The following is a 144,179-nucleotide window of genomic DNA, read 5'->3' as shown; positions in this document are numbered from 1 at the left end:
CATTTGCAACAACATGGATGGAACTAGAGTGTATTAACCTAAGTGAAATAAGTCAGAGAAAGACAAATATCATATGATTTCGCTCATACATGGAATTTAAGAAACACAATAGATGAACACATAGGAAGGGAAAGAAAAATAAGATTAAAAACAGAGAGGGAAGAAAACCGTAAGAGACTGTTAAATACAGAGAACAAATTGAGGGTTGTTAGAGGGAAGATGGGTGGTGGGATGGGCTAAATGCGCTGGATGTTATATGTAAGTGATGAATCAATGGTTTCTAGTCCTGAAACCAATACTACACTGTACCTGAATTTAAATAAATATATTTTTTTACAATAAGGGGTGTGGGAATTTAAAAGATTTAGTACTGCTTTCTTGTTTTTAAATAGTGTTTTATTCTATATTTCTTATATATTTGTAAGATATATATTCATATATGTGTCCATTTCACGCTTTACTGGTTATAAACATTGTAAATGCCTTCTCCCAGTGCTGTGGGTTGCTACAGAGAGAAGTTTTGATAGTGATGTTTAATGTATTTATGTTTTATCCTTTTGAATCATTTAAGAAATCCCTCCCTACTCTAGTGTCATGTAGACATTTTGTATGTTTCCTTCCAAGTTTTTATAATTTAATTTTCATATTTTATCCATCCAGAAATTATTTTTACTTTTGAAGAGATTTTTTTAAATGTAGGTATATCCACTTTTTCCAGCATTAGTTACTGAATTACTTCATCATTTTTTCCTTAAATTCATAGCTTTTGTTCCCACTCTCAGCAGGCAGTATTGCACCATACATACAACCAAAGTTGAATATGTATCATTTTATTTTTCTCCTCACAAATGCCAAGATATTAAAAGGAAAAGGAATGAAAAAGCAAAGGTAAGTTGTATTGTACAAAAACTTGAGTGGAATTCATTCCCCACTTGTGCTATGAGTCGCTACTTGAACAAAGTGGAGGGTGCTCACATTTCAACTGAGGCCTAGTGATAGCCATTCAAGTGAGCAGTGACAGATTTATATATGACCACAGCAATTTGGAGGAAAGGTGTAGGGCTCCCAGTTGAAAAGTACAGAGGCTGCCTAAAGTAACCCATAGCATCAGTAAAGGAGGACTCAGTTAGGACCTGGGTATACTCCTGCTGACTGTAGATCCAAGGGCCTGGTTTCACCAGACCATACATAGATTATTAGAGAGAGCACTGACATATATTTGTCTTAGAAACACCCCCAAACAGCTATTGGAGGGTAGATGAGACTTCATCTAAAAGCAAACTGTACACAGGAGGTGTCCAGATATTGATGTGCTCACCAAAGACCACACACAACACTTAAAAAAAAAAATTAAAAAAAAAAAAAAAAAAGGAGTTCTTACTCTCCTACCATCTGGAGAGTGGTAATGGCTTAGAATAACACTAGTCAAGAAAAAAATATTTTGTTCTTATATCTCTCTCGTTCATCTTCTTCCCCTCTACATAAATCTTGGACATTTCAGAAACCATGGTTAGCAATATGGGAGAGAAGGGATACAAGAATAAATTAGGGGAATAGAAAAGGAGTTGGGCATGACTGCTTTCCCACTGAAGGTAACCTTCCCAAGTTAGGCCTGGCTGTAGAAGTGAAATTAAATAAAACAAAATTTAAAAGTTTTTTAAATATTACAACGAACATCCAAATACCCATCAAATCGATTGAACACGTGACTGCCAAGTTTGCACTGAGGGTTGACATTTGGTCAGCAGACGGAGAAAAAGATAGGGGAGAATAGCTTGGTAGGTTTTATGAGCTAGTACTGGAAGTAGAGACATAAGTTTTGCACACCTTTCATTCGTCAGAATTCATTCCTATGGCACTATCTTGAGGCAAGGAAATCTGGGAAATGTAATCCTTGACCAACTGCCTCAGTTTAGCAACAATTTTAGACTGAAATAGGATCATGAATGTGTGGTATTCACAAAGCTGTCTCACTACATTTGTTTTAACAATTAGAACTCATTCATTTAAAATTTATTTGTGTGTGTGTGATGTGTGATGTGTGATGTGAGTTAGTAATCTGGAAATTCAACGTCTTGATTATTTTCCCTGTTTGGAATGCCATTATTGGACTGAGACTGGATGATGTCCTTTTTACTAAGTGAGAGATAAGAAAACCTATGGAGCCAACTTGCGATTTAATCAAGGGACAAAAGCAGAATTAATCTAACAAAGAGTTTGGACAGGTAATAGGGGAAAGGAAAATTGTTTTTCCTATATCTCTGATAAGTCCTACTTATCTGTGCCTTGATATTTAAAAAACATATGTAATCCTTGATTTTAAATTTATTTTGGGCCTAATCTTTCCTCCAGTGATTCTACATTCAGAATAATTAAAAGGAACAAATCAACAAACACCATCTCTACTAATTGAAACACTTTTTAATGTGTAGTAATAAAATGCAAAGATATAATGCAAGATCTAATCAGGTAAAAGCCATAGGTGTAGGATGAAGTATCTTGTTTTTAATTTAGGTGTCTGGTAGTTAGATGCTCAACTCTTTGTTTCTGTGTTCCTTGAGTTAAATGATACTGGGATACAGCATACCAATCATAGGTGATTATCCTGTTCCAGTATCATGTCTCTATCATACTTAAGACATATCAACTCTCAAAACAGTCTGTGCCTTGAAATCTATTTGTGTTATCAAACTAGCCAAAAAATATAACATTGCATGATAAAGTATTTTTTGCCAGATTAATTTCAAAGTACTTTTTGGGCTTTATCATCTAACTAATATTATATGATAAAAGAATGTTTTCTATGCCATATTTAAAACCTACATGCATATTTTATTATAACATTTGTTTATCAGAACATTTGTTCTGACTCTATAGAAGATAGAGACAAGTACATACCTAAAGTACACAGAAAAGAATTAAATTACATACCATGGTTCTGATGGTTAATTTATATGTCAACTTGACTGGACCAAAGAGTACTTATATGTTTAGTCAAACATTATTCTAAGTGTTTCAGTGATTAACATTTTTTTTATGCAATTTATTGACAAATTGGTTTCCATACAACACCCAGTGCTCATCCCAAAAAGGTGCTCTCCTCAATACCCATCACCCACCCTCTCCTCCCTCCCACCCCCCATCAACCCTCAGTTTGTTCTCAGTTTTTAACAGTCTCTTATGCTTTGGCTCTCTCCCATTCTAACCTCTTTTTTTTTTTTCCTTCCCCTCCCCCATGGGTTCCTGTTAAGTTTCTCAGGATCCACATAAGAGTGAAACCATATGGTATCTATCTTTCTCTGTATGGCTTATTTCACTTAGCATCACACTCTCCAGTTCCATCCACGTTGCTACAAAAGGCCATATTTCATTTTTTCTCATTGCCACGTAGTATTCCATTGTGTATATGAACCACAATTTCTTTATCCATTCATCAGTTGATGGACATTTAGGCTCTTTCCATAATTTGGCTATTGTTGAGAGTGCTGCTATGAACATTGGGGTACAAGTGGCCCTATGCATCAGTCCTCCTGTATCCCTTGGATAAATTCCTAGCAGTGCTATTGCTGGGTCATAGGGTAGGTCTATTTTTAATTTTCTGAGGAACCTCCACACTGCTTTCCAGAGCGGCTGCACCACTTTGCATTCCCACCAACAGTGCAAGAGGGTTCCCGTTTCTCCACATCCTCGCCAGCATCTATAGTCTCCTGATTTGTTCATTTTGGCCACTCTGACTGGCGTGAGGTGATACCTGAGTGTGGTTTTGATTTGTATTTCCCTGATGAGGAGCGACGCTGAACATCTTTTCATGTGCCTGTTGGCCATCCGGATGTCTTCTTTAGAGAAGTGTCTATTCATGTTTTCTGCCCATTTCTTCACTGGGTTGTTTGTTTTTCGGGTGTGGAGTTTGGTGAGCTCTTTATAGATTTTGGATACTAGCCCTTTGTCCGATATGTCATTTGCGAATATCTTTTCCCATTCCGTTGGTTGCCTTTTAGTTTTGTTGGTTGTTTCCTTTGCTGTGCAGAAGCTTTTTATCTTCATAAGGTCCCAGTAATTCACTTTTGCTTTTAATTCCCTTGCCTTTGGGGATGTGTCGAGTAAGAGATTGCTACGGCTGAGGTCAGAGAGGTCTTTTCCTGCTTTCTCCTCTAAGGTTTTGATGGTTTCCTGTCTCACATTCAGGTCCTTTATCCATTTTGAGTTTATTTTTGTGAATGGTGTGAGAAAGTGGTCTAGTTTTAACCTTCTGCATGTTGCTGTCCAGTTCTCCCAGCACCATTTGTTAAAGAGACTGTCTTTTTTCCATTGGATGTTCTTTCCTGCTTTGTCAAAGATGAGTTGGCCATACGTTTGTGGGTCTAGTTCTGGGGTTTCTATTCTATTCCATTGGTCTATGTGTCTGTTTTTGTGCCAATACCATGCTGTCTTGATGATGACAGCTTTGTAGTAGAGGCTAAAGTCTGGGATTGTGATGTCTCCTGCTTTGGTCTTCTTCTTCAAAATTCCTTTGGCTATTCGGGGCCTTTTGTGGTTCCATATGAATTTTAGGATGGCTTGTTCTAGTTTCGAGAAGAATGCTGGTGCAATTTTGATTGGGATTGCATTGAATGTGTAGATAGCTTTGGGTAGTATTGACATTTTGACAATATTTATTTTTCCAATCCATGAGCAGGGAATGTCTTTCCATTTCTTTAAATCTTCTTCAATTTCCTTCATAAGCTTTCTATAGTTTTCAGCATACAGATCTTTTACATCTTTGGTTAGATTTATTCCTAGGTATTTTATGCTTCTTGGTGCAATTGTGAATGGGATCAGTTTCTTTATTTGTCCTTCTGTTGCTTCATTGTTAGTGTATAAGAATGCAACTGATTTCTGTACATTGATTTTGTATCCTGCAACTTTGCTGAATTCCTGTATCAGTTCTAGCAGACTTTTGGTGGAGTCTATCGGATTTTCCATGTATAATATCATGTCATCTGCAAAAAGCGAAAGCTTGATTTCATCTTTGCCAATTTTGATGCCTTTGATTTCCTTTTGTTGTCTGATCGCTGATGCTAGAACTTCCAGCACTATGTTAAACAGCAGCGGTGAGAGTGGGCATCCTTGTCGTGTTCCTGATCTCAGGGAAAAAGCTCTCAGTTTTTCCCCGTTGAGGATGATGTTAGCTGTGGGCTTTTCATAAATGGCTTTGATGGTCTTTAAGTATGTTCCTTCTATCCCGACTTTCTCAAGGGTTTTTATTAAGAAAGGGTGCTGGATTTTGTCGAAGGCCTTTTCTGCATCGATTGACAGGATCATATGGTTCTTCTCTTTTTTTTTGTTAATGTGATGTATCACGTTGATTGATTTGCGAATGTTGAACCAGTCCTGCATCCCAGGAATGAATCCCACTTGATCATGGTGAATAATTCTTTTTATATGCCGTTGAATTCGATTTGCTAGTATCTTATTGAGAATTTTTGCATCCATATTCATCAGGGATATTGGCCTGTAGTTCTCTTTTTTGACTGGGTCTCTGTCTGGTTTAGGAATCAAAGTAATACTGGCTTCATAGAATGAGTCTGGAAGTTTTCCTTCCCTTTCTATTTCTTGGAATAGCTTGAGAAGGATAGGTATTATCTCTGCTTGAAACGTCTGGTAGAACTCCCCTGGGAAGCCATCTGGTCCTGGACTCTTATTTGTTGGGAGATTTTTGATAACCGATTCAATTTCTTCGCTGGTTATGGGTCTGTTCAAGCTTTCTATGTCCTCCTGATTGAGTTTTGGAAGAGTGTGGGTGTTCAGGAATTTGTCCATTTCCTCCAGGTTGTCCAATTTGTTGGCATATAATTTTTCATAGTATTCCCTGATGATTGTTTGTATCTCTGAGGGATTGGTTGTAATAATTCCCTTTTCATTCATGATTTTATCTATTTGGGTCATCTCCCTTTTCTTTTTGAGAAGCCTGGCTAGAGGTTTGTCAATTTTGTTTATTTTTTCAAAAAACCAACTCTTGGTTTCGTTGATCTGCTCTATAGTTTTTTTAGATTCTATATTGTTTATTTCTGCTCTGATCTTTATTATTTCTCTTCTTCTGCTGGGTTTAGGCTGCCTTTGCTGTTCTGCTTCTAGTTCCTTTAGGTGTGCTGTTAGATTTTGTATTTGGGATTTTTCTTGTTTCTTGAGATAGGCCTGGATTGCAATGTATTTTCCTCTCAGGACTGCCTTTGCTGCGTCCCAAAGCGTTTGGATTGTTGTATTTTCATTTTCGTTTGTTTCCATATATTTTTTAATTTCTTCTCTAATTGCCTGGTTGACCCACTCATTCGTTAGTAGGGTGTTCTTTAACCTCCATGCTTTTGGAGGTTTTCCAGACTTTTTCCTGTGGTTGATTTCAAGCTTCATAGCATTGTGGTCTGAAAGTAAGCATGGTATAATTTCAATTCCTGTAAACTTATGAAGGGCTGTTTTGTGACCCAGTATATGATCTATCTTGGAGAATGTTCCATGTGCACTCGAGAAGAAAGTATATTCTGTTGCTTTGGGATGCAGAGTTCTAAATATATCTGTCAAGTCCATCTGATCCAATGTCTCATTCAGGGCCCTTGTTTCTTTATTGACCGTGTGTCTAGATGATCTATCCATTTCTGTAAGTGGGGTGTTAAAGTCCCCTGCAATTACCACATTCTTCTCAATAAGGTTGCTTATGTTTATGAGTAATTGTTTTATATATTTGGGGGCTCCGGTATTCGGCGCATAGACATTTATAATGGTTAGCTCTTCCTGATGGATAGACCCTGTAACTATTATATAATGTCCTTCTTCATCTCTTGTTACAGCCTTTAATTTAAAGTCTAGTTTGTCTGATATAAGTATGGCTACTCCAGCTTTCTTTTGGCTTCCAGTCGCATGATAAATAGTTCTCCATCCCCTCACTCTCAATCTAAAGGTGTCCTCCGGTCTAAAATGAGTCTCTTGTAGACAGCAAATAGATGGGTCTTGTTTTTTTATCCTTTCTGATACCCTATGTCTTTTGGTTGGCGCATTTAATCCATTTACATTCAGTGTTATTATAGAAAGATACGGGTTTAGAGTCATTGTGATGTCTGTATGTTTTATGCTTGTAGTGATGTCTCTGGGACTTTGTCTCACAGGGTCCCCCTTAGGATCTCTTGTAGGGCTGGTTTAGTGGTGACAAATTCCTTCAGTTTTTGTTTGTTTGGGAAGACCTTTATCTCTCCTTCTATTCTAAATGACAGACTTGCTGGATAAAGGATTCTTGGCTGCATATTTTTTCTGTCTAGCACCCTGAAAATCTCGTGCCAATTCTTTCTGGCCTGCCAAGTTTCAAAAGAGAGATCAGTCACGAGTCTTATAGGTCTCCCTTTATATGTGAGGGCACGTTTCCCCTTGCTGCTTTCAGAATTTTCTCTTTATCCTTGTATTTTGCCAGTTTCACTATGATATGTCGTGCAGAAGATCGATTCAAGTTACGTCTGAAGGGAGTTCTCTGTGCCTCTTGGATTTCAATGCCTTTTTCCTTCCCCAGTTCAGGGAAGTTCTCAGCTATGATTTCTTCAAGTACCCCTTCAGCACCTTTCCCTCTCTCTTCCTCCTCTGGGATACCAATTATGCGTATATTATTTCTTTTTAGTGTATCACTTAGTTCTCTAATTTTCCCCTCATACTCCTGGATTTTTTTATCTCTCTTTTTCTCAGCTTCCTCTTTTTCCATAACTTTATCTTCTAGTTCACCTATTCTCTCCTCTGCCTCTTCAAGCCGAGCTGTGGTGGTTTCCATTTTGTTATGCATTTCGTTTAAAGCGTTTTTCAGCTCCTCGTGACTGCTCCTTAGTCCCTTGATCTCTGTAGCAAGAGATTCTCTGCTGTCCTGTATACTGTTTTCAAGCCCAGCGATTAATTTTATGACTATTATTCTAAATTCACTTTCTGTTATATTTAAATCCTTTTTGATCAGCTCATTAGCTGTTGTTATTTCCTGGAGATTCTTCTGAGAGGAATTCTTCCGCTTGGTCATTTTGGATAGTTCCTGGCGTGGTGAGGACCTGCAGGGCACTTCCCCTGTGCTGTGGTGTATAACTGGATTTGGTGGGCGGGGCCGCAGTCAGACCTGATGTCTGCCCCCAGCCCACCACTTGGGCCACAGTCAGACTGGTGTGTGCCTTCTCTTCCCCTCTCCTAGGGGCGGGATTCACTGTGGGGTGGCGTGGCCCGTCTGGGCTACTTGCACACTGCCAGGCTTGTGATGTTGCGGGTCTGGCGTATTAGCTGGGGTGGGTAGGCAAGGTGCACGGGGGCAGGAGGGGCAGGCTTAGATCGCTTCTCCTTAGGTGATCCACTTCAGGAGGGGCCCTGTGGCAGCGGGAGGGAGTCAGATCCGCTGCCGGAGGTTTGGCTCCGCAGAAGCGTAGAGTTGGGTGTTTGCGCCGAGCGAGCAAGTTCTCTGGCAGGAACTGGTTCCCTTTGGGATTTCGGCTGGGGGATGGGCGGGGGAGATGGCGCTGGCGAGCGCCTTTGTTCCCCACCAAACTGAGCTCTGTCGTCAGGGGGCTCAGCAGCTCTCCCTCCCTTTGTCCTCCAGCCTTCCCGCTTTCCGAGCAGAGCTGTTAACTTACGACCTCCCAGGCGCTAAGTCGCGCTTGTTGTGGGAACACAGTCCGTCAGGCCCCTCCGCTTTTGCAAGCCAGACTCGGGGGCTCTGCTTGGCCGGCGAGCTGCCCCTCCACCCCGGCTCCCTCCCGCCAGTCCGTGGAGCGTGCACCGCCTCGCCGCCCTTCCTACCCTCTTCCGTGGGCCTCTCGTCTGCGCTTGGCTCCGGCAACTCCATTCTCCTAATCCTCTGGTGGTTTTCTGGGTTATTTAGGCAGGTGTAGGTGGAATCTAAGTGATCAGCAGGACGCGCGGTGAGCCCAGCGTCCTCCTACGCTGCCATCTTCCCTCTTCTCCTCAAAAACACTAATTTTAAAAGATATATGCACCCCTATGCTATTGCATCATTTTTTATAATATCCAAGATATGAAATAAATTCAAATGTCTGCTGATGAATGGATAAAGAAGTGGTATATCACACAATGGAATATTACTCGGCCAGGAAGAAAATAAGATCTTGCCATTTGCAACAACATGGATGGACTTAGAAAGTATAATGCTATATGAAATAAGTCAGTCAGAGAGAAACAAATGCCATATGATTTTAATCATATGTGGAATTTAACAAATAAAATAAACAAAAAAGACACGAAAACAGACTCCTATATACAGAAAACAAACTGGTGGTTACTGCAAGTAAACTATTGGGGCTACAGCAAAGTAAGAAGCTTCTGCACAGTAAAGGAAAGAATTAAGAAAACTAAAAGACAACCTACTGGATGGGAGAAGATATTTGCAAATGACATATTCAGTCAAGGGTTAGTATCCAAAATATGGAAAAGAATTTATATAATTCAACACACACACAAAAAAAGTAATCCAATTAAAAAATGGACAGAGGACATTAACAGACATTTCTTCAAAGAAGACACACAGATGGCTAACAGACACATGAAAAGATGCCCAACATCACTCGTTATCAGGGATTACAAATCAAAATAGTGAGAAATCACCTCAGATATCACCTGTCAGAATGGCTAAAATCAAAAACATATAAGGCAGTAAGTGTTGTTGAGGATGTGAAGCCAAAGGAACCTTCTTGCACTGTCAGTGGGGATGCAAACCGGTGCAGCCACTGTGGAAAACTTAAAACAAAATAAAACAAAACCTGGTGGTTGGTAGAGGGGAGATGGGGGGAGGAGATATATAAAGGAGATTAAGAGTACATTTGTCACAATAAGCACTGAGTAATGTATAGAAATATTGAATCATTGTATTGTACACCAGAATATAAGTTATATTATACTTCAATTAAAAAATAACAAAAAGAATGACCTTTTTAGCAAACACATAAAGGCACAAGCATCAAGTTTGTGTTTCAAGAAAGTAAATCATATGAAAATAATTTGAAGTATGTCCTTTAACAATAAACTCTAAAGTTATTTTAACCATCACATCATTTTAGATACATGTAGTGGGTTCATCTTCTGCCTGTGTTATGATAATGCCTTCTTTCTAGAAATGGCCCCCGATACATGTTTTAGCTGTGACTGGCGGTATTTTTTTTTATATATTATTCTGTTCCTCCCTAACCCACATTGGTGAAAAAATAAACAACTGACCTGAGCTTCCTCAATTTTGTTTTCACTCAGAATCTGAAACTTGGAATAAAAAGAGAGAGGGAGAGGGAGAGGGAGAGGGAGAGGGAGAGGGAGAGGGAGAGGGAGAGGGAGAGGGAGAGGGAGAGGGAGAGACTGTGGTGGTAAACACTCTCTGACATGGTTCCCAAAGATCCTCCCTCCTGGTCTTCCTGCTATTTTGTAATCCGCTCCCCTCAAGTGTGGGCTTGATCTAGAGATGTACATGTAACAAATAGGACAAAAGTGATAGAAGTGAGGAAATGCCACTTCTGTGATAATCTTACAAGAAATTATGACTTCTGTCTTTTGGTACTGTTGCCTTCTCAGCTTGTACCATTTTTTTTTAAACATTTATTTTATTTTTGAGAGACAGAGAGAGATAGAGCATGAGCACGGCAGGGGCTGAGAGAGGGGGAGACACAGAATCTGAGGCAGGCTCCAGGCTCTGAGCTGTCAGCACAGAGCCCGATGTGGGGCGCGAACCTACAAACCACGAGATTATGACCTGAGCCAAAGTCGGACACTTAACCAACTGAGCCACCCAGGCACCCCCACAGCTTGTACAATTTGATGAAGCAAGCCATCCTGTTAGAGAGGTCCATGTGGCCAGAAACTGAGGGTGGCCAACAGCCAACAAAAGCAGAAGCCTTCAGTCCAATAATTCACGAAGCATAAAATGCTTGCTAACATAAGAGTGAGCTTAGAAGTAGATTTCCCCTAGTTGAACCTTGAGATGTCTACAGATTCCTGAAGCAGAGAATCTAGTTAAGTCAAGCCTGGATTTCTGACCCACATTGTTAGAATAATGTTCTTGAAAGCCTCTAAATTTGGGGTTGTTAGGTAGCATTAGATAACCACACTTGGTTCCTGTAGAGATGAGTCACAGAGGTAGCAATGTTCTAGAGTAGTTTTGGTACTGGTGCTATCAGAGTCCTCAAGGTACCTCTGGTTCTCTTCCTTTCAGAGTCTTAATTTTTCAACTTTCTCTTCATACTCTAAGATATCCCAGTATTTTTCAATATAGTCATTAAATCAGATGTATTCAATTTCTATTGATTATAATCTAGTCTTTAGCTGTCATTGTTTTAGTTTCATTTTACATTTTTATTTTTATCATTATTCTATTCCTGTAATTTTTAAATGATTCAGTATAATCGATCATTTTCCATTTTATTACTCCATGTGCACCTGATTTTATCTTAGCAAGAAATTATATAAACTTTGCCAATATAGCCATAAATAATTATAAAAATAAACATGCAGATGTAATTCATGGATTCCTGTGACAGCTATACCTTTATCTTATATTTTTCTAATATTATATTTTCAAGAAAATTGGAGTCCTTCCTGATCTCTGATTATTGGCGACATCCTATGTGGTACAGCCAGAAGTCACCACTAGAGCAATGCAGAATGTCTCTCAGAATGTGGAAAATAATGTCCAGAGTATCTAGCAACTGGAAAGAGGATCTTCTATTATTCTGACATCAAATCCATAAAAAAGATAGACCTATACAAGATCACTTAGGAAACCAAAGATTATAAATTAGTAACTAGAAAAATTCAAAAACAAACAAAGAGACCAAAAACAAGAAAATTTTACAGTTCAGATCTTGTGGTTGCTAGTGCTGTTTTATTCATATTCCTTTTCAAATTTCTATGCTGATTTTGTCAAATGGTATTAAAATATTACTTAAAGTGGTTTTTCATTTTGGGGAAATTAAATAAAAATATTTAAGTCATTTTTGTTTCTCCTAACAATTGCCTGTCTTCTTAAAAGGTAGGCTAATACATTTGATAAAAGACTCCTATCACTATGCACTATTTTTATTTTATTCAAAAAATAAATTAATTTGGAAACTATTGCTTCCTCTTTCATTCTACTCCTAAATAGAAATAGTTATATGAGGATATTAAGTTTCTTTTAACTAGGTTACAGTATCAGAGGGTGACAATTTGGGGTTAAGAAGGGACAGCGTTTAGACTCTGAGCTGAGTTTATGGCAAGTTCTACTTCAGTTCTTTACATATGCATTGGTAGCATTAAGTCATGGCCCATAAGAAAATAGGCTGCTCCTGCATCCACCCCTTACCCTCATTGAGATACATGTTGGAAAGAGAGGAAAGCCTACTAAAAAGGAGAAAACTTCCAAGGGGTTTTCAGAGTTCTGTACCCTTTACAGCTCACTATAACTTAGGCTCCATATTGGAGCTTGAGGAGAAAGCCCCAGGAAATAAAGTATTCCTACATATAGTCTTGTTATCCATTTATATATTGTATTCTTCAAACTTTTGCTAATGGGCAGGTAGTAAAAACTTATATGCCTACTATTTCTCTGTGGAATCCTGAAAGAAATAATTTACATTTGATGTATTTTGATGGAACAGGGAAGAATATCCATTAAATGAGGGATAAAATGTTGAGATGCAAAGTACCAAAATAAAAACAAAGTTTTATTTTGACCTTACACCTTGGGACCTAGGTCATCTTTGGCCTGGATCAAAAGTGGATCTTTTGAACAAGACCTGCATAGGGAAAAGATACTTTTCCTCTTGCAATATTTAGTAATCTTTTTTTTTTCCAATTCAGTGCCTTTTTGGCATCACTAGAACCCCTCTAACAATTGGACAGTGACTTCTTTGAACATTATCAAGAAACAAGAGAAAAGTAAGTCTGAACTTTCAGTTTGGTTCTTAGCTTCTTAGAGATATTTGCTTGGAGAGATTTATTTGTATTTTTCACTTGCAAGCTCTCAACATTTTATACTTAATTTTTTATCTTGAGTCTTGCTTGAGTCACTCCTACATATACAGCATCAATATAGAAAAAAATTAAAGTAGAGAAATAATATGCAGTAAACTAGAAAAAGGGTAAAGACAAATATTTATTAAATTAATAATTTAATTAATTAATTAATTAAATTATAATAATTAAATTAATAATTAATTTATAAATTATAAATTATATATAAATTATATATTATATATAAATTTATATATTTATAAATTTATTTATACATAAATATATATAAATTATATATATTATAAATTATATAAATTATAATATTATAAATTATAATAATTAAATTAATTAATTAAAAAGGGTAAAGACAAAAAATAATTGTGAGCTATATAACTACGCAGTTTTCATTTATAATAAAAAGAATTGTGGAAACTTGCTTTATCTTAGAATGACTTTGATTTCAGGACACTGCCACTTGACTTGTCAGTCAGAAAATTTCCCCCAATCCTGAATAAATCCTCCCTGACACAAAGAAAAAAAAATTTATATATTAATCTTTATTTTACTGTATTATTCAGGGTGGGCTATCTGCTGAAACAATTTCAAAATCTCAGTGGTAATAAATTATAAGTTTTTCACTCATGCAAAATCCAAGAGGATGGAGGATGAGTGCTCGCCTCCACAGAGTCCCTCAGGACCCAGCTCCTCCTGTTATGTGGTCCCACTGTTCCCAAAGACCTTGGAGTCCCCAGCTGAATCCTCTGTCTTTGGCATACAGTAAAGAGAGACAAGCACAGGTAGATGATCACAATGAAGGCTCTTATTAGCCAGGCTTGGATGTGGCACACATCACTTTCACTCATAGCCCCAGGGTCACACTTCAGTGGATGAAGAAGAAGCTAGAAAATGTAGTCTAATTAGGAGCCCAAGAGAGAGAAACATGGGTTTTTATTGAACACGCACTCTCCACCATGATTCTGCTTATTGTGGTTTAGGTGTTCATATTTATTTCCAAGATCACGGAAAAATCACTTCAAAACTGCCAGGAGCTCTGTATCAGTTTTTTACTTTCAAATTGATGTATTTTTATCAGGATCTTTTTGTCCCTTTTTGCCTGTCTCTCCAGCCAAGTTCTGAGGAACCTGTTTATTACTAAATGTTGATAATAGCGTGGATTTGGGGGGACCTAGATAACAGAATATGAGTTCCAGCACAGTTCTTTTCTGGAATTCATCAATAAAGATAAAGAGAAACGGGAGTCACTAGAATATAAAAGTTGGACCATCTCCTTGCATGGAGGTAAAAAAAAATGCATTCATCAAAAATCCAATTGCTGAGAAGGAAACAACACAGTGACTCTAATATCAGAATTACTAATAAGCAAAGGGAAAACTACAATCAGCAGGTAAGGCGGCTAGCAACAGAGAAGTGTTGTTTGCATTTTAGAAGAAAACTATCAGAAACTCAAGAGTAAAGAAATCCACTTATGAAAGGTTTTGATCTAGTAGTTAAAACATGAGCTGTGGGAAACAGTAAAAGAAAGGAAGACTTTCAAACTCAGCAAACATTAGTTTTATACACAGTCAAGGAGAAATGTATTAAATTAAGAAGCACGTTGAAGCATTAAAATCTCAACTGGCCTTTTCAAAAGGGTATTGAGAGACACCAAAGTAAAAAAAAAAAAAAAAGAGAAAGGATTTCAAGAGTCAGTATAGTCAGATGTCATTCTATAGATAATAAATGAAAGATACAGAGTATTTTTGCTGTAACTGGAGGAGAGAAGGTTTCTTGAAGTAAGGGAATTCAAGGAAAAAAGTGGTTAGGAGAGGAATATATGCAAATGATTACACGGGGCCCGAAGGTACAGGTTTGGAAAGTAGAACATATCCATCTCCAGATCATAAGACTGTTCTCCAACAGGGACAAATGTGAACACAGGAAGAAATCTCTCCTGGTAAGGAGAAACTAAGGTGTATGGAATTCAGGAGCTGGGGGCTGGTGCTGCAGTTATTGTTACATTAGGAGCATAAGGTTCAACAAATGGCTAAGGAATATGGTGGTCCTTCCAGGGATGGAAAACTTCAAAGAGAGAAGACTTGGGGAGAGTAGGAACTACAAGACCATAAACCATACTAGTCCTTGTTATACCTCTGAGATTCTGAGCTCATCAGAGAGTGGAAATTCTAGCCCCAGCCAGAGACCACCCTGGATTAAAAATTGGGATTCCCAGAACTCTGTTCCAAAGGGGATATATGAATTAACATCCATGAATTAACTAGGACATAAAGGAGAAAAAGTGGCATTAATAAAGGGCAGTCTTTGACTACTGCCTTCTATATATTAAGAAGGATATTTTAATAAGCCTCTTCTAATGAATGTATATAGGGCAGTGTTTTTGTTATAATTTTTTTCTCTTTTGCTGTATTGTTCTCCTAAGAATATAAGAAATGGAGTGTGTCACAATTACCTCAGTGAGAGATTACTCATCTGTGATGATTAAATTCAAAGGCACTAGACTCAGGAAATTGATGGACATTCTGGAGAAGCTAAATAAACCAAGACATTTTTTTCTCTTAAATTCACTTTTCTTCCTCAGTTATTGTACCAGTTATTACAAGGTCTATGAAATTACCTATTTTTTTGTATAGAATGCATCTTGTAACATCTTATGCATTTTAGGGACATCATTTTTACTTGGAAAGTGCTTTTGTTTATAGGAATATGCTTAGATTTTAGGGGCTGCCAGTGTCCCATGGATCCTGAATATTTGTGGATGAGATGTGGGACTGGTACTATGATCTTAGGTGTCTCGTGGTCCCTCTGGAACTTTACAAGAACATGGGAGAGTCTTCTAGTTGGAAGAAGTCCATATCAAAGTGCTAAAAAGCTCTACTATGTCCAATGGAAGGATGTAGGCCTTTATTAGGACACAACTAATGAAGAGGTAACCCCCATTTCTCTACCAAGACACTTAAGTGAGAGCTCTTTTGACTGAGACTCAGTAAAATAAGAAGAAAATGCAGGAAAGTGATTTTAGACATAATCCAGGACTTTAATTTATCTGTAAAAATGGAGACAAGATTTCATTTCAGCTATTAAAATTTCCCTGTAGTAAAAGAGGTTTATATAACAACGTGAATAGTTAATATCATTAAAATGTACAGGCTTAGTTAAAAATTTGGGGCATTTTAAATTACTGGCCTTGTGTTATTTGGGCTCTGCTGTTAGTTGACACATTCTTGTATGAGCTTGTCTGGTGAATAGGTAGAAGGGGAAATGGAAACTTGGATAATTTATCCTAATGTATAGTATGCCCTTGGGGTCACTCAATTAATTCCTGTCCTGACCCATTTTAAGGCTTTTGGGGACAATATCAAAAAAGATTTTCATGATGGCCTAAGGGGATGGTCTGCCAGTATAATCGGTCCCTGCTAGACTATAAACTCTGCGGAAATCAAAATTAGGAAATTTTAATTATGTTGACATACTTTAGTCATAAAAATGTGGGTTAAATTGCATTTATGGACATATGTACTTGAAACATGCAAATGCTGTTGAAAATTTCCTTCTCAGCAAGACAAAAAATTGAAGGAACAAGAATATATACATCTTGTAACCACAAGAATATAAATGAAGATGCTAGCCAGATGGAAAATGGCTTTTTGAAAGATGAAATTGTGCATGCTTTGTTTCTTGTCAGTGTTGATTAAGAGACCTTTTTCTATATTTATCAGCAATTAGTACAATATAAGACTTTCTGAGAAGGATGAATGCCTGACTACACATCTTCCAAATGTAAGAATTTAAATAATTTTGTCAAGCATGTCTGATAGAAAGTTGTATTTGTTCACTTAAATTCTCTATATTAAAATTTCAATTTCCTCTCTCACTTGGTAAATGATCTTTATAATCTTGTTTTCATTAATTCATTATTATTTATTCTGTGGTAAAATCTCTTTTTAGAATGAGACAGTTTTGGTCTTCTATGGCATTATTTTTTTCTCAAGTCTTCTCTGACTGATTTGACCCAGCATGGTATAAAGTCTAATAAACTCAGTTGTTCCCTGACAGCAGAACCCATGTTAGTTTTACCCTCATCACTGCATTCTCACTGCCTGAACTAGGTGCTCAGACTTTTAAATGAGGTGACTAAACATTTGTTAAAAATCCATAATGAAGCCATATGAAGGTGTAAGAAGAGGTTTTCTGATAATCCACTATATTTTTCCTAAGTGGTTCAGCAATATCTCCAGCTGACCACAGGAAGTAATTAAACTTAAAAAAAGAAGTCACAAGATTAATAAAACAAAGAATAAAAAGTAAGGAGAAGTTGCTGCTCAGGTTCCTCTCCATACCCTATGGTCATTGGTTCCCAAAGAATGAATTAGGTTTAAGCATATACATTGGGCCATAGTGCTAGAGCCATGAGATTCTGAATGTCTGTGGTATCTCCTTTCCTCCCAGGAACTTGAAGGAGTAAGAATGCCAAGTTTCCCTATCCTGAGAGAGCCTGGGTTAGTGACATAGGTATTGGTTAACAGAAGAATGTAGACATTTTCCTCTCCAGTTATTATAGCAAATCACTTCCAGTTGGCTTATGTTTATCTCTATCATGTATTTAACCCTGGACTTGTCTTTATCTTAGAGACAAGGTCCCTTGCTTTACCTTTTATGTTGGAAGTCCTTTAAACTTATATCCTATATAGGCAGTATGAATCATCCAAAAACATCCATCCCAACTCACCAAATACTGGAGTATGAGGAAAAAATTTTAGTAATAGTGAATAAGGCCACCTGAAATACCACTTTTATCAAGAACAGTTCCCTGAAACACTCATTCAGAATTAATCAGGTCTTCCCTTGAAGCATACTGCCATGCTTGTATCTATATCAGATTTTATTTAATACACTCTTATATTACACTTACTATATACAAGACACTGTTCTAAGAGTTTTACAAATATTAACACATTTAATACTAAAGTATTTAATGCTATTATGACTGCCAATTTGAAGAAAATGGAATTGAAGTTCAGACACATCAAATAACTGCTCAAGATCACAAAGATAATCGGGCTGCCTAGGTGCCTTAGCCAGTTAAGCATCCAGCTTCGGCTCAGGTCACAATCTCACAGTTGTGAGCTCAAGCCCCATGTTGGGCTCTGTGCTGACAGCTCAGAGCCTAGAGCCTGCTTTGGATTCTGTGTCTCCGTCTTCTCTCTGCCCTTCCCCCACTTGCATTCTGTTTCTCTCTCAAAAATAAATGAACATTAAAAATAATTCTTTAAAAAAACTAATAATTGGCAGGCCATGTGATTCCAGCATGTGTGCTCCTAACCACTAATCTCTGCCCCCTCACATTTATTATATCTAGTTGTAGTATCTACACTCATCCAATTTTCCCTGAATTTTCTGATAATTTTTCAAAGAAAATGGTCAAGTGATGCATTTCCCTACCTTTATCAGAAATTCTAGGTTTAACTAAAATACAGGAAATTATTCTGCTATTATTAGTTATGTTGATTTCCAGTTAATAGAACTAATAACAACCAAGATATATTGAGACTTAATATATCTTTGGCCTAATATTTGAATATCTAAGAATATGTTATATTCTTATATATTACAAGGTATATAGATATGAAAAATGTTCTGGACCCAATTCCACCTTGGGGGTGGTTTATATACTAACAAGCAATTCTTGGATACCAGCTGAGTGCCCTACAATTCAACTAAATTCTGACACTACCAACCTGGAGACAGCATCAGGTCCCACAGGTGAAGGGTTCAACCCTACAAGACTGCCCCTCACCCCCAACTTCAGAAGCCTGGTCCAAGTCCAGCTTGTTACCTGTACTTCTGACACACTGACTTTGTATCATGGTTCCCATAACCCCCTACTTGACTTTGAAGTATTTGCTAGAGTGGTTCACAGAACTCAGGGAAACATTTTACTTACTAGATTACTGGTATATCATAAAAGGATATAATTTGCGAACAGCAGATGGCAGAGATGTATAGGGCATAGTATAGGTAAAAGGTATGGAGATTCATGCCCTCTCCAGTATTCTGCAATTCAGCAATTCTCCCAACATGTTCACCAGCTTGGAAGCTCTGCAAACCCCCTCCTTTTTGTTTTTTTGGAGGCTTAATTACTTAGGCATGACTGATTCAATCATTGGCCATTGATGATTGAACTCGATCTCTAGGCCCACTCTCCTCTCAGGAGTTGGGGTGGGACTGAAGGTTTTAATCCTCTAAATCTGAGCTTTGGTCCCCTGGCAACCAACTCCATCCTTTGGTGAGTTCTAAACAGTCACTTCACTCACGTAATAAAAGTCACCTTTATCGTTTTCATTGCTTAGAAAATTCCAAGAGTTTTAGAAGCTCTATGTCAGAAGTGAGGATGAAGACCAAATACACACACACACACACACACACACACACACACACACACACACATTCATTATAAATCACAGTCTCATGGAATATATTTTATAATTCTCACAATAACCCTGTAATATTAGTATTATTACTCCATTTTAGAGCCAAGATTTGAACCTAACTCAGGCTCTATGATATGTATATATGGTAACCAATATGCTGCAGTGCTTCACATAAGGGAAACAATTAAGCAAGCAGATTATACTTATACATTGATGATTCCACAGCATATGAAACTTAGAGATATACAGGACTCTGTAACTAAGGTCTCACACTTCCCTGATGTTCCTGAACCCAGTAGGAACATCACTCCATCCTATACATGATGCTGGCCCCTCTGCTGGCACTAGATGCTCTTTATGTATTTGCCTTGGGATAATGCTGCAGGGGACCTCCTTCCAATAGCTATGGGCCAGGCTGTCCTCAGAGCTGCTTAGGTATATTTTTTTAATCAATAGACCTACATCAAAATACTTTTCTCAATTTCAAAGGAGATAATAGAGGGGACCTTAATTCATTTGAAGCTAATTTTTCATCTTTCTCTATTAAGTTTTTTCTTCACTTGACAAGGAATCATCTACTCAAATGTTGTACAGATTTACCCCAATTATCTCCTAAATTTAACTTTTAGAAAATAGCCCTCAAAAGCATCTCCCTTCTATTTGGTTTTATCATAGGGAGGCTATATAGCCTAGTGGTTAGAACATGGAATCTGAAGTAAAAAATTTGGGCTTCACCACTGACCTTGGACACACCAATGAGTCTGAGAAAGCCTCATTTCTCTCATGTAAAAACTGGAGATAATGGGTAACAATAACACTCTCCTCCTTGGGTTGTTGGGAAGATAAAAGGAGATGACCCAATTAAAGAGCTTAGCATGTTGCCTGGCCCAGGATAAGTAATTGAGAACAATTAGCTGTTTTATTGCTGTAACCATTTCATGCTATATAGGGGGCAGTCATCCCTTTTAGGTGCACATTGAAATCATCTGGGTAGGTTTAACAACTATTGATGTCTCGGTCCAGCTACCAGGGATTCTCATTTAGTTGATTTGGGGTTATCCTGGGTAAATTATTAAAAATGTTGTTCTTCTACATAGCCTTAGTGTAATATTTTTCACATAGTAGGTTCTGCCCTATAAATAGTCATTAAATGAAATAATGAGCATATTTTAAAATTCTAGCAGTGGAGCCCAAATGCTCAGCTATCTTTAACTAAAGATTGGAAGGTGGTTATTTTTTAACCAGTGGCCAGCTTTCAGAGGGACAGACTAAGAACAGCAAGGGGGTGAGAGGGACCTGTCTAAATTATTAGATCACCCAAACACACCCAGTTAATCAATCAATCAATCAGGTCATATATCCTTCGGCAGGACCATATTCATAGTCACATAGATAAGGATCCTCAATTGTTCTAAAATGTTATTCCTGGATAGGTTATTACCTAGAATAGCCATGGGTTGTCAGTTAGGTGGAAGACCTGGAATTCTACTGTTCGAAAATCTGGTCAGGGGCGTCTGGGTGGTTCAGTTGGTTAAGCATCTGTCTGACTCTTGATTTCAGCTCAGGTCATGATTTCACGGTCATTAGATCGAGCCTCTCTTTGGGCTCTGCACTGAGTGTGGAGGCTGCTTGGAATCCTCTCTTTCTGCCCCTCCCCTGCTCTCCCTCTCTTTCTCTCTCAAAAGAAAGCAACATTAAAAAAAAACAAAGGAAAGAAAAAAGAAAATCTGGTTCCTCATTCGGCTCCCACCGCTCGCCTGCAAAATCCTGAGTCTCTAATCTTCCTTCAGGCTCAGAGTCTTCATTTGCAAAAGCAGATTAATATCTATTTCACATGGTTCCCGAAATGATCAGATGAAACTCTCAGGTTAATTATTTTTCTCACTGATGAAGGTTATACATATTAAACATTTTTTCAGTGTATTTTACATTTTCTGCTCCTCTAGCCTTCCACCAGTCCCTCCTTTTCTCTAGAACTCCCTGTTTATCTTCTTTATAACTCCCTGCTACTATTAAGGATTTTTCCCCTATTGGTATAGATGCTTCCCTACCTGATTGTCCAAAGGTCAGGAACAGGCCTTATTAGGTTCTTTATGTCCAGAACCTAGATTATCTCGTACATGAAAGGTATTCAATAAATGTTTAATGAAAGAACAAATGGAAATCAAGAAGCCATAATTATGAGCAAATAAATTTTTACCAAGGCCAATTCAGTGAAAGAAAGTTATCAGACTATGCAAAGCTATGTGGGGAGGTGCAACTCCAAGCCTCAATTTAACCCCACTGATGTTAATGTTGACTATTGATTCCAAGGTAAGATTTTTAGGAGCTGTCATAGCAGACTTTCTATTCATCAAGTCTTATTTATTAGGTGTGATAAAACTCAGGCTTTAAGATCCTGCTAATTAACCAAGTGTGCTTTCAATTTCAATCTGTTACCTACAAATATTTGAACTAACATTTAATGTTTATTTTGAGCTATCACTGCTATCTCTGGGCCCCTGCAACTCAATTAGAAAGGAGTTTCCTTTCCCTCCAGCTTAACCAAAGCAGAAGCATTGACTCTCAACAGTGGAGAGGCTTTTCAGATCAAATATTTCATAACTGGAATTAGTGCTAATGTAAATTCATTCCTATATGACTTGCGTCCCCCCAAAAACATTTACCATCCAGTGTCTCTGACCTTCTACCACTACATGCCACACTGAGGCCAAATTATTGCATTAGTCTTTTCAAATTCAAAATAAGTGGAATATTCCTCTCCTCCTTTATGTCCGACTCCTTGACATCGTATACTATCCAAGTGAGCTCTATAATAATGAATTGAATTATAGCACTAGACTCTATGTAACTTGGAAAACTTTGCTTTGTTTTCAGCTATATCCTAGATCAGCTGCTGAATTTCAATATGCTTTAAAATCATCAGGAGGTCTTATTAAAATGCAGATTCTAATTCAGTAATCTCTGATGGTGTCTGAGACTGAGCATTACTAACATGCTCCTAGATAATGTTGATGATGCTGGTCTGGAGACCACATTTTTAGTAGTAAGTTTCTAGATCAGTTCAATTCATATAATTGAACTTGCTCTTCTGCAATCCTTGATTTATTTTTAAATCTTATTACAACCATTCACTTTTCTCCACACTCATACTAAGAATATTTCTCAGGGTGCCTGGTGGCTCAGTCCGTTAAGAGTCCGACTCTTGATATGGTCTCGGTTCATGATATCACAGTCATGAGATCAAGCCCTGAACTTGGAAACTGTTTGGGATTCTCCCCCCACCCCGCCGTCTCTCTACCCCTCCCCAACTTGGCGCATGCATGCATGCATGCATGCATGCCCTCTCTCTCAAAATAAATAAACATTGAAATAAAAAAAAGAATACCTCACAGGTGTAAACCTTAGGCCACCTAGTGAATGACAGCTCGTATTCCATTTGCCTTAGCTCCCTGGTTAGCACCTGGAGCTCCCACATCTATGAGCCTTTTGAAGACTCACCAGCAAATAGAGTCCTCAAAAAGTAGACAGCCACGGTGAATACTGAGACAAATCAATTAGTTTGAGTCTCAATTTCTCTGTGTGCTTCCTTTGAAACAAGACATGCAATTTTTACAAACATTCTCTGAACTTTTAGACAAATGTTTGTTGTGTTTTCAAGCCTAGTAATTGTACTATTTGAATTATTTATGTGTCTCTCAATTGCATTTCCAACAAAAATGTTTTGTTTTTAAGCAAATATATGTATTTAAATTTTTCATATGTCTATCACTTTGTTTTTAGTCACTTCTTAATTTTTTGTATATTTTTCTATTTTGCTATTTGAAACTTAAAATAAGCCACTTGGTACTTTGTGTTCATTTTTTTTTTGCAGGTAGTGGAATTACCATATTCTGATAGATTGTATGAAGGAATGATCTCCCTAAAAGGCTAAGATAATATCAGTGTCAGTTATCTTTGGAACAGGCAGTTCCTAAGATAAGGGATAAGGGACATAATGGGAAATGCTGAATTATCAAGGCAGAACGTAGATATCATAGATATCCAATTGGAGTTATGCCTCTTACCTAAGTAAGACTTGATCTCTTGAGTCTGGACTTCTAATATAAACATGCCTTAATATTTTTTTTTCTGTAAGCTATCAACTTACATGTTACTTGCTATATTTCCTTTTATCATTACTACAATTTCACCTTTAATAAGCGCTTATTTTAAAATTTGGGCTTGGTTTTAGATGTAAAATGAGGAACAAATAATGAGGAAATGGTAAAGCAACAGAGGCTCGGAGCTTGGTTGAGGGAGTATAGAGTTGGTGGACCTCAAGCTCAGAGACTCTAGCTATGACCCCAGATTTCAACAGTAGGTGCAAGAATAAGGAACCTGACAAGCATAGTATATTGGCCAGTGACTTATTGGGTGATAGATACATATAAGGAAACTAGTGAGGACTCATAAGACATTCATCATTCTTTAACCCTAACACCCCAGATAGGACACATACTATCCAAGAACTTAGGTCTTCTCCCCACCCCCACATATGCATAGAAAAAGACAATTGATTCAACTTATAGTCATGACTAAGTATCTCAAAGAGGCTGACTTCACTTCTTAAACTGGAACACATAGAGCTACAATGGGCAGTTTTTTTTTCCTTTCGTAACTATGCAGGAATAGAAGATGAGCTGGAAGAGAGCAGTTACAGAAATAAAATCTTTCATTCACATCTGAAACATAGTATGTACATACCAACTCTATTCAACTACTGATCACAATATTGAAAATTCTTGCATTTATTTTGGTGGGTTAATCACTAACAAATACCATGCTGAAAAATAATATTGCTTCCCAGTCCTCAAATTACCTAAACTCTGAACAGCATATAACACGTTTGATAACTTTTTCCTGCTTAGAGAATCACTCTCTTCTCTTAGCTGCCATAGTACTACCTTCCTGTGGTTTGTTCCTTCTCAATTTCTTCTGCCAAGTAATCCTGGAACTCAAATCTGAACCTACTTCTCATATTCTTCACTCTCTTTGAAGATCAGTGGTTCTCAACTTTGAGTGCACATTTTGGTCATCTGGAGAGTTTTAAAAACTAATGATATCTGGATCCAACCCCCAGAGATTCTGATTTAGTTGATTTGGGATAGTCTGGGCAAATGGATTAAGAATTGTCAGGTGATTCTAATGTGAAACCAATAATAAGCATTGGCAGAGATTGTTTCTCTTATTGATAAGTATCAATTTTTATATTTTTGCTCCAGACAGATTTCCTGAAATCAAGATTCATTCACTCAATTGCCAGAATTGTGGTGATGGCAGAATAGTTTATGTTGAACTAATGCCGTTGCCAAAAACAATTAAAAAAGTCTGGACAAATATATCTATGTCGCTCTATCAACCAAAAGCAAGCAGACACCAGACCTGATATTATAGTCTCAAGAATAGAAGCACACTGGATGAGATCCACATTTAATTGGCCTTTCCTGTGATAGCACTTCCCAGTTTCCTCCCTGCACAGGAAATAGAGTTCAAGCAAAAAACAGAAGTCTCAGGTCAAAGTTCAGAGCTGCTAGAAATTGGTGAGGCTAGGTAAGTGAATGAAAGGATAAAACCAGTTAAGAGGCAGCCCCCAAATCTGCATGTGAACTCTCCCAAAGTTTGGCTGCACATGTGTAGAGACAGACTCTAATGAACTTAGCAGAAAACAGTTGGAAGGCTAAAATACTGAACAGGAATTTTAGTAGCTGCCTGGTGTTGGGAAGACACAATTTGGACGTTCAAGTCTTGACTCATTAAAGGACTTAAATCTAGGGTTTGTCACCAGAAGGGCCACATCTTACAGTATTAAGGACCATTCTCAGGACTTGAGGCTATGCCCCAAAACAAAGAAAAATTGGATTTCAGCAACTCTAAGAAAACTAAAAGCAAAGCCTCTGCAGGATCAAGTGGGTCAACCAGAAATTTATTAGCTTGCTAGAACTAAATTAACATTTTTCAGGGAAAGGTTACAGAATTCAGTCTCTACAAAATGTTATTCAATGTATAATAAAGTTACTATCCAGGTGAAGGGGCAGGAAATTATGACCTATATTCAAAAGAAAAATCACTCAATAAAAGCAGACACAAACTTACTGGAATTAGCAAACAAGAAGTTTAGAATGACTTAAAATACAGACTTAATAGGAAAAAATGGATACAATGAATAGATATATAGGAAATTTCAGAAAACCTATAGAAACTAAAAATGAACCAAATGGATATCCAAAACTGAAAAATATCTGAAATTAAAATAGGAAGGGCTTTGAGAAGTATCAGTGAAATTAAAGACAGATAAATAGAAATCTCCAAACTCATACAAAGATAAGAAAATGAAAACACACACACACACACACACACACACACACACGAATAGAGCCTCAATAGCTTGTGGAATAATCAAGAAATCTAGCATGTTGGTAATGATAGTCCCAGAAAAAGATAACATAGATAATGGAGAATACATATTTGAACAGAAAGTGGGTGAATATTACCCAAATACGATAAAAAACAACAATCAGTAGATCCAATAAATTCAGCCAGTTCCAAGCAGGATTTACCCACAGCCAACCAATCATTTCAATTTGGTTATTCACACATCTTAAGACTACCAAGTTCAAAAATGATCTCTTGATATTTTCTTGATACTTCCTACCCTTCAAACCTGCTTGCTCATTTTCCCACTACTTCTTATTTTAGTAAATGATACCACACTTACCCTGTTGCTCAGAATGAAATTCTGGAAGTCATCTGTATTGTTTTTCTATAGCTGCTATAACAAATTACCGCGAACACGAATTCATTTTCTTATGGTCCTAGAGCCAGAAATCTAAAATGGAATTCACTGGGCCACAATCAAGGTGTCAGCAGGGCTGTAGTTCCTTCAGAGGCTTTACAGGAGAATCTATTTCCTTACCTTTTCCACCTTCTAGTAGTTGCCTTTATTCTTTGGCTTATGACCCGCCAGCATATGGCATCCTCTCCCACTGATTCTGCTCCTCCCTACTTTGGTCACATGGTTTCCTTCTCTTCTGTGTCAAATATTCCGTGATAGGGACACATGTGATTCCATTTGGGGCCCACCCAGGATAATTCTTCCCATCTCAAGAGCCGTAACTTAATCACACCTGCAAATTATTTTTTTGCCAAATAAGGTAACATTCACAGGTTCCAAGGATTAGAACCTGCATGGGTCGTGGAGGGTGGGCATTACTCAAAATACCCCATCATTTTTTATTGCTCCTCTCTTATGCCAACATGTATTTTTCATAAACAATTCTGTTTTTATTCTATTTGAGTATCCTTATGGTTGTTGCTTTAAATTCTCCCTCAGCATATTACTTACATTTGTTTCATTTAAATCTCTGGCCATGACCTTATCTTGTTCTCTAATTTGGGATGAATTCCTCTGTCTTGGAATTTTGTCTAAGAAAGCACATCTTGAATCCATGCACTTCATCTCCACTGCCATCCCTTCAATCCAAACTACCACTAATTAGCATCCAAAGAAGTTCCCCTCTGGCTGAAACACACTTCTTTCAGATCTCCTTGCTATTATCTCCTTCTCACACTTTAGACTGTAGCTCAAATAACTTCCCTTTTAAGAAGGATTTGATAAAAATATCTAAAGAACCCCATTTTACACTTCTATCATCTTCAAAGCGCTTGATACATTTTGTTTCCTCTATCAATTAGTTTTAGTCAGGAAAATAGAAATTGTTTTCAGACTTTTAACAAAGAATTGGTTACACTAATACTGGAAAGCTGGAAGAGGAAAAATGAGGAAGTATCCTGGAGGAATAAAATAGAGAAGGGAATGTTGCCCAGAGATTAATGCATACAGAAAGCAGATACCTCCCCCTTGTTTGGAAAAACAAAAGTGAAGAAGTGTTGTCACCAGAATGCGAGAGCACACTCACTTCTGGGGATGTTGTACAGCAGATGCTAGAACCTAGAGATAGAGATAGAAACATGGAAAAAAAAGAGCATCTTGCTCCCTCATTTTCTATTTCTCTGTAGAACACTAATGCAAGTTTCCTACTTTGCCTATGGAGTGCATCTGTGTGGGCCATATCTTGTGAATGAATAGGGGACTGTTTAAATGTGGTCTGGCAACATCAGGGGGTGAACTTAATTGTTCAAAAGCTCTTAATCCCCAAAGTAAGTATATTAGGGAAATCTCCCTTTAAAAACATTGGATGCTCTGTTTTTCACTATCTTAATCTATCTATAACAATTGGCCCTGCTGTTCTAAACGCCATTTTTAGAGTTAAAACATTTCTGAAGGACTTTAAAGACAAATGGGGAGGGTTAAGGCAGCACAAGTACACTGTGGTGAATTTATCTTGTTTACCAATAAATAAAAATTACCAATGGCAAATCAACTTTGTAATACTGTAGAAAAGGATCAAAATGCATTCCTTTCCACCACCAGAAGCTGTGGTCTTTACAGCAGGAACCCCATGTATGATCTCTGTTGGGATCTTGGCCCTTAGAAGAAAATGTTAAATAATTAGCATTTTATCGTAGCAACAGGAAGTGAAAATAAGCTGCGCTAACACATCCACTTCCTGCACAAAGAAAGCAGCTTGTGCAAGAAGAACCTGTAAAATCAACATTTATGGAATACCTACTATGTGCCAGGAATTTTAAAACTATTTTTATGCATTTATTTGAAAGACTATAGGATAAAGAATCAGAACACCTGCACCCAGATCCCAACTCTACCTTTAAAAAAAAACTATCATTCAAAAACTCTCAACCTCGGTTTCCTCAGGTATATAATAGGAATGAGAATAATAATCTCATACAGAAATTGTGAGGATAATTTAACATGTGAGTGTTATTTGTAAAGTTGCTATATACATATTTCTGTTGAAAAATATAAATTACCATAAATATTTGTTCTATGATTGTTGTAAAAGAAGTATTTTTTAAAATGCCAATCACTTTGGGCATTTGGCTGTGAGAACAAGATGACAGTTGTTAGAAACTAAGGTGAAATTTTGAAGGTGTTTGCAGAAATGTAGGAATGCCTGAATCCTGTTTTGCAAATCACAATTCATCTCTGAAATTTCTATAGGGAGATAGACACAAGGAACAAAGCCAATGGGAAGCAAATATTATTTTATTATTACTTGGGTAAGTACCTAATTAGTCCTAATGCAAAATGTTGGAAAGCGGAGTTGGAAGACAGTATATAGCTCTTGGTTTGTACCTAGTCCAATTTCAAATCTTGGAATATCACCATCAATTGATCAACTACATGGTCTGAGGTATCTGACACGCTGACAAGAATATTCAAGTGGTTTTGTGGAAACAGTTGAGGTGACAGAATTCCTCCCAAGGGCACCACAGAAGAGAAAAAGTGAAAGAGAAAAAGTATAGTGTTGACTTATGATACTTATGGCACAATGTTCCTGCCCATTAGCAAGGGCTGGATGAATCTATGGCCCAGAATTTGATAAGATTAGCAATTTTTTCATAGGAAGGCAAGGGAGGTAGGAAACATGTGGAATAAAAGAAACTAAAATCTCCTCCCCTGCATCCCTAGATGGCCATTCCCAGGAGCTAGCCAGTCTGGCCATTCACACCTACTGGGTCCTCTGGATAAATTTACAGGGAGATTCCACACTGATGCACCCAAAGAGGAAAATAGATTAACCAGTGTGCCACTTATCATTTTATTGCCTCTGAGCTACAAATCTACTTTCCATTGCATGATCTGTGAAATGGAGATGGGCTCTTTGATGATTTCTTCTTTGCCATAGGGGACAATGTGAAGTTTTATGAATAGAGAGTTCTGGAGAGACAATCAATAGAAGAGGAAGAGGATCTTTCTTCTGGTTCCAGGGTGCTGCACTCTGTAGACTCCTGAAGTATGCATAGCTTCTCCAGCATTCAGCCCCTGCAGCACTGTAGCTTCTCAGGGACAGGATTCTGTCTTCTCCAACAACTCGCTCCTCCTGCAGGGCACATTTGGCTAACAGCACTGATGACCAACAGCTTCAATCTCCTCAAAAATATCTGTATCTCAGCCATAGGGGTGAGGGATGGTGGGTGCTCTTTCTTGGATGCTGTATCATACACCCAGGGTTAGGGACTGCTCCTTATATCTGCCATTCCTATATTCTTTCAAATTCTCTTTACTTCTTACCAGCTATTCCCTTGGTATTCCAATCCCCTGTTATTAATAATATTCTTTTTAAAATTTCTTTTTGTTTCAGAGAAAGAAAGCAAATGGGGAGAGGGGAGAGAGAGAGGGAGAGAGGGAGGGAGGGAGGGAGAGAGAGAGAGAGAGAGAGAGAGAGAATGAGAGAGAATCCCAAGCAGGCTCCACAATCAGAGTAGACCCTGGTCATAACCCTGGGATCATGACCTGAGCCTAAATCAAGAATTGGACGCTCAACAGACTGAGCCACTCAGATGCCCCAGTTAATATTCTTTCTATTAAACTTACTAAAATCACTGTGTGGTTTCTATATCTTGATTGGACCCTAACTTACATAGCCAGGTTGGTGTAAGCTAGACACTACTCTAGAGAGAGGAGGGAAATAGCACTTACTGGCCATCTGCTCTACACTAGACCCTGTGCTGTGTGTTTTATCCTCATTTCATTCAGTCTTCAGAGCCACTCTTTCTTGCAGCATACCACTACTGGTATCATTTTACAACTAAGGACACTGAGGCCCAGAAAAATAACTGACTTGTCAATTATTAAGTCACTGAGCTTGGTATTGAATTCGTATTTGTCTGGACTACAGCCCATACTACATATAGCCAGGAATTTTCCAAAATTTACTTAAAATGTTCTTTAGGTTTATTTCCCTAGTTAGTACTAGATAATATCCTAGATGCTTATTTAAGGAATAAATGACTTTTCTAGTTCTCTTTGAAATGGAAATTTTATTCCTTTGTGATAAGATGAAACTGGCCTTTAGTAGAGTTTAAGCATTCTTTACCACCAACCTCTACCACCCTCTCTTGGTGTGTCCATAAGGACCCATTAAGAACAGCAAGGATTGAGTTATCAATCGCTAAGCTTCAAAGCTATCACTACTATGCTTCCTCTTTTGATTGATCTTCTTTTAACTCCAGCTGATTTTTCAAAATTTTCAGTTTCTGCTTGATTCTTGTTTTCTTGCACTCCTATCTTCCTTTATAACATCAAACTGTATTTTATATGCTTTGGCCCAGTGGGGTGATTTCTCAGATGAAATAACTTGCTTTCTTTCTCTAGTTCTAAAATCATCAGAGGAACCTACTAGCATGAATAGCATGAAAGGGAGTTGTGATTTTGAGGATCATAAATTACTCATTGGGGAAAAATTCATGGATATGTTTGTTTATTCTCTGCATATATTATGTATTTTTTTCAAGACCCAGTTCAAATGTTTTCTCTTATAAGGTTTCCCTTAAACATTCCAAATATAGTTGGGTTGTCCCCAATTTATGACTTCTTCACCTGTCTGTTCTTACCAACTAGTACAGGACCTTCCTCAGGCATACCATCAATAAACACTTGCCAAATAAATATTAAAATTGGTTTCCTTTTATCTGAATGAAAATTATATGCATAATGTCACAGGATGTTGAACTGGAAAAAAAAAACCTTACACATCTTTCTTCCAATTTCATGGATAAGCAATGAAGCAAAGGAGAAAAGTGCCTTGCACAAAGACCTACAGCTAATCGGAGGAAAGAAACCTTTTAGTTTCTTTCTATAGCTCTACCTTTCTCTTTTGATAACCTGAAGCTAGAAATGGCTAAGTGATCTTATTCCTAAGTGGAAATCAAGTAATTTACTTTTTTAATGTATTACATATTTCCTTGGCTACCAATATTTATGAAGGTAATAAAAATAACCTATAAATTAATTATTTATAGGGCTCACAACTGGAAATTACATGTAAGCATCATTTATAGTATTCCAATTATTTATAGCATTATTTCGCTTCTGCCTCTTTGGTATACAATGACTGACTGAAACAGGTTTCTTAAACTCTTTACATCTAACAGTAATTTTATCAATTTTCTTCCAGTTTTAAATTTGTATTTTATATACAGTTTTTATTCTTTCATTATTGTCATAAACTGATTCCTTTAACACTACATATAGTAAACATTTTAAAAAACACACTTATTCTTTCTCATAGGTTTCCCATATAAAGCCAGCTATTTTAAAGTATTTTTAATAAATATCTGTATTTCCCTACTTGAAATCCCCATTTTCATCTCCTCTAATTCTATAAGTTCTTACAGGTTTTGTTCAAAACTCCCTCATCCCATGAACCTTGAGGACATCATGCTCAGTGAAATAAGCCAGACACAAAAAGATAATATGATTCCACTTATGTGAGTTACCTAAAGTACTCCCATTTGTAGAGACAGAAAGTAGAATGGTGGTTGGCAGGTGTGTGAGAGGGGAGCAGGGGAAGAGAGAAGGATGGAGAGTTGTTGTTTAATGGGTGTAAGAGTTTCAGTTTTGCAAAATGAAAAGAGTTCTGAAGATTGCTTGCAAAATATTGTGAATATTCTGAACTCTATTGAACTATATACTTAAAGATAAACTCTAGTTTATCACTCCATTATAAATTGTCATGATCTCAACTCATTTCACAAAGGATGGAAGGCCCAGAAGACATATGTGAAAGTATTATTGTTGTCTTATAGCCACCATAATCATAAGCCGGCATGGGAGTCTCAAAAGACAATTGGCTGACAGAGAAAACTAACATAGCCCAAGGGATTTAAAAATACTGAGTTCCAGGGGCGCCTGGGTGGCGCAGTCGGTTAAGCGTCCGACTTCAACCAGGTCACCATCTCGCAGTCCGGGAGTTCGAGCCCCGCGTCGGGCTCTGGGCTGATGGCTCAGAGCCTGGAGCCTGTTTCCGATTCTGTGTCTCCCTCTCTCTCTGCCCCTCCCCCGTTCATGCTCTGTCTCTCTCTGTCCCAAAAATAAATAAACGTTGAAAAAAAAAATTAAAAAAAAAATACTGAGTTCCATAACTGAACTCAGTAATGCCACTTTACATTTTTTTTATTATTCAGGTATAATTGACACATAACATTATATTAACTTCAGTTATTATTTTTTCCTTTTCTTACATTTTAATTAATGAAATATGGCTAAGTATTTATTGTAAATGGCTTCAGCCAGACTAATTTGTGTTTCCTGTCCCACATTGTGTTTTACACACACACACACACACACACACACACAGTTCAGTTTGAAGTGCTGAGCTGTATGGTTCCCATTACTCCCTAAGAAGCTGCTATGACCTTCACGTCTATCCAGGTGTGTGTCTCCAGTAGTCTTTAGGGAAGGTCTACCCTTTTTTGTTCACATTCCAAATCACATGCAAATGGTTTTTACTGGCACACTTTAAATTTGAACCACATGGGGAAAAACATTCTAGAAAATGAATTTTCTTCTTGTCTTCTGCTGTCATTAGAAGAGGACATATTTAGGGCAACTGGAAGATTCAATCAGTTGAGTGCCCAACTCTTGATTTTGACACAGGTCATGATCCCAGGGATGTGGGATCAAGCCCTACATTGGCCTCTGCACTGAGCAGGGAGCCTGCTTAAGATTCTCTCTCTCTCTCTCTCTCTCTCTCTCTCTTTCTCCCTCTGCCCTTCTCTTCTGCTCTCTCTCCATCTCTCAACTTAAAAAAAATGAAGAGGACAAATTTAAAGGGGGTACTGGTGATGCACACTTGATAAAGGATAATTCAATTCAGTCATACAGACCAAACACAATAAATAGAATATAATTTATCCTTCACTTTATAACATCTGTCCCTTACACAACCATATTTAACCCATAGTTTTTGTGTATTGATTTTTTGGGTTTTGTTTTTTTTGTATGTGTTTTGTTGTAAACACACAGGTAACTTATCATCCAGGGCTTCTGATATATATCAGCTGTTTGCATAGTCACTGGTGCAGCCACATAGAATTTATGACCCAACAGTTCTTCAAATTTCCCACTCTTGTCTCCAGTATTGGAAAATACCAAGAATCTTTCAAGACCTAGGGCTTCTGACTACCCCTCCAGTCAGTGGAACATGTCCAGGAGTCTTCCAATGCTCTAAGTGAACCAGATATACTGGACCCTCCCTGTCAACAGTAAGTACTCCAGGCATTCTGGCCCTTCTTAGTCCACTGTAGCGGATACACTGATCTTCGCCTAGTGATGGAGCCACAAATGACACTCCCCAGATAAATTCTGCAAGCACACTGGACACTGGCACACCTTCTCACAGTGGTGCATACAAGGTCAACACTGCTCAAGGATAGCCTGAATCATCTCAGAAGAAGGTTTCAAATACAAACTCCCCATCCAGTGCTTGAGACTAAATGCCCTATGAATCAGAGAAGATTTCTCTTCTAATCACTGCTGACAAAATACCAATCTCATCCCTAACAAAGGCACAGGGAGATAGATCCCCTTTCATGATTCTGGACACACTGTGGTCTTGGTTGGTCATCCCATGCTGCAGACTTCCAGTCTCTCCACAGTCTCATTCTTGAGATGCACTCTGCCTTAGTCCATTTCTCATATATTTGAACCTTCTCATTCATTCCAATACTATGTCATTCAGGGCTGCAGAAACATTGGTCCTTGACCTGCTAGTTCTTCAAACTCACCAGCCTCTCTCTTTAAAAAGTTGTATCCTGTGCTGCCTATGTACTGTATCCTACCTCTAAAATTTATCAGCAATCCATTTCAGGCAATACTATACCCAGACTTCTCTAAGGATGGCTCATGATTGTCCTAATTGAGTCATAGAACCACATATACCTCCCAGGGGCTGGCCTAGAGGAGGGATGAAACTTAGTTCTGGACAAAGAGATGTGAGAAAAGCGAGCCAGGAGATACTCAGAAAAGTTATTAACATCTGAAAAAATAAAAAAACAGGTGCATATGAAGACCCCTTTGCCTTTTTCTTCCTTCCAGCTCTGGACACCATTATGTGAGAACACAGTGCTGGACACTATGTGAGCTTGTTGAATGAATGAATGAATGAATGAATGATCTTTTGGAGATACCAAATTGATTCTAATTGATTTGGTCAGTTTTTTAAAATAATTTTCAGGGATACAGGAGTACTGATGCATAGGGGCACTTGTTCCCCAATGTTTATAGCAGCACTCTCAAAAATATCCAAATTATGGAAAGAGCCTAAATGTCCATCAACTGATGAATGGATAAAGAAATTGTGGTTTATATACACGACGGAGTAGTACGTGGCAATGAGAAAGAATGAAATATAGCCCTTTGTAGCAACGTGGATGGAACTGGAGAGTGTGATGCTAAGTGAAATAAGCCATACAGAGAAAGACAGGTTCCATATGTTTTCACTCTTATGTGGATCTTGAGAAACTTAACAGAAACCCATGGGGGAGGGGAAGGAAAAAAAAAAGAGGTTAGAGTGGGAGAGAGCCAAAGCATAAGAGACTGTTAAAAACTGAGAACAAACTGAGGGTTGATGGGGGGTGGGAGGGAGAGGAGGGTGGGTGATGGGTATTGAGGAGGGCACCTTTTGGGATGAGCACTGGGTGTTGTATGGAAACCAATTTGACAATAAATTTCAATAAATAAATAAATAAATAAATAAATAAAAATTAAAAAAATTATCTTGTTTAATTTTCTAACTTCTGAGCCATTTAGAGCTAATAGTTGATGAAGTCATAGAAAGAGACATCTTAAAAGATCTAGGTATCATCTATAAAGGCTTTAGACAATACTAGTTAGTTCAATTCCTGAACTTTGGGTATAGTTTCTTGCTACTATACTGTTGTGGCTACATGAATAAATTAAAACAAAACAGCTCCATGAAAACTCTGATTTAAATTTTGTTCCTATTTCAAAGAAAATTTCACTGCATCATTCTCCCAAGGAATTGGAGCTGAAAAGCATTTCATACTGCCCGGACGTTATCCTGTCTCCAATTCTGTCATTTTCTGTCCAAAATCTCCATGCATTTTGCAGATGCTCTTTGTATATCTGTTCCGTGAAAGAGAAACTGGACAGGTCTCAGTCACAGTTAGGTGGCTTGTTTGTGAATACAGAGAAATAGCTAGGAAAAGAAGCAAGAGTAGACCTCTCACTTCTGCCATCTTTATCTGTATTTATAGCTGTGTTCATGTCTTCATTCTGTAATTTCAAGGCCATGAGGAGAGGGAGAAGGAGAGAGAAAATGATATATAAAAGCACAGCAATTATCTTAAATTTTCCATATGTAGACCTTTATGGACTCCTATGGCTTAAAAATAAATTCTTTATTGATTTTGCTATAATAATTTATAACTCTAAGATCATCAAATTAGTGGATAACTGTTATAATAGTCCTAGATGTATGCAACAGGAAACAAGCACAGAAATACATTTGCATCAATAATACCAGTATCAGAGTTCCTAAAACAGATATGCCTTTTCTTGGCAAATATCTGAGGAGATAACATTCTGTGCTAACTCCAAGACCACTAGGGAAAGATTGCCAGGAAGTGAGATGAAGAGTAATGTAGAGCTATTGCCACCTAGTGGTTAGTAACAGAAACATCAGGCTCTGTTTTTCAGGTCTAACACTTTTTTTTTTTTTTAATGCATAAATATTTTGCAATTTTATTTCACTGCTCTGTGTAGATATGCTTGGATTAAAACATTTTTTGAAAGAACTCATGAATTATTATTTTAATATGAGAACAATTCAAACCTCTGGCCACCATGAAATGTTCATTCTTTTATCATTTATTCAATATAACCAGGCTTTGTGCTTAACACTATGGATATAGACATGAGCCAGCCTCAGGGCCCCTGTTTCAAGTTGTGGTTCAAAAGCTATGTCCAGTTATTCTGGATCTCATGGATGTGACCCAGGGGCATTCCTGCATAATTTTTTAGTTATCTCCCTCTCTTTACATATACAGATGTACCCACAAACAACATACACACATATGTAATATGGAACTAGGTACTAGGTACACTAAAAACTATTTACCAAACTAGACACTGTATAAAATATATAATAACAATTAATTAGGAATATTTAAGTATTTAAACTATATTAATCAAAGAAAAATATGTATTAAAGGGCTCAATAAATTATTATTAGTAACAGTTTTAGCATTGTGAGGTGATAAAATTCTTCATCATTTGAATACATTTTTGGCTTCCTGCTTTATGTGGCAGAAATTAAAGGTCTAGTGTGTTCATTTTATTGTGATACTTGGTTTTTATGACTATCACGTATGGAAGATATTTCTCAGAAGATCTGTGGATCCAACAGAGGAAGTGCAACATTGAGCACACTTTCTAAATCATATTAATTTCTTAATCCCATTCACAACATTTCTCATTCAATTTTATTGTTAAAATTAATCAATTCTCCCTTTCCCTGATGTCAAAATCGATTTTTTTGTAATGTAGTCAGAAGGGATTTTCTTTCTTAAAATTTTTTATCAAATGGTTTCAAAAACCACTGAAACGCTTCATTTGGAAGATCTCAAAATAGGTTAGAGAATTCTGTTTCAGTGTAAGATAGAAATTTATGTCTGAGACACCATTTTTGACAACAATGATATAAACACCTACAAACATCCATTTTTCAACATTCTTTTCCCATACAGGATTAAAAATAAAAGAAAACAAAACAAAAAACAGTTACTTTTTCACTCATTGTTAGAATGTCACCTTTACCTTGAAAGGAGACAATAAGTGTCTTTATCTTTTTTGAGGATCTCTGTTAGGTGGCATCTATCGACAGTTACTTGTCATCACAGAAAAGGTCACCAAATTGGGAGTACTTGTCATTTAGTGAAAGAACACTGTTACTCTTTTAGGTTCTTTGCCAAAAGATAATAAGACAACTATGTTGCACAAAACAAAACAAAACAAAACAAAATACATAAAATGGGTTTCTATGGTCACACCTATGTCATTACAAATTTAAGCATTAGAGTCTACTTGTTATGATACCAAATTCATAAACAAACATAACCAAGCATATGAACCACACTGTGAGCTTAAAGAGGTGTGTAGGGGTGCAGCTGTTGACCCCTTTAAGTTGTGGAATGTATCTTCTCCCATCAGGGCACACTTTTACCTTAAGTTACACATAGACCAAGTGGGGATACCACTGCCAATCACATATCATGTATTATTAAACTGTATTCCTTTTTAGTCTATTGAATATGAATGGATGTAAACAGATGTTGTAACATTTTCTTCCTGCACATCACTTCAGAGACTCTTGGGGGGGACTTTGAACCTTTTTGGGTTTTGATACTCCATCCTCAGTCCTGCAGGACAAGGAATTCCGGGGCCTGATTGCTGGTGGCGGTTCCAAAGTAGAAGCTTTTTTCTCTGGGGAAGTAGCTGCACTCAGGTCAGTCCTAAGTATGGTTGGGCATCCCCTGAAGACCTAGATATACCTGTGAATTGCTATTTGGTAGTTTGTACTCCGTGGGAGTTAGTTTCAAATCTTCTTGAGCTACTGGATATTTAATTCACAATTGGTTCATCAGGGGAAAACAGCCCTTCCTGTGAGCAACTCCCCTCAGAGAACAGGCGGTCCTCAGAAGTCTGCTCCTGGTCTCTCTAGGGTGATGCTTAGACTTCCCTCAGCTGGAATCTCCTCATCTGGGGTATCCTGGTGTTAGACACTGAGTCCAGAAGAAGGAGTTGTGCTGGTGCAGAAGAAGGCTTCTGGGCCTGCTGAGCTGCATGTCCTATGGAAGAATTTGAAAGAGGCAACTCAGGAGCATTAGACCAAGAATCCGAGAGCCTCAGAGACCTGGATGGCTGGTTATGCCATCCCAGAGCACCAGCAGGGCTGGGAGAAAAGGTTTGCGACAACACAGCTCATAGCAGGGGCAGGGACTGGATACTGGGGCTTTTTTCTGAATTTGGAAACTCTGAGGATAGGGGACTCTGGTTAACCCACCTCTGTTCCTAGTAGAGGTTGCCCTGGAACTAAAGCAAGCAAAAACATTCTGTTCAGGTTTTGGTAAAAAAAGGATTATAGAATCAAATACTGAACAATAACTGTACTTATAATAAAAGACATGGCTATTGATTCAAATTATTAATCTACCCCCACAAAAGCATGACATATTTGTTCTATTTCTGCATGGAAATGGCTAAAATGGAACATATTGATTTGTGATGACTTTGTTTATACACAAAATAAAAGTTAGAGAACCTCGATCAAGGATGGAAAATTCATGTCATGTATATTGCCATTTCTCCTTTCTAAGCCCAAGCAGGCACTGCTACTGAATTACTCCCTTTGTGTTGGAATTCTTAGGCTCTTTTCAACATGTCCAGATGAACCTTGTTCTACAAAATAGGGGTGCAAGAACTGTTACCTTATTGACTTTTTAAATGTTTTATTATGAAAATTTTTTAACATCTACAAGAAAAGAATGATATTACAAGCCTCCATGTACTCATCATTCAATGTCAAAATTATTCACATTTGCCAAGGTTATTTCAACTTTCCAACTCCACCTCACACACATACACATATATACTTTATTGTTTTTAAATAAAATTAAGTCTGACTTCAAGTTTCCAGCTACTAGCTGTCTGCAAATACAATTCTTCATAAATTTTCTTTTAAGTATAGTTGGCACACAATGTTTCATTAGTTTCAGTTGTACAACAGAGTAATTCAACTTCTGTATATGTTATGCTATGTTCACCATGAGTGTATCTAACATTTGTCACCATGCAACACTATTACAATACCATTGACTATATTTGCTTGCTATGTCCTTTATTTCTGTGATAGGAAAGCAGTATTTTTGAGAATCCTCTATCTGCTTTCATACAGAGATGATGATGGGAGTTTCAGTGAAACCATATGTTCACGGACACCTCTCCTGCCTTTGAGATATGAAAGAGCTGATAAACCTATCACCCACCTATACTGAACTTCGAAGTCCTGTGGCTCTGGAGCTTTTGTACCAGAGGCAGGTACCTGAATGTCCGCCTATGTTCCAGCTCTAGTGTCTAGGATCCAGCCTCCTGAGCTTTATCAAGCAGCCATTCCATCTGGAGGTTCCTTCAGGCTTCCATGACTATTTCAACAGATCATACTTTGCATCTCAAATATACCACAAATCAGCCAATGATCATCCCCTTTTAAATTTTGTGGTATACCCCAACTTTTTTCACTGCTTTTGTCTACCTCTTCTCACCCTAGAAGAGACTGCCTTCTCTTCCCTCCTCCTCATGTTATACATCATGAATTTAAGCTTCCAAAAAGGCCATAAAAGGTGATTTTCTATCAGGAATTTTGTTTTCCTTAGAAATCATACCCAAGGGAAGAGAATGCGAAGTCCTGGTTGCCTTTTGGAGTGAGGGGAAGAAAATAGGAAGTATAAAACATAAATACTGCTCATTCTTTTTTTATTTTTTTATAGCTGGAAAAGCAAAACACAATTTAATATTTCAAAAAATTACCTGTCATACCAGCTTTTCATGATTAAAAACAATGCCTCTATAAATGCACTTGTGCTTTACCACAGTGTCTGATATATGTTTTATTTCTAGCCAGTCAATAATCAGCTCTCGTGGTCACGAAGGCAACTTTTTGAAGATATCCATCATTCTGGAAGAACTAGCCAAGGAAAAGCTAGAGTGATTGTTGGCTGTATCTGAGGCACTGAGGTAGAGTAGAAAGATTTACAGTCAGAAGAGGGTCCAGCCAGCTGCTAACTGTGTGATTTGGCAAGCTACTTTATAACTCTGAGCCTCAGGCTCCTTATAATATAATAATAATTATATTCATAATAATAATAATAATGATAATGATAATCTATTCTATAGCATCCTTGCTATATACTACATAGTATCAGGTGAGTAGATATATAGAAAATCACTTTTAAAATAAAATTAGAATACTAATGTTACTATTTTGGTGAAATTTAACATTGCATTTCTTTATGTAATGAGGTACAGTAAAAATACATCTTTTGAACCTTCAGAAATTGTGGGATTTTATGATTCTGAATAGAGTTTGCTTATATTTCAGAATGTATTAAAAAGGCATTGTGTTTTGGTGAGCATACACAGATGGTCAGTACACAACAAGTAGAGAGTGTCTGAACTGTTTGGGTGCTAGAGATGAGCTTTAAGATTCATGCAGATCATGCATTTATACCTTGGACTCTTTGTGTCCCCCCAGATTCATATGTGGAAATCTAATCTCCCATGTGCTATATTTGGAGGTGAGGACTTAGGGAGGTGATTAGTCATGAGGGTAGAGCCCTCATGAATGAGATCAATCTTCTCTTAAGAAGAGGCCAGAGAGCTAGCTCACTGTCCACCATGTGAGAATACAATAAGAAATCAGCCACCTGCAACTTGGAAGAGATTCCTCACCAGAACCTGATTATTCTGATACCCTGATCTCAGACTTGCAGCCTCCAAAACTATGAGAAGTAAATTTCTGTTGCTTATAAGCACTCAGTGTATGGTGCTTTGTGACAGCAGCCTGAACTAAGACAGACACTTTGTCTTTGCCAAGTAATGATATTAGCATATTAAGAAAGACCTTGTATCATATAATTTACTGCATCAAAGCACTTTATAGAAATAAGGTTTTCTTACTATGTTACCCTGAAATTGAAATTTTCTATGTGTCACTCTGTTAGACTCTAAGCTTCTAAAAGTCAAAAAGTCAAGGGTGCTGATTAAGAAGTTGAAATCTGAACCTCAATCTGTAAAATGAAGGATAGAATAGTCCCTAAATCAAATTTGCTGTAAAAATTAAATAAGAAAATATATGTAAAGGCTGACACATAGTTAATATTCAGTAGGTGTAGCCATTATTGTTTTCAATACATTGACCTGTATATGTTGACTTACTTGTCTAGCTTTTTAATTAGACTAAAGATTTGAAGGCAGTGGCTATGTTCTAGGTCCTCTCCCTTTCATTCTATATTTTCTCCAATGGGTTAGTGTTTCTCAGTATGGTGGTCCATACCACTGAGATTCTCCATCCATCTATTTTTTTTATATGAAATTTATTGTCAAATTGGTTTCCATACAACACCCAGTGCTCATCCCAAAAGGTGCCCTCCTCAATACCCATCACCCACCCTCTCCTCCCTCCCACCCCCCATCAACCCTCAGTTTGTTCTCAGTTTTTAACAGTCTCTTATGCTTTGGCTCTCTCTCACTCTAACCTCTTTTTTTTTTTTTCCTTCCCCTCCCCCATGGGTTCCTGTTAAGTTTCTCAGGATCCACATAAGAGTGAAAACATATGGTATCTGTCTTTCTCTGTATGGCTTATTTCACGTAGCATCACACTCTTCAGTTCTATCCACGTTGCTACAAAAGGCCATATTTCATTTTTTCTCATTGCCACGTAGAATTCCATTGTGTACATAAACCACAATTTCTTTATCCATTCATCAGTTGATGGACATTTAGGCTCTTTCCATAATTTGGCTATTGTTGAGAGTGCTGCTATGAACATTGGGGTACAAGTGGCCCTATGCATCAGTACTCCTGTATCCCTTGGATAAATTCCTAGCAGTGCTATTGCTGGGTCATAGGGTAGGTCTATTTTTAATTTTCTGAGGAACCTCCACACTGCTTTCCAGAGCGGCTGCACCAATTTGCATTCCCACCAACAGTGCAAGAGGGTTCCCGTTTCTCCACATCCTCGCCAGCATCTATAGTCTCCTGATTTGTTCATTTTGGCCACTCTGACTGGCGTGAGGTGATACCTGAGTGTGGTTTTGATTTGTATTTCCCTGATGAGGAGCGACGCTGAACATCTTTTCATGTGCCTGTTGGCCATCCGGATGTCTTCTTTAGAGAAGTGTCTATTCATGTTTTCTGCCCATTTCTTCACTGGGTTATTTGTTTTTCGGGTGTGGAGTTTGGTGAGCTCTTTATAGATTTTGGATACTAGCCCTTTGTCCGATATGTCATTTGCGAATATCTTTTCCCATTCCGTTGGTTGCCTTTTAGTTTTGTTGGTTGTTTCCTTGGCTGTGCAGAAGCTTTTTATCTTCATAAGGTCCCAGTAATTCACTTTTGCTTTTAATTCCCTTGCCTTTGGGGATGTGTCGAGTAAGAGATTGCTACGGCTGAGGTCAGAGAGGTCTTTTCCTGCTTTCTCCTCTAAGGTTTTGATGGTTTCCTGTCTCACATTTAGGTCCTTTATCCATTTTGAGTTTATTTTTGTGATTGGTGTGAGAAAGTGGTCTAGTTTCAACCTTCTGCATGTTGCTGTCCAGTTCTCCCAGCACCATTTGTTAAAGAGGCTGTCTTTTTTCCATTGGATGTTCTTTCCTGCTTTGTCAAAGATGAGTTGGCCATACGTTTGTGGGTCTAGTTCTGGAGTTTCTATTCTATTCCATTGGTCTATGTGTCTGTTTTTGTGCCATCCATCCATCTAAATAAAGAGAACACTTTTCCCTACTTAGATTCTGAACAATGTGAGAAATAAAACAAATAATAAAACTGGAGACCAAAATGTTACCTATGTTATTGATGAAGTTTAGCTGAAAAATGCAATTTGTGGAAGAACCAAACACACCTATCAAGACAAGTCCAGAGCTATAAAAATTTATCTATCCAACTCCAGGAAATACCAGACTAAGGCAGCAGGGAAGCCCGAGCTGATGAGGTAAGAAGAGTGAAAGAACAATTCCTAAGTCAGGCTCATTCCTAAGCAAAGAGAGCTGTACCAGAAGTGGCCTGGACTTCCAAAATTTGCAGGCAAGATGTCAACCCCATGGAAGACTAATTGGACTTGCATGTTTTGGAGGAGTCCTAACCAAGGAGTGGAGAGTAGATTCTCCGGAGAGAGGGTTGGGAAGCCTGTCACAGAACACAGGAACTGAACAGAAATAATGAATGTTCGGCCAGGAGAGACCTCTGTGAGCATCAGGGAATCACAGGTAAGAGCTTCCCAGCAAGTCTCCAAGAAACCTCAATTAGGGCTCAATTAGAAGAAGAATAAGCACCTGTATATTGGCCATTCTCAGAAGGTAACCAAAGCCAGATTATGTCTATATTACATGGGCAAACCTTACCTTACCTCTCCTTGTTCCCTTATTCTGCACTATAGGATTCAAAACAAGCATAGTGAATGGGAGAGAAGCAGAAAAGCAGGGACAGAAAAGGGTGAGGAAACTAACTTCACCTGTATATTCCCACTGCAGAATTCACAGCCTGAAGAAGGGTCAATCTGGGGAATGCAAGAAGCTTTAAAGTGTATGAAACAGAAGTGTTGATATTAGCCTGGGTTTTTTAACACTGGGAAATTAAACTACTTGTTATTAGCTAAAAGATTGGTACAGACCTGATTTTTCATCCATGGATAAGGAGAAATGTTTCTAGAAAAAAAGGTTGAAAGGGCCAATTAACTACAGAGACAGCTTTTCTTTTAAATTATTTTCATGTGTTTATTTTACATGGGGATTTATAATGATGCCATGAGAGAGAAAGTCTGTCTTTATCAAGGTCCTAATAGTTAAAAACTTCAAGCACAGAGTGGATGAAAGCCATTTTTCCCTGAGAAGAAAGCCAAATTTGGGGAAGTAGAACCAAGAGACTAAAGAGAGAGAGGAAAAGAGATTTATTTATTAACAGAATTGTCTGAATTCTTAATTCATCAAGGCTTAACATGAAATCTCCTCTAGGATTTCCCAGTTTACATGAGCTAATACATTCCTTTTTCCATTTAAGCTAGGTTCAAGGTTTTTTTTTCTTTCAATTCATGTCAGAAAGAGTTTAGACTACTAAAGTGTAATTATTTTAAAAAGCAATTAATTCCACATGTGCAACATATACTACAATTAGATAAAATGATATCTGAGCAAGTTTTTAAGCTAGTGCTATTCATATATAATAATGGATAACAGGTACTGAGAGCTTACTATGTATCAATCACTGCTTTAAAAACTTTACATGAATTAACTCATTTAATTACCACAATGACCTATGGAATTGTTATCATCTAGTATGATCCTCAGTTTTTCAGTGAAGAAACTGAGAGGTTGAGTAAGTTTTCCACGGTCACACAGCTAGTAAATATGGAGCTGGGATTGAAATCCAGGCAGTCCAGCTTCAGAGCCATTCCTTATTTCAATTCAGAGTCAAAAGAAAAGAGCATAATTAAGAATATGATCAAATCATGCATTTTTCTCAATATGCTGTGCAAAGAAATGCTTTTATGCACATAAGAATGCAGATTGTTATAAAGGTATGCAAATGAGTGAAATGAACCATTAGATGAAACAATTCTAATACTGACAGATCATTTCTAAGATTTTAAGTAATTTACTTAAACTGTGTTTCTCACTGAAATGGGCAGAGTCTTGAAGAGTCTGAATCTATGATACCACACAAAGACATCACAATTTCTCAAATGAAGGATAAAATATTAAAATTTCAAAAAGAAAACTAAACCATGTTGGAGATTGGTTGCTGAGTCTCACTCTTTCACAACACCTGATGGCTTTTCACCTGTGGGGAATGAAATTACTGGGCATGTTTACATTCTTTAATTAATTAATTAATTAATGAGAGAGAGCAGGGGAGGTGAAGAAGAACGGGGAGAGATAGAGAGAGAGGGAGAGAGAAAGAGAGAGAGAGGGGGAAAGAGAGAGAGGGAGAGAGAGAGAGAGAGAGAGAGAGAGAGAGAATCCCAAGCATGCTTCACACCCAGCACAGAGCCCAACGCAGGGCTCCATTTCAGGACTGTAAGGTTATGACCTGAGCTGAAATCGAGTTGGATGCTCAACCAACTAAGCCACCCAGGCGCCCCTATTGGGAATGTTTAATCAAAATCTGAAGGAAGGCTTTACAGAGATGAATAAAATAAAGAGTGGATAAAGACTCATTCACCATTATCTTTCATGTTGAGACATTTGACTTTTCAGTTTTTGAGATGGTATTAGAGAGTGTCATATAGTAACTGAAAAATCTGTTTATAAATTTTAGATCTATTTTGAATATGAATCTCCAGAGCCCTGAAACAGATAACACTGGACACTGTTGTCCATTCCTGGTGGCTAAAATTTAGGTAGAATATTCTAATTTAATAAATAAAGGGACTTAAAAGAATATATCAATTGAACATGGCCCCAGTTGTCAATTATAGCCATTCATTATTAAACCAGAACTGGGAACCTTGGTGAAAGATTTCAAATAATTTCATCTCTCTCACTAATCTGAAATAATCATCATATTATTAATTTTAAAATATTCTGTTTTATTTGTATTATTGTTTTACATTTTGATGAGTCTTTTAAAAATGCACTTTGGAGAACCTGGGCGGCTCAGTAGATTGAGCATCCGACCTCAGCTCAGGTCATGATATCACAGCTGGTGAGTTTGAGCCCCACGTCGGACTCTGTGCTGACAGCTCAGAGCCTGGAGCCTGGTTCAGATTCTGTGTCTCCCTCTCTCTCTCTGCCCCTCGCCCACTCACATTCTGTCTCTCTCTCTCTCTCAAAAATAAACATTAAAAAAAATTTTTTTAAATGCACTCTAAGTTGGTGACCTAAAAAGGTTGCCAGAAGTTCGAGAAACACTGTTTCATGTAATTGCAGAAATTCCTGTGACATTAAATGGGATACCTGATGGTGTCTCCCTGGCATTTTAGTGGAAGTTGTGGCCCCAAATCAGTAGAGACTACTTTCTTCCTCTCAGGGGACTAATTATGTAATAGATCCTTTTTATAATCAGTGGATAAAATGTTTAGAAGTTGGGTACAGACATCAGTCTGAGTGGTTTCTCTACAAAGTCCATATTTTCCAATCAATGTTAAATAGCAATCAGCTATCATTCACTATGTTTTCTCTGCATTCTGATGAAGATTTTCTGCTTCAAGTTTTAAGAGCCTGAGTAGAACTGGAGAACATGCTTGTTGATCAATCACCCAGCCCCTAGCTATTTTGTGAGGAGGTAGATAAACAATGTTCATTGGCAGTTAAGCCACGTAGACACAACCTTGTCATTCCTTTCTTCTACAAAATGACTGTCCTTCATTTGTACCCAGTGACAACAATGACATCATTTGGGATGTAGAGGTGGCTGATTCTTTCTCTAATGGAGCTATTATAAAGTAGCAATCATGCAAAAACGTTCATGACAAAATGAAAAATATATAAGGAAACTTACATGCTCTCATTTCATTTCTTATGATTTAAATAAATTATCTCCATGGGATAAAACAAATTAAGCCTTGCTGTGCAAAGCACTACACATAATAGTTTAATCAGGTTTGTTTGTCTTCAGATGAAGGATGCATTGCCACATGGCAAATGACCAAAAAATACTTTTGACCTGTGAAGACAGGTTTCAACAACAGTCCTTTTGCATCAGGGTACTTCATCCCAGTGCCTACTTTATGGTTTGAAAGTTTCATGACATATATCAAACTTACTATGTCTCAAACAGAACACTTGATATACACTCTAGAGAGTTGGTAGTGATATGCCATGTTTCATTCTTCATATTGGTGATTTGAATCTTCTCTCTTTTCTTTGTTTTGTCACTCTTGGTAGGGGTCAGCCATAATATTGAACTCTTCAAAGAACCAGCTCTTTGCTTTGTTAAATATCTCATTTTTTTCTTTTTCAATTTCATTGATTTCTGCTGTTCTCTTTATGACTTCCTCCCTTCACCTTACTCTAGTTTTGTTTTTCTAGATTCTTGAGGTGAGATCTTACACTATTGATTTCAGACATTTCCTCTTTTCTTTTTTATTATACATTTATTTATTTTTGATAGAGAGAGACAGAGCACAAGTGGGGGAGGGGCAGAGAGGGAAGGAGACACAGAATCCGAAGCAGGCTCCAGGCTCTGAGCTGTCGGCTCAGAGCCCGACTTGGGGGTGGAACTCACAAACCTCGAGATCATGACCTGAGCCAAAGTTGGACCCCCAACCGACTGAGCCACCCAGGTGCCCGACATTTCCTCTTTTCTAATGTGTTCATTTAGTGCTATAAAATCCCCTTTCAGCACTGCTTTTAACTATGTCTCACAATTTTTTATTGTGACAAAATACATACTGTAAAATTTACCATTTTTAGGAGTACACTTCCATGGCATAATTCACATCATTCTGCACTATCCTTGCTATCCATTTTCAGAACTTTTCATTTTCCCAACCTGAAACTCCATTATCCATTAAGCAATAACTCCCCATTCCTCTCTCTCCCCTTCCCTTCAAAAGCCCTTTCTTTCTTCCTCCATGAATTTGACTATTCTAGGTACCTAATATAAGTGGATTCATACAATATTTGCCCTATTGTGACTAGCTTATTTAGCTTAGCATAATGTATTCAAGATTCAACCATAGTTGCAGCAAATGTCAGAATTTCCTTTCTTTTTAAGGCTGAATAATACTCCATTATATGTATATATTACATTTTGTATATGCATTCATTTGTCCATGGACAATTCAATTGCTTCTACCTTTTGGCTATTGTGAATAATGCTGCTAAGAACATGGGTATACAAAAATCTGTTGGAGTCCCTGCTTTCCCTTCTTTTGGGTATATACCCAAAGTGGTATTGCTGTTTCATATGGTAATTCTGCTTAATTTCTTGAGGAACAACCATACCACTTTCCACAGAAGCTGTACATTTTATACTTCCCAATCCCAGCAATGCACAAGCCCATTTCTTCACATCCTTGCCAGCACTTGTTATTTTCTGTTTGATAATAGTAGTCATCTTACTCGATGTGAAGCTATATCTCATTTTGGCTTTGATTTCCATTTCCCTAATGATTAATCAAGTTGATCATCTTTTCATGTGCTTTTTGGCCTTTGAAGAGTCACTTGCCCATTTTTAAATTGGGTTGTTTGGGGTGTGTGTGTGTGTGTGTGTGTGCGCACGCGCGTGTGTGTGCGTGCATGTGTGGTGGTGGTGTTGTCAAGTTTGTTCCACAATCTTAATCTATCGTATTCTACATTTTAATTGTGTGTAATGTAATGTTTTTAATTTTTTATATTTAGTTAACAAACAGTGCAATATTGGTTTCAGAAGTAGAATTCAGTGATTCTTCACTTTTACATACAACACCCAGAGCTCATCACAAGTGCCCTCCTTAATACTCATCAACCATCTAGCCCATCTCCCTCCCACCTCCTTCCATCAATCCTCAGTTTGTTCTCTATTGCTAAGAGTCTCTTGTGGTTTGTTTCCCTTTCTTCTCTGTCCCCCATCCCCATATGTTCATCTGTTTTGTTTCTTAAATTCCACATATTAGTAAAATCATATGGTATTTGTCTTTGATTGACTATTTCACTTAGCATGATACATTCTAGCTCCATCCATGTCATTGCAAATGGCAAAATTTCATTTTTTTGATGGCTGAGTAATACTCTATAATATACACGTGTATATATATATATATATATATATATATACACATACATATATGTGTGTATATATATATACACATATATATGCCACATCTTTTTAAAATTTTTAATGTTTATTTGTGAGCGACAGACAGACAAACAAAGTGCAAGTGGGGAGGTGCAGAGAGGGAGGAAGACACAGAATCTGAAGCAGGCTCCAGGCTCTGAGCTGTCAGCACAGAGCCCAATGTGGGGTTCTAACCCACAAACTGTGAGATCATGACCTGAGCCGAAGTGGGAGGCTTAACCGACCAAGCCACCCAGGCGCCCCAATATATGCCGCTTCTTCTTTATCAGTTCATCAGCTAATGGACATTTGGACTCTCTCCATAGTTTGGCTATTGTTGATAATGCTGCTATAAACATTGGAGTACATGTACTCCTTTGAATGTGTATTTTTGTATCCTTTGGGTAAATACATAACAGAGCAATTGTTTTATTTACCTTGATGTTTCCTCTTTAACCCTGGGTTATTAAGAAATGTTTCAGTTTCCAACTGTTTGGAGATTATCCTGTTATCTTTCTATAATAGATTTCTAGTTTACTTCCATGTAGTCAGTGAACCCACTATGTATTTTTAATTGTTTTAAATTTGGTGAAATTTGTTTTATGGCCAGGTTATGATGTACTTTGTATAAGTTCCACGGACACTTGTATGTGTATTTATCTTTGTTGAATGGAATGTCCTGTAAGTATCAATTATATGCTGTCGGTTAATGTCCTTGTTTGGTTCTTCTAAATCCATCTTGATTTTCCGTCTATATATTCTATCAACTGTTGATAGAGGGATGTTAAAATCTCTAACTTTCACTGATGATTTGTCTATTTTTCCTTTCAGTTCTATCAACTTTTTCTCAACATACCTTGTAGTTCTGTTGTCTGGTGCGTTTAGTATCAGTAAGTCCTCTTAGAGGATTAATCATCTTATATAATATCCCTCTCTGCCTCTGGTAATCTTCATTGTTCTGAAGTTGATTGATATAGCTATTCCTGTTTTCTTTTGATTAATGCTCACATAATACATGTTTTTTTACCATCCTTTTAATTTCAAACCACCTACATTGTTATATTTGAAGTGAATGTCTTGTAGAGACCATATAGTTGAGCATGTTACTTAATTCACTCTGACAACCTCTGTCTTTTAATTGGTATATTTAGACCATTTGCCTTTAATGTAACTATTGATATGTTGAGGCTTAAGTCTGCCATTTTACTTTTTATTTATTTTGTTTCTTTTGTCCTGTCTTTTTGTGGGATAACTGAACAATATTTGATTTGAACAATTCTATTTTGATGTATCTATAGTGTTTTTTAGTGTATTTCTTTGTATAGCTATTTTGGTTATTGTTCTAGATATTATATTACATATGCATAACTTATCACAGTCTACTTGTATTATATTTTTACTATTCTTACCTCCCTTTATGTCCCTTTACCCTCCTTTGCTCATAGTATATGTCTTAAATATTTCCTCTACATACATTTAAACCACATAGGACTCTAATGTTTGCTTCCAATGTCAAACATAATTCACAAAACCTAAGAGGAGAAGAAAAGTCTATTGTATTGACCTACATCTTTGCTTATTTTGTTTTTTTTTCTCTTTCTGATGTTCCAAGGTCTCTTATCATTTTCCTCTGTTCAGAAAAATTTCTTTAGCCATTCCTTAAGGTAGATCTGTTGGCGACAAATTCTCTTAGTTTTCCTTAATCTGAGAATGTCTTGATATCTCCTTCATTTCTGAAAGATGTTTTCTTTGGATATAGTATAGTGAGTTGACAATTCTTTTCTTTCAGCACTTGGTGTCTTCTTTTCACTGCTTCCAATCTTTTTCTTTTCTTTGGCTTTCAGATGATTGACCATGATGCATTAAATGTGAATTACTTTGAGTTTATTCTGTTTAGACTTCATTAAGCTCTTGAACCTGTGGGTTATACCTTTTTGCCAAATCTGGGAAGTTCAAAGTTATTATTCCTCTGAGTATTTCTCCTGCCCTGGACCAGTGGGTGCATGGTACTAATATCTGTTGATTTCTTTCATTTCATAATAGCTATTTTAAAATTCAGCTTCCCTTATCTTTAAGTAATATTACATATTTTGTGGAAGAGATCTTGGGAGGTTATTTAATACACTGACTTTGTTGTCTCCAGCTGCCTGGAAAACCAGTTTCTTTCGTAACTAAAAAATTTATATTCTGCTTTCCTCAAACTATTATATTCTCACTTCTAGGTTCCCTGGATGATCAGATGTATCCTCATTTAGGAAATACTTGTGTCATTCAAATCTAGGGATAAACTTTCAAGATTTTGCTGAGGATTCCTAATAAAAGGGAATATTGGCTATGACATGACCATATACTTGTCTGTGACAATGATAGGTTACACTTAACTCAAATTAAAATCAAAAATAGGAATTTTGCAACTTATAGAAGGAGATAGTCATGGAGGTTTTGCATCTGAATCTGAGTCATGTCATTACCTAATTTCCCACTCATTAGAATTTAAGCTCCTACTCAGGTAAAAGCATTATTTGATTGAATCATCTAGTCTATTAATCAATGCTCTATTCTGTTCCAAATTCTCATCATAGTCTTCTAATTTAAATGCTAACACATTTCCTTCATAAAAGTAATACCAGCTTGATAATACAAAGGAATAAAATATTTTATATACAATTAAAAATAAATTACCAAGAAATGTGTAGGAACTCTACATAAGAAATGTCACAATTCTCATCAAAGTTATACAGTATTTCAGGAAATTCCTTTATGTGAAGAATGAATTTCATAAAGGTCACGAATCTTCCATAAGTAATTTTTGGTTTCATTACAATATCAATATCCAAAATTGCAGGCATGCATTTGAGAATAGCTAAAGTAATTGAGAGGAATGGCAGGCTTAGATAGGCAAGTCAACATTTTTGAAAGACAAATCAGTGATATTTGCACCACCAAATATTTTCAAACATTGTAAATATGTAATCCTAAAAAAAGGGCTGCCAGAACAAAAATGAAAAGTCAGAAAAATGAAAGAGATGTAAACTGAAAAATAATAAATATAATAAGGTACAAATAAAATAATGTAAATAATAATCAAGATTATAAATATTAGAGTGTGAAGAATTAAATGTAAGCATTAAAAACACATTAAATTGACAAAAATTGAATTTATGTTGATATAAATTAAGATTGTCTTAGAGTACATCAGCAAGCAAATGTGAGGTAAAAAGTATCTCTGACTCTTTTCCCATTAAATAGAGCACATAAAATCCTACAATCTTTAGCATTATTCACCTCAATATTATTCTTGTCTCTCTCTGCACATACACCACTTCATGAAAAAATACACCAAGAAATACACTACACTATTAGTCTTCTCCTTCTCCTACCTGCTATATTGTACTCTGAGAGTCTGTTTCTTTGAATGGATGAAAAGAGAAATATTGATGAGGGATAGAGGAGGGCAGCATGTGGCCCTGACTCTATTTGTAAAGAAAGTATACCCACAGGGTAAATCTGTAGTTGTTCAGGTTGTTTTAATTCACTTTTCAAGTTAACTTGGAAAAAATAAAAATATATTTTATACTGATTTCTTATTCTCAATCCCCACTTCTTCCCAACAGGATTCGATACATAGATCATAATTGTGTTTCTCAATCCAGTTTTATCTACTTCTGGTGGTTCATGGAAACTCCTCTGGGTCTTCTTCCAATGGTTGACACACATATTTAGCTCTCAGAATGATTTTTTTGTATTATCTTTAACTGTCTCCATGAGTATTTAAATGGAAAAGATACTGATATCTTTAAAATACAAACTGCAATTTAATTTCTGTTTAAAGCTCTTAAATAAAAGAAAAATTCTCACCTGACCTGACCTTGTTTATTCATCATTCCTATCCTAAGTCAGGCCAACACCAGCCTCTTAATTTGCATTGCTGTATGGTTCATTTTTGATCTGTATCATCATGTCAGTCATTATGAAATGGTTCCCATGCTATTAAGTTCACAGAATTAGAACAAAAGAATGACCTCATAGTCATTTCTTATTTTTCTCACACTCTTAGTCTCGTCCGATAGCCTTTCAGAACTATATGCCCTTGACACACTTTAATATCAAGGTAAATTTTAATGAGCAATTAATCATTTTTGCTCAGTTCCCCATTTGTCCTGCATATTAATTTTATGTTGAGAATTTGTCCATAGTATTTACACTTAAAACCTCATCTTTCTTCTCTCATTATTTTTGGCCTTGATGAAAATTTAAAGTTATACAAGAGTCAAATAGTTGAGACAAGCAGTTCTAGAAAAACAAAAACACACAATCTAAAAGCCTTCAGTCAATGACTGAATGCTGCTAACAATAACCCGTTCCTTCTAAATGGTTTGTTTCTACCTTCTAAACTAAATTCAAAAAACCAGGTAAGTTGACTGCCATTCTAATATAGTGGCAAAAAAAAAATCATTCGAGCCAGGTAGATATGAGCTGAAATTTTACTTCTGTCACATTACTTATACCTCTGATATTTCCAAACTTCAGTTTCCTCATGTAATATGTTATCATTGTGAGAATAAATTTAATTATGTGTGCCAAGTACCTAAGATAGTACTGTCTCCTTTTCCTTCTCAGTCTAGGGTTAGTTGTATACTATACTTTGGGAAGGTAACTATTAATGTTCCTTCCCTATCTTCATTAGAAATTACATATAAATTCTAATCTAATGTTATATATACAGGATTGAGTACAGACTGGCATGGAGCTTCATCCCCATGAATAGATGAGGAGAAAGATGAAACAGGAACTAGAAAAGAGATGAAGTGTGAGACATTCATGAAATCATGATTGTTAATTTATTTAAAGTCTAATCCAAGTATCCAGTAGATGCACAAGTGGTTAGGGTTAGGGCTAACGCTGATATCTAAAGTGTCCAGACCAGCAGAGGGAATGAATAATCACTGGTCTTTACTGTGCACTTGCTAAATATGTACCAGTCACAGTTCTAGGTATATTAGTCATTTAGGTAGCAATCATTAAGTAAATAACAGCAGGTTACAGCTATAACAGGCTTCCTACTGATAAGTCCACTCAAAGCAGGAAGCAAACTAGTAAGCTCACCCAAGAGAGGCAATTCAATAACCTAGGGAAAGTGCTAGCAAGAGTACAGTAGGGTATGATGTGAGTTGGGTCATAGACGGGATCTGTTTCAACAGGGAAAAGGAAAACCAGGTTTGAGGAAGCAGAAAGATAGCTGAGATACAGCAAATGTAGGTTCACACAGAAAGGTAGATACTGAATCCATGACGGTAAACTGAACACCATCCCTCTTCATTAAAGAACTATCAATTAAAGTCCTCCTCAATTAATGAACTGCTGTAAATTTGTTCTTTTCCCTGCTCAATACTGAGAACTGAATAGCAGTAAGTTACCAAATGGAGTCTGTCTCTTCCTAGGGAGTAGATGGGAAAAATAGAGTCGCACAAATATAAGCAACAATAAGAAAAGTAATGATGTTGGTCAGAAATATACAGATGTCATAATTTTATACATTAGCTGTATAAAATTCAGTCTATCACATTTTGACTAAGGGTTGGTCAAACAATCGAACAATCGAATGCAGTGTATTCCTGATTTCCCCCGCAATTTTCATATTTGTGGAGCAAACAGCATAACCACATTAGTGGATTATAACACTGTGGTTATAATCCTTTAAATCATCTCTGACCTGTCACAATGTCACCAACAGTGAACGACTTATGTACTGCCTCAGAATCACTTGAGAATGCTTTCTTAAATATGTAAGTTCTGAAGTCCCTCTTCGGAGTAATTAAATCTAAATATCTTAGGGTGGGCCTGGGAATGTGAATTTTAAAGGAGTATTTCAGATGACTCACTTGCACACTACAGTTTGAAAACTAATGTTTGATCACCTCTGTGAATCAAACTATTTGCATCTCCACTGATCTTTTCCAGACCTGGCCCCAAATATGTATCATTTTTACAGTGTTTTAGCTATAGTGTAGATACACATTTATAATCTGGATGAATGACTCATAAGGATATTCCAGTTGCTACAGTCTTTATAATAGTCATTTTAATGGCTCTATATTATTTTATTGTGATATAGAGCATATTATGTTATTCAATTAATAATTTATAATTCTTTTTTTCCAGATATTCTTCTTTACCTGCTTTTGGATTAAGTTTGATAAAGTCCCAGGAAAGAGCCTTACCAGGTCAAAGATTTTGCCCAAATTTTTAACAATCAGAATCAAATACAGGCACAATCTCTATAAAAGGCAGCAGTTATAATTTCACAATCATAAAATGAAGTATAAAACATAAAACACTTTAAATTGAAAGATATTTGGCCAGAAGCCGAGAGGTCTGGAACATGGAGAAAATATGTGACATATATAACTTGAAAACTATATAATGAAAGATAAGTTTTTTGTAGGTGTTTATTTAGAGAGAACAGGACTGCTTTCTAGATGTAAATGAAGTATAAGTGAAACCTCAGGGATGTCATGACTTCCTAGAATGTCATTTGTAATGACATTCCTTACTCCATCAAGAGATGATATTTAAAACAATATGCTTCCTGTAAGATTCTAACCAGTATTCTTGCTTCTGGACTGGACCACAATGGACCACTCCCCACATAGTAGCAAGGATCACTTTTCTTAGTCATGTGATGGTCTTTTACCATCATTCCACTGCCATTTGGATAAAATTCACACATTTTAATGTGTGTCTACTTAGAGCAGGCCAGTTTCAAACCTCCAATATTCATTTAGAGCTTATTACATACAGGCTTTGTGTAAGATCCTTTCTCCTGTATATTTATCCTTCATTTTTATTAAAACATCTCTAATTTATCCATCCAACTACCCTTGATAATTATGGAATAGCAATCCTTTTTCAAGACTTATAATACTAACTTTTCCCTCTTGTCATTTGTGTTTTTAAGCTAATTATATTTTTACTGTTGAGAAGTTTTTAAATAGTCATAGTCAAGTCTTTCAATCTTCTCCATTGATTTGTTCCTTTATTTTTCTAAAATTATAAAGACCTTCCTCAAGTAAAAATAAGATAAATATCTATATTTTATTCTATTAAATTTGGTTCTCAGGTTTTTCACTCAATGCTGTAATCTTCTTGGAACTTTTTTGACTGTATGATATGAGAAACTGATTTTCCAAAATCTTAATGAAATGTGACAGCACATTTCTTAAATAACCTATCTCTACTTCAATTTCAAAATGCCACTTCTATGTCTTCCCATTTTCTATGGAAAATTTAATATTTCACTCTAATTTTTTTTCTTTTCACCCAGCACTTTTGGAAAAACCCTCACCCAATTTGTAACCAAGTCCTCTTATTTCTACATCACTTTATGTTCTCCAACACCAGTTGGCCCAAGGCACCATCATTCCTCATCTGACAACTGCAATCTGACAATATGTTAAGAGGTATAGAATCCAACAGACTTTTCTAAAATCATATGGCACTGGGAAATCAAAAGTTTGAGTATAGGACTTCCAAAATGCCAATATTTGAGAACGAAACAACTAAAAAGAAGTGAAGTACAGAGAACCAGAAAAGTTAGCACTTTTATATTTGAGATAATTTTCAAATTCCTTACATAAAGCAATAGGTTAAGACTCTAAGCAGAAAGAGTCTGAAACACAGACCAGAATTTTCTTTTCTCATACAATGCCAAGGATAAAAATTTGTTCAAGAATTTCCAAACAGACAGTCCCTGGTAAAGACCCCGGAAGTCTACACTCTGGGAGCAAGGGTAAACCAGAAGTAGAATAAGCCCTATAAAGGCTTAAACTCCACATCAAGTCAATTCAGTCCCCTATTGGGTTGTGGTGATCCTGTAATTCTAGCTGTCTATCAGTAGGTAGGGTGCATACTTTTCTGGAGGAAAATAACATCATCAACAAATTTTCATATGCATGTATGGCATTCAATAAGAAATCATGCATAGCAAGTATCAAGAAACAGGATGAAAATATTAAAACACAGACGTGTGTAACTCAGTGAAATTACAAAAACAGAATTATATGAATTATTCACCAAATACTACACTATGAACAATTTTCAAGATATCTGAAAGGACTAGAAGCATACTGAGTATAGTTTCTGACAAATATACAGTTAAAAAATGAATTAAAAATATGATAAAAAAGAATCCCAAATATATGGAACTTAAACAGTAGATTTCTATGGGTCAAAATGATACATAAACATGTGATAAAATAGTAAACATTTAGTATTATGATAAATATAAATTCAAGTATATCAGCAGTTGCATTACATGTACATGGATCAGTTCTCCTATTAAAGCACAAAGATTGCCATACTGAATATAATGTAAAATTTACTACATAGTGTTTATAAGAGATCGACACAGAAAGGTTAGGAATTAAAGGAAGAAAATAGGTATATCATGCAAACACCAACGAAAACAAAGTCAATGCATCTATAGTGATAACATAAAATTAAAAAAAAATTTTTTTAAAAAGCTTACTTTTTTTGAGAGAGAGAGAAAGAGCAAGTGTGCAAGTGGGGAAGGGGAGAGAGAGAATCCCAAGCAGGTTCCATACCACCAGTGCAGAGCTTGATGCAGGGCTCAAACTCATGAACCATGAGATAGTGACCCAAGCTGAAGTGAGACACTTAACCAACTGAGCCACCTAGCACCCCAACATAAAATAAAACAAAAAAAAGGGAATTTCACAAGAAAAAATAGTTAAAAATCACAATGTAAGTTAGAAAATACTTTTAACTGAATGATGATAAGATGAAACTTGTAGAATGAAACTAATCATGTTTAGAACATGTTAGAAAAAGAGAGGCTAAAATCAAAGATCTAAGTATCTGTACAAAAAGTTAGAATATGAACAGTACATCAATCACTAAGAAAATAGAAAAAAACAAGAGAAGGGCAAAAATAAATGAAATACAAAACAGACTTATAAAGATAAAAGCAACGCAGTCAAAAGTTGATTTTTTGAAAAGGTTAGTAAACTGGTAATTCCAAACAAGACTGATGGAGACTGATGGAGATAAAAATGCACACACATGTAGGTATAAATTCTCAATATCAGAATAATAATGGGAACATGACTCAAGTTATTAAGATGATTCAAGTTATTGTACCAGGAAGCCTGCACAAGTAAGATGAATCTCATAACATCTGGCTTTGAAAACCAGAGGAAGTGAATTTTCTGAGTTCTTACAACCAGAGGGACTTAAAGCCTGGAACTTTAAAAACCAGCAGGCTTGGCTGTGCCAGAGCTGGGAGAGGAATAGAAAACCAAATCCCTGCTCTTAAAGAGACCGTACAACAAACGGCCCATGGAAGAACAGCTCAGAAGCAACAGTTTTTTTATTTTATTTTATTTTATTTTATTTTATTTTATTTTATTTTATTTTATTTTCTTGTATTGTATTTTATATTTTATTTATTTTTGATAGGCAGAGAGAGACAGAGCACAAGTGGGGGAGGGGCAGAGAGAGAGGGAGACAGAATCCCAAGCAGGCTCCAGGCTCCGATCTGTCAGCACAGAGCCAGATGAGGGGCTCAAACTCACAAATTGTGAGATCATGACCTGAGCTCAAGTCGGATGCTCAACCGACTGAGCCACCCAGGTGCCTCAGAAACAACAGTTTGATAAACACCTAGGCACATATGGGAGGGAGAGTTATTTACTAATCTCTGGTGGATTTATCCAGGAATAAAGGAGCTGGAAAACACCATTTCCCTCCCTCATACATAAACACACAGCCATTTACAGGAACCACCTTGGCACTGACATTCACTACATAACTTCCTTACACCATGCCCCACCCTCTCCAGTCAGGCCTGCTAGGTCTTGGTGCTGCAGCTCCCTTCCCCAGAAGATTGGTGCAAATTTTGCCAACACCACATCTCTCAACCACATGCTTTGGAGGGCCATGGGATGGGTGTGGCAGCTGGTCACCTCCCACAGAGGATGTGTGCCCCTTGTCAAAACTGTGTGCCCAGCACACATGTACTTTGCAGTGTGGCCCTATCCAGCCCATCTCTGCAGTGGCTGTGTGTCTGTTGTTGAAGAGGACCATGCAAACAACTTGTGAGAATACACACCCAAAATACAAATAATCCAGTGAAGGAATGGACAGAAGACATGTAAAGATACTTTTCCAAAGAAGACATCTATATGGTGGCTAATAGAAATATGAAAAGGTGCTCAACATCACTCATCATCAGAAAAGTACAAATCAAAACCACATTGAGATAACACCTCACACCAGTCAGAGTGGCTAAAATTAACAACTCAGGAAACAACAGATGTTGGCAAGGATGTGGAGAAATGGGAACCCTCTTGCACCATTGGTGGGAATGTAAACTGGTGCAGCCATTCTGGAAAAACAGTGTGGAAATTCCTCAAAAAATTAAAAATAGAATTACCTATGACCCAGTAATTGCACTACTTTGAATTTATCCAAAGGATATAGGAGTGCTGATTTGAATGTTTATAGCACCCCAATGTTTATAGCAAAACTATCAATAATAGCCAAATTAGGTAAAGATCCCAAAAGTCCATCAGCCTATGAATGGATAAAGAAGATGTGGTATATATACACAGTGGCATACTACTTGATGATGAAAAACAATGAAATCTTGCCATTTGCAACAATGTGGATTGAATTGGAGGGTATTGTGCTAAGCAAAATAAGTCAGTCAGAGAAAGACTGATATCATATGATTTCACTCATATGTGGAATTTGAGAAACTTAACAGATGACCATATGGGGAGGGAAGGAAAAATAAGATACAGAGAGAGGAGCAAACCATAATAGACTGTTAAATACAGAGAACAAACTGAGGGTTGATGGGTGGGGGGTTTGGAGTGGGGAAAATGGATGATGCGCATTGAGGAAGGCACTTGTTGTATGTTGTATGGGTGTTGTATGTAAGTGATGAATCACAGGAATCTACTCTCGATGCCAAGACTACACTGTATGTTAGCTAGCAATAATATAATAAGTATTATTATAATAATGACAATAAATAAAAAATTTTAAAAAACTTAACAAAATTGATAAATCTTTATCCAGATGCATCAAAATCAAAGAAAGAAAGAAAGAAAGAAAGAAAGAAAGAAAGAAAGAAGACTAAAGCAAAATCAGAAATGGAAGAGGAGAAATAACAACTGACACCACAGAAACGTAAAGGATTATAAGAGAATATCACAAAAAATATATGCCAACAAGCTGGACAACCTAGAAGAAATGGATAAATCCCTAGAAGCATATAACTTATGAAAACTGAACCATGAAGAAATAGAAAATTTGAACAGAGATAACCAGCAATGAAATTGAATCAGTAATCAAAAAATTCACAACAAACAAAAGTCTAGGAGCAGAGAGTTTCACAGGTGAATTCTACCAAACATTTGAAGAAGAGCTAATGCCTATTATTTTCAAACTACTCCAAAAAATAGAAAAGAAAAACTTCCAAATTCTTTTTACAAGGCCAGCATTACCCTGATACTAAAATCAGATAAAGACACAACAAAAAAAAGGGAACTACAGGCCAATATCTGATGAACATAGATGCAAAAATCCTCAAAAAAAATATTAGCAAAGTGAATCCGACAATAGATTTAAAAATCACTCATGTGATCACATGGGATTCATTTCAGGGATGTAAGAGTGGTTCAATATTTACAAATCAATCAACATGATACATCACATCAGTAAGAGAAAGAATAAAAAAATATTTCAAAAGATGCAGAAAAAAGCATCATTGTAGGGGCGCCTGGGTGGCTCAGTCGGTTAAGCGTCTGACTTCGGCTCAGGTCATGATCTCACGGTCCGTGAGTTCAAGCCCCGCGTTGGGCTCTGTGCTGACCGCTCAGAGCCTGGAGCCTGTTTCAGATTCTCTGTCTCCTTCTCTCTCTGACCCTCCCCCGTTCATGCTCTGTCTCTCTCTGTCTCAAAAATAAATAAACGTTAAAAAAAAGCGTCATTGTATTTTCACAAAGTACAATATCTATTCATAATAAAAACCATGAAAAAATAGGTTTGAAGGGAATGTACCTCTACATAGTAAAGGCTGTATATGAAAGAACCACAGCTAGTATCATACTTACTGGTGAAACTTCAGGGATTTTCCCCTAAGATTGGGAACAAGATAAGGATGTTCACTCTTACCACTTTCATTCAACATAGTGCTGGCAGTCCTAACCACAGCAATTAGACAACAAAAAGAAATAAAATCATCCAAATTGGTAAGAAAGAAGTAAAACTTTCACTATTTGCATATGATATAATATCATATATAAAAAACCCTAAAGACTCCACCAAAAAACTAGTAGTACTGATTGATGGTTTTCCTCTCTCTTTTCTTTCCCCCTCCTTCCCCTATATTCAGCTATTTCATTTCTTAATATCCACATATGAGTGAAATCATATGATATTTGTCTTTCTCTGACTGACTTATTTCACTCAGCATAATACATTCTAGCTCCATACATGTCATTGCAAATGGCAAAATTTCATTCTTTTTTATGGCTGAGTAATATTCCATTGTGTATATATACCACAACTTCTTTATCCATTCATCAGTCAGTGGACATTTGGGCTCTTTATATAATTTGGCTATTGTTGATAATGCTGCTATAAAGATTGGAGTGTATGTGTCCCTTTGAATTAGTATTTTGTATGCTTTGGATAAATACCTAGTAGTGCAATTGCTGGATGGTAGGGTGGTTCTATTTTTAACGTTTTGAGGAAGCTCCCTACTGTTTTCCAGAGTGGTTGCACCAGTTTTCATTCCCACCAACACTGTAGCCATAAAACAGATTCTTAACTGTAGAGAACAAACTGAGGGTTGCTGGAGGGGAGGTGGGCAGGAGGATGGGTTAAATGGGTGATGGGCATTAAGGAAGGCACTTGTTGGGATAAGCGCTGGGTGTTATATGTTAAGTGATGAATCACTAAATTTTACTCTTGAAACCAATACTACACTGTATGTTAACTAACTGGAATGTAAATTTTTAAAAATGTTTATTTATTTTTGAGAGACAATGAGAGAGATAGAGCATCAGCAGGGGAGGGCAGAGAGAGAGGGAGACACAGAATCTGAAGCAGACTCTAGGCTCTGAGCTGTCAGCACAGAGCTTGATGAGGGGCTCAAACTCACAAACCCTGAGACGATGACCTTAGCTGAAGTCAGATGCTTAACTGATTGAGCCACCCAGGCACCCCAACTAACTTGAATATAAATTTAAAATTTTAAATTAAATTAAATTAAATTATACTCTCCCACAAAGAAATCTCAGGCCCAGTTGGCTTCAGCTGGAAAAGTTGCCAAACATGTACAGAAAAAATAACTTGAACCTTAAATAAATTTTAAAAAGAGGAATAACTCTTTTCATTTAGTTTTATAAGGCCAGTATCAACTAAATGCCAAAATTTGATAAGGTCATCACAAGAAGATTATAGCTCATTCTCTTCATGAACATATACGTGAAAACTGTAAGCAAAGTTTTAGAAAATTGAATGCAGCAACAAAATAATATTTTTTTAAAGTTAATCCATTACAGTCATTTGGCTTTGTTTCAGGAATGCAGGTTGGTTTAACATTAGAACATCAATCAGTGTAACTCACCAAATCAACAAAATAAACAAGGAAAATTATATGATTATTTCACAGTAATAAAAAGCATTTGATAGAATTCAACTCTCATGTATGATAAAAGTAAAATCTTACCAGACCAGAAAGAAACAGCTTTAATTTGATAAAGGGCATTTAAAAACCCTCACAGCAAACAATATCACACTTGAAACTCTCCCCTGTATCCGGGAGGAGGTAAAGGGACCTAGTATCATTATTTCTATTCAACATTTATGGGTCAGCCCAGCTAGTGCAATGAGGCACAAAACCTAAGTAAACGTTATTGTGATTAAAAAAGAACAAATAAAACCATCCTTATTTGTACATGATATGATTATGTCATCTGGTTTCCAGTCAAATTTTGAGATGAGAGGTTGTGATGGAGGTAGAATTTACATTTATGAAGGTTTCTTGTGTGATGTAGCAATTTTCTTATCATTTGCAATCAGAAATGTATATATTTTATAGTAAAATAATTTATTTATACTCTTATAGTAACTAATTTCAAACCAAATATCTTGTTTAAAGTAAATTAAAGTTTAGCTTATATATATAGTCATTTCTTTTTTGAATTTTTACATAAAATATGTACAATTTTAGACTATTGTTTCTTTCCATTAGAAAATTACAACTATATTACTCAAGGAATACAGAGTATAGCAAGAGGAAGAGAGTGAGGGTATCTCCCAATTCTCTACCTCACCCAATTCTAATGGAAAGAAACAATAGTCTAAAATTGTACATATTTTTATGTAAAAATTCAAAAAAGAAATGACTATATATATATTCCATTAGAATTGGGTGAGGTAGAAAATTGGGAGATACCCTCACTCTCTTCCTCTTGCTATACTCTGTATTCCTTGAGTAATATAGTTGTAATTTTACAACTGCTATAGTAATCTTCCAAAAACAAATTAGGTCATTACCCTTCTTCCTGCTGCTTAAAACTTATCAAAGGATATGTATTTCCTATCCCACAGTATCTAAAGGCTGAGTAAACCTCCATTACCTTGTGTAGCCTTTTCTCTCTCCACTCTCCTCACCACCTCTCTACATGGCAGTTACACCAAATTGAAAGTTCAAGAACATACTTTACTTCATTGTCACTTCATACCTTTGAATTTACTATTTCTTCTAACTGGAGTCCCCTCTAACACTGCCTACTTGATCAAGAGCTACTCGTCATTCAAAACACAGCACAGGTCTCATTTACTCTTCAAAGACTTTCTTATCCCCAGGTATATTTACTATGTCTCTCTTTTGTTTCCTTATAGCATTTTGAACATTGTGTTAACATTTTCAGTTTGCTTTTCTTTCTCCTGCACCAGGCTGTGCATATCTTGAGGGAAGAAGGGAGTATTATTATTATTCTTAGGATCTAACTCAGTGCTTGATATTTTTAGCAGGCAATAAAAAAAACAACAACTAAGAAACCCAAAGGAGCCTTCCTATGTCCAAATTATTGCAAGTGTCTATATTAGCACAGTGTGACTTAATGATGTTGAAGGTTGAGGTTAGAGTTTGGTGACCAAATCAAGCTGCTAACAGCTTTTTTCTATACAATTCTGGCTGACAAATTATACACACCAGAGAGGAGCTAAGTGGGGCAAAGAAACTGTTTTAGAACTACCAGTAAATGACTCTCTAGTAAAATCTGATTGGATAATGTAATGAGAACAAAAGCCACTTTCTACACTGGCTCCCTTTCTCTGAGGTTCCAATCTTTTTCTAAATTCTCCTTTGATTTTTAGCATCTTCCTGAGGACCCATGCATCTCTCAAAAAATCCTCTGATATCAAAAAGGACAGGTCACTGTCCCTGGATTTACCTCTCCTCATCATGCATTTCTCCAAGTCAGAGTTTTGCACCTTGGAGAAGCCTCCTAGAACTTTAATAAGATCATCAATGATGCTCTTTTATATCCCAAGACCTATAGAATAAATAGTCAGAGGTTCAGGTTTGAAATTGGAGCTATTGAGCTTCAAGTCACATGGTCTGTGAGATTATATTTTATTCCTTTTCACCCAAACTTTATAAACAAAAGTAATCTGTCTTGTTTTAACCATAATTTCCATAGATATATTAAATATGTAAATGATAGACCTGATTTGTTCAACACATCTTGAGTACTTTATCTTCAGAACTTCAATAAACACTTTTACATACATATCTTATTTAAATCTTACAACATCCTTTGAAATAAGAGATTATAGGCTCATTACACAGCAGTAAAACAGGTTGAGAGACAAAACTTCAGGATTTATTTTTCTACCAAGTCCAGCCAACTCACCAGGGTAGGCAAGTAAAGAAGTCATGTATGTGCATCTATCTGGAGCATCTTATTTTGCTTCTTTTAAAAGAAATCTATGACGGCAAGTTCTTCCATCTGCTTCCTGTTCACTAAACACAGCCAAAAAGCAGAAATGACTGTAGAGATTCAGTAATTGAGAGTTCCTTGAAACCTCCTTTTTTTTCTTAAACTATTGGTTTCTTGTATGTTTTTCAGGTGTGTAAATGCTGAAAATTCTCCGTTGGCTTCTAATACTCTTATTTTGCTCAGTGAGGGTTACATGTATGTTACCTTCTCTCAAGCAGTGTATTTCTATTTCTTTTCACTTGCAATTAGAAAGCCTTTGGTTTGCAAAACATTTAAATCCATGAAAAAAAAATGGCAGCATTTTCTATAGATGCTGTTACAAAGAACCTAGATTACTCTCGTGTGTGTGTGTGTGTTTAAGATGATCTTTTATAATTAAGTGTTTTGCCCTCAGAGCACTATTTAGCCAAGAAGAGACCGGTTCTAGTCCTGAACTCATCCTTAAAGAGCTAAGCTTAATTATCTTATAATTGTGTGGGAAAACCCAAGCAGAGTTTATAGTTTCCTCTTGCAGAAACAGCAGGATGATGCTGAGTCTCTGCAGGGTGCACTGCAGATCACAAATTTTCTTCAAATTGCTCAGCAAATTGCAGTAAGGGAAAGACAGACAACTATACTGTGCACTGCGGTTAAAAATGTTTTTTTTTTTTTTTTTTTAAATTTTTTTTTTTCAACGTTTATTTATTTTTTGGGACAGAGAGAGACAGAGCATGAACTGGGGAGGGGCAGAGAGAGAGGGAGACACAGAATCGGAAACAGGCTCCAGGCTCTGAGCCATCAGCCCAGAGCCTGACGCGGGGCTCGAACTCACAGACCGCGAGATCGTGACCTGGCTGAAGTCGGACACTTAACCGACTGCGCCACCCAGGCGCCCCTAAAAATGTTTTTTTAACTTGTTTTTAAACATACAAGTATGCATTGTCTTCTTTTTAATTTTCATGGGCATTTTAATAGAAACATTAAAGCAATGCAGCAAAGGACTTTGGAATTTTAGAGGAATTTGTCTCTGGGCAAATCCCAGGGAGCCATGGGATACTGGCTTTCTCATTTAATTTAGATTTAAAAACATAGTTTATGGGGAAACTCACTAAGACAAAACATCTCATTAGCAGGGTATCCAGTAAGACTGAATTATGGCTTCCTATTATAGATATAAATACAGATTGATTCGATTGCCAGTTTGAAGATTCATGGTGTTATTATTTCTGCGGTTGAATTTAACTGGGATCAGTTAAGTCCCCAAAGTTGTATCCCAAAGAACACAAGCATAGTCAACTATGGAACGCAGAGTTTTAATACCATTTAGTAAAATATTATATAAACCTTCCTATAGGTCAGGAATCTGGCCATGTTCTGTTGGCGGTACACTTTATTTCCCTTTCACTTATTTTATTTTAATTTGCCCCTTGTTATCTGCTTCCATCCTCCACTTCTCAACCATCTAATACTCAACCAATATTGAGTACATAATAAATACGAATGTTCCAAGACATTTATTTACTAACTTAATAATGGCCAAACAAGCAGCAGGGGTAATATTATCCCCATTTTAAAAATGAGAAAATTGAGACTCAAAAGCTTAAGAATATGAGATCCTATGTAGGAAGAGGAGGGAGGTATTTTCCTGCCCCAGAAATATTCCAGTCCTCTCCTACACTCGGCTCCTTAATATTCCTCCTTATTTTAACCATATCCCTTTCTGACAAAGACATAACTTCTCCTGACACCTTATACCTGTTTATTATTATTTCTAAAATTTGCCTTCTCCTATCTCATTTCCTTTATACCCCTACCCATAAGGCAAAATTAAATCCATCATATTGGTCCACTCAGATCCACTCTAGTTTCTGTTTTGTTTTGTTTTGTTTTGTTTTGTTTTGTTCCTGAAGTGCGTGACATTTTGAGTAACTGTCATTTAAAAAAAATATGTTTTATTCTTCCAAAATATTTGGCATGGGGTTTATTGTGCATGTGTCACAATATTGTGTGACACACACAATAAACCCTATGCAAAATATTTTGAAAGAATGTAATATATATATATATATTATACATAATGTATATCTTATATATATTTATATATAATAAAGATCCTAACTTACATGGGAATAATATGCAAGGTACATATATTTAATGTGAACACAAGTTTATATGTTGCATTTCTTAGTAATTTCTTCTTCTGCTGCCTTAATCTACGTCTTCATAATACAGTACATAGGTTACTGAAACAGTGTTCTGATTGATCTCTATCACCTCCAGTGTTTCTCACTTCCAAGGCAGACTGCTTGAGACTAGATTAATTTTCCTGAAATGCAACCTTGGTATCATAACTCTCTAGTTCAGATTCTTTTGATGACTCAAAACTGGCTATTGGATACATTGCTAAATCAAATCTTGTCTATTAATAACATGCATTTAGGCTCCAGCTTTCTTTTTAAACCACATTTTGTACCACTCTTCTTGATATACTTCATGCTTCAACCAAACACATCTAGTTGATTTTTCCATACTTGCAAAATAAATACTAAGCATGTTGACGCCATTCACATTTTAGAAATATCTTTAACACTTAGCCCTTGATAAATTTCTCCCATCTTGATCGTATTCATCCAGTTAAATGACTAAATTGTGGGTGGGGTCTACTTTTCCTATCTAGAAAAGATCTTTCCCATCTCTCAATTTCCACAGCATTGTCTGCACACTTTTATAAAATTTGCGACTTTCTGTTCTGCGTTGTTGACATCTTATTTCTATATTAGAAATAGAGTGGGAAAGGGGCGCCTGGGTGGCGCAGTCGGTTAAGCGTCCGACTTCAGCCAGGTCACGATCTCGCGGTCGGTGAGTTAGACCCCCGCGTCCGGCTCTGGGCTGATGGCTCAGAGCCTGGAGCCTGTTTCTGATTCTGTGTCTCCCTCTCTTTCTGCCCCTCGCCTGTTCATGCTCTGTCTCTCTCTGTCCCAAAAATAAATAAACGTTGAAAAAAAAAAAAAAGAAATAGAGTGGGAAGGGTATGTCTGAATTTTTTGTTTACTCCAAAGATTCTAGCAAAGTTCCATGTTACTTAATATCTATTTTCCTAAAAATGGTCATGCAAACTGTAGTCACAATAGGGCATTTGCCGCATTAGATAGAAAATAATACTGAAATTCTCAAATTGTGAAATATTTGAGGAAAGCAAACTATAATCTTTTATGTACACACACTCCTTGTGAAAAGTACTAGTACTAGAGGTTTCCATAATACTCTAATCCTGTATATTGTATGTCTTATTGTTATATTATAATTATTTTAATGTATGTTCCCCTTTAGTTATTTATCCTATGAATTCCTCAAAAGTAAAAACCATATATTATTCTGTTTTGTAATCCCATATTCAAAAACAGTCAGCTCCTGTTTTCTGCTTAAAAAAGTATTTGGATAATGAAATTAATTAAGAAATTATTAAAGGTATTTTGGTCTAATGCAACCAGAAATTCAGAAGTCATCAGAAAAAAATATTAAAATTAATTATTAAAAAAAATTTTTTTTTCTCAACGTTTATTTATTTTTGGGACAGAGAGAGACAGAGCATGAACGGGGGAGGGGCAGAGAGAGAGGGAGACACAGAATCGGAAACAGGCTCCAGGCTCTGAGCCATCAGCCCAGAGCCTGACGCGGGGCTCAAACTCACGGACCGCGAGATCGTGACCTGGCTGAAGTTGGACGCTTAACCGACTGCGCCACCCAGGCGCCCCTAAAATTAATTATTAATTAAAATCTCAGAGCAATAGCTTAATCATAATGCTTAGCTTTATAAAATGTCCTCAAAAACAAGTCTGAAAATAACCAAAATTATATCACTGACAATTTTAACCTTTCCAGACAAGTACTTGTCCTAAAAATAAAATAGAGAATCAGTTTGGTGAAAAATCATTATTTTACAGAAGGCAGCAGGATGTTTTCCCAGTAGAATAGCCCCAATTATTACCAAAAGAGCCAACAGAATACAAGTGTCTTGGAAAACTGCAATACCATTTTAGGAACTAGAATGAGGAGCTCTGAATTTAAAGCCAGGAGATCTGAATTGGAATTTTCTTCTTGGAATAGCAAGCTATTTGGTTAGAAAACCACTTCTCTTTTCTGAGACTGTTTTCTTGCCTCTAAAATGAGGGAATTAAGTTATCTTTTTGAGTTATACATTTCTATTATTTCAGACATGGCTGTCATAATCTCTACTTTAGGAATTGTATATTAACTTTCAAGTGGAAAGCTACTATAAGATGATTCTTGGAGCCAACTGACTTATTCATGAAATGCCTCCTTAGGGTTAATAATTTATTCTGTTTCCTTTCATTGATTGACTTTTTTTTCCCCCACACTCTATTCTATTGGGTTTTGTTTGCTTATTTATTTGTTTGGTAGGAATATAAATGTATGTAAATAGTACAATGTAAAACTCCCTTCTGCTTTTTGAGGCCCTAGTATGCTTTGCATCTGAAACTATGAAAAATACATAGAAAGGGAAGATTTTTGTTGCCATCATGAGCTATTGAATTTCCTGTTTAGCAAGAGCAGCCAGGAAAGTTATTTTAAGGATGTTTTGACCTTTGGGTCCAGTGGCTAGTGAACTTTGTTGTCACACAGAACCCTCAAATCTTGTTTGTTTGAGTGAAGTGAGAGCCATAGGCACCACACAAAGCACAGTCATTTTTGTTAATATGTTGTTTTAGTAGCATTTTTTAAGGGCTGATATTTGGCTCCTTTAGTACTAAGTAACTCTACACCTCAGTGACTGATGGGCAGATTCCTAACAAATGTTGAGCCACCGACTAGCTCTCTACCAAGAATTTAGAATGGGTATAGTGAGTGGGAGTCAATAAAGCTGGCAGTTTCCTGCCCTGAAACAGGGTGTGTGAACACTGACTGCTGGGGGCTTCCAGAGATTTCCTGATTTCTGCTATTTTTATGTTGACTGTTTAAACTTCTTTTAGATTATTAATACCCCAAAATATTATTTCAAAATTTTACTTTTTTGAGTAGGCAAATAAGGATTGAATTCTGCTCCTTACAGTCAAAAGATACTTGAATTAGTACAAGGATAAAAAATTAGACTAAAGGAATGATTGTGGAAGGTAGTTTGCTTTCTCATCAGCTGAATAAAAACCTTGATACTTTATATCAAATCATATTTTAGTTTAATTTTATATCCATGCTTAAGAAAGGACCACCCATGGGGTGCCTGAGTGGCTTAGTAAGTTAAGCATCTAACTTTTGATTTTGGCTCAGATCATTATCCCACATCAGCTCCCACGGAGCTTTTCATGCATAGGGCTCTCTGCTGGGCATGGAGCTTGCTTAAGATTCTCTCTCTCCCTCTCCTTCTGCCCCTCCCTCCCCAGCTCTCATGCTCTTTCTCTCTCTCTTTCAACAACAACAAAAAAAAGATAAAGAAAAAAGAAAGGACTGACCATGATAATTTTATCTTCCTTATGTAGTCTACCCATTCTGCGAACCACAACTACTTGTTTCTACCTGGTTCAAAAAAATATGTAGGGGTCCTTTACTGAGGATCTATAGACAGCAAAAACAAAGTGTTTCCTGTTCCAAGTGACAGATAGAACACACATTTTTCTATTTCTACCTCCCAAGATCCCTTTAGAATAACTGTAAAAGTAGGTTTTAATACATATATAACTTAAGGCAAATTTCCAATTAAAATAAACTATTCCAATTCCAATCAATTTAAATTTAAGTGTATAGTTTCAAGTTAGATTGCTGAACAAACAAGCACGCACACATACATAGAATTTATTTTTTAAATGGGGGAATTGGGAAGGGAGATAAGAGGTAGTGCAAGTGCACTAAATTGTTTTATTTTATTTACTTTCTTTTTTTTTCCTTTTATCTTTTTAAATTTATTTATTTAAATTTAATTTAATTAGGCGGCAAGATGGCGGCTTAGGAGGACGCTGGGCTCACCGCACGTCCTGCTGATCACTTAGATTCCATCTACACCTGCCTAAATAACCCAGAAAACCGCCAGAGGATTAGCAGAACAGAGTCGCCGGAGCCAAACGCAGACGAGAGGCCCACGGAAGAGGGTAGGAAGGGCGGCGAGGCGGTGCGCGCTCCATGGACTGGCGGGAGGGAGCCGGGGCGGAGGGGCAGCTCGCCGGCCAAGCAGAGCCCCCGAGTCGGGCTTGCAAAAGCGGAGGGGCCGGGCGGACTGTGTTCCGACAGCAAGCGCGACTTAGCGTCTGGGAGGTCATAAATTAACAGCTCTGCTCGGAAAGCGGGAAGGCTGGAGGACAAAGGGAGGGAGAGCTGCTGAGCCCCCTGACAACAGAGCTCAGTTTGGTGGGGAACAAAGGCGCTCGCCAGCGCCATTTCCCCCGCCCATCCCCCAGCCGAAATCCCAAAGGGAACCGGTTCCTGCCAGGGAACTTGCTCGCTCCGCGCAAACACCCAACTCTGCGCTTCTGCGGAGCCAAACCTCCGGCAGCGGATCTGAATCCCTCCCGCTGCCACAGGGCCCCTCCTGAAGTGGATCACCTAAGGAGAAGCGATCTAAGCCTGCCCCTCCTGCCCCCGAGCACCTTGCCTACCCACCCCAGCTAATACGCCAGATCCCCAGCATCACAAGCCTGGCAGGGTGCAAGTAGCCCAGACGAGCCACACCACCCCACAGTGAATCCCGCCCCTAGGAGAGGGGAAGAGAAGGCACACACCAGTCTGACTGTGGCCCCAGCAGTGGGCTGGGGGCAGACATCAGGTCTGACTGCGGCCCCGCCCACCAACTCCAGGTATACACCACAGCACAGGGGAAGTGCCCTGCAGGTCCTCACCACGCCAGGGACTATCCAAAATGACCAAGCGGAAGAACTCCCCTCAGAAGAATCTCCAGGAAATAACAACAGCTAATGAGCTGATCAAAAAGGATTTAAATAATATAACAGAAAGTGAATTTAGAATAATAGTCATAAAATTAATCGCTGGGCTTGAAAACAGTATACAGGACAGCAGAGAATCTCTTGCTACAGAGATCAAGGGACTAAGGAACAGTCACGAGGAGCTGAAAAACGCTTTAAACGAAATGCATAACAAAATGGAAACCACCACAGCTCGGCTTGAAGAGGCAGAGGAGAGAATAGGTGAACTAGAAGATAAAGTTATGGAAAAAGAGGAAGCTGAGAAAAAGAGAGATAAAAAAATCCAGGAGTATGAGGGGAAAATTAGAGAATTAAGTGATACACTAAAAAGAAATAATATACGCATAATTGGTATCCCAGAGGAGGAAGAGAGAGGGAAAGGTGTTGAAGGGGTACTTGAAGAAATCATAGCTGAGAACTTCCCTGAACTGGGGAAGGAAAAAGGCATTGAAATCCAAGAGGCACAGAGAACTCCCTTCAGACGTAACTTGAATCGATCTTCTGCACGACATATCATAGTGAAACTGGCAAAATACAAGGATAAAGAGAAAATTCTGAAAGCAGCAAGGGGTAAACGTGCCCTCACATATAAAGGGAGACCTATAAGACTCGTGACTGATCTCTCTTTTGAAACTTGGCAGGCCAGAAAGAATTGGCAAGAGATTTTCAGGGTGCTAGACAGAAAAAATATGCAGCCAAGAATCCTTTATCCAGCAAGTCTGTCATTTAGAATAGAAGGAGAGATAAAGGTCTTCCCAAACAAACAAAAACTGAAGGAATTTGTCACCACTAAACCAGCCCTACAAGAGATCCTAAGGGAGACCCTGTGAGACAAAGTCCCAGAGACATCACTATAAGCATAAAACATACAGACATCACAATGACTCTAAACCCGTATCTTTCTATAATAACACTGAATGTAAATGGATTAAATGCGCCAACCAAAAGACATAGGGTATCAGAATGGATAAAAAAACAAGACCCATCTATTTGCTGTCTACAAGAGACTCATTTTAGACCTGAGGACACCTTTAGATTGAGAGTGAGGGGATGGAGAACTATTTATCATGCGACTGGAAGCCAAAAGAAAGCTGGAGTAGCCATACTTATATCAGACAAACTAGACTTTAAATTAAAGGCTGTAACAAGAGATGAAGAAGGACATTATATAATAGTTACAGGGTCTATCCATCAGGAAGAGCTAACAATTATAAATGTCTATGCACCGAATACCGGAGCCCCCAAATATATAAAACAATTACTCATAAACATAAGCAACCTTATTGATAAGAATGTGGTAATTGCAGGGGACTTTAATACACCACTTACAGAAATGGATAGATCAACTAGACACACGGTCAATAAAGAAACAAGGGCCCTGAATGAGACATTGGATGAGATGGACTTGACAGATATATTTAGAACTCTGCATCCCAAAGCAACAGAATATACTTTCTTCTCGAGTGCACATGGAACATTCTCCAAGATAGATCATATACTGGGTCACAAAACAGCCCTTCATAAGTTTACAAGAATTGAAATTATACCATGCTTACTTTCAGACCACAATGCCATGAAGCTTGAAATCAACCACAGGAAAAAGTCTGGAAAACCTCCAAAAGCATGGAGGTTAAAGAACACCCTACTAACGAATGAGTGGGTCAACCAGGCAATTAGAGAAGAAATTAAAAAATATATGGAAACAAACGAAAATGAAAATACAACAATCCAAACGCTTTGGGACGCAGCAAAGGCAGTCCTGAGAGGAAAATACATTGCAATCCAGGCCTATCTCAAGAAACAAGAAAAATCCCAAATACAAAATCTAACAGCACACCTAAAGGAACTAGAAGCAGAACAGCAAAGGCAGCCTAAGCCCAGCAGAAGAAGAGAAATAATAAAGATCAGAGCAGAAATAAACAATATAGAAACTAAAAAAACTGTAGAGCAGATCAACGAAACCAAGAGTTGGTTTTTTGAAAAAATAAACAAAATTGACAAACCTCTAGCCAGGCTTCTCAAAAAGAAAAGGGAGATGACCCAAATAGATAAAATCATGAATGAAAAAGGAATTATTACAACCAATCCCTCAGAGATACAAACAATTATCAGGGAATACTATGAAAACTTATATGCCAACAAATTGGACAACCTGGAAGAAATGGACGAATTCCTGAACACCCACACGCTTCCAAAACTCAATCAGGAGGAAATAGAAAGCTTGAACAGACCCATAACCAGCGAAGAAATTGAATCGGTTATCAAAAATCTCCCAACAAATAAGAGTCCAGGACCAGATGGCTTCCCAGGGGAGTTCTACCAGACGTTTAAAGCAGAGATAATACCTATCCTTCTCAAGCTATTCCAAGAAATAGAAAGGGAAGGAAAACTTCCAGACTCATTCTATGAAGCCAGTATTACTTTGATTCCTAAACCAGACAGAGACCCAGTAAAAAAAGAGAACTACAGGCCAATATCCCTGATGAATATGGATGCAAAAATTCTCAATAAGGTACTAGCAAATCGAATTCAACGGCATATAAAAAGAATTATTCACCATGATCAAGTGGGATTCATTCCTGGGATGCAGGGCTGGTTCAACATTCTCAAATCAATCAACGTGATACATCACATTAACAAAAAAAGAGAGAAGAACCATATGATCCTGTCAATCGATGCAGAAAAGGCCTTCGACAAAATCCAGCACCCTTTCTTAGTAAAAACCCTTGAGAAAGTCGGGATAGAAGGAACATACTTAAAGATCATAAAAGCCATTTATGAAAAGCCCACAGCTAACATCATCCTCAACGGGGAAAAACTGAAAGCTTTTTCCCTGAGATCAGGAACACGACAGGGATGCCCACTCTCACCGCTGCTGTTTAACATAGTGCTGGAAGTTCTAGCATCAGCAATCAGACAACAAAAGGAAATCAAAGGCATCAAAATTGGCAAAGATGAAGTCAAGCTTTCGCTTTTTGCAGATGACATGATATTATACATGGAAAATCCGATAGACTCCACCAAAAGTCTGCTAGAACTGATACAGGAATTCAGCAAAGTTGCAGGATACAAAATCAATGTACAGAAATCAGTTGCATTCTTATACACTAACAATGAAGCAACAGAAAGACAAATAAAGAAACTGATCCCATTCACAATTGCACCAAGAAGCATAAAATACCTAGGAATAAATCTAACCAAAGATGTAAAGGATCTGTATGCTGAAAACTATAGAAAGCTTCTGAAGGAAATTGAAGAAGATTTAAAGAAATGGAAAGACATTCCCTGCTCATGGATTGGAAAAATAAATATTGTCAAAATGTCAATACTACCCAAAGCTATCTACACATTCAATGCAATCCCAATCAAAATTGCACCAGCATTCTTCTCGAAACTAGAACAAGCAATCCTAAAATTCATATGGAACCACAAAAGGCCCCGAATAGCCAAAGGAACTTTGAAGAAGAAGACCAAAGCAGGAGGCATCACAATCCCAGACTTTAGCCTCTACTACAAAGCTGTCATCATCAAGACAGCATGGTATTGGCACCAAAACAGACACATAGACCAATGGAATAGAATAGAAACCCCAGAACTAGACCCACAAACGTATGGCCAACTCATCTTTGACAAAGCAGGAAAGAACATCCAATGGAAAAAAGACAGCCTCTTTAACAAATGGTGCTGGGAGAACTGGACAGCAACATGCAGAAGGTTGAAACTAGACCACTTTCTCACACCATTCACAAAAATAAACTCAAAATGGATAAAGGACCTAAATGTGAGACAGGAAACCATCAAAACCTTAGAGGAGAAAGCAGGAAAAGACCTCTCTGACCTCAGCCGTAGCAATCTCTTACTCGACACATCCCCAAAGGCAAGGGAATTAAAAGCAAAAGTGAATTACTGGGACCTTATGAAGATAAAAAGCTTCTGCACAGCCAAGGAAACAACCAACAAAACTAAAAGGCAACCAACGGAATGGGAAAAGATATTTGCAAATGACATATCGGACAAAGGGCTAGTATCCAAAATCTATAAAGAGCTCACCAAACTCCACACCCGAAAAACAAATAACCCAGTGAAGAAATGGGCAGAAAACATGAATAGACACTTCTCTAAAGAAGACATCCGGATGGCCAACAGGCACATGAAAAGATGTTCAGCGTCGCTCCTTATCAGGGAAATACAAATCAAAACCACACTCAGGTATCACCTCACGCCAGTCAGAGTGGCCAAAATGAACAAATCAGGAGACTATAGATGCTGGAGAGGATGTGGAGAAACGGGAACCCTCTTGCACTGTTGGTGGGAATGCAAATTGGTGCAGCCGCTCTGGAAAGCAGTGTGGAGGTTCCTCAGAAAATTAAAAATAGACCTACCCTATGACCCAGCAATAGCACTGCTAGGAATTTATCCAAGGGATACAGGAGCACTGATGCATAGGGCCACTTGTACCCCAATGTTCATAGCAGCACTCTCAACAATAGCCAAATTATGGAAAGAGCCTAAATGTCCATCAACTGATGAATGGATAAAGAAATTGTGGTTTATATACACAATGGAATATTACATGGCAATGAGAAAAAATGAAATATGGCCTTTTGTAGCAACGTGGATGGAACTGGAGAGTGTGATGCTAAGTGAAATAAGCCATACAGAGAAAGACAGATACCATATGGTCTCACTCTTATGTGGATCCTGAGAAACTTAACAGGAGCCCATGGGGGAGGGGAAGGAAAAAAAAAAAAAAAAAAGAGGTTAGAATGGGAGAGAGCCAAAGCATAAGAGACTGTTAAAAACTGAGAACAAACTGAGGGTTGATGGGGGGTGGGAGGGAGGAGAGGGTGGGGGATGGTTATTGAGGAGGGCACCTTTTGGGATGAGCACTGGGTGTTGTATGGAAACCAATTTGTCAATAAATTTCAGAAAAAAAAATAAAAAAAAATAAAAAATAAAAAAAAAAAAAAAGAATTTACACAAAAAAAAAATAAATAAATAAATTTAATTTAATTAACATACAGTGTAGTATTGGTTTCAGGAGAACTCAGCAATTCATCATTTACATATAACACTCAGTGCTCATACCAACAAGTGCTCTCCTTAATGCCCATCACCCATTTAGCCCATCTCTCCACCCACCACCCCTCCAGCAACCCTCAGTTTGTTCTCTGTATTTAAGAATCTCTTATGGTTTGCCTCCCTCTCTGTTTTTATCTTATTTTTCCTTCCCTTCCCCTATGTTCATCTGTTTTGTTTCTTAAATTCCACATAGAAGTGAAATCATAGAATCTGTCTTTCTCTGTCTTACTTATTTCACTTAGCATAATACACTCCAATTCCATCCATGTTGTTGCAAAAGGCAAGATTTTATTCTTTTTCATTGTTGAGAGGTATAGTATGTATGTATGCATGTATATGTGTGTGTGTGTATACGTATATATATATATATATATATATATATATATATATATATATACATCTTCTTTATCCATTCATCAGTCGATCAATTGCTTGACATTTGGGATCTTTGCATAATTTGGCTATTGTTGATAGCACTACTATAAGCATTAGGGTGCATGTGCCCCTTCAAATCAGTAGTTTTGTATCCTTTGGATAAATATCTATTAGTGCAATTTCTGGATTGTAGAGTAGTTCTATTTTTAATTTTTAATGTTTTCTAGAGTGGCTGTATCAGTCTGCATTCCCATCAACAGTGCAAAAAGGTTCCCTTTTATCCACATGCTCGCCAACATCTGTTGTTTCCTGAGCTGTTAATTTTAGACACTCTGACCAGTATGAGGTGGTATCTCATTGTGGTTTTGATTTGTATTTCCCTGATGATGAGCGATGTTGAGCATCTTTTCATGTGGCTGTTGGCCATCTGGATATCTTCTTTGGAAAAGTGTCTGTTCATGTGTTCTGTCCATTCCTTCACTGGATTATTTGTTTTTTTGGTGTTGAGTTTGCTAAGTTCTTTATAGATTTTGGATACTAACCCTTCATCCAATATGTCATTCGCAAATATCTTCTCCCATTCCATCAGTTGCCTTTTAGTTTTGTTAAACAGCAGAGAATTCCTAGACATTGTTTCAAATGCTTAAAAGTGGGCACAGCCAGGAAGAAAGATGAGGAATGGGAGATATTTCAGATAAAGGTTTTGCCTACTTTTTTTTTAATGTTTATTTATTTTTGACAGAGACAGAGACAGAATGTGAGTGGGTTAGGGGCAGAGAGAGAGGGACACACAGAAGCAGAAGCAGGCTCCAGGCTCTGACCTGTCAGCACAGAGCCCAACGCAGGGCTCGAACTCATGAGCTGTGAGATCATGACCTGAGCCGAAGTCGGACGCTCAACCGACTGAGCCACCCAGGCACCCCTGCCTACTTTTATATTCTTTAGTGGTGCTTTTATTTTTTCCCCAGCATATGAAATGGTTTTATTATCCAAACACTTTGAATTAAGGATAGCAAAAGGACTAATGGTGAAAAAAGAGTCCTAACACTATGGATTGTAATATAATTAGTTTAGTAAATACAAAAATATAAGAAATCCTTTAGGTCAATATCTTTTCTAATTCCTGAGGTAATTTTTGAGGGAAGGTGTAGAGAGGAGGAGGTAAATGACTTATTTCTGAATAGGCAATAAGCAGCCTAACCCAACAGGCAGCTATGGGGCAAAAATTGCCCATTATAGGAGTCAATTGTTGGACAGAAATTGCCAGCCCTAGTCCTCTCCCTGAACTCAATCATTGACCTGGAACTTCCCAGGAGGATGTATCCTTGGCTTGAATAGTGAATATGGCTGTGGTTGTAAAGTTCTACACTCAGAGGCTCACACTTCTCAAAACAGACAACAAAATTCTTTCTTTGGGGAAGATCTAAGTGTTGCATTTCATAGCTGCCAAATCACTCAGCAGAAAGGAAAGAACCTTTCTACTCATCTATGGGCAAAGTCAACTAGCAGAGAGAGAGTTCTGGCATTAGGCAAATCTGAGTTCAAATACTTCTAGCATACAGTTGTTCCATTATATCAGGTATGTTGCCTAATACTTCTGAGCATGATTTTCCTTATCTATAATATGAAAATAACAATAATTGTCTTATAGTTATCTGCTAAATAAATGAGTAAGGCTGTTGTAGAGATTAAATGGGATTAATAGAGGGTTTTAGTATAAAATATTAGGAAGAGCCTAATAGAGGGTTTCAGTATAAAATGAATGTTCAGTAGACACAGTAACAAATTGCCCTAATTTTTGTTTTCAAGAGTTAAGAGACTCTAGTCACTAGTTTTGATAGAATATCTTAAATAATTCCTTTTTTCCTGGATATTTTATACATAAATTGGGGCTGTAACACACACACATTACCCCTTCTACTTGAAATGACTCAATTTTCCTCTTTGTCCCTCTGCAAGGTCCACTGTCCATTGTGATGTGTTAAATAATCAGCCTAGTAGGTCATGATGGAAAGTTCTGGCATCTTAATTCTAAGTGTATCCTTTGGCCAAAAGCCAATATCTTGACATTATTAGGATATCTGGCATTAAGACAGACATTTGTAATTCTCTCTGAAGAACTTCCTTTGTTAAGCAATTCTATTTAAATCCTACTTGAACCAGCTCTCTTCCCTGGAAATTTGCCATCTAAGTACCCACTCACCCTGCTTGGCAGACTCTCCTTTCTCACTGATTTATCGACATAAAGTCATTTTGGCTCATTATTATAATTTTCATTTCAAGTAAAATTGATCCTTTAATTTAAAGCCATTCAACTTACTATAGCAATTATTTTTTATTGTTGGCACCTATTATGCTATACTATTACTAACATTCAAAGCTACGATAATGAGAATGATGATAACAAATTTATCATATTTCCTTCCATATCACCTTAGTTTGGGACATATTAGTTGTTTATAACTTTAAGTTACTAAAGTAATCTTGACGTGTAAGTATCTGTTGTTCTTTATTTTTTTAAGTTGCTTCTCTGGAAGTTTTTCCCAGATTGGGATTGCTGGGTCAAAAAATAATAACATTTTCAAGACTGGGCATTTATTTCCAAACTAGTTTTCAAATATATTATTTTAATTGGCAGTGCTAACAGCAATGAATACGTGTATTTATTTCCCTGGAGTGCTGTCAATTCTCTGTTTCACTGAGGCACGGAGAAGTAAGCAGCAGCATACCCACCGGTGCCCATGTTTCCTGATTTTGTCTTGCAATGTTTTCAGCACAGCAAAGCATATAATAAGAAAGGATATTTAATACAGTAGGAACACCAACATATTTTGCTATGTGATCTAACTTCCAAGAATTCTCCATACACACATACATATACACAATGCCTTGGCACAAATTAGAATTTGAGTATTGGTTTTTTCTTAATTTTCTGGATAAAGTAATTTTTAGACATATCTTTACAAAGAATCACCTTTGGCCCATGGTGATTAACTGTACAGGCTCAGGACCTGAATCCCAGGTCTCTCACTTACTAGATATGTGACCAAACACAGGTCACTTAATCTCTCTGTGCTTCAGTTTCTATTCTGTGAAAGTGGGTATGACAATGATACCTACTTAATTGTATTATAAAATTTAAATAAGTTAATATAAGGAAAATACTTACATAGTACCTAATATATAGTATACTATCAATACATGCTGGCTATATTTTTAAAGTTTAATACCTATTAGGAAGGCAGAAACGAGAAGCTTTGTCTAAAATGATTGTGCTATTTATGTTTTATTTTTAACAGATGTTTTACACTAGAAAATAGGTTTCATTTCATGTACCAATGTGAATTGATTGGTAATAGCTTCCTGGAACATTGTGCTAAAAAGGAGTTTGTGTCCATGCCTGTGACTAGAGAGAAAGAGGGTAGATCCTGATTAGCAGTGTCTGCCAACGTATAGAAAAGACAACTGGAAGTGTACATGTCAGATAATTAATATATTTGCTACAAAGCAAATATAAATAATCAAATATTTACATCTAAATAATTTTATTGGTTCTGTGTGGACACAGAATGAAAATCATTTGATTGTCTATATATACACATAAACTAATAATAATTTAGCATCTGTCAATTGTTACAGAAAAGATCTGAGGCATAAATTCAATTTGCAGTGAAGGACCCTGTCTTTCAATAGATCACTTTGATTATGTAGGTTTTTCCTTTTAAGGAAAAGCACACTTTCAACTATTTGTATTCAACTACAGAGAGGCAAAAAAAAGATGCCCTAATTCTCAGAGATTTAAGCTCATTGAATATATATATGGCTTTTTAATAATAAATCTTTGCTGCCTACCTAGTAGACTATGTTATTATAGGAAGAAAAATCAGTTCCCTAATGTGGTACCATCTGTCTCCCCAGCTAGTCAAAGAAGGGATCATATAGAAGAATCAAATCTCATTCATCTTTGTGTATCCAATACTTGGTCTAGAGTCAATGTTCAGTAAATGTTTGTTGAACAAATGAGTATCTCCTATATCTCAGGCACTGTGGTGGTAGGATCCAAGATGAATGAGAGGACCCTGGGTAAAGGCAGATGCTTTCATTGCCAGAACACAGTAATACTCTCAGTGACTACCATAGCTGATGGGAATTCTTCATTATGCTTCAGTACATAGAAGCCTAATGGCTAGATGTTGCCTTAGACCATTTGTAAAAATCATCCCTGTGGCAAGAATTTTAAGGAAATTTCCTTCAGTACTGATCAGTAAAATTATTGAAATGTTCTTGCTAAGATTTCCAAATTATTTTCAATTTTCTAATTCCAATAGGTGATCTCTTTTCATTTCTTACTTTTTATACACAGATATCTGACAGCAATGATCACTTCCTGCTGTTGGGAATACTTTCTTTCCTGAATTTCTATCACACCATGCTATCATAATTTTTTTCTCTCTCCTTGTGTTTCTTTTCAGTGTATTCTACTTATTTTCAACCTGTTGTTACTGCCTGAGAAGTCTGTTAATGATCCTCCTCTCTTTTTCAAACACACTCTTGTTTTGAAATAATCTACTTACATAAACTCAACTTTATTACCTCTATAACCTCTATGTTGCTTATTCCTTTAAATCACATTTTATACCCTAATTCTTAAACTTCAGGATTAAATGTTGAACTCTCCCCTGGACATCTTTTCCTGGACTGTCTACAGGCTTCTCAATGTTAAGCTATCTAAAACCATGACTTCCCCTGCCTGCTGCAGAAAGTCTCCTTATCTTCTTATGTAAATAAATGATTATAGGTCGTTGTAAGTTTTAAAGTCTAAAAACCTATGAAAAGCCAATACTTGAAGATGCAAAACAGCATCAAGTTTTTTTGCTTCTCTCATCCCTGAAATGAAGCCAGATCAACACTAAACCATCTTACACACTTAGAAAACTGATTTAAGGATTAACACAACAAACTGCACAATGTGAACCACAGAACTTGGCAGGCACATGGTGCAGAGAGGTGAACTGGGGGAGAGAGAAGCCACAGAGGGCAGGGGGCTGGTTTTGCTTGTGGGTAGAGGACAGAGACAGGGGGAGATGCAGGAAAAGCAACCTCCCCAGAAGGCAGCTGGAGAAAAAGAGGAGTGGAAATAGCCACAAGGGACTGAACAAAAAAGGGAGAAAGGAGAAAGGAGAGGGTGTAAATTCCATTATGACTCTATAAACAGGGGAGCACAGAGTCTGAAACTCTTCAGCTTGATACCTGGCAGTGCTCTGGTGGGAACGGCAAATCCCCAGGAACAGAGAGCAAGGTGCAAGGGGTCCTAGGGCCACACAGAGAGAGGCAGTTCCCCTGCTGGGGTGACATTTGGTAGAGGCTGTGCAGTCACCCCACAGGTAAAGGTCCCACCAGACTCTGGAGAACAACTACATTCATTGGTGTTGGAACAAGGACATTAAGGGTGAAGCCTGGTGCTAGATGTGTGTTGTGATTTCCCATAAACCCTGAAATGCTGCTGCTACAAGATCACGAGAACTTTTTCTGGGGCAGGCTGGCAACCAGCCACAGTCTCTGGGCATCAACAGCAGCATGGTCTCCCGAACATTCCTGGGTTAGGCCCAGCCATTGCTCAGTGAGACCCTCCCCTAGAAGGTCTGAGCGGGTCAAAGCCACAGTCCCTCAGAAGTGAGGGGTTGGGAAACACAGCTGCATGTGAGATGAAACTCAGGAGGGAGGTGCCGCCTGGCAGCGTGGCCACTTGGTCACAGACAGTGTAGAAGTGGGGAGTGGACAGAAGCCAGAGACAAAGGAGGGGTGCTTGATTGCCAGTCGTGGACAGCACAGAGTTCTGATACTAGAGACTGGGTAGCCAGCTGATGCCATTTTCACCCCTCTCACGCATGCACATACACACCTAAACATGCCACAACAATCCACCCCAGTAAGCTAAGCAGCGCCATCTAGTGGAAAACGGAGCCATTACAATAAACCCTGCCCAACTGAGCCAACAGTGCACTTGACAAACACAAGTCTGTCTGCCTGCTTAGTTAACAGATATTAAAGTACTTCACAGCGTGACTTCTATGGGAAACTAGATATAATTTCAATCATAGTTCATTCTGTTCACTCTTCCTTTTATTCAATTTTTTCTTTTTTTTCTTATTCTTGAATACAGAAAGAGAAAAAAATCTATTTTTATTTCCCATTTTTATTAAAAATATTCTCCTTTCATTTTTTCTACTATATTTTATAGTTTTTTGTAAATTTTTTAAATTCCATTTTATTTTCATCATTTCGTTTTATTCAATTTTATTGTATTCATTTTTCAAATTACAAACCTTTTCCTTTTTTTTTCCTTATCTTCCCTTTTTTCTCTAATCTATCAAGCTTCATTCAACAACCAGACCAAAACGCACCTAGGATCTAGAATCCTTTATTTGATTTCTTTGTGTTGTTTTTAATTTTTTAATTTTAATTTTTTTACCTTATTAATTCCTTTTCTTCCTCCAAAATGACAAAACAAAGGAATTCACCCCAAAAGAAAAACAGGCAGAAATTACAGCCAGGGACTTAACACAGATACAAGCAAGATGTCTGAACCAGAATTAAGAATCACGATAATAAGAATACTAACTGGGGTTGAAAATAGATTAGAATTCCTTTCTGCAGAGATAAAAGTAAAACCTAGTTGATGAGATAAAAAATGTTATAACTGAGCTGCAATCTTGAATGGATGCCACAGTGGCAAGGATGGATGAGGCAGAGCAGTGAATCAGAAATATAGGGGACAAACCTACAGAGAATAATGAAGGAGAAAGGAACAGTGAGACTAAGGCAAAAGAGCACGAAATAAAAATTAAAAACTCATTGACTCATTAAAAAGAAATAACATCAGAATCAGGGATCCTAGAAGTTGAAGAGAAAAAGGGGTAGAAAATTTATGTGAGCAAAACAGCAGAAAACGTTCCTAACCTGGGGAAAGACACAGATATCTAAAATCCAGGAAGAACAGAGGACTCCCATTAGATTCAACAAAAACCGACCATCAACAAGGCATATCATAGCCAAATTCACAAAATACTCAAGCAAGGAAAGAATCATGAAAGCAGCAAGGGAAAAAAAGTCCTTAACCTACAAGGGAAGACATATCAGATTCACAGCAGACCTATCCACAGACACTTGGCAGGCCAGAAAGGAGTGGCAGGAGATATTCAATGTGCTGAATCAGAAAAATATGCAGCCAAGAATTCTTTATCCAGCAAGGCTGTCATTCAAAATAGGAGAGAGAAAAGTTTTCCCAGACAAACAAAACTTTAAGTAGCTTGTGACAACTAAACCAGCCCTGCAAGAAATTTTAAAGTGGACTCTCTGAGGGGTAAAAAGATGAGAAAAAAAATCTAAAAAGACCAAAAGCAACAAAGACTAGAAAGGACCAGAGAACACCAGAAACTCCAACTCTACAGGTGACATAATGGCAATAAATTCATATCTTTCAGTACTCACCCTAAACATTAATGGCCTAAATGCTCCAATCAAAACAGGATAACCGAATGTATAAGAAAACAAGATCCATTGATATGCTGTTTACAAGAGACCTGTTTTAGACCTAAAGTCACTGTGAGATTGAAAATAAGGGAATGGAGAACCATCTATCAACTGAATGGTCACCAAAAGAAAGCTGGAATAGCCATACTGATATCAAACAATCTACATTTTAAAATAAAGACTGTAACAAGAGATGAAGAAGGGCATTATATCATAATTAAGGGGTCTATCCACCAAGAAGACCTAACAATTGTAAACACTTATGTTTCAAATGTGAAAGCACCCAACTATATAAATCAATTAATCACAAACATAAAGATACTCATTGCTAATAATACCATAATAGTAGGGGACATTGATACCCCACTCACAACAATGGACAGAAATCAACTAATTTAATCATCTAAACAGAAAATCAACAAGGACAATGGCTTTGAATGACACACTGGACCAGATGGACTTAATACATATATTCAGAACATTTCATCCTAAAGCAGCAGAATACACATTCTTCTCAAGTGCACATATAACAAAGTCCAAAATAGACCACATACTGGGACATAAATCAGCCCTCAACAAGTACAAAAAGATTGAGATCATACCATGCATATTTTCAGACTACAACACTATGAAACTCAAAATCAACCATAAGAAAAAATTTGGAAAGATAATAAATACGTGGACTAAAGAACATCCTACCAAGGAATGAACAGGCTAACCAAGAAGTTAAAGATGAAATTAAAAAGTACAATGAAGCCAATGAAAATGATAACACCACAGCCCAACACCTCTGGGATGCAGCAAAGGTGGTCATAAGAGGGAAGTTATAGCAATCCAGGCCTTCATAAGGAAGGAAGAAAGGTCTTAGATATACAACCTAACCTTACACCTTAAAGATCTGGAAAAAGCACAGCAAATAAAACCCCAAATCAGTGGAAGACAGGAAATAATAAAGATTAGAGCAGAAATCAATGCTATCGAAACCAAAAGAAACAATAGAACAAATCGAAAAAACCAGAAGCGGGTTCTTTGAAAGGATTAACAAAATTGATAAACCACTAGCCAGTTTGTCAAAAAGAAAAAGGAAATGACCTAAATAAATAAAATGAAGAATGAAACAGGAGAGATCACAATGAACATTGCAGAAATACAAACAATAATAAAAGAATATTATGAACAATTATACTCCAATAAAATGGGCAATCTGGAAGAAATGGACAAATTCCTAGAAACATATAAACTACCAAAACTGAAACAAGAAGAAATAGAAAATTTGAACAGACCCATAACCAGTAAAGAAATCAAATTAATACCCAAAAATCTGCCAAAAAACAAGAGTCCAGGGCCAGATGGCTTTCCAGGGGAATTCTACCGAACATTTAAGGAAGAGTGAACACCTATTCTCTTGAAGCTGCTCCAAAAAAATAGAAATGGAAGGAAAACTTCCAAAATCTTTCTGTGAAGCCAGTATTACCTTGATTCCAAAATCAGAGACCCCACTAAAAAGGAGAACTATAGACCAATTTCCCTGATGAACATGGATGCAAAAATCCTCATGAAGATACTAGCCAACCGGATTCAACAATACATTAAAAGAATTATTCACCATGGCCAAGTGGGATTTATATCTGGGATGCAGGGCTGGTTCGATATCCACAAAACAATCTATGTGATACATCACATCAGTAAAAGAAAGGACAAGAACCACATGATCCTCTCAATAGATGCAGAGAAAGCATTTGACAAAATACAGCATCCTTTCTTGATAAAAACCCTTAAGAAAGTAGGGATAGAAGTATCATACTTCAAGATCATAAGTCATATATGAAAGACTCACCCCTAATATCATCCTTAATAGGGAAAAATTGAGAGATTTCCCCCTAAGGTCAGGAACATGACAGGGATGTCCACTCTCATCACTGTATTCGCAGTCTTAGCCTCAGCAATCAGACAACACAAAGGAATAAAAGGCATCCAAATCAGCCAGGAGGAAGTCATACTTTCACTCTTAGCAGATGACATGATACTCTGTATGGAAAACCCAAAAGATTCCACCAAAAACCTGCTAGAACTGATCCATGAATTCAGCAAAGTTGCAGGATATAAAATCAATGCACAGAAATTGGTTGCATTCGTATACACCAATAATGAAGCAAGAGAAAGAGAAATCAAGGAATCTATCTCATTTACAATTGCACCAAACACCATAAAATACCTAGGAATAAACATAACCAAAGAGGTGAAACTCTATACACTGAAAACTATAGAAAGCTTATGAATGGAATTGAAGACACACACACACACATACACACACACACACACACACACACACGCACACATACCATGGAAAAATATTTCCTAAATAGCCAAAGCAATCTTGAAAAAGAAAACTGAAGTTGTAGGCATCACACTCCTAGACTTCAAGACATAGTACAAAGTTGTAATCATCAAGACAGTATGGTACTGGAACACAAAGAGACACTCAGATCAATGGAATGGAATAGAGAACTCAGAAATGGACCCACAAACATATGGCCAACTAATCTTTGACAAAGCAGGAAAGAATATACAATGGAATAAAGACATTCTCTTCAGCATGTGGTGCTGGGAAAACTGGACAGCGAATGCAGAAAAAATGAACCTGGACCACTTCCTTACATCATACACAAAAATAAACTCAAAATGGATGAAAGCCCTCAAAGTAAGACAGGAAGCCATCAAAATCCTAGAGGAGAAAGCAGACAAAAACCTCTTTGACCTTAGCCACAGCAACTTCTTACTCAACATGTATCCAGAGGCAAGGGAAACAAAAGCAAAAATGAACGATTGGGACCTCATCAAAATAAAAAGCTTCTGTACAGTGAAGGAAACAATCAGCAAAACTAAAAGGCAACTGACAGAATAGAAGATATTTGCAAATGACACTTCAGATAAAGGGTCAGTATCCAAAATCTGTAAAGAACTTATCAAACTTACACCCAAAAAACAAATAATCCAATGAAGAAATAGGCAAAAGACATGAATAGACACTTCTCCAAAGAAGACATCCAGATGGTGAACAGACACATGAAAAAATGCTCAACATCACTCATCATCAGGGAAATACAAATCAAAACCACAATGAGATGCCACCTCACACCTGTCAGAATGGCTAACATTAACAACTCAGGCAACAACAAATGCTGGCAAGGATGCAGAGAAAGACGATCTCTTTTGCACTGCTGGTGGGAATGCAAGCTGGTGCAGCCACTCTGGAAAACAGTATGGATGTTCCTCAAAAAACTAAAAATGGAACTACCCTACAACCCAGCAATTGCACTACTAGGCATTTATCCATACGATACAGGTGTGCTGTTTCAAAGGGACACATGCACCCCCATGTTTATAGCAGCACTATCAACAATAGCCAAAGTATGGAAAGAGCCCAAATGTCCATCGACGGATGAATGGATAAAGAAGATGTGGCATATATATACAATGGAGTATTACTCGGCAATCAAAAAGAATGAAATCTTGCCATGTGCAACTACGTGGATGGAACTGGAGGGTATTATGCTAAGTGAAATTAGTCAGTCAGAGAAAGACAAATATCATATGACTTCACTCATATGAGGACTTTAAGAGACAAAACAGATGGACATAAGAGAAGGGAAGCAAAAATAATATAAAAACAGGGAAGGAGACAAAACATAAGAGACTCTTAAATATAGAGAACAAACAGGGTTGCTGGAGGGGTTGTGGGAGGGAGAATGGGCTAAATGAATAAGGGGCATTAAAGAATCTACTCCTGAAATCATTGTTGCACCATGTGCTAACTAACTTGGATGTAAATTAAACAATAAATAAATTTTTAAAAAACTATGAAAAGCCCATGAGAAAGCTCTCCCCTTCCTCAGTCAATAAATCTAATTATTTATTAAATTCTTCTGAGTCTAACTTTTCCAATGTGTTGTCAACCCTGTCCTTTCTATTCCCATTATCATTGTCCAGGATAAAGTCCTCATTGTTGTCCGCATTATTGCAATAATGCTGTTATTGATTTCCTGCATATAAAGTCTCCTCTCTATACTGATACTAGAGTTATCTGTATTTAAAAATAAGGAAGTAACTATCATCCCTAAGAAAACTCTCCCACCACCTTTAATTTAGAGAAAAATCCACTGTCCTTCATTTGCATGGAATTTTCTAAACTCAATAATTTCTTTCTGTAATATTCCAAATATATCAATGGTTTTATTGACTGTAAATGGAATAAATGCTCCACTTAAGCTAACAAAGACTGTCAAGCTGAATGAAAATGCAAAACCTAGACACAAAAGACACATCTAAAATGCAAAAATACAAAATGATTGAAAGTATAAGAAAGGAAAAGAAATGCAAAAACAACAAAAAGACAAGACAACAGCAGTGAAATGAAAACCAAGGAAATAAAGCTTATATTAGTGTCTGGTATGTTGTAAGAGATCAATAAATGTTGGGTTTTTTTGTTTGTTTATTTGTTTGGTTGTTTCTTTTGAGAAACATGCCCAGAGTTCTATAAGACAGGAACAGGATTGTAACCCAGGCAGTCTAAAGTCTATTTGCTAGTAACTACTACACAGAGCTGCACAGGCACAGAATAAACATTGTAAACAAGAAACAGAACAGAAAAAAAATACTGAGGGACTTAAATAGAGCAAAATATAACATTCCTATCTATCAAAGTGTATAATAAAGAAAATTAAAAGAAAAGCTATACTTACAAAGAAATTATCTTGAATCTAATCTAGTCTCTAGATAGAACTCCTAGTTTACAGGTATTATAAACTCAGGACATGTTCAGTGACACAAGAGATGCGATCAGCAAAATACAAGGCTGCAGTTTTTTTGAATTCCATCTCTGCTTTTACTGTAAGGCCATGACAGCAATGGGCTGTTCTCCACCAATTACGAAGACAGACTTCTTCCTAGAGGAATTTTTTTGTCTGCAGATTTTGGTGCTAGGTATCCCCAAAAGCTTTACTGAAACTTCCTTAGATTGACTATCAGTCTAAGATCCTTCCACCCAATTTACATCATGGTCTGAAAGTTCTCCCAGCTTTCCCCAATTCCTTCCTATTTCCTTTTGCACAGACTCCCTAAAAAAACACTGTCTGGCATCTGCTTCTTGGAGGACCCAGACTAATACATGCTACTTGGCTTTATACGACTTGGCCTCTTCATCCTCACCCTGTACAACACTTCCTCTGATACTTTCTTCTCCAACAACACTGGCCTTCTGTTGTTTCATCTTGAAATTAATTTTCTCCTACCTTTTCCTACTTAATATCTACTGGTCCTTCAGCTCTCAGTTTAAGAATATAATTTTCAGGGATGCCTGGGTGGCTCAGTCAGTTAAGCATCTGACTTCAGCTCAAGTCATGAACATGAATTCCAGCCCCAGGTTGGGCTCTGTGCTGACAGCTGAGAGCCTGGAGCTTGCTTCCAATTCTGTGTCTCCCTCTTTCTCTGCCCCTCCCCTGCTCACATTCTCTCTCTCTCTCTCTCTCCCTCAATCTCTCTCTCAAAAATAAATAAATAAATAAACATAAAAAAAATCATTTTCAGGGGTGCTTTCCCTCCTATTACATGTTATAAAAGCATTTTGCTGGGGCACCTGGGTGGTTCAGTCAGTTGACTGTGTGACTTTGGCTCAGGTCATGATCTCACAGTTCATGAGTTCGAGTCTCACATGGAGCCCCACATCGGGCTCCATGCTGACAGCTCAGAGTCCGGAGCCTGCTTCCGATTCTGTGTCTTCCTCTCTCTCTGCCCTTCCCCCACTCACGTTCTGTCTCTGTCTCTCTCTCTCTCTCAAAAATAAACGTTAAAAAAATTTTTTAAAGGATTTTGCTGTTAAAGCACTGTTGCATTTCAAATTCTATACTTATTTTGTGATTATTTTGTTAATTATTCTTTGCCCCACTATGGTTGCATGAACAAACAGCCAAATAAATAACTATTCACTCACCACTGTATTCCCATAATACTGTAAAGTGTCTGGCATATAATAAGTGCTCAATAAATCAATGGTGAACAAAATAGTGAAAAATCAGCAGTGTAGAAATTTCGCCCTTTACGGATAGCAAATCACACTAGAGTCCAGGAAAATATTTGTCCTTAAATGGTCTTTCTATCCCATCCCTCTCCTCACCTCCCCTGGTCTAAACTTATTTATCCTTTCTTTTTTGTTGCTGTTAAGTTTGTTTATTATTTATTTTGAGAAAGAGATCACACACGCACATGTGCAAGTGGGGGAGGGGCAGAGAGCAAGGGACACAGAATTCCAAGCAGTCACCATGTTGTCAGTGCAGAGCTGTCAGCACAGAGCCCTCAGCACAGAGACCAATGTGGGGGCTTGAACTCATGAACTGCAAGATCATGACCTGAGCTGAAGTCCCACGCTTAACCCACTGAGCCACCCAGGTGCCCCCTTATTCAGCTTTTCAATCTCAGTACAGTTACCCTAAGAAAGGCTCTGTATTATATCCTCTTATAGTCTTGAGAGTTTTCCTTCACATAGTTCATCACATCTCTTAAATTTTTACATTATTTTATGTAGTTATTTAATTACATAAAACTAAATTAATTTCTCTACCTTTCAGTAGATTCCAGGGTCTATGAGGCCATGAATACAGTAGATACTATAGTTGAATGAATGAAGATTTCTCTTCAGTTAAGAAGGCAGCTTAGGAAAGGAAAATTGGAACAGTTTAGGATAAAGTGGGCAATGCTGCCCAGACAAATCATCTGAACTAGCCCTGGGGTAAAAATGGGGTGACAGATATGTTAGACAGACAGATAACTATTACATTTATAAACATGAAAAGATAATAAAGCACATACAAAGAAGTAAGTCTTGGCCAACCGACATATTATGTGTTTGCCAGAATTACAATGCAAATACTAACCAAGCCCAGGAAAATAAATTTTTACATATTAGATCCATTATACGCTAAACAGCCAGCAAAAACAAGTCCTATTCCAATGTGACATTACAAAACAACAACAACAACAACAACAACAACAACAACAACTGGTTTTTGAGCATTAGACTCCTGAGTGTGAGTTCCACTTGTTTATGTATTTCTCTACTACAATATCTTAAGGAGTTATTTTTAAAATTATTTTCTCCAGAATTATAAATAACATACATTAAATGAAACATTAATAGTGATAACAACCAGCACCATTTACATAGCACCCACCATGTGTTTGATTCAATACAAATGTTTTGTATTGAATGGGATGCTCATTTGGCCTTTCCCTCAAAGCAAGTATATCCTTCACCTTTACCTAGAAGGGAGGGCCTACATCACCTCCTGAGCTTGTGGGTATCAATGGATGGTGTATATATAGTTGCAGGGTGTTCACATAGCTTAAGCTAGAAGGAGACCAAAATCTCAAGTCATAGTTAAGCATTAAAACATTTCTGAGAGGTCTTTAGGCTAGAGTCTAGCTTCTAGTGAATACACATCAAAAATAGACACAGCCAGCATCATAGACCCTGGGTGCAGTTTCAGCAAAGGCAGGTGGTCAGCTGTGTAAAGTTACAATTCAAAATACAATTTTAAACAGCTACAAACTATTATGAGCTGAGCCAATTCTATTTCATCCCTTCTCTACCTCTTATGACCATAATATGAATCAAAATGGTTGTTCATATGTACTTGCTATGTAATGGAGAGTCTTACCATTAATTATCATTAACATCTAATTTTCACCTATCTCATAGCACTGGAGATTATTATATAACTTAAAATGCAGTTTTTCTGTAGCAAGGCTTTATCTCACATATATCTATAAACTCTTACTCTTCTTTTTAGTATGTTGTTTTCCTTCTGAGCTATTATTTATAATGGTTTTCTCATACTCTTATAATTTAAGAGACTTTTGTAGATCAAAAATTATACTTTGGATACCCTTGTGAGTGGGCTGTATTGGCATTTTATAGAGGAGTAGAATCCCAAAGCAGGAATACATAAAACAGATTAGAAGCCTTTGCTTATAATCCAAACAATTTAATGATCCACTGGAGAAAGTATATAACACACACAAAAAAAATTGATTGGGCTTGATGGCATTTTTGTCACTTTTATAAAATGGAACAATCTAATTATCCATGGAGATATAGCTTATCACATATTTTAATGATTATTTATGGTTATTCTTGTATAAAAAGACTGAAATTTAGTCTGAAAAAACTGATTCAAACCCAAGATAGAATGAAACAAAAAAGTTTGGGTTTTCTTTCTATAATCCTATCAGATATGCAACATTATTTTTCTGGTGGTAATTTTTAACTTTTCATAATTGTTAACTAGTATCAGGTAAATTCTAGATGTATTTCGTCCAGCGTGCATGTTGGCATACAATATACTGCTTAAGTAATGCATCCCTTCACTGAATATCCAATAGTCACCTGCACAAATAAAAAAGCTTACGCTGTATAAATCATATTTAGCAAATAGAACAAAAGTAAAGTGCACTTAGAAAGAGAATAACAACATCTCATCCTATCTCACGGTGCCTCATACAAAGAGAGGCTACAAGTCATCCTCTATTCCTAAACTCAAACAGAATGCCCACTGACCCTGGATTATTGTCTTCTTGGATGAGTGAATGCATTAGTGAGAAGTCTTCCAACCAGCAGAATAAATAAGAGTGGAAGAAGCCCAGGTAAATTTAAAATTCACCAATCTATAATCATAAACTACTCCTTCCCTCTATTTTAGGCCTTCCCAGGATTAAATTAATGTTTTCAAAGCCATAAAAAGCTAAAAATACCATTTTTTGTAGTCTATATCAAAATGCATATAGCAACTGTAAGCCACAGACTAGGAACCTTTCCACCATAGAATTAGTGAAATTGCCTGATTAGATTTCAGAATACTAGTTGCATTGGGAATACAATCCATTAGTGAAAAAGCCTTTAAAGCTTTGATATGCTGGAATCAGAAATAAACTCAAAGTTCATTGTTGAGTCACAGACTACTTCAACTAGCTGTTTCTGTATTATAATTGAAATTTATTTTAATTTTGTAGCAAAAGGACTAGTCTTCATGAAATGGTTATGCACAGAATTAACTATGGCCCTTTAACAATCAGTAATGTACTTGCCTATCTTCAATCAGGTAAGTATGGATCAGCAAGGGAAACTGTTATTCACCTAAGAGTAAGTATGATGAAAACAAATTGCAGCACTAATTGGAATAGTCATCGCTTAACTTACCTGAAAGAACGTGTTTTCATTTTGTAGACATTTGTGTGACACAGCCTAGACTTTTTCTCCTTAATCACTCCACAAACTCAATAAATCACTAATCCTATATATTTTACCTTCTAGAATCTCTCAGAAGCATGCTTTTCCCTCTACCCCAACAGCTATAATCTTCAGGCCATTACCATCTATTACCCGAACTATTACAACCATCATTCAACTGCTTTTCTGGCTGCCAGTTTCTCCTTGTTCCAGTGTATTTCTATAGTTTGTCCAAGTCTACTTGGACTATGTGACTTCTCTGATCAAAATTCTCTTTTTCTTCACTGTAATCTGGATCAAATTCAAACCTCTTCACATGACGCACAGGGTTGAACATTATCTGTCTTCTGTGTTCCAACCCTATCTCCCTCTCAAATGACACACACATACCTTTAACCAGAGGACCGGAGAACTAGACCAATCAAAAGGCTTACATCACCCTATCTGTTTCATGGTGATTCTTCTCTCATGATGCTCTATCTGTCCAGAATGTTCTCCTGAATCTGGAAATACTACTCATTACTCTTCCTTGAGTCATCTCAGACAGAAGTAGGAAAATCGGGGCGCCTGGGTGGCGCAGTCGGTTAAGCGTCCGACTTCAGCCAGGTCACGATCTCGCGGTCCGTGGGTTTGAGCCCCGCGTCAGGCTCTGGGCTAATGGCTCAGAGCCTGGAGCCTGTTTCCCATTCTGTGTCTCCAGACTCTCTCGCTGCCCCTCCCCCGTTCATGCTCTGTCTCTCTCTGTCCCAAAAATAAATAAACGTTGAAAAAAAAATTTTTTTTTAAAAAGTAGGAAAATCATTGAGATGACTGCAGCCAGAAAAGCTAATGAGAATATTTGCTATTATTGCCAGGATGTATCATTCCTTTAGCAGTCACAATAATCCTCAGAAGCGGGATCTATTGTTATTTTCATTTTTCAGGTAAATAAACTGAAATTCATAGAGATTAGAATTGCGCTCTATGTCACACAGGTAGTAAGTGGCAGTGCTAAGATATGAAAACTCTGGCAGTCTGAATCCAAAACATCCACATGCTTTATTGTCACACCATACTCCTTTTTGATTTTTATCGCAACACATATAACAGCCTTGGAGCACTACAGTTTATGACTCTACCCCTACTAGACTCCGAATCCTTCAGGGCAGCCTAAAGGTCTGTGCTATACTCCCTGCATCCTCCACATCCAGTTTCTTCCCTGACACAGTAGATGCTTGAATAAATGAGAAAAAAAATGGCTCATGAATTATCAACTCTTTCTTCTTCCTCACTTTCTTTTTGTTCATTAATTGTCCCATGAGTCTGGCCATCTAAAAGATAAGCTAAAAAATCGAGTAAATAGGAGCCCCAATTCAGTCCTGGTAGTATCTGTTTCCTGTTCTGTCAGAAGATTAATGTCAGGAAAAAATGAAAACAATTGATTTAAATGAGGTATCTCCATGCATTCTTGGAAGTCTCCCTATTTTGTTATCAAATGTATATTTAAATTTTGCCTGTGCATGTTTTTGTCTTTCGAATTAGATCAGAAATTCCTTGAGAGATTGTATCCATATTCCTCTGTGCCTCTCCCATTCCTTAGGAATATATGCTGTGCACTTGAAATGCTCAGTAAACATGTACTAAATAAATGAGCCAATTATTTAATTACCTGCCATTTATTAACACAATGGCATGATTCTGTTAAGGTATTTATAGTATTTGAATAAGAAAGCATATTTGTGTCAGAAAGGTAGTCTTGGAGATCTGAACACTCACATCTTCCCTTACATAATCATTATTTAGTCACTTATATTTTGGGAATTATTTGTTAGTTTTCTACTAGATTTAAGAAGTCTGACTTGGAGGTTGCCAGTGAGATTGGTGATAGTATCAAGTATTTTAAGAAGTAAGACTACCCTCATTGTAACGGATGCTTACATGGATATTGTGAGGCTGAGAAGCCAGAGAGACCTGCTATTAAATTCCAACTCAACTACTTACTAGCTGTGTGACCTTGGCCTAGTTACTTAACCTTTCTTAGCTGCATGTCTACCTGTGGGATGACTTTACTAAATAAAAAGCACTTAATATAGATTTGGCACATAGAAAATACACTATAATATCACTTTTTTTCTGCTAAAATACAGGAAGCTGAGGATCTTACCACCTCTAACACTAACAACATGTGTGGCTTTAGATAAGTAAGTTAATATCTGAACTTCACTGTCTTTTTTGTTTAATACTTATTTTTGAGAGAGAGAGAGAGCACGAGCAGGACAGGGGCAGAAAGACAGGAAGACAGAAAATCAGTGCGAAGCCTGATTTAGGGCTCAAACCCATGAACTGTGAGATCATAACCTGATCCAAAGTCAGATTCTCAACTGATTAACCCAGGGACCCCTTCACTTTCTTTTCTTTAACCAAGACTAGTACTACTAAATTACCTGTCTGATGGAAGAGGCTACTGCATCAATGACTTCTCCTGGTCTCATCTAGCTGGAAAAGCTATCATATAAATTTTCATCTTCTAATCAAAGCCCAGCCTAAGAAGATTCTATGGAAAATCCATGGATCAGTTTCTTTTTTTAATTATTTTTTCAACAAGTTAATCACCTACCATATGCTGTTCACTGTTGTAAGCACTGGGTAATAAACCAATCAACAAAACAGCATTCTTGCCTTAATGGAGCTTACAACCTTGTAGAGGATAACTATAAAAACCTATCTGTATAATGGCAAGTAGTGGTAAGTGCTATAAAATAAAGTATGGTTAGGAATAAGAGTGACTGAAGGGAGTTGCTCTGTGGATAGAATGGTCTAGGAGGCTTCCTGGAGGAGGTGGCATGTGAGTAAATACCTGTAGTGGGAGGAGGTGGGTGAAGAACTTTGAGCAGAAGGAATAGCAAGTGCAAAGTCCCTGAGTTAGTAGTGCATTTAGAGTATTTGATGAACAACAAGGAAAACAGGGTCTGGAGAAGACAGAGAGAAGGCAAGAATAGCGAGCAGGATGTCAGGCCAGAGATGGAGTTGAGGTAGACCATGTAGGGTCATGTAGGCAAAGGTGAAAACTTTTCATTTTATTTTAATTGCAAGAGAAGGATGCTGGAGATTTTTGTTCCTTAAATTTTAAGGATCACTCTGAATCTGTATGGGGAACAGATAGCGTACCATCTACTTATCAACTGTTCCAAATTTGCTGACCTTGACTTCCACTCACTTAAGTTTCACACTGAAATAATCCTAGTGTTAAGGGGAAGGTCAGGGCACATTTACTGTTGATGCATGTTTATTAATGCCATCTCCAGAGGGCACACTATGGAGACCTGAAGCAATAAATAAATGAACCAGCCCCATGAAGAGAACATGGAAGGGAGTGTAGGCAAGGATGAGAGTAAATGAAAAACTTCCAAAACTGAAAGGAACTTGGAGTGTTTAGGACACAAAACTGGAGTTGAGTGAACAAGGGAGAGATGGTACTGAGTTTAGCTGAGAGGCAGCCATCAGACCCTGCAGAGCCTTTGGGCTGTATAGAGTTTGGGTCTATTCTAAAAGCAATGGCAAGTCCTTTGGAATTTTAAGCAAGGCAAACATTTGATTAATATTTTAAAAATCTGGGACACCTGGCTAGCTCAGTTGGTAGCATATATGACTCTTGATCTCAGGGTTGTGAGTTCAAGCCCCATGTTGGGCACAGAGATTACTTTTAAAAAATAAATAATTTAGAAATCTTCCCATTTGTAGTGGATATGGTTATAAAACAATTATTATTACTGATGAAGAATATGAGATGGCTGTTTTGCACAGGTGACCTAGGAGATATTTTCACTTCTTCCTCATCCTCCATGTCTAGTCCTATTAATACTACTTGCTTTATATTTTTCAAACCTACCTCCTTGTATTCAACCCTGCTCCATTGTATTCAACTCCTGCTGGCTTGGTCTGAAGTCTCAGAATCTGTCTCACTGACTATTCTAATAGGGTCCAAATGATTTAACTACAGATGGCTTCATCATGCCACATCTCTCCTTAAAGCCCTTCACTCTGTATCCCTAATACTTAAAGTAACCACAAATTCTGGTTTGCCCATTCTCAGTTTATAACTTCTGTCTCAGGGTAATTATTAATAACACCAAATATCACTCTCAAAAGTCTCCTACTTTGAATAATAACTTACATAGTGACTCTAATACTTTTAGTTTTAAAACCACACTCTTGAGCAGGTCATATGAATCCCTCTGAGACCTACATTCCTCCCCACCCTACCCTATATTTTCCTCGGGTGCTTAGAAATTTGCAGTATTTTTAAACATAATGTGCTTTGCCCTCAGTGTCTTTGCATGTGGCCTATGTGCCTCTCCCACTTCTTCCCACAGCCAGTTTCTGCATGATCTTCAAATTTTAGAATATTTTCCACATCATTCAAGAATGCTTTCTTGACCCTGGCTTAGGTTATGTGCTTCTATTTGTAATACCATAGCTCTCTGTTTTCCAAGTAACTACCACAAAGCCAGGAAATGTTTGTTGAAAGCAGCAAAAGAAGAAAGCAAGAGAGCAGGTAGGCAAGAAAGAAAGGAGAGAATGAAAGAGGCAAGGAAGGAAAGAAGGTGGGGAGGAAAGCAGGAGTATTAGGAAGGAAAAATACTCTGTCTCACATATCAGAGGTGTTTAATAAACTTGGGCTGTCATCAACTTAAAAATTTTCCTCTAATCTAATGATCATATTCATTATAAAAATGCTTATCAATATCTAGTCTAAAAAATACATTTTATGACTGCTATTTTGTCTTCTTAGAGTCAGGTAACATAGATGGGATTGCTTCCATTAATTTTACAGATAAAGAAACTGAGACTTCCTCCCAAACCTTCTAATTGCCGTTCAGCAGCATTTTTTCATCATTATTGAATTAAAACCAAGGTGTACCTGTAGTATGTAGCTATGGATTCACATTGTAAAATATCCTGATGGATGACAACTGATTACAAGCTGTGGTTTCTCAATTTGCATTATTACAGACATTTCACTCATACACTTTTTAGTCAAATCTTATTTCCCAAAGATAGATGAATTTAATTCATAGGTTTGGGCATTTCAAGTTAAAGGGTAGATATCTGATATCAGAGAAGAGCTACTGACTTGTAGTATGTCAAAGTGTAACTGAAATGAAAAATGGTCAAGATGAGGCGAAAGTTTCCTAGGACACTCTGTTGATTGTTTTTCATTACCCTTAAACCTCTCCAAGATTTATTCTCTGCCTTTATCTGCCCTACACTTTGCCTAGGACATGGATCTAAATGGATTCCATCTACTAGGCTCCCCTACCAAAAGTCTTCCAGTTGGGTTTGGACACTGGAACAGAGTCAGGCTATCAGAAGGCAGAAAGAGAAAGTGCAGTATTCCTTCACTTTTTATGCTTCCTTGCCATGTCTCTGACTGTAGCTGTGATGCTCCGTGCTTATTGGTTCTGACAGCAGCCCCTCCTCCATACTTTCAGCTTTCAATGGGATGAGATAACTAAATTCACTTCCCTTGTCTATTTGATTTTAAGAGTAATATTTTATTTTTAGAGTGATAATTGTCTATTTCATTTTAAGAGCAGTAATTGTTTAATTGTTATAATTAAGGGTTATTAGGAATATAAACTGCTTCTGGTCTCTGGGTGCCTCACCACCCCTTGTATTTTTTTTTTTTATTTTTTAGCCGCACCCAGTATATGTAACTCTTTTTTTTAATGTTTTTTTAAATTTATTTTTGAGACAGAGAGAGACAGAGCATGAGCAGGGAGGGGCAGAGAGAGAGGCAGACACAGAATCTGAAGCAGACTCCAGGCTCTGGGCTGTCAGCACAGAGCCTGACGCAGGGCTCGAACTCATGGGCTGTGAGATCATGACCTGAGCTGAAGTCGGACACTTAACCGACTGAGCCACCCAGGCAACCCAGTATATGTAACTCTTTTATTAAAGTCTCTTCACTTGGAACATTTGGGGTGACTTCTGTTTCCCTGCTGGTACCCTGACTAAAACAGACAAAGTATCTTCATTCATGCTAATAATCAAAATTTAATAATTGAGATTTTATGAAATATCTAACATAGAAAGTCTATTAAGCGGGATTCTATCTGGCAGGAAATAATAAAACCTTTGGTTTAAAAGACTTAAATGAATCAAAGTTTATTATTTTTATGTAACAAGAAGTCTGAATGTAGATGGCTAGTGGTATTAATTTGGGACTCCACAATATAGTTTCTCACATATCCTTGATTCACTTAGCCTTTTTTTAGGATCACATGAAGGCTACTGTAGCTCCATCTGTCACATATTTATTTAATTAGGAAAAGAAAGGGAGAAGAGGAGAGGTAAGAGTAGCTGTGTCCTTCTTAAAACCTAGTTTATTGGACACTTCTCTCAGTAGACTTATGCTTAATACTTATTATGGGTCAAATTGTATACCCCAAAATTGATGTGTTGAAGGCCTAACCCCCTAACTTCATAATGAGACTATATTGGAAATACAACCATTAAAGAGGTCACTGGGTGTTGTATAGAAGCCAATTTGACAATAAATTATATTTTAAAAAAGAGGTCATTAAAGTTAAATGAAGTCATACAGGTGGGCCCTAATCCAATCCACATCTTATGAGTGTTCTCATAAAAAAAGGAAAGAGACACCAGGGATGTGCATGCACAGAGAAAAGACCGTGTGAAGAGATAGTGATGTCCCTGCCATTATTCCTTTCAACATCATACTGGAAGTTCCTAGGTAATGCAATAAGATAAGAAAATTAATAATATACAGATTGGAATGTAAGAATAAAACTAGTTGGGTTTTTTTTGGGGGGGGGGTGTTGGTGGGTTCTTTGTTTGTTTGTGGCAAATGACATGATGTCTATCTAGAAAATCCCAAAGAATCAACAAAAATTATACAACAACAGTGGGAATGGAAAGTTGTACAGCCACTTTGGAGGCAGATTGGTGATTTCTCACACAACTAAACATACTCTTACCATATGTTGCAGCAATCATGCTCCTTGATGTTTTACCCAAAGGAGTAGAAAACTTATGTCCACATAAAATCCTGCACATAGATGTTTATATCAGCTTATTTATTCACCACTGCCAAAACTTGAAAGCAATGAAGATGTCCTTCTGTAGGTGAATGAATAAATGAACTTTAGTACATCCAGTGAAATACTATTCAGTGCTAAAAGGAAATAAGCCATGAAAAAAATTGAGAAAACTTAAATGCATATAACTAAGTAAAAGAAGCTGACACTAAAAGGCTGCATACAGTGTGATTCCGACTATATGACATTCTGGAAAATGCAAAACTATGGAGACAGTAAAAAGATCAGTGGTTGCCAGGTGCTGTTGGGGAGAGATGAATAGGTAGAACACAGAGGATTTTTAGGGCAGTGAAACTATTCAACATGATAGTATGATGGTGGATACATGCCATTATACCTTTGTCTAAACCTATAGAATGTACAACACCTAGAGTGAACCTTAATGTAAACTATATATTCTGGATGACAATGATGTGTAAATGTAGGTTCAACAATTGTAACAAATATACCCTTCTTGTGGAGAACGTTGATAATGAGGAAGGGCTGTACATGTGTGAAAGTAAGAGGTATATGGGAAATATCTATACCTTCTGCTCGATTTTTCTGTGAACACCAAACTGCTCAAAGTCTATTAAAAACTACCATTTATATTAGTACCAAAATGAAGTACTTGGGAATACATCTAATATATACAGGATCTATATGTGAAAGACCTAGAATAGCCAACACAGTACTGAAGTAGAAGAACAAAGTAGATGCACTAGCACTACAGAACAGCAAGATTTACTAAAAAAGCCACAACAGGTGTGCCTGGGTGGCTCAGTCAGTTGAGCATCTAACTTTGGCTCAGGTCATGATCTCAGTTCATGGGTTCAAGCCCCGCATTGGGCTCTGTGCTGACAGCCCAGAGCCTGGAGCCTGCTTCATATTCTGTGTCTCCCTCTCTCTCTGCCCCTCCCCTGCTCATGCTCTGTCTCTCTCTCTCTTTCAAAAATAAATAAAAATAAAAAAATTAAAGCCACAATAATCAAAACAGTGTGGTTTTGGTGAAGGAACAAATAGATCAACAGAACGGACTTGAGAGTCAGAAGTAGACCCACACAAACATTAGCCAACTGATCTCTGACAAAAGGAGAAAAGGCAATTCAATGGAGAATGGAGTCTTTCAACAAGTTGTGCTGGAACAAATGGACATTCACAAGCAAAAATGAATGCATCTAAACACCATAGTGAATTCTGGTGGAGCTAGAAAAGAAGAGACAATGACAAATCTTTTCAATACTGTGCATAAATACTAGCCTTGTGTATGAACATAGCTCCTATTTATATTATCATTATCAATTTCAGAATTAAAGTAGTTCCAGGCCTTAGAAAAAAATGGTATGATATACTGGAGTGAATAGGGATTTGTGATATCTCAATTGTCATTTATTAAATCTTTGGTGCTGGAAAAATTACTCAATATCCCTGAGTAATGTTTCCTTATCTATAAAATAAAAATAAAGATATCTCCTTCCCTTTCTAACATGGTTACGGAGATATTATTAAATAATGCAATAATGTAATAATGTAATAATGCAATAAATTATGCAACATTGCAACAATGAAACAATAATCATAACATCAACATCTATTTTTGCTAGGTGAAGCTAAAGAAACAGCAATTAAAATTTAAAACCAGATAGGCTTAGGAAATATTGTCAGTGGTATGTCCAATGTATCAAATAGCACTTGAGAAATATTTCTTGGCATATGAGACTAGTTACAGTTTTGTTTCCCCTCCCAAAATAATATTCTTACTTTAAAAAAAAATTCAGGGGTGCCTGAGTGGCTCAGTCAGTTAAGAGTCAGGATCTCACGGCTGGCTCATGAGTCCGAGTCCTGCTTTGGGCTCTGTGTTGACAACTCAGAGCCTGAAGCCTGCTTTGGATTCTGTGTCTCCTCTCTCTCTGTCCCTCTTCCACTTGCACTTTGTGTCCCTCTTTCTCAGAAATAAAAACACTAAAAATTTTTTTTTAATTCGGAATTTATCATGTATGATTAGATTATGATTCGGAGATATTCAGTGCCTCATTGGTGCCACTTTACATGGGAATAGAGTACTTCCCTGCCTCTTGACACTGGGTCTCACCTACGTTGGGCAATAGAATGTTAGCAGATATGACAGAGCCATAGGTTTGAGAAGGGCCTATAATATTAGTTCTGCCTTTTTGATCCCTACATGTCCCTAAGAACATGATCTTTCTAGCCCACTTTTTCAAGGAAACTGAGAGATACTGCAGCAGACCCTCACGCCTGCAGCTTAAAGCAGAATACATGAGTCATTACAGCATAGATGAGCCAATATCCAGATCTCAGCCCAATCGAAACAAACAGAATTGCTCAAGTTGACCTGGAAATGCATGATAAGTAAATGGTATGGGTCACTGAGATGTGGTTTTTTTTAATCCCTCATTGTTGTGGCAATTGTCTATCTAATATACCATTGTCTCCCATTTAACTTACTTGCCTTCTAGAGAGCTCAGAGCCAAATTTAAAACTCAGTTGTGTCATTAAATAGTTTGCATATTTAGGCATTTATTTGAAAGGGTTTCAAGTTTTTAATTTTATTTGCATTTCCACTTGTTTTGATTCTTTATTTCTATTTATGTTTTACCATTCTTTTATCACTTATGTTTATTATAATCTTGTCACATGCTCTTAAGAATAAGACAGAAAATAAATAGTAAAATACTGAACACTTAACTATGTCCCAGGAGTTATAAATAAGGAAAAAATGTCTTCCCTGCTCTTGAGGATGTTATAGTCTTATAAAGGAGATAGATATCCAATAGTAGATATAATAACAATATAATAGGTATAATAATATGATGTACTATAATAGCAATAGGTATTATAATAGAGTTTAATATGTATATAAATATATACAGAAAATATTCTGGTAAAACATAGAAAGGGGCTATTAATTATACAAAGGATTGATGGAGTCAAACAAGGAAGCCTTTCCAGGATACTATTTGAGGCTGGTATTGAAGATAAATATTTCACTAAATGTAAAATTTGTTAAGTTTTTTTTTCAAGTAACACAAAATAATTTGGTACAACTAAAGTATACACTGTGAAGCAAAAAGTGTCAAAAAATTTTGTGAGTTTGCCTAGTATGCAAAAGTGTTTTGATATCATATCTGAATGGGTAATGTCAACAGAGAGATGGAGACTATAAAAAAAATTAAAAACTAATAAAATTCAGACTGCCTCCTATGGGCTTGTCATTAGATGCAACATAGGTGAGGAAAGAGTCAGTGAATCTGAAAACGGGCTAACTGAAATTTACCAACAAGAAACACAAAGAAAAAAAAATGAAGAAAAAAAGAAAAACAGAATAAAACACTTAAGAACTGTGGGGCATTATCAAAAGTTACAACATAGCTGAATGTGACAGGGATCCACCTTACACTTTCAAGCAAAAGAATGTTTAGCAATAGAATAAAATTTTGATGGCTTTGTAAGTGTCTTAAAATTCACTCAATAAGAATATGTGGAAGAGACTATTGTTCCTACTTTATTAATTTAATACACATTTATTTATGTATAAACACACATGTAAAAAACCAGAATTTTCCTCTTTAATTAATAAAGAATAAAAATTCACATGTGAATGATGAAAAGTAATTGTGACAATAATACTTGCAGACTGTATTTTAGTATGCTCTTACAATCCCTGAGATTGAAGGAATGGACCTGAAAAGTACTTTTTCTATAATTTCCAGCATTTAGTTTTTCAAGTCAGGCAAAACATACTGAATTTTATCCTTGGCATTCACCCAGAATGTTATGAAATGCCTAAGTCTGAAACTAGTAAAGAAACAAGAGAACTAAATAAGGGGGAAACATGTTTGGTTTGAATCTTTCTTGGCAGATTCCTTCTCGTTTGGTTTTTCACATCCTCAGCAATAACTGATTACTTGAAAATAACAAAGATCGATCAGGTTCAGTTGTAAATCAAAGCTTACAAATGGGCTAGGAGAGGCTTCCTTTTGCTGCTCTAGTTTCCTTAGATAGCACTGTCAGTGTGTATTTCAAGGTAGTAGTGATAGGAATATTGGCCTTGATATTTTACTACTTACTATCTCTTTGCTCATCAACATCAGGTGTATTGGGAATATCTTCAACATAATTATAATTGCAATACATTACCTGAGCATCTTTTACTAATGAAGGAGGGGAGAACATTGCGTGGAATTAGCTAAGCCCTGGTGTCACAGGTTGAGTTCTGAGAGATTGTATCAGAGAAAAGCATCTTCCCACTGCTGAAAATTAATCACAAGGGATATCAAGTCTTTACCGAACTACACCAAGTTCAAAAGCCAGGAGGACAAGCAGAAACAGAGCAACAGCTTGAGAGTGCAGTTGAGCATCAGAGAGAGAGAGAGGGAGAGAGAGAGAGAGACAGAGAGGGAAAGAGAGTCCAGGGTAACTGCTGAAAAGTCTCTAATGGCAGCCACTGCTAACATTACTATAGGCAGGTATATGAGGGTCCCAAATGGCTTCCAGCATGAGAGGTGGCTTTTAGGATAGACTAGCCTTTAGCATGAAAGTTTATATATCTCAACATGCTCTAAAATTTGTTTACATCTCTGACAGCTCTGGCCTTGAGCCTATTTCAACCTTGATGCTGAAAAGTCTTTTAACTTTAGCTTCTTCTAAAACACACACACACACACACACACACACACACACACACACACAGAGAGAGAGAGAGAGAGAGAGAGAGAGAGAGAGAGAGAGATTGTACATCTTCTCTATTCCTGGGGTAGCATTCTGTGTAGCTCTCTCATAGAAGTACTTGCAACTTTGCACACAAGCTTTAGTCTATTACACAGTTCTAAGCAAATGAGCTGGGAAAAACTAAGGATTATTTTTAATACTAGAGCATCCTTAAAGCAACTTCCTAAATATAGTATTAGGTTCCTAAACTATTCTTACATTTACTTGTTACTAGTTCAATCTTTCACTGGAGTAGTCCACCAGCAAGCCATTCACAACCTATATTTTGAACTTTCTAATTATGTTCTTTAAATCCAATGCTCTTTCATAACTATTTCTATAATCTACATACTAGTCTCTATCTTTTGACAATCTATAAATTATACAATAAAACGTTTTTTCTTCATTTGTCTATCTATATCTATATCTATCTATCTATCTATCTATCTATCTATCTATCTATCTATCCATCCATTCAGACTCTTCTAGTTGAAATGGAAAGAACACTGAACCTGGAGTAAAAACATCTGAGTATAGAAATTACCTCTATTATTATATATTTATGTGACCTTGGGAAATAACTTGAATGCTTCCATGCCTTCATTTCAGTTTCCTCATCTCCAAAATAAGAATATGAACATGTACTTAGCTCATAGAATTGTTATGAAATTAAATTAGATAATATAAGTGAAAGTTCCAGGCATTGGGTGCTCCATAAATATCTGTTGCCATTCAGTTGTGAGCTCTCATTGCCCTTGATGTTGCTTCCAAAATGTTTAGAGCCATTATGATGTTAAAGTACTTACTCAGACAAGGCTAAACTGAGCTATAAATTCACTGAGGCGTTCATATTTTCTCAAGGAACAAATCCAAAACTCTTCTTCAAAACTGTAACCATCCAAGGGTATAATAACTGCTTAGGATAATGGTGGAAGTTAGACAAAATTTCTCCAAAGGACAATTGTATTCTTACAAGGTAAAGACAAAAGGAAAGGTGCTCACTTGAAAGCTATCCATCTATCTGTTCTCGATTCACCAGCTCTTTCACTTCTTTCCCTATCACACTCTCCCTCTTCTCCTTTTTACCCTTGTTCTCCACTCACATTTTTTCTGTATCTGCAGCCCCTAGATTCCCACATAGAACCCTATGTATTTCAAAATCCAAGGTCTCAGCAAATACTACAGCAAGTTCCATAGCCCCTTTCTACTCCAAGGTCAGTCCATCAATGACCAGCATTATCATCACCCTGAAGGTTGTTGGATGTGCAGTCTCAGACCTCACCCCAGATGTACAGACACAGATCTGCATCTTAACAATATTGCCAGCTGATTCTTATGTACATTAAAGTTTGAGAAGCACTGGTATAGCCAATAGTTCTCAACTCTACCTGTACATTAGAACTACTTACAGAATTTTAAGAAATTTATGTGTCCAATACTTGCCTTCATAAAAGATTCTGATCTAATTGGTGTGAGATAGTGCCTGAGCATTACTATTTTTAAGAAGCTCCCAGATCATTCTAATGTGCTGCCTTGATTGAGAGTCTTTTCCCATCCCAGTCAGGTTTTAATACAGTAATACTTTTAAAACTTCAGCTCCTTGATCAGTAAGTATTTACATATTTAAATCGTTTTAGCTATCCATTTAGCAACACTGAAAAAGCTGTGCAATGAGACATACTCAAAAACACCGTGTTGTTTCTTGCAACACCTTGTGAATATATGATGATCTTAAAATTCAAAAATTTAAATTAAAAAAATTTGAAATACACGTAGACACACACATTTTGTTTTGTGAGCTTATATAACAAAAATTGGCTTAAGCTCAGTCTACATATCTCCTGCTGACATTTATAAAAAATAAATAAAGTTGCATTATAGGACACAGAGGCTTCCAAATGGAAAGTAAAAGCTGCTATACTCCAACCAATCTATCTTCCCAAAGGTAATAACGATTAGTATTTACTTTTACCTGCTAGAAAAACATTTTTATACCACGCAGATAGATTCGCTTTTATTCTCACAGACCAGAATCACACAATATATTGTGCCCTTTTCATTTAATATATCTTAGAAATCCTTCCTTTTGGTGTATACCTTATTTTTTTCAATAGCATACTTTTCAGTTCTGTGTTTTGATTGAGGTCCTGGTTGTATCGAGTTCTTTTTTGATTCCTTTATGTTTCTATGAGGTTTGATAATTTTTCTATATCACACATTAAATGAATATCCTTATACACATATCTTGGCACAATTTGGTAAGGATATCTATGAGGTGTATTTTAGTGCTATAATTCCTGGAACAAAAAGTATAGGCAGTTTTAATTTATACGTGTTACCAAATTGACACTAATGACGTATATGTCAACTGTCTCTCAGCACCAGTATTTGCTTCTGCATAATTTTGTCCTCACCAGCTCAAGATATTATCAAACCTTGTAATTTTTGTCAAAATGATATATAAAAATGAGATTTTATAGTTGTTTAATGTTGCATTTCTTTTTATATGAAAAGGTCAAACATCTTTTCAGATGTTTATTGGTTGTCTTCTCTTTTTTTAACTATATCTCTTTCTGACTTTTATGTTCAACCCAGACCAATTAAGTTCAGAAATCAGATGTTTAGGAGCAATGTTTCTTTTCTTTCGCTGCTGTATTGGGAAAAAAACACTGAAAAGAACCAGAACAGAGAAAGGAGCCATTAGCTGGTATCATCCTAACCTGCACAGAAGAATATAAAGGATTCTATGGCTCACAGAGGTACTTCTTTCAGATTTCTGATAAATGCTTAATTATGAGCAGAGTCGGAAACAGAAATTAGAGAAAGTCTGCTAGGGAAGGAAGGCCCTCTTTGGGCCATTGGTCTTTGAGCCAAAGATTTAGCATCCATTCCTGTACCATACTAGATATCAGATAGCCTTCCATAAAAATAGGGGTCATCCTGCCTGAGAAAATGTTAAGCATGCCTAAGAAAAAGCTTGGGGATGGAGAAGGCCTAGTTAGAGGCTGAAATTCCCAAAGACATACAACTAGTGCCAAAACTCACTCACATAGGTCTACACTGGGAATCTTCTTTGTTCTTTTTTATCAGTGGTTGTAAAATGGCTGTCTTCATCTCTAACAGTCTGTCGGAGAAGAGGCAGGGTGACTCTTTTTAAAATATTTCTGTCCCCCATTCAGAATAATTATCAGCTATTAAAAGGAGTTTTCAAAGAATTTTAAGGACTTACTAAAAAGAAGGTAAGCAGAAGTCTCAATTTAAACCTAAATACTATACTTTATTAAAAGTATATATGCTCAGAGAAATAATTAGAAAAATAGAAAAAGCCAGGTACACACAGGTTGGCTTAATAACAAAGCCGGAGTTATTGAAGAGGCAGAGATTTCAAATATAACATGTTGCCCATTCTAAATGTATTTTCTAGCCCAGTTCCTACTCCACATACATCTAAATCTCATTAGAGAGTAATAAACAAATGATGAAAGAGCTAGTTTATAAAAATCCCTGTAAATGACTATGACATATGTAGCACTACTTTATGGACCTGAAAATGTGATTTTATTAAAGGAAAGAGAGATTTACTTCTGAAAGGAAATCTTCCTCACTTACTTTTTTCTTTTTCTTTTGTTTTTTTTTTTTTTGGCTTCAGAGTACCCAAAGCTGCTTCATCACCCTGACCTCACCACAGTAATAGAGGCACCCAAGAAAGTCCTACCGTGCAGAAGGCATGAGGCAGTGATTACAGAGTCCCTCCAGAAGAGGTGACATATTGTGGAAGTGACTTCATGTCCAGAAAAACATAGACAAAAATAAATAAATAAATAAATAAATAAATAAATAAATAAGGTTGTAGCCAGCATTAATATGGCACCTGAGGGGAGGCTGCTCATTTCTATAAGAGGGAGACGCAAGACAAGCCAGTATGGCTTAGTGGGCAGAGGTGGGAGCACTGGAGTCTAAGTAAGCAAGGGAGTGAGGAAGACGCCGTGTGACAGCAGGCCAGACTTGGAATAAGAACACCTGATATATATCCAGAAGGCTACAGAAATGATGATGAAGCAAATAGAATGTGGGATTCTGCACTGGAAGGTGGAACATGAATCAATGAAATAAAACCCATTATTTATTACCATATTCCCAGAGTGTGCTAAGGAAATACATGTACATGGATATATTTATTTATAGACCAGAATGTGGAACAATATTTTAAAAAATATGGCTCATGTGATAAAATACCATGCAGCCATTTTAAATGTTTTAAAATAAATATTTAAAGAGTTTGGGATAAAGTTATACCATAAGATGGAAAAAAAGAATATTAACTTGTATACAGAATATGGTCCAAATAGTTATTAAAGAAATATATAGGTAGAGATATAGAAAAGATAGCAAAATATTAATGCTTATATTTTGTCATAGTAGAATGATGTTGTTTGCTATTGTGTTTACCATTTTAAAATAATAGAATTAGGGGCACCTGGGTGGCTCAGTTGGTTAAGTGTCCAACTTTGGCTCAGGTCATGATCTCCCAGTTTGTGAGTTCAAGCCCCACATCAGAATCTGTGCTGACAGCTCGGGGTCTGGAGCCTGCTTCAGATTCTGTGTCTCCCTCTCTCTGTGCCCCTTCCCTGCTCATACTGTCTCTCTCTCAAAAATAAGTAAACATTAAAAATTTTTAAAATAATAATATAATGACACTAAAAGTCTAAATGTAAAAATCTGGACAGACAGGTGTAAACAGTGTTGTGATTAATATTCTCATTCACATGCCTTTTTGTGTATTGGTCTCATAATTACTTTATGTAAAATGATACAAAGTTGTAGCAAAAAAACAGCTGCAAAGCTATATAATATATACTTTAAAAAGAGACTTGAATGCTGATCAGAAAACTGTTAATTAAGCTTATCTCCAGATGAAAGTATTACAGGCATTAAAATTTTTTTCATTGTCTTTCCTCCTTTTTTTTCTCTTCCTCTTCCTCCTCCTTTTCCACTTACCCTTCCTCCTCCTCCTCCTCCTTCTCCTCTTTTCTCTTTCTCCTTTTTTCTTGTCTTCCAATTAATCAGGAAAATACATGTTATTAATCTCTTCAAATGTGCCTACATTTTTACTCCATGGATACTTTTCTGCCTAGTGTCTTTTGTGGCATTGTGGAAAGCAAAAGTACCATATTTCTGAAAGCAAGTTTGAGTCTTATCCATTCCATAAAGATTCCCAGGTGACTACTCTTTCCACCACCTCACACAACACCCCTGGAAGGATTTTCTATGTAGAACATGAGGTGTTGTATCCTACACTGACACTAGAATATAAACCCTAAGAAGGCAGAGTCCTTCACTCAATGTTCTCAGTTGATGGAATATATAGCTGTCTAATAAATATAACTGGGGCAATTAATATTGTTGGATGCTTAATAGATATTGTTAACCCCAGGCTAACCATCTTAACACCAGATTATTTAAACATTAATTAACAAACAATTATACATTTTTCCTTCCATTGATTCAAGTTTAGGATTTTTCAAACATTTATCGGGTCCTCCTTTAATTAAGAAAATATTAAGAAGACAATAAACAAAACTTGTGCCTACCAAATTCCAAGGACTGCTTCTCCATAGTTCTTGCCACTCTTGTGCCTCAGAGGACAGAGGAGTATTTCTGGATTCCAAGATCAGTCACATCCACCTTAGTTTTCTTTCCAAATCCTGCATGCTTACAGGGAATGAGTATTTTATTCAAACATCTTGCAGTGAAGTATTTTCGCAGATCAAATATTGATATTTTGTGTGCATTTATTTACTCACAGTCAACTCATATTAAATCTGAAAGTCTCGCGTATTGTCTTACTATCTTTCATCTCAATTCCTATCTCTCTCATTGTCAGCCAAAATTGCCATAATATTTTCTCAGACCTCAACCGCATTACCACACCTTTAATCATGCATCATAATGAGATCGGGATGGCAAAAGGGGTTTTCAAATATGCAAATCTGGTCTCTTCATTTTGATCCTTTAAAATCATTCAGTATTTTGTTCACAAAATAAAATTTAAATTTCTTATTTTATCAAACAAGACTTATTTTATCAAACAAGACTTATTTTATCAAGCAAGACTTTCATCATCTGTCCCTTTCCATCTTTTGCACTCCTTTAACGTGACTATTACTCTGGGTATACTTAATTACTCTATGTGGTATTAATTTAATATACCCAGAAATATTTAAAATGATATATTTAAATACTTTTGGCTGCCCCAGCTGTTTTGTGACCTTGAACCTTTTTACCTGATCACTTCTGACTAAAATATGCTCTTACAGACACCCCCAAGTTAACATAGGTATACAATCATATTTCTAGATTTGGCTTAAGCATCATTTGCTGTGAGAAGTTCCTCATTCAATTTGAGTTCAAGTTCCCAATACCAACTGTCATCCTCTCTCTGCACATGTCTCCATCTTAATGCCCTCTATGGTATTTTCCTCATTGCTTGTGTGTCTCTACAATTCGAATGTGAGTAAATTAAAGAGAGTTTCAACTGTTTGAATCACCCTTTTATTGCCAACAGGAATTACTTAGTGGATAATACTTAGTGGGGGTCTTCAAAAAGCATTTACGTTTAGTCAGGGAAGATGGCAGCGTAGGAGGATGCTGGGCTCACCACATCCTGCTGATCACTTAGATTCTACCCATATCTGCCTAATAACCCAGAAAACCTCCAGAAGACTAGCAGAATGGACTCTCTGGAGCCAAGTGTAGACAAGAGGCCCACGGAAGAAGGTAGGAAGGGGGATACGCCGTGCGTGCTACACAGACTCGTGGGAGGGAGCCAGGGCAGTGGAGGGGCAGCCCACCCGGCAAGGCAGAGCTCCCAGTCTGGCTTGCAAAAGCAGAGGGGCCAGACTGTGGGAGTTCTGACAGCCAGCAGGACTTAACATCTGGAATGTTAAAAGTGAACAGCTCTGCTCTCGGAGAGAAGGGAGGATGAGAGGACACCGAAAGGGAGAGTTGCTGAGCCCCGGAAGACAGAGCTCAGCTTGGCAGGGAACAAAGGTGCTGGCAAGCATCATCTCCCTCTCCCACCCCCCAGCCGAAATTCCAAAGGGAACCAGTTCCTGTCACTGAATTTGCTTGCACCGTGCAAACACCCAACACTGTGCTTCTGTGGATCCATCCCTCTGATGGGTCTGCCTCCCTCCCAGTGCTGCAGGGCCCCTACCGCAGGGGACCAACGACAGCAAAGCTAGCTAAGCCTAGCCCTCCCGCCCCTGTGCACCTTGCAGATCCACCCCAGCTAATACATCAGATCCCATCAAAGCAGAACCACAAGCCTGGCAGTCTGCAAGTAGCCCAGACAGGAGCCACACCACTCCACGGTGAGTCCTGCCCCTGGGAGAGGAGAAGATAAGGTACATACCAGTCTGATTGTGGCCCCAGCAGTGGGCTGGGGGCAGACATCAGGTCTGACTGTGGCCCCACCCACCAACACAAGTTACTCTGTACAATACAGAGGAAGTGCCCTACAGTTTAGAGCCACCCCAGGGACTACCCAAAATGATGAAATTGAAGAATTCTCCTCAAAAGAAACTCCAGGAAGTAGAGACAACTAACGAATTGATCAAAAACAATTTAAGCAATATAACAGAACAAGAATTTAGAATAATAGTCATAAAATTAATCTCTGGGCTTGAAAAAAGTATAGAGGACAGCAGAGAATCTATTGCTACAGAGATCAAGGGACTAAGAAATAGTCATGAGGAGCTAAAAAATGCTATAAATGAGGTGCAAAATAAAATGGAGGCAACTACAGCACAGACTGAAGAGGCAGAGGAGAGAATAGGTGAATTAGAAGATAAAATTATGGAAAAAGATGAAGGTGAGAAAAAGAGAGATTAAAAAATCCGGGAGTATGAGGGGAGAATTAGAGAACTAAGTGATGCAATCAAATGGAAAAATATCCGTATAACAGGAATTCCAGAAGAGGAAGAGAGAGAAAAAGGGGTTGAAGGTGTATTTGAACAAATCATAGTTGAGAACTTTCCTGATCTGGGGAAGGAAAAAGGCACTGAAATCCAAAAGGCACAGAGAACTCCCTTCAGACATAACTTGAATCCATCTTCTGCACAACATATCATAGCAAAACTGGAAAAATATAAGGATAAAGAGAAAATTTTGAAAGAAGCTAGGGATAAATAGGCTATAACCTACAAAGGGAGACCCAAAGACTAGTGTCAGACCTATCTACTGAAACTTGGCAGGCCAGAAAGGAATGGCAGGAAATCTTCAATGTGATGAACAGAAAACATATGTAGCCAAGAATCCTTATCCAGCAAGTTTGTCATTCAGAATAAAAGGAGAGATAAAGGTCTTCCCAAATAAACAAAAACTGAAGGAATTCATCACCACTAAACCAGTCCTACAAGAGATCCCAAGGGAGATTTTGTGAGTGAAATGTTGCAAGGACCACAAAGTACCAGAGACATTACTAGAAGCATGAAACCTACAGACATCACAATGACTCTAAACCCATATCTTTCAACATTAACACTGAATGTTAATGGACTAAATGCTCCAACCAAAAGGCATAGGGTATCAAAATGGATAAAAAAATAAGACCCATCTATTTGCTGTCTACAAGAGACTCATTTTACAGCCAAGGACACCGTCAGATTGAAAGTAAGGGGATGGAGTACTATCATGCTACTGGAAGTCAAAAGAAAGCTGGAGTAGCCATACTTATATCAGACAAACTAGACTTTAAATTAAAGGCTGTAATAAGAGATGAAGAAGGGCATTATATAATAATCACAGGGTCTATCCATCAGGAAGAGCTAACAATTATAAATGTCTATGCGCCAAATACGGGAGCCCCCAAATATATAAAACAATCACAAACATAAGCAACCTTATTGATAAGAATGTGGTATTGCAGGAGACTTTAATACCCTACTTACAACAATGGATAGATCATCTAGACACAGGATCAATAAAGAAACAAGGGCCCTGAATGATACATTGGATCAGATGGACTTGACAGATATATTTAGAACTCTGCATCCCAAAGCAACATAATATACTTTCTTCTCGAGTGCACATGGAACATTCTCCAAGATAGATCACATCTTGGATCACAAAACAGCCCTTCATAAGTATAAAAGAATTGAGATCATACCATGCACACTTTCAGGCCACAATGCTATGAAACTTGAAATCAACCACAGGAAAAAGTCTAGAAAACCTCCAAAAGCATGGAGGTTAAAGAACACCCTACTAACGAATGAGTGGGTCAACCAGGCAATTAGAGAAGAAATTTAAAAATATATGGAAACAAATTAAAATGAAAATACAACAATCCAAATGCTTTGGGATGCAGCAAAGGCAGTCCTGAGAGGAAAATACATTGCAATGAGGCCCATCTCAAGAAACAAGAAAAATCCCAAATACAAAATCTAATAGCACACCCAAAGGAAACAGAAGCAGAATAGCAAAGACACCCCAAACCCAGCAGAAGAAGAGAAATAATAAAGATCAGAGCAGAAATAAACAATATAGAATCTAAAAAAAAAAACCTGTAGAGCAGATCAATGAAACCAAGAGTTGGTTTTTTGAAAAAATAAACACAATTGAAAAACCTCTAGCCAGGCTTCTCAAAAAGAAAAGGGAGATGACTCAAATAGATAAAATCATGAATGAAAATGCGATTATTACACCAATCCCTCAGAAATACAAGCAATTATCAGGTAATACTATGAAAAACTATATGCCAACAAACTGGACAACCTGGAAGAAATGGACAAATTCCTAAGCACCCACCCACTTTCAAAACTGAAACAGGAAGAAATAGAAAACTTGAACAGACCCATAACCAGCGAAGAAATTGAATCAGTCATCAAAAATGTCCCAACAAATAAGAGTCCAGGACCAGACGTCTCCCCTGGGGAATTCTACCAGGTATTTGAAGCAAAGATAATACCTATCCTTCTCAGGCTGTTACAAAAAATAGAAAGTGAAGGAAAACTTCCAGACTCATTCTATGAAGCCAGCATTGCTTTGATTCCTAAACCAGAGACCCAGCAAAAAAAGAGAACTACAGGCCAGTGATGAATATGGATGCAAAAATTCTCAATAAGATACTAGCAAATCAAATTCAACAGCATATAAAAAGAATTATTCATCATGATCAAGTGGGATTCATTCCTGGGCTGCAAGGCTGGTTCAACATTCATAAATCAATCAATGTGATACATCACATTAATAAAAGAAAAGAAAAAAACCATATGATCCTGTCAATCGATGCAGAAAAAGCATTTGACAAAATTCAGCATCCTTTCTTAATAAAAACCCTCGAGAAAGTTGGGATAGAAGGAACATACTTAAACATCATAAAATCCATTTATGAAAAGCCCACAGCTAATATCATCCTCAATGGGGAAAAACTTTCCCCCTGAGATTCCTCCTGCTCCCCCTGAGAGCTTTCCCCCTGAGATCAGGAACAGGACAGGGATGTCCACTCTCACTACTGTTGTTTAACATAGTGTTGGAAGTGCTAGCATCAGCAAGCAGACCACAAAAGGAAATCAAAGGCATCAAAATTGGAAAAGATGAAGTCAAGCTTTCACTTTTTGCAGATGACATGATATTATACGTGGAAAACCCAAAAGGCTCCACCAAAAGTCTACTAGAACTGAGACATGAATTCAGCAAAGTCGCAGGATACAAAATCAATGTACAGAAATCAGTTGCATTATTATACACTAATAATGAAGCAACAGAAAGACAAATAAAGAAACTGATGCCATTCACAATTGCATCAAGAAGCATAAAATACCTAGGAATAAACCTAACCAAAGATGTAAAAGATCTGTATGCTGAAAACTATAGAAAGCTTATGAAGGAAATTGAAGAAGATATAAAGAAATGGAAAAACATTCCCTGCTCATGGATTGGAAGAATAAATATTGTCAAAATGTCAATACTACCCAAAGCTATCTACACATTCAATGCAATCCCAATCAACATTACACCAACATTTTTCTCGAAGCTAGAACAAGCAATCCTAAAGTTTGTATGGAACCACAAAGGACCCTGAATAGCCAAAGTAATATTGAAGAAGAAAACCAAAGCGGAGGCATCAAAATCCCAGACTTTAGCCTCTACTACAAAGCTGTAATCACCAAGACAGCATGGTATTGGCACAAAAACAGACACATAGACCAAAATAGAACAGAGATTCCTGAATCGGACAAACAAAAGTATGGCCAACTAATCTTTGACAAAGCAGGAAAGAACATCCAATGGAACAAAGACAGTCTCTTTAACAAATGGTGCTGGGAGAACTGGACAGCAACATGCAGAAGAATGAAACTAGACCACTTTCTTACACCATTCACAAAAATAAACTCAAAATGGATAAAGGACCTGAATGTGAGACAGGAAACCATCAAAACCCTAGAGGAGAAAGCAGGAAAAGACCTTTCTGACCTCAGCCGCTGTAATTTCTTACTTGACACATCCCCAAAGGCAAGGGAATTAAAAGCAAAAATGAACTATTGGGACCTCATGAAGATAAAAAGCTTCTGCACAGCAAAGGAAACAATCAACAAAACTAAAAGGCAACCAATGGAATGGGAAAAGATATTTGCAAATGACATATCAGACAAAGGGCTAGTATCCAAAATCTATAAAGAGCTCTCCAAACTCCACACCTGAAAAACAAATAATCCAGTGAAGAAATGGGCAGAAAACATGAATAGACACTTTTCTAAAGAAGACATCCGTGTGGCAAACAGGCACATGAAAAGATGCTCAACGTCGCTCCTCATCAGGGAAATACAAATCAAAACCACACTCAGATACCACCTCACGCCAGAGTGGCTAAAATGAACAAATCAGGAGACTATAGATGCTGGAGACGATGTGGAGAAATGGGAACCCTCTTGCACTGTTGGTGGAATGCAAACTCGTGCAGCCACTCTGGAAAACAGTGTGGAGGTTCCTCAAAAAATTAAAAATAGATCTACCCTATGACCCAGCAATAGCACTGCTAGGAATTTACCCAAGGGATACAGGAGTGCTGATGCATAGGGGCACTTGTACCCCAATGTTTATAGCAGCACTCTCAACAATAGCCAAATTATGGAAAGAGCCTACATGTCCATCAACTGATGGATGGATAAAGAAATTGTGGTTTATATACACAATGGAATACTACGTAACAATCCGAAAGAATGAAATATGGCATTTTGTAGCAACATGGATGGAACTGGAGATTGTTACGCTAAGTGAAATAAGTCACACAGAGAAAGACAGATACCATATGCTTTCACTCTTATGTGGATCGTGAGAAACTTAACAGGAACCCATGGGGGAGGGGAAGAAAAAAAAAGTTAGAGAGGGAGGGAGCCAAACCATAAGAGACTCTTGAAAACTGAGAACAATCTGAGGGCTGCTGGGGGGTGGGAGGGAGGGGAGGGTGTGTGATGCATATTGAGGAGGGCACCTGTTGGGATGAACACTGGGGATTATATGGAAACCAATTTGACAATAAATTTCATATAAAAAAGCACTTATCAAATGAACACACACACATAACAAACATCAAATCTTCAAAAATACCTCATTGCTGTATGTTCTAATAAAACTTCCATTTTCCATAGTTCCTACAGTAGAAGGGAAGACTGAAGTGGTGCTTTACTCTTTAAAAGTCCAGAGCCTTTCCGTATGGCCTGGTACATCAGGTGACAAAAACTAGGGAGTATCTATTCTTAGCCTTTGATCTGCATCAAAATCATCTAGCTGCTCCCTCAGAAAATCTCAACCATTAAAGTTAGCATAGGGTTTGGGCATCTGTATTTTAACATATGATCCTGATTCACATGAAATCCAATGACCAGAGCTATGGAATCTGCCTTGAATAATTTCTATTTGTTTTACAATGTTTAAGAGGTCTTAAAAGGATATATAATGCTGCTCCATTTTTACTAGAACATTTATTCTATCCTTTGGGAGTATCATCTTGTCTACTTTCTTTGTCTTTAAAATCAATCAATTCTTGCCTTGATGCTCCTAAAAATTTTCCCCCTGAATACCTCCCTCCAACCATTTTAATTAAACCACAGATCCCAAGTCTTTGAAGACTGCTCATGTCTTATTTTAGACTGAGCCTTCCCTGCATTGATATCAGCTATGGATCAAAACATCTCTCAGTTGACCCTCTGGGACTCTGCTGCTTAGTTTCAGAGGCAATAGTATGTATATATGGCATTCTTCATTAAGCTCTCAGAATAACTTGAGGGTTTAAAGCATCTAAATGGAAGAGAACCTATGAATTTTGGAGCTCTTTCTCTCTAACATACCATATCTTAAATGGCATGTTTCCCCCAAGCAAGATCTTCTTTAAGTTATAAAACTCACACACAGTAATATAAAGCAATTCTTGGTCTGATACAACAACATAATGCCCTAAGGGTAAGTACTTTCAGAAGTAAAAACAATGGTATTATGCTTTGAGTATCTTTGTAGACTTAAAAGATGATTAAAAGAGGGGCGCCTGGGTGGCTCAGTCCGTTGAGAATCCGACTTGGGTTCAGGTCATGATTTCACAGTTTGTGGGTTTGAGCCCCATGTTGGGCTCTGTATTGACAGCTCAGAGCCTGGAGCCTGCTTCACATTCTGTGTGTGTCTCTCTCTCTGTCCCTTCCCTGCCTGTGCTCTCTCTCTCTCTCAAAAATAAAGAAATAAACATTTAAACAAAAAGATGATTACAAATTTCAATAGTTTTTTGTACTTTAAGTTTTGTAGTAGGGAATGATTTGGAATTTTACTATCTCTCTCATTATGGTACTTCAGGGTACTTATAAATCTGTTATGCAAAAAAATAGTTCTCATGTTTCACTCAGAAGCACTGACGCCTTTTCTCTACCACAGAAGGAAAAACAAAACAGATGAAAAAAAGGAATGGAAAGTTAACTATTCTTATTGTCAAAGTACATTCAGATGAAATCTGTTTTGCTATGAATTTGTGCACTGTGTGTTTGTTAACATACAAATGCCAAGTATCAGTACCAGCTATAAAGCCAATAGTTCTTATCCTATTTGCATTAACATGAACTCTGGATTCAAATTCACATGACACTTTATAAGAAAAAGGAAACCTAGGGACGCCTGGGTGGCTCAGTCAGTTAAGTGTCTGATTTTGGCTCAGGTCATTATCTCACGGTTCCTGGGTTCCAGGTCCACATCAGGCTCTTTGCTGACAGCTCAGAGCCTGGAGCCTGCTTCAGATTCTGTGTCTCCCTCTCTCTCTGTCCCTTCCCTGCCCACACTATGTCTCTATTTGTCTCTCAAAAATGAATAAACGTTTGAAAAAAAAAGAAAAGAAAAAGGAAATCTGTAACTTGATCTGAACAGGATTAAGAAGAGCGTCTGCTTTCTGGTAATCCTCCGTGTTATAAATGGGAAAAGATCTGTGTCACCTCCCTTAAGGTATGAACTCCTGATGTGAGGCACAATGCCCTAGCCATTTGGCTTCTCAACAAGGATTCCATCCAATCCTAGACACCAGGAAGACTACCCTTTAGAAGCTGCTCAAGCAACAAACATTTGAATAACAATAACACTCCTTACTCAATGTTAATGTACCTACTAGCACTGTGCTAGTGTTTTGTGTGTAAACTAATCTGTAATGTATTATGTAGACCTTTCTTATATTCATTTTTATAAGTAGAAAACAATTACTCAGAGAATTGAAATGACCTGCCTAAAGTCACAGTTAGAAAAATAGGAAAGCCTGGATTTCACCTTCATCTGTCTAATTCCAGCTTCTAATCTCCTAGCCTCTGTGCACTATGATGATGAGATCAACAGTATTCTATGGATCTGGAACAGTCCTACCCAGTTCCCTTACTGCACACAGTGAACTTGTCTTCTCCTTAGAACGGGAGTGTGGCCATTGTCCTTAGAGGTTTTCTTGTTGAAATTATTCTTCCATTTAAAGCTTCATCTATTTTCCTTCTGCAAAGTTTGGTATTTAAAAAAAAAAAAAAATATATATATATATATATATATATATATATATATACACACATATATATTTCTGCTGCCAAGTTCTGAAATTCTTAAGACCTTCCATCCATGGAAAGTTTTGAGAATAATTCATTCCCTCAATAAGAAAAGTGAGTATCCTTTCTCCTCAGATAGCTACCTTCAGTAATTTATTATTTTATTTAGATTAACCACTGAAGGAGAGCAATAGGAACTGTTGTGAAAATGCAATACAAAAATATGTGTAAAAGATAAATCATAGTGCCTGGTACACAGAAGGTATTCTGTATGTTCGACTGCATGCTACACTAATGCTTCCTCATAGAATGCTCTAGAAAGGCCTTAGGCTTTCCTACTATAAGGAATGTCTTGCTTGAGTTATTCCTGAGCAATAAGACAAGAGACATTGAGATTCTTCATGTCAGTTTTATGGAGAAGTAGAGAAATATGTCATTAGCGTATGCCAGAAACCCTAGGAATTATCTTTTGATATTTCCTAAGTGATCATGCTACTCTTCTTTTTGAAGCCAGCGTTATTTTGCAATAAAGATAAAATATTTCAAAATCTTAATAATTTGGGCATTTTGTTATCTAATTTTCAGGTCCACGTGAAAAGGTTAAAACAAATGTTAAATAATGCTTGAGTTCAGAAGGAAATCTAGTTCTCTGGAACTCTCCACTTAAAGCCCAGTATTTACAAAAATACCATTTTGTGTTTTTTAATAATCACTACTAAATGATTATATAGTTCTTTTTTTGAGAAACAAATAAATCTAGTTCATTTGGAATAAGTTCCAAATTTCCAAGGAATTCCATGAGATACATATAATTCCTATTTTAAGATATGGAAGCTGAGACCTTGAGAAGTTAATTTTCAAAGGGTACAAAGCAAGTACTACCAATGATGTGCTTCTTAGGCCTGGGTTTCCCAGACAACAAGCAGGCTGAGAAGCTGATAATGGGGTCCCAAAAGGGGCTCATGCAGGCTGAGCATCCCAGGTGTCAGGCTCCCTTCCCCAGAGAATCACAATATTGCACAGGTCACAAGGTCTCAGATGCTGGACCATGAACATCCCAGACAACTATAAATAGCTAGTACCCAAAATTCAAATGGCCAGTTTATTCCTCCCGTGATAAGACCACTTTCTCATGTTTGCCATTTAAGAAAAAAGACCCACAATCTCCTAAATGGAAGCCATGCTGTGCAGTGGTGATAGACTGGCAGACCATGTATATATGTGTCACTGATCTTGCCTTGTGAGATTTTCTTTTCTCTAATAAAACCTATTCCTTATCTCTTACCATAAATTGATGTGGAATTCATCCCGATCCTTTGCCTGACAAGGAGCATCTTGAAACAAACCTACTCAGTACCATAATTGTCTTGCTACTTTAAATGGTAAGGTTTTTAAGAAAAGTTGTTTTAAACTCCTTTCAGTAGAAGAAAGAATTCCTAAATTGATTATGAGCAAAAAAGAATGCCCTATCCTTCTCTCAAAAATAAAAATTAGTAAATAAATAAAAAGGGACACCTCGGTGGCTCAATCAGTTAAGTGTCCAATTCTTGATTTCGGCTCATGGTCTCATAATTGTGAGATCAGGCTCTGCACTAGGTATGGAGCCTGCTTAAGATTCTCTCTCTCCCTCTCACTCTGCCCCTCCCCCACTCACATGCATTCTCTTTCTCAAAAAAAATATGAAATAAAAAATTAAAAAAAAGAATGCTCCATTTGTTCAGAAACATGGCCATAATAACTATGCCTGGTGTAAAATCATTAAAATACTCCAATCTTGGGGCACCTGAGTGGCTCAGTCTGTTAAACATCCGACTTTGGCTTGGGTCATGATCTTGCGGTCTGTGAGTTCAAGACCAGTGTCAGGCTCTGTGCTGACAGCTCAGAGCCTGGAGCCTGCTTTGGATTCTGTGTCTCCCTCTCTCTCTGCCCCTGCCCTGCTCTTGCTCTCTCTATCTCTCTCAAAAATAAATAAACATTTTTTAAAAATTAAAAAAAATATACTCCAATCTTATTTCCTCTACCTCCTCTATTCTCCCCTGCCACATAAAACTCCTATATATACATACTAATATTGATTACTTATTTGTCTACATTAATCCATTACAAGTAAATAATTACATATTTTAAGCAATTTTAGAGATTATCACATTGACTGTAAGAAATCAACAGAATTTTCTCTTGCTCAATCTCTCATCTTGCTGTTGTTTCATTCTTCCTTGTACTTAAAATTGCCTTCACAATTCCTTGCCTCCCTGGGCTGCTCTAATCTTTATGGCTTATACACTTCCAGAAACTGAAAATGAAATAACTTCTTAGCCTTTTTTATTTTATTGAACAAATATTTATCAGAGTGTATAATATACCCGGTAGCACCATTTTTCTAGCTAGGTCTCCTAAGACAAGGGAAATAAAAGCAAAGAGAAATGTTTGGGACACATCAAAGTAAAAAAAACTTCTGCACAGCAGAGGAAACCATCAATAAAACTAAAAGGCAATTTCCCGAATTGGAGAAGGTATTTGCAAATGACATATTCAATAAAGGGTTAGTATAAAAAAAATATACAAAGAACTTATACAACTCAATACCCAAAAAACCATAAAGAATCTAATAAAAACATGGGCAGAAGATATGAATAGACATTTCTCCAAAGAAGACATGCAGATGGCCAAAAGACACATGAAAAGATGTTCAACATCATTCATCATCAGGAGAATGCAAATCAAAACCACCATGAGATATCCATATCACACCAGTCAAAATGGCTACAATCAACAACACAAGAGACAACTAAGTGTTGGTGAGGATGTGGAGAAAAAGGAACTCCCATGCACTGTTGGTGGGAATGCAACTTGGTGAACCCATTGTGGAAAACAGTATGGAGGTTCCTCAAAAAATTAAAAATAAGACTACTGGGTATTCACCAAAAAAAAAAAAAACAAAAAATACGAATTCAAAGGGATACATGCACCCTATGTTTATCGCAGCATTATTTACAATAGCTACACTACAGAAGCAGTCCAAGTGTCCATAGACAGATGAATGGATAAAGAAGAAGTAGTATATATAAACAATGGAATATTACTCAGCCATAAAAAGACTGAAATCTTGCCATTTGCAACCACATGGATAAGCTAGAGAGTATATAATGCTTAGTGAAATAAGTCAGTCAAAGACAAATACCATATGATCTCACTCACATGTGGAATTTAAGACACAAAACAAATGAGCAAAAGAAAGAGAGAGAGAGAGAAAGAGACAAACCAAGAAATAGACTCTTAACTATAGAGAACAAACTGATGGTTACCAGAAGGAAGGTTGGTAGAGGGATAGGGGCAACAGGGGATGGGGATTAAAGAGTACACTTATCAAGGTGAAAAAAAATAATAAAATGAAATGGAAAAAGAGATTAGAAAAAAAAAAGGAGAGTGTACAATATATCAGCCCTGTGATACATGCTGAGTATATACTTGAAAATAAAACTCACACAATCCTTTAACTCTTAGAGCTTACATTCACTGGAGGAGAGAGGTAATAAGCAATTAAACAAACGAATGTTTATAAAATATTGAATTGTAAAATTTTCTATTAAAAAATGGAGAGTAATAAAAATAAAAAATAAAATAATTCCAACCTCTCTGTATCCCCTCTCACTCTTAGTTTTGGAGACCTCTAATTAACCCTTTCCCCAATCTGTCACTTTATACTAGTATCTCTACCTTTAGCCCTGCTCCTTCTCAAGTTGTCTCTCTCTGTCTTCTAAAAGCTTCCAAAAATATGCTTTATATTAATTCACCCAATTAACTTTAATAAAATGGAAGTTATTTACATGAAATTAAATAGTATCATATTGGCAACAATGAAAAAAAGACAGGAATTTGATTTGTGAAACATCATGGTACAATCCCTGGACTTCCAAGCTTGTAATGTTCTAAAAATTCACATCCACAATTCCATCTGGATAGAGAACTATCAGCCAAACCGGGCCAGATTTACACATTCTTTTTAGAACTGGTGCTGAAAAAGTAATTTCAAACATTTAAACTCAGCATTACTTTTTAAAACTTGAAGTAGGAAGTGGGCAAGTATAATTGAAGTACACTAATGACTTTCAGTGGAGCTTTAACCTACATTAATCAGAAGTGTTCTCATTGTTTGCGAATGGACTTTATAGAAATGGCTTTGCAAGGTTTTGCTTACCCATTCTGGCAGTTGGAAGCAGCATAATTTATTTGCAAAGCATCCTTTATGCAAACTATATCCATTCCCCAAATGTTCCCTTGAATTAAATAAGGCAAGAGTGTAGACAGAATAAATTAAAGAAAATCATAGCATGCAAATATTATAGAAGGAATTAATTAAAACCCGCATGGCATTTGGCCAGAAAAAGAGAAGGAGAAACTAATAAGTATATTCAAGTACAGGAAAAAATAACTTTAGATGATATTTGGAGGAAATGAAATGTTGAAAGTGATAGAGAATAGCTGAAACTGGCATTATTATAAAGGAAACAAGACTATTTTACCAACACAGGAATAAACAGAATTCCAAATTAAATATGACAACAATATTATATAAGTCTACAGTTAAATATAAAAGAGGAAAGAGGATTTTCTTCTAAGAAATTACCACAAATTGCATTCAACTAAGATGCAGTTGTAGTATATCTTATAGGAAGTTGTAGTATATCTTATACCTATCTTATAGGTAGTATATCTTTAATAAAAGAGGTTTTTAGGTCTCCTATGATATACTCAATTTCATTTCAGAGGTATAATTACAATTATGAAATAAGAAACTTTTAAAAAAAGGGTTCACTGTACCTCCTTGAAGAATTCTACCTGAACATTTCTGGGTAAAGTCAAAATGGTTATGCATTCTTCTAAAATAATTAAGGAATTGAGTCTATGGGATTGTTAGATCTTCTGGTTAACCAGGTTTTAGACAATCCTTTGTATATCAAGCCTATGTAATAATTTCCCTGAATGTAAGTATTAAATAAATTCATGGTCTAGTGGTGGAGATGTTCAAGTAAGTGGCTGATTATAGTACAATGTGATATGAAGTACAAGAGAGTTTTGTAAGTTGCTGGAGAGCAGAGGAGGAATTCCTAACCTAGGCTTGGAGGAGTCAGGGAAGATTGCAAAACTGGTATACTTGCAATAAGTCTTAAAAGATTACCAAGAATGTAAAGTTGCGAAGGACGTTTTAGACTAAGAGAGAGCACATCCAAAGCCACAGAGGTGTGAAGGTCCCTGCCCAGCTGCTTCCCAATATTTGGCAATGTTTGAGCATGAGAGGAATTGAGGAAAAAGTAAAAATGAAACTAGAAATTAGAGCATAGAAATTAGAGTATAGGCCAAAACAAACACTTGCAGTTAAGTGGGCTTTGATATTATAGCCTCTGCTATAATGTATATAAGAATAATACATAAATTGCATTAATCCTAACCCATGTTGTATATAGTCTTCTAGATCTAGAAACTGGACTTGTAATTCTATATAAATGTTATCCATATATTGTCTTATAGTTTCTTTCTCTTAAAGTAAATAAAATGTTTGAGTTGTCAATGTAGCTATATTTTTAAAAATTGTATCCTATAGGAAAGGCTACCCACATTTATGTATATCTTGCAGATTATAGTACAATGTGATCACAAAGTAACGTGATTACAAACTAATCAGAATCATGCAGAATATTTGTTAAAAATTTAGATTCCTGGCATTAAACAATAATATAAGAATCCCAGGGCCCAAGAATTTGCCTTTCAGCAAGCTCTCCAGATTCTTCTGATATGGCCTCATAACAACACATGGACATTCTTTATCTAAAGAATGCTCAGTGTGGGGCGCCTGGGTGGCTCAGTCGGTTAGGCGGCCGACTTCGGTTCAGGTCATGATCTCACGGTCTGTGAGTTCGAGCCCCGCTTCGGGCTCTGTGCTGACAGCTCAGAGCCTGGAGCCTGTTTCGGATTCTGTGTCTCCCTCTCTCTGACCCTCCCCCATTCATGCTCTGTCTCTCTCTGTCTCAAAAATAAATAAACGTTAAAAAAAATTTTTTTTAAAAAGAATGCTCAGTGCAAATGAAAAGATCTATTTTTAAAAAAATTTTAATGTTTATTATTTTTTTATTTTTGAGAAAGAGAGATAGAGTGTGAGCCGGGAAGGGGTAGAGAGAGAGGGAGACACAGAATCTGAAGAAGGCTCCAGGCTCCAACCTGTCAGCACAGAGCCTGACGCGGGGTTCAAACCCATGGACCGCGAGATCATGACTTGGGCCAAACATGGGCATTTAATCGGCTGAGCCACCCAGGGGCCCCTGAAAAGATCCATTCTCTTTCCACTATGTATACTGAATAGGAAGCTGAGATCATAAGACTTTAAAATTAGAACCTACTTGATGATAGAGGACCTAATTCTGTCCTAATTAATTTCTGTCTAATTCCTTTAGATTGGAAGTCACTCACTGAAAGAAAACCGATAAGCAACAGAGAGTCAAGCACTTCGGCGTGTCAAACACCATGATCTAGCTCTGACTTACAAGCTACCAATCTTATCCTCTGGCCAATGTGTTACTAGTCACAAAACCAAATAAAAAAACCTAACACACTGCATTTCTTACCATTCTATGGTCTTACAGAACTTTTTCGTAAGTTAATGCCTTTGTAGGACTTGAGTCCACTGCCTAAAAAGCCTAATTAGATCTTGAGCTATTGAAAAAATTCAGCCTATATAGTAATTTTTTTTAGTTTTTATTTAAATTCCAGTTTGTTGGGGCGCCTGGGTGGCGCAGTCGGTTAAGCGTCCGACTTCAGCCAGGTCACGATCTCGCGGTCCGTGAGTTCGAGCCCCGCATCAGGCTCTGGGCTGATGGCTCAGAGCCTGGAGCCTGTTTCCGATTCTGTGTCTCCCTCTCTCTCTGCCCCTCCCACGTTCATGCTCTGTCTCTCTCTGTCCCCAAAATAAATAAACGTTGAAAAAAAATTAAAAAAAAAAAAAAATAAATAAATAAATAAATAAATTCCAGTTTGTTAATATACAGTATAATGTTAGTTTCAAGTGTAGAATTTACTGATGCAACGCTTACATACAACATTTGGTGCTCATCACAACAAGTGTACCCTTAATCCCCATCCTTTCACTCATCTCTCCACTCTGTTAACTATCAGTTTGTCCTCTGCAGTTAAAAGTTTGTTTCTTGGTTTGCCTCTCTCTCCCTCTTTTTGTCTCTTTGCTCATTTTTTTTTTGTTTCTTAAAGTCCACATATGAATGAGATCATATGGCATTTTTCTTTCTCTGACTGACTTATTTTGCTTAGCATTATACCCTCTAGCTCCATGTTGTTGCAAATGCCAAGACTCCACTCTTTTTTATGGCTAAGAAATATTCCACTTAATAGTAAATTTAGTAGCCCTTCGGAGACACCAAGTAAATGGACTCAACTTTCAATGTATTTGTGAAAAGGCTGCCAGTGTAGAAGGCACTAGGCATACTAAGCCACAGATGATCAACCCAGCCCAACCACAGTTGAGCTAATTAATAGTTTAAAATCTTTTAGTTCAATGCAGATCTATTAAGAAATTCTAAATGAATTCAATTACTTGATATTAAATTTTGTATTCCATTGTCTTAATTGGTGAAATCTATTCCACAGTAACATCTAGGTTATTTGCAATGTAGTTTCCTTCACCAGAAAGTTATTGTACTAGTAAAGGACAGACTCTCTATTAAAACTCATTTAATAAATCAGAGAAAGACAGTAGACAATACCATAAACAGCATGAATCTTAGAGTCAGGTAAGTCTAGATTCAAGCCATAAATATATCACTGTGTGACTTTGAGTAAGTTACTTTATTATCCTGAGCTTCCAATATTTCACCTGTCAAATGGAAATTGTTTCACAGGGCAAACAGCTAATTAGATAATTAAACATACGGGAAATTGCCCAGCTTATTGGCTAACTCATAATAATCACTCACAAATTTGTTACTGCTGTTGTTATAACAGTTGCATCAGGAACAGGTCCTTCCCATTACAGAGCCTGGAAGAGCTTAGAGGCACAAAGGATGTTAGCCGAATGAGCCCAGCTTTACACAGAGAATCTTAACAGAAGACTTAACTGGCATGCTAGGATGTGTATTATCAAAACGTTTCTCATAAACTAGAAAAAATTATAAGGAGAACTTACCCCATCCACACATTTTTTAAATTGGTAGGTCTTCTTTAAAGATAAAAAGTCTGGGGCGCTTGGGTTGCCCAGTTGGTTAGGCGTCCAACTTTGGCTCAGGTCAGAGCTCACGGTTCTTGAGTTCGAGCCCCACATCGGGCTCAGTGCTGACAGCTCAGAGCCTGGAGCCTGCTTTGGATTCTGTGTGTGTGTCTCTCTCTCTGCCTCCGCCCTGCTCATGCTCTGTCTCTGTCAAAAATAAAAATACATTAAAAAAAATATTTAAAGATAAAAAGTCTGTTCTGTTTCTGAGAAAATTTGGATTAAAGTCACATACTAATCAATGGATGTTCATGATTAGAACATGGGGACTCTGAAAGAAGCACTTGTCAGAGACGAGGACAAGCACTGGGCCCTAGCAGGGCCTCAGAACCTGGTGAGCTTATAGAACACGGAGACTGGCCCTAGAGTTTCCTGCCCCCCCTTAAAAAAACAGTTTTAGGGGCACCTGGGTGGCTCAGTCGGTTAAGCGTCCAACTTCGGCTTAGGTCATGATCTCGCGATTTGTGAGTTTGAGCCCCACATCGGGCTTTGTGCTGACAGCCCAGAGCCTGGAGCTTGCTTTGGATTCTGTGTCTCCCACTCTCTCTGCCCCTCCCATGCTCATGCTCTGTCTTTCTCTCTCAATAATAAATAAACATTTTTTAAAAATTAAAAACAAAAACAGTTTTATTGGGGTGCCTGGGTGGCTCAGTCAGTTAGGCATCCAAGTCTTGGTTTTGGCTCAGGTCATGATCTCACATGTTCACAAGATCATGTTCACTATTAGTGCAGAGCTGCTTAGGATTCTTTCTCTCCCCCTCTCTTTGCCCCTCCCACTTGTGCACCTGTGCATGCACGCATTCTCACTCTCTCAAAATAAATAAACATTTAAAAAACAGCTTTATTGAGGGGTGCCTGGGTGGTCCAGTTGGTTACGCATCTGACTTCAGCTCAGGTCATGATCTCACCGTTGTGAGTTCGAGCCCCAGGTTGGGCTCTGTGCTGACAGCTCAGAGCCTGGAGCCTGCTTCAGATTCTGTGTCTCCCTCTCTCTCTCTGCCCCTTTCCCACTCATGCTCTGTCTCTCTCTGTCTCTCAAAAATGAAAGACGTTAAAAAAAATTTTTATAAAAATTTTTTTAAACAGCTTTATTGAGATATAATTGATATATAAGAAATTGCACATATTTAAAGTATACAACTTGATGAGATTTGACACACACATATATATATACCCATGGAACTATCACTGTAATCCAAGAAATAACTATATGCATCACCTCCAAAGTTTCATCCTTTTCAGTCCCAGAAATTTGAATTTGTAAGTGTGCCAAGAGTTAACTGGTCTCTTAGGGACCTGTTCATAACAGCCAAATTCTCAAGAGATAGATGGTAAAGCAGACACCAGCAGATTTGTTAATTTACAATGGAAGACTGAATATTTCTAACAAACTCAGAGCACTCTTTACCCAGTATTAGAAACAAGATACTTTAGTAGTTCAGAAATGGATGTGTCATCAGAAGTTTGCTCAGTAACAAAGAATCAGATGCTTTTGAGGAATATTTCAACAAAGAGATAAAAAAGCTAATGGTCTCTCCTTGTCCCCCCAATCTTCTTCACTTTTCTAGTGGTCAGACTCTGTGCCTTCTAGGTTAAAGTGCTTCTATTCTAAAGTTTATTTATTTATTTGGTATTTATTTGGGGAGGGGAGGAGGGCAGAAAGTGAAGGAGAGAGAAAATCCCAAGCAGGCTCTGTGCTGTCAGTGCAGAGCCTGATGCAGACCTCGGTCCCATGAACCATGAGATCATGAGCTGAGCAGAAACCAAGATTCAGATGCTTAAGCAACTGAGTTACCAGGGTGCCCTCTGTTTCTATTTTAAACAAAATTTCTCCTTTTCTAGACTCAAGCAGATAAGACTCCTTTTTTGTTCATAGGGATGTGCATACTGCAGATGATTCAGTGACAACTTTCTTTTGTTATATCTTTGTCACTTTAGTAAGGCTTGGACATTGTCCAGAAAATAGTCATTTATCTTTGCCCTTGTTTGTAAACTCTATGGCTATGTCTGGATATGATTAAGCTCTTGGATATTGTATGTTGAGTCCTATGAGATACCCTCATGGAGGATTTTATCTACCTATGGCATTGAAGTCACCTTGCCATGGCTCCTACAGAAATGGTAACACCAATACTTGCTGGTCCCACTAAGACACATAAAACATTTTCATTTTGCACTGCAAAAAGACTAGCAACTTTGACTCTAATATGACTTCATAGTGAATACTGCAGTCATTTCTCAAGGATATGTGGTGTTATGGGTAGTCTCCTCTTCCTCTTCACCTTTGGTAGATGATTTACAGAAATATTTAAATGTGTTTCAGCAAGTTAAACATGTCAGCGCATGTCAAAACACTTAAATTATAATGCGAATCTATGACCTTACCACAAACATGATGTCAATATCAAAAGACCTCTTGCTGTAATTAATGTCTTCCATGAATTGAGTCTCTTTGAAATGACTTTTTACCAAGCTCTTAAACAAGTTAGCCACTGCACATATTTCCTAATTGAAACATTCCTGGCATTAATTTTTATTAATTAATTCTTTAAAATAAAGAATTTTAAAGGCTAGAAATTATGATCTTTTTCACAGTGGGAAGAATTTTGTTTCTAATAAAAGCTTAATAAAAAAATTTGTCTCTATTAATAGATAATTAAATAGAGAATTTAATTTTGTATCAATATGTCAAGATAAATTATCATTTTTGAATACCAAACAAAGTTCAGAAAAGAAAGTGGTGTCGTAAGTCTGGACATTTGGTACCTAGTAGGAATTCAAGTAATGCTGACAGCTTTAACCCTGTCATCATGTGTAAAGTTTTGATTATAAAATAATTTTCATGGCTTTTGATTTGAGATTACTTTTTGGATTTACCCTTCAATGTCAAATTAAAACATAGTTACTAAACAGTGGCTAAGAGAGTAAATACTATGTGTTAGTCACCAGCACAATGTTAGCCATCATGGTGAATGAAGAAGTGAGGGCTACACAGCATTTAAACTTATTCCATGATATACAATCTTCCAGGCTTGTTGATTTGCAAATCTGCAACTTTGATTTGATTTGATTTTGCAGACCATGCTTCAATTATGTGTGTCAATTTCTAAATTGAAAATAATAAAAACAATATTAAAAATATCTGGACTTGTAGTCTTCTGTGACTTGCCTAATAATCATTTGTCAAATAAATTGTTGATCTTTTGAACAGTATTTAATAAGCCTTCCAATTCCAAAACTACTGTGTTAACTGTTTTTAATTGGTTTGGTTATACAGTCAGTGAATGTGTATTCATGTTGTACTCAATGCTGGGAATAATGTGAGCGAAAACAAATGAGTTGCCGTTTTGACTCTGCATGACTCCTTGAAAGCTTAGACTGTATCTTCGACTAGCATCTGGACCTCCATTTTTGGCTGGGTCCCATTACAAGGCCTCCTATTACTATTTTTAGGAATATAATTTGCCTAGAAGTTCTTCATCCAGCTCTTCAGTTGTATTTTCTTACAACAGTGGGTGCCACCCTTGCTACATTGACAGAGCGCCTAAAAAATATGGTATTCTCTGCAGAAGCATAGTTGATCTGGAATACAAATTCAGAAGAATTTTTCTGCAGAAATATGACTCCATTTCATGAACAAATTACATAATTACAATCAGGGATACATTGTTTCAGATATTAAAAAGCTGTTGGATGAAGCAAATTTGAGAGCTTTAAAAATAAACTCAAGCCAGTGAAAGAAGAGTTAAGTATTTAAATAATATCTGGGAATGCTGATGAGTTGAAGAATTAATGAGCACATTAAGGTTAATAGAGGACATTTAAGAGTTGTCCTTTATTTGGGAAGAGGACACTAATCATGATGACAATCATACTCAGCAGATATGAGGTTTTCTCCAGGTGTTCTGGCCACCCTCACTTGCCTGACTCATAAACCTGGCCAGCGTGGTCAAAGAGGATTAGAAAAAGAGACAAAGTACGAGAATTTTCCCCAAGCTAGCATGATATCCCCATACCACATGCTTAGTTTCTGACACAAGTCCTGGATTTTGGCATTGGTCTTAGAAGATACTCAGGTTGTTTTTCATCCTGCTATAATGCACATTTGTGTATTCAGTTTGTTGAATGAGCTCAACTATTTGGGGTGATTCTCCTGAAGACAGAGATCATGCCTTAACCAGCTCAAAGTTCTTTGTGCTAAAAACTGAGATTTCACGTTGAAAGTATTCTTCAAAAGTTTGTTGTATGTATGAACAAACAAAACATTTTTCAGGTGCCTGGGTGTTTCAGTCAGTTAAGTGTCAGACTCTTGATTTTGGCTCAGGTCATGATCTCACGGTTTGTGAGATCAAGTCCCATGTGGAACTCTGTGCTGATGTCACAGAGCTTGCTTGGGATTATCTCTCTCTCCCTCTCTCTCTCTCTCTGCCCCTCCCATGCTCTCTCTCTCTCAAAATAAATACCTAAACTTAAAAAAAAAAAGATTTTTTTCCAACTATACATAATGTAAATAATGCATCTTGTGAAGTCAAATCTATTTCAACACCAAAAGTCCAGTTACAATATAACCATGGTTGACTCATGGGCTCACTAAAGCAAAGTCATTCACTAATATCCTGTTTTTGAGCATTCTTCCTCATGGCCAGTTTGGCTGCTATAGGTCACACTATTCCCTAACAGGCTTCATCTTGGATAGCACATGGCATACTGAATGACATTACAAGGAGCACCTTGCCTTGTCTATGAGGTAAGCAAAATGTTTTAGAATATCTGCTATAGAAACCTTAGCTATTCATAATTTAATGAGGAAGTATGTGGTCATTTTTTGTTTGAAACATGAAATTTTAGTGCTAATACTTTGATAAGTTATAAACTTCTACCCTTTCCTACTTTCATGCCCCTCCTATTTTCTACTCATTCAGTATTTGCCAGCCATGTACCATATGAAAACTCAACATCATTGTGTGAAAAAATAATAATGAAGAGGGAAGAGAGGACAGAAGGAAAGGGAAAAAGAAAGATATCATTTACCATTGCTTCATAGCATGATTTTTATATTCTTTGATACATTTTCTCTACATTTCTATGCAGAAAAATGTTGGCCGTCTCATGATATTTAACAGCACCCTCCTTCAAAGGAAATAGACCAAAAAAATATTTAAAATGTCCTCTTGGGAAATAGTTTTAAACTCTCATGTTATTAATTTAATTGTGTCCCCTAAATATTAATCTGTTGAAGTCCTAACCCCCTGTATCCCAGAACGTGACCTTATTTGGAAATAGGGTCTTTGCAGATGTAATTAGTTAATACGAGGTCATACTGGCATAGGGTGGACCCCTAACCCAATATGACTGGTATCCTTATAAAAAGGGAAAATCTGGTAGGATTCAGCCATAGAAGAATGGAATTGTAGTGTCCAGAATGGCTTTGTTCAAATGCCTTGTTCTTTCCACATGGTGGCTTGGGCAAAACAGTCCGACTTCGTCCATGGTGGCTTAGGGCTCCAATACAAGTGTTCCAAGAGCAGGGAGATGGAAGCTGACATGCTTTTATAAGGCCTGGGCTCCAAAAATGGCCCAACATCGCATCTTTAATATTTTATCAGTCAGAGCAAGTACATAACCTGCTCAGAACTCAAAGGGAGGCAACATAGACCCACATCTTAATTGGGAAGCGTTTCTAAAAATCTTCACCCTAACTTAATGTGCTACATGACTCTTATCAAAAATTATTTCCATATGTACTTAGAAAAACCATTACATTAATTACAATTCACTGATCATTTTAATTTTTCAAAATCATTTTTTAGGCAAGGATTTATTAATTAAGAGATTAAACATCTTTCAAGTCCCCTGCCTTATCCCCTTCAGTCAGCATTTATATGTCTCATTATATCCAATGTGTGCATTTATTTTTTATAATTATACTCATAAATTAATTCATAATACCCCAATAATCCTTAAAGCATCTTGTCCTCTACATCTTTTGTAATTTCCCTTAGAGCAAAAAAAAGGAAATTTTGGATACATCATGCTAAATACAAGGCAGAGATTGGGGTGATGCTCCTACAAACCAAAGAATGTCAAAGATTGCCAGCAAGCCATTAAAAGCTAGGTAAGAGGACAGATTCTCTCTCATAGCCCTCAGAAGGAATCACCCTTCCAACACCAAAATCTTAGATTTGTAGCCTCCAGAACTGTGAGATAATTCATTTCTGTTATTTAAGTCTCCCTGTTTGTGATACTTTGTTACAACAGCCCTAGCAAACTAATACACCTTCTTTGAAGTCATTGACTGGAAACAATAGTGTCTGTCTTGTCAGGACAGGCTATGGGGCTCATGGGTGCCTCAGTAAGTTAAGGGTTCATGACTTTGCTCAGGTCATGAACTCAGGGTTGGTGAGTTCAGGCCTTGAGTAGGGCTCTGTGCTGACAGCTCAGAGCCTGGATCCTGCTTCGGATTCTGTGTCTCCCTCTCTCTCTTTCTCTTTCTGTGCCCCCCCCCCACTCTGCTTACTGTCTCTCAAAAATAAAATAAACATTAAGACAGGCTACTACCACACTCCCACCCACACTGAAACCATACTATGGGACAGCAGAACCTTGACTTCTGCTTGGCTGAAGCTTTAAAAATCACTTATCACTGAAACGACACTGTACCTTATCTTGCTCTCTTGTGATTAATTAAACAAAGCAGAGGCAGGAATAGCAGTTAACACACAGGTGCTCCTCACAGAGCCTTCCTATTGTTGACCCTAAGCAATGGTGAGGCAGGAGCTGTTGACTGATACATTACATAGATTAATGTAAGAGATATTAATGAGTTCAAGGGCGTTCTCCTTATTTCTATTCCCCATAGCCTCTAGTTTCGTGCTGAGCACAGAACTATTATTTAGTACTTAATCTTTGATAAATGATATTATCAACTCTCTTCAACAGTTTATTTTTGCTTTGAAATATTTTGAGTAAAAATATAAGTAAAACAACTTGTTTTCACTACATGTAAATATCAATATCAATAGGTACAAAAGGTATTGAATTTCTGTTCTTTCTGAGAAAGCTTTTCTGTAAGGGGACCTCAAAGACAGACAAGCTAGTCTCTGTCGCCATCTAGGGAAAATAGAGGATTATAACAGTATAGAGCTTAAATTTAAATTTCAGCTTCCGAAGGAATAGTTAAAACTATACTTAGAAAAATGCAGGAATATAGAGTTTGCACATAGAGATGCTTCCTTTTTCTATGTAGGGTAGGCCAGTGTATACGTTCACTGTTTGTTATCTTGTCCTAGCTTGCAGGTGTATGACCAATGTGATTAACTATTTACTCATTTAACGAATCTCTGTTTACCCACTACTATATTCAAGGCACTGTAATGGTAATTAAAAGCAGTATATAAAAAAAGAATCAAATGTTATAGATGGGTAAACAGGTAAAAAGAAAGCAGTATAAGACAACTTACCCACGAAAGAGTCAATCGTGTGATATAAGGGAGTCTGACTTAAAATTTCTGTTTAAAGTAATTTATTCTGCCCTTGCTATGCTACAAAAGATAATCAAAATCATACCCATTTTGGGGTACTCTGTTCACTACTAGCCCTCCCACTGTCCATTTGGATCCATTATTGCTTTCTTCCATCTCTCTGGACTTTCTAACCCCTTGGCTTTGCCCCTATGTTCCTGGTTCAGGCTGAAAGCTACCTTTTGTTTTGAAGACTTCTTGGTCACATTTCTTTGACTTTGTTCTTGAGAATTTTTTCTTAAATGTGACTTCTTTCTTTACTCTAGCTTCTATGCCAGCCTTAGACAATCCTAACAAACCAAAAATTATACTGGGAAGCAAAAATGACACTCATTGAAACCCTGGGCCTTAAGTTCCCTTGTACACTGGGGATGAGACAATGCCTTCTTTACTCTCTGTTTAGGAAATGCAGTACAAACCAGTGTGCACCTAGCTGTCAATAATAACCCCTACACCTGGCTCAAGCATCTGTTTTGCTGGCCTCCCACTTCAAGAAAGCTGCCAGAAAGCTTATCAGGTGGGTGTGTTCCCTGCCACCAAGAAAGAAAATTCACTGCAACTTGGAGAGCAGATTAGTGTAGATTTTGGTGGGCAGGTTACTTCAGAGGACCCCCACATTTTTCCCACATCCAAGTACTAGCCTTAATAGGCCCTGAGTATGTTTCTGAAGAAGTGTAAAATTGTCAGGTGCCAAGTGACCATACCTTCTGTTATGGACTGAATTGTGACTTCCCAAATTCTTAGGCTGAGGTCCTAACCTCATTCTCCTATGCAATAACCCCAATCTTGGTTCAGTGCTCTTTCCTTTCTAGAAAATGTGGCTCCATGGAGTCTTCAACTCAAGTAACAGCTCTGCTTAGAAGGTGAGTCTGTCTTTCCCTTGATCTTAACTCTTCTTTGTAGAGGCATAAAGGTTTTGCAGGCAGCAATAAATGGTTGTCTTCTTTAGGGGAGATCAGTAAAGTATCAAAGAAATCCCTTAGCCCCAAATATTCATCACATCACTTCCCTCATAACTTACCCATGCACATGGATCTTCCTGAGATCACTGCAAGGGCTATCCAGTCCCCCCAGTGCTCATTATCAATACATCTTTCATGTTGCTCCTAGGAACTTCAAAAATGTGTCAAAATAAGACAAGTAAGCACCTGCAAGGCCACATTATTATCTCACTGAGATCTCACTTAATTTCTCAATTTTCTCAAATTATGTTCAACTATGATGTTCTAATTCCCTGAATCGAGTTATACTGTAAGGTGAACATCAGATGATGTTATATCTCAGGACTCAAACTCCTCCCACTCATTTCCACTGTCAGAGATTTTTTTTATATGTATTTATTTTTTGGGGGGGAGAGTGCAAGCAGGGGAGTGGCAGAGAAAGGGGAACAGGGGATCAGAAGTGGGCCCGGTGCTGACTGGTTGGCAGCAGCAAGCCGGATGTGCTGCTCAAACTCATGAACCGGGAGATCATGACCTGAGCTGAAGTCAGATACTAAACCAACTAAACCACCAGGTGCCCCTCCATTGTCAGAGTTTTAATTTCATTCTTGTTTCTAATACCTTCTCCCCAATATCAGCACAGTGAATTTTTTAAAAAATTGAGCCATACTCATATTGCTTTTCTCCCAGTAAAAAAAATCCTTCCACAGTACCTAAAATGTGGGCTATGAAGCTCCTAAATTAGCATAGACTACCTTGTGTGATAATTCCAATTTTATCACCAGCAACTCCCTCTTTTGCATTTAATGATCAGATCACACCAATCTACTTACCTTTCCCGAATACAATATGACATTTTACAACTCCCAGTTTAAATATATGTCACTCTCCTTGCCTGGAAGCCTTTTCTCTCACATACTCATTTGGCTGCCCTTAATAACCTTCCAACTTCAGCTCTAGTATCAATTCTTCCAGGAAGTCCTTTGTAACCCATTCCCAGACTGCAGCAAGGGTCACTCACTCACCCCCATGCCTCACAAATTACACTGTCTTTACACTCCATTTCCCTAATTAGACTGAGAAGGTGCTAAGGGAAGAGTTCAGACCTTTCCCATCTTCTGATACCAGCACCAACACAGGAATTGAAAACTGGAAAGTGCTAATTAAACAATTTATTCTAGATCACAACAGATCAAGAGAAACATGCTCTATAAGTGTTTGCTTGTTTGTTTTTTGGGGGGAGTGGGGGTCATTGGGATGGGAGTATTAAAAATGTTGTTTTTGCAATACCTGGGTCATCTAGGTAAGAGAAGTCCCTCAGTCCAATAGCTCCTGTGCCCAAATGTCAGCAAGGATGGAAAGAAGTTGGAACCCTTGTACACTACTGGCGAGAATGTAAAATGGTGCCACCATTAAGGAAAACATTATGAAGATTCCTCAAAAAAATTAAAATAGAACTATGATATGATCCAGCAATCCCACTTCTGGGTATATATCTAAAAGAATTTAAAGCAAATCTCAAAGCAATATCTGTACACTCATGTTTAACGCAGCATTATTCACAATAGCCAATAGGAGGAAACAACCCAAATGCTCATCAACAGCTGAAAATAAAGGGAATGTGGTATATACATATAAGGGAATAAAAGAGAATTAAAAGAGAAGGAAATCCCGTCACATGCTACAACATTAATGAGCCTCAAGGACATTATGCTGACTGAAATAATCCAGTCACAAAAGGACAAATATTATATGATTTTCATTCATACGAAGAACTCAAAATCACAGAAACAGAAAATAGTTGGTTGCCAACGGGTGCTGGTGGTGAGGGAAGATTAGTGTATAGTGAGTACAGAATTCCAGTTTTGCAAGATGAAAAAGTTCTAGAGATCTACTGCACAATAATGTGAAAATACATAACACAACTGAATTGTACACTTTAAAGTAGTTAAGATGATAAACTTAACCACATTTTTGCACCATTGGTGGGAAGGTAAACTGGTGCAGCCAGTCTGGAAAACAGTGTGGAGGCTCCTCAAAAAATTAAAAATAGAACTACCTTATGACCCAGCAATTGCACTACTAGGTATTTATACAAAAGATACAAAAATGCTGATCTGAAGGGGTACATGTACCCCAATGTTTATAGCAGCACTATCAACAATAGCCAAAGTATGGAAAGTGCTCAAATGTCCATTGACTGATGAATGGATAAAGAAGATATAGTATATATTTAATGGAATATTACTGAGCAATCAAAGAGAATGAAATCTTGCCATTTGCAACAACGTGGATGGAATTGGAGTGTATTATGCTAAGTCATAAAAAGACAAATATATGATTTCACTCATATGTGGGATTTAAGAAACAAAACATGATCATAGGGGAAATGAAGGAAAAATAAGATAAAAACAGAGAGGGAGACAAACCATAAGAGACTCTTAAATACAGAGAACAAACTGAGGGCTGCTGGAGGGGAGGGGGAGGGGTGGATGGACTAAATGAGTGATAGTCATTAAGGAAGGCACTTGTTGGGATGACACTGGGTGTAATACATAAGTGACGAATCACTGGGTTCTACTCCTGAAACCAATACTACATTGTACATTAACTAACTTGAATTTGAATAAATAAAAATTTTTAGAAGATGACAAATTTAACAAATTTTTCCATGATTGAAAATTAAAAGATGATCTATATCCATTCTTTCGATTTAGAGAAAAGAAAAAAAGAGGCCTAATGTGGGGATATATCCAAGAAAAAACAGCAGGATAAAATCAGTTAAAAAACTGAATGTTCTTCTGAGATCAAGAAGAAGGCAAGAATGTCCACTACCCCACTTACAGATAGCATTGAGTCCTGGGCAGTGCAATAAGGCAAAAGAAATAAATAAAAGGCATTACAATTGGAAAGAAGGAAACAGATTGCATATGAAAACGACCATAAAAATTCCAAGGAGTCCGTCCACAAGGTAACTAATAAAATTACTATGAGATTTTACCCAATCTATCAGGATGTATCAGATCACACAAACCAGCTGCATTTCTATTTACCAATAATAAACAATTGTTAAATATATTTTTAAATATCATTTGTAATAGAATAAAAACTAAAAATGACTAAAGGAAAGTTAACAGAAGATGTGTAAAACTTTTATACTGAAAGCCACAAAGCACATAGAAACAAATTAAGGAAAACCTATTACAGAAATTCCTCTGACTCATGAATTAAAAGAGTCAATATTAAGTTACCAATTCCTCCCAAATTCATTTACAGATTAATGCCATCCCATTCAAAATACAGGCAGAGATTTTAGAAAAACTGCCAAGATGATTCTAAAACTGATATTGAAATGAAAGGACTTAGAATAGCCAAAACAGTCTTTAAAAAGAATAAAGTTGGAAGATTATACTACCTTTTTATTAAACTTATTATAAATTTGTAATAATCAATTCACTTGGTACTGACACAAAGTAAGACAAATAAATCAATGGAACAGGATAGAGGTGTACAGAAAGAAATCTACACATATATGATCTATGAATTTTCAACAAAGATGCTAAGGTAATTCAATGGGGAAAGGATACCTTTTTCCATAAATAATGCTGGCATAACTATGTACCCATATCTCACCCCATACCCAACAATGGATTTGAAATAAATCATACACCTAAATATAAACATTCTGTCTATAAAACTGCCCCGAATATTATTTTTAAAAATTTATTTATTTATATTCAAGTTTGTTAACATACAGTGCAGTATTGGTTTCAGAAGTAGAACCCAGAATGTCGTTTTGACCATTAAGAAGGCAATGATTTGGGGCGCCTGGGTGGCGCAGTCGGTTAAGCGTCCGACTTCAGCCAGGTCACGATCTCGCGGTCCGTGAGTTCGAGCCCCGCGTCAGGCTCTGGGCTGATGGTTCAGAGCCTGGAGCCTGTTTCTGATTCTGTGTCTCCCTCTCTCTCTGCCCCTCCCCCATTCATGCTCTGTCTCTCTCTGTCCCAAAAATAAATAAACGTTGAAAAAAAAATTTAAAAAAAAAAAAGAAGGCAATGATTTCTTGAATCAAAAACTACCAACATCTAAAAGAAACATTGAAATTTTATAATTTTATTTTTTTAAATTTTTTAATGTTTAATTATTTTTGAGAGGGAGGGAGAGAGAGAGCGTGAGTGGGGGAGGGAAGAGAGAGAAAAAGAGAGAGAGTCACAGATTCCAAATCAGGCTCCAGTCTCCGAGCTGTCAGCACAGAGCCTGATGCGGGGCTTGAACCCACAAACTGCAAAATCATGACCTGAGCCGAAGTTGGACACCTAACTGACTGAGCCACCCAGGCGCCCCACAAAATTTTATAATTTTCAAAGTTAAAAACTTCAGCTCTTCTTTCATTATGTTTAATGTTAGCTGAAGTCTTCCACAGATAGCCTTTATTATGTTCTGGAAGTGTCTTCTTATTGTTTTAGGTACTATTTTTAATTTTTCTCTAGCTTTATATAAGTACAATTGACAAATTAAAGGTGTATGTATTTATGGTATACAATGTAGTGCTTGAAATGCATATACATTATGAAATGATTACCATAATAATGCTATTAACATATCCATCACCTCATACAGATATCATTTTTGTGTGTGTATGCAGAGTGAACACTTAAGATCAACTCTCTTAGCAAATTTCAAGTATAAAATATAGTATTATTAACTATAGTCACCATGCTGTACATTAGATCTCTAGAAATTATTCATCCTGCATAACTGAAACTTTGTACCATTTGACCAACATTTCCCAATATCGTCTAATCTGGACACCCCACCTGGCACCATTCCACTCTATGTTTCCGTGAGTTCAACTTTTTTAGATTCCACACATCAGTGAAACAATGTAGTATTTGACTTTCTGTGCCTGGCTTATTTGACTTAGTATAATGTCCTTGATATTCATCTTAATTTTAGCATGTGACACTATTTCCTTTTCTTTTTAAGACTGAATAATATTCAATTGTATGAATTTACCATATTCTCTTTATCTATTCATCCATTAATAGACACTTGGATGATTCCCTAACCTTACTATTGTGACTAATGCTATAAAAAACATGGGAGTGGTGATATCTCTTTGAGATACTGATTTCATTTCCTTTGCATATATACTCAGAAATGGAATTGCTAGATCATATGGTAATACTACTTTTAGTTTTTGAGGAAGTCCATCTAACAGATGGAAGGTGATAGCTCAAAAGGTTTTGAGTTCCAGTTATGTAACATACAGTGTAATATCAGTTTCAGGTGTGCAATTTAGTGATTCAACACTTCCATACAATACCCAGTGCTCAACACTACAAGTGCACTTCTTAATCCCCATCACCTATTTAACCCAGCCCCCTACCCACTTCCCCTCTGGTAACTATCAGTTTGTCATCTACAGTTATGATATACATTTCTCTGATGATTAATAATGTTGAGCATTTTTTCATATACCTATTGGCTATTTGTATGTCTTCTTTGGAAAAACGTCTATTTAGGTCCTTTGCCAGTTTTTAAATTGGGTATTTGTTTCCAGAGTTGAGCTCCTTATAAATTTTGGATATTAACTTCTTATTATATGTACGGTTTACAAATATTTTCTCCCATTCCATAGGTTGACTCGTCATTCTGTTGGTTGTTCTTTGTTCTTTGATGTTGATTGTTCTTTGCAGAAACTTTTTAGTTTGATGCAATCCCATTTTTCAATTTTTGCTTTTGTTGCCTGTGCTTTTGGATTCATAATAAAAAATCATTGTCAAGACCAATGTTAAAAAGCTTTATCCCTATGTTTTCTATTAGTAGTCTTATAGTTTCAAGTCTTTTTTTTTTTTTTTTTTTTTTTTTTTTATTTTATTTTATTTTATTTTATTTTTTTTTTCAGTTCTTTTTATTTTTATTTTTTTATTTTTTTTTTTTTATGAAATTTATTGACAAATTGGTTTCCATACAACACCCAGTGCTCATCCCAAAAGGTGCCCTCCTCAATACCCATCACCCACCCTCTCCTCCCTCCCACCCCCCATCAACCCTCAGTTTGTTCTCAGTTTTTAAGTCTCTTATGCTTTGGCTCTCTCCCATTCTAACCTCTTTTTTTTTTTTTTTCTTCCCCTCCCCCATGGGTTCCTGTGAAGTTTCTCAGGATCCACATAAGAGTGAAACCATATGGTATCTGTCTTTCTCTGTATGGCTTATTTCACTTAGCATCACACTCTCCAGTTCCATCCACGTTGCTACGAAAGGCCATATTTCATTTTTTCTCGTTGCCACGTAATATTCCATTGTGTATATAAACCACAATTTCTTTATCCATTCATCAGTTGATGGACATTTAGGCTCTTTCCATAATTTGGCTATTGTTGAGAGTGCTGCTATGAACATTGGGGTACACGTGGCCCTATGCATCAGTGCTCCTGTATCCCTTGGATAAATTCCTAGCAGTGCTATTGCTGGGTCATAGGGTAG

Source organism: Prionailurus viverrinus, chromosome D4 (genome assembly GCF_022837055.1).
Source record: "Prionailurus viverrinus isolate Anna chromosome D4, UM_Priviv_1.0, whole genome shotgun sequence".
NCBI classification, from domain to species: Eukaryota; Metazoa; Chordata; class Mammalia; order Carnivora; family Felidae; genus Prionailurus; species Prionailurus viverrinus.
Note: the sequence above shows the minus strand (reverse complement) of the source record.